Below are 144,179 nucleotides of genomic sequence, written 5' to 3'. Positions count from 1 at the left end.
CAGTCAGTCACTAGACAGAAATGCCGCTTTTTTTTTGTAGGGTGACCCTTAGGGATGAATTGCAATGTCTACTTATGGAGGAATAAATACACACACTGGACAGTGTAAGCTGTTATGTTTTTCCTTTGCAGAATTGCCTCATGCCCGTGTCTGCAAACACTGAACTTGAGTGTTGAAAATAGCTGACTGCTCTAAAATGCATCTGGTGCACTTTCCAGCAAAAGATGTGAAAAACTGTAATGTCAAACACCCTCTATAGTAGATGTCCAAACACAAAGCTAAAGGCGGCATTGTGAGGTATTTTATGTCATCTAAAATGAATACACAGCCGTAAAACATATGGTTCTAAGGGCTTCAGGTCATTGCACTGCTGTTTTCTCTCACTTTTTATTGTATTTCTGTAAGGATTATTTGTCATAAACATAACTACTACATATAAGTCACAGGATTTAACAGCTGAAAAAAAATAAGTTATCTGAGAGAGGCATTGAAGATTACTGATTGTTAATAGAAATATCAGCTAGAAATTATTTTTCCAAGTGCTGTTGAGGTAATAAAAGAAGCTAGCACCCTCGCATATACTGCAATACAGGTATTGTGTATATTATTGACTCGTATATTGTGAGTTGTATTTTTCATGAATGTGTATAGCCAAGACTTTTTATTGTGCTCTTGCATTTCTACTTTTATTTAGCCTTGATGTTGTTGTATGTATGTTTTTATAGCATGTGCTATGGTTGATACATGTTTTTATGTATTTCTTTATTGCATGTGTTTTGGTGAAAGCAAGGGAAGCAAGTTCCACATCTTGGCCAATAACGTTTATTTGTATTTGTATGATTCTGACATTATTTTGTCTGTGAATGACTATAAATACATATAGAAAGGTGTGCACACAGCAATAATTTAATATAATCATGCATCAAGTTTGAGTGAAATTTTATCATGATGGTTTGACTATATTCCTTTACAATTTTAAAAAATACAGTTTTCCAATTTAATGTTTACAAGTTTGTCTGCAATTTGAAACAAATCAATTTCAGTTTGTTGAGAGATTTGTCGATTGTTATTCATTACTGTGTCACACACTTCACTGCATTAATGGAATCATCTTTCTTTGTGTGCTTTTGTATAGATTTGCCATATCAATATTGGAAAAATATTTGTATGAATATCATATCTGTAATTAACCCTTTGAAACCTGGATCAATGTTAGTTTTGTTGTGGTGTGTTCGGATGTCTTTCACAAGCATTTAAACCTTGAAACCCTAGCAAATAGGTGTCTTGGTGACAAATGTACATCAATTTGCAAGAAGTTAGGAAAAGTTGACAAGGAAATAACCAGTTTTAGATAGAGAGAGAGAGATTTATTGGAAAATGTTTTTTCAAAAAAGAAATAGGGAGGTTTTTTTTAAGCTATTTTTATGTTAACTGTTTACTAATGTCTTGCTAATTGTGGGTCATTTCTTGCTGATTGCCTTTTTTCTATGTTTTTAAAAGAAACAAAGCCAATTTGCTCACCTGCCTAAGGGTTAAATACCCAGCCCTTTTAAAATAATTCTCATTCTGGAAAACAAAACAAAAAAAAAAAAAGAAAGAAAGAAAAAAGAGAAAACATATAAACTTCTTTGACAAACTGTAGTTTTTAATCAAACCATATTTCTTTCAGAAAACAAAAAAATTATGTCAGATAAAATAATTTCTCTTAAAATCATCAGGTTGTTTAACAGCCCCCAGTCTCCTGTCACTGCAAAAATCTAATGGTGCAACATGAATAAAAGACAACATGATAACATGACAACAGGATAAAAGCGAGTGGAGGAGGTGAGAGTGGATTGCCTGGAGGGTGAAATGTGGGTACATTAAGCTCAGAAATTGGTCAATAATGCTTTCCTCTCACTATTGAAAGCCAACTGAGCGGAATGTGGATTTGATTGTGTGTGTGTGTGTGTGTGTGTGTGTGTGTGTGTGTGTGTGTGTGTGTGTGTGTGTGTGTGTGTGTGTGTGTGTGTGCTCTAATACGCTGAGCAGTACGGGGGTTAAACTGCGTGTCTCCGGGGAGCATGTTATTGACTGTTGACCAGCCCAAATTAATTTTCAACAAGCCTCTTCAGGGGAACAATGGAGATGGATTATTGTTGCAAAGGGAGGGCCTCATGTGCTTTACTCCAAGGTCCACTAAGTGGATGACTGGCCTCTTAATATGCCTCCACCTCTGCTCAACTGCTACTTGTGTTACCAATTGTTGTCTGTCACAGTCTTTGTTGTGATTGCACATCCTCTTTAGCTTTTCACACAGAGGTATGTTGACACAAAATAGCATTTGTTATTTTCTTTCCACCAAAATTCTTTTTCCGATGACGCTGAGTGCAGTCATTATTTCCAAAGTCTCGTTCTCATATGGATTTAAATGTGCCTGTGTAGTTGATGTGCCTGAGCCGAGGAAGTCAAGCAGCTGAGTTAAACAAGAGGCCTCATTGTTAATTTGAGCATCCTGGCTTATTAGTTTGGTTTTGATCTATCGGAGGCGGCTGGGTGTCATCCTATCGCTTGTTTTCCCTCTCCCACTTTGAATGGTACAAGTGACAAAAGGCCTCCCACACACAGTAGCTGGCGCAGTGTGATCACTGCACGCTGAGACACAGGGAGGTGTCAGCACTAATCTCCTTTAAAATGGCTCTCTTGTCTTACATCCGATGCTCACAGCATATCCTCAACACTGTAATTGTGTCTACTCGATGAGACTTGCCGTCCCACTTTTACACCACTTTTGTTTCATACAGTGAGTGCGCGCCACTGAAGTTGTGATACATTGCACTTGACTGAGGAGTCGAGAATCAGTGAAATGTTTTTACCTGCTATTCTCAGCCACATCAGTGTGTCTTGTGCTTTCTAATCTCCCATCACTAAAAGAGGTAATAAGAAGTAATATGCAGTACAAAAACACAATCTGCTCCCATTGTCAGCCCTGGGATGAAACCAACTTGTTAAACACATACTCAAGCAAAGTGATCGAGACTGTTGAATTTCACAGGGGCTTAGGAATACTAATTGACGACTGCCTCTTCTGCCGGGCTTATATTCAGCACCTTGGAGGAGAATCGGAGCAGGATTTGAGGTTTTATTTTAGGGACTGCTAAAGTTTTCTTTGGCAACTAAAAAGAAGAGAACTGCCGCCACTTTAATTGATTACAATGATGTTTTACAGCCAGGCCTGCTCCCATGAATTAGTACTCTCCTTAGGTCACTGTTAAAGGTATGCTATGCTGGACTTTCATTAAAAAAAAAAATAAATAAATAAATAAATAACAAAAACAATATAGACTTACATTTATTAACAGTAATCATATTGTATGGTAAAAAACAAACACATATCCTCTGCTAATACCAACCATAAAAAAGGGAGATATGAGTCAGAAGCAGTGAATTGATGTTTGACATTGCTCCTTTTGCACTACTCAGTTGGAACAAAAGAAATGGGTGCAAAGCAACAGCTAGATAATAAGACCACAAAACAAGTACTTAATATTTTTGGCATATACAGTAGATCTAAATAATATGTCAAGCAGTCCACCAAACAAATCTACTCTAAAATCAATTATCATGTTAAATTTTGAAACTGTATGAAATTGATCTGATACCTTAAACTCATTATGGTGTATAATCACCATTTTCTCTTGAGAATAACATTAAGTTTAAATAAGATGTTTAAATTGTTACAAATTCTTACATGCACTCCAATCTCCTAATTATGCATGTTCCGCTCTTGTTCATTGACGGCAAGAACAGTTTAAGCAACCCAACCAGCAGCATCCTATTACTCTGTCCCCTGTCTCCATCAACTCAATAATACTCATACGGTTTGTATAATATCCTACAAATTAGCGCCCCACATAATATGGTGTTACACACTTAACATTAAATTTCATTCTTAACATTAAGTTACTCTAGATATATATTTAGTGAAGTGAAGTTACTATGTCTGGGTTAAGGACAAGAAACATGGTGAGAGTTGTTTTCCATTTTTTTTACTTAATGAGTGAAAAATCAGTTTTCCAACTGTAACTGATTAGATTGGGCGGCAGACTCAATAGTGGGCTGTTCTGCCTGTTGCTGACTTTTGCATTAAAAGATAAAAGGTCTGTGTTGCAACCGCTCCCTTGATACTTTCATCCAAGCTCTCCTCTAATCCCTTTATTCATCACCTATGACCCAATAGAAATTTGTTACAGTGTATTTATCTGCAAAAGACTCTTCCCCCTGCCGGTATTCTACTATTTTCTTCTAACTTTATGTGCTTCCTGGAACTTTATAAAAACTTGCAACTAGGTGCCAGACCATTAGCAGCAAGCATCCAAGAGGAAGCTACGAAAGTTGTGGATAGTGTTGAAAAAAATGCAAACAATTTTGTTGACAACTTTGTTTACAAACAAAAGCCAACAAATCCTGCATAATATAATTTTAAATCAAATACTGTATAAGAAAGATAACACGATAGCTCCCCAATAGAGATGCCAAAACATCTCAATTACCTCCTGGTGGCTGGCTGCAGTATAGATCATAAATCCTGTCCCCCTGCGGATAGTGATCGGGCAAAATTAAAAACCAAAAGTACTTCTCCAGTATTTTTTCCTTAATATAGTTTCTGTCATTTAAGGTAGTTTTTATCTCCTTGTATGTTCAGGTTTGGTTTTCATTAGTTATTTAAGGCTGTGAAAAGGGGGTTTGGCATCATGATTGGCAGCTGCGTGAGTCAAGGGGCTCATGTTCAGTAGTAAGTTGATACCACATAGAGTGTCCAGACTCTGGCTCCAAATGATGTCACCAGTGCAAGATGGCAGTGGGCATATCTGGAATATTTTGGTTTCATTTTTGCACAGTGAGAGGAAGTAGAGATGTCCTGTCCATACTGTTGTTATTATAGCCTGTTATTGCTTTCAATGGTTACAAACTGGTTTTTTATATATATTGTAGTCCCTTTTTTCCCCCCTCTAATTCAATGTCAAGTGGTTCTCTGTAAGGCTGTTCTGGGCCTGCTTAATTATGAATCATAACTTCAAGGACAAACTCCAATACATTTTGATTTTGTGCTTAGATATACTGTGTTTTTAATTTAATTTTGCTGTACATTGTGAAACCATTTGGCTTTAGTCATTCTGCCTCAATGGAGCTATTGTATACAGGTGAAAACACTTTTTGTAATAAGTTGGTTTTTAAAAAAAAAACCAATTATTTTTGAGGGGTTATTTTCCCTTTATTTATAGGACAGCATGAGAGAGACAGGAAAGGTAGAATAGAGAGGGGGTTATGGCACGCAGCAAAGGGCCACAAACTGGATTCGAACCTGGGCCGTTACAGAAGTCTAAGGCATGTGGGGTGCACACTCTACCCAGTTAGCTAGAGGTCACCCCTTAATAAGATGTTTTAAATGTTTTCTTCATGTTCCCTTGGCCTCTCAGTGTCAGCCATTTGCAAAAAACAGTAGATCCATGCAGCCACATTAAGTGGAACAGATTTCCCACATTGACAATGTCCTCTGAGTTATTACACAGGGTAGGTCAGGGTCAGCTCAATAACATGGCCTCTCATGCAGGAAGAAGACTGTTAAAGAGAAAACGACGCAAGCCACTCCATTAATTCAACATTAACTGAGGTTCAGGGATGCAGCCGTTTGGCATTTGGAAAAGACGTTTGATACTGTGGAATTTTCTGCTCCTAATCCCCGAGCAGCGAGCGTGGTTGCTGTGTCTCTGCAGTATTCTCTAAGTATGAGAGAAGGCCCACAGCTGAGGTAGTTTTCCCAAGGTCACAGCCTGTGATGATGAGGAGCAGAGCTGACTCAATGCATCTGGACTTCATTATGGGAGGCTGGAACATGCTCTGCTATCATTCCTGCTATCTGCTGAGGGAGATGGAAGACAGCCGCAGAATCCAACTTAGCAGGGGTTGTCTTCCATCTCTCCTCATGTTTAGGGGTTCGCCTTCCATCTTCCTCTCATTTTCCCTTTTGTTATTCAACTAACTTCATCTTTATCTCCACGTCTGCCTCTGAAGTGCTGTGTGTTTATGCAAAAACCATGTTTGGCGCACTTGTCGAGACTGAAGCGAAGATTGAAGTGCTCGTCAGTGCTTCAACTTCAAGTCTGCCGTACTTGGATGATCCCCCCCCAACAACCCCCCTCTCTTCCCCCGTTTCACTTTGCTGAGAAAGTTTCCTCTTCCTCTCCCATGCCTCGTTGATGCCCCGGAAAAGTCAGAGCTAAGTCAGAGCTCTCCCCGTCTCGCCCCCAGGACAGAGAGCACCTAGCCACATGCCTTGTAGGCTCGCCAGGAGCTCAGCGCCTCTGAACTGACTGATTGCCACTCTGCAAAAAAAAAAAAAAACCTCCCACACTGTTGCCATTCTGCCATTTGCTGCCGTGCGCGCAAACACGGAGCACATGAAAGGAGCGTATTCACTTACCCCATCTCCCCACACCCTCATCAAGCCATACACCCCATTTCCCGAATGCCCCCCCTCCTTGTGCGCTGCTCCTCCTTCACTCCCTACCTACCCAGCATGCCTCTCTCTTTGCCCATTGTAAATTTTGCAGATGAAATCAAACAGACTAATGTTCATCGCTGTGTCAGAAGCGGCGCACTGGACTGTGTGGCTACGAGAAAAAATCAATGCAGCCTTAAGTGGGAGATCAAACTCAATATGTAGGTTTGGATTGAGCCATAGTGTCTTCATTAATATCTATCATCCATATCAAGAAACAACGGGGATCCATTATTGATATCTGGCAGCTAAAGTTGCATCACCTTGAGAGTTCCGAAGGTGAAAAACAACATAGCACAACTGGGTGTTTTTTATTTCTTTATTTATTTCTGTTTCCCTCTAGTGAGATGTCACTTCAAAAACAACCCGACCAAGGAATGTTATTATGCTGAGAGAATGTCAGCCAGTTACAATAGGCTGCTTAATGAGGTAGTGTGGCAAACTTTCAGGCAGGCCATAATATGAATTATTTGTCATTGGCTCTGTGTGTGTGTATGTGTGTGTCTTTGGAAAGGGCCCAGTGTAAAGCGGGATGAAGGCAGGCCTTGATGGAGAGATGTGGCACTAGCCTGGGGGCTCGCTCCACTGTGAGGGTAGTTAGCTCGCTGCACACCGCCATCATTAGGGACTAGGGCACTTGTGCTGGGAAGGTGACACACAAGCCTACATTCAGACGGCAGCACATACACAAAACACCTGTATATATGCTGCACCTCTCCTCCGAAGCTCTCTCTCTTGGTCTTGGCCCCACACTTGCTCTCAGTGTATTTCGTAGCTGTAATTCACTGAGACCACATGGAGCACTATTTAGTTGAGATGTAGATAATCTTGACAATATATCAGTCTGCCAGTAGACTCTCCTTTATATTACTTTAGACCATTGATATGGTTGTCAATTCATTCCTGTAAACTAATGGCTTTCCATATACATTTTCAGGCCCACTTCCTCTGCGTTGCCGGTGTGAGTTGTGTTAAACTACAATATTGGCTGCCCTAAAGAGGTTGATTGAACCCTTTAACTAATTTTCTGACCACTTGGGGGCAGTGGAAACAAGCTTTCAACACATTATTGACATATTATCACCTTATAGAGTTGATGGGATGGCAAGCAGTTAATTATATGAGTGTGGCCACCCTGAATAATGTAATATATATTATTTATTTTGGGTCCACCAACTTCCAGGGTTAAATATTAGTTTTTTTTAAGGAATACTTCTGCCTCAATCAGTTAGTGTGTTTCTGTTATTGTATGAATTTGTCCAAACTAACCTTTTCAACCACCAAAGTTATATGGGCTCTGGCTATGAAGAGAGCCTCATTTTCAGTGCAGTCTTCGTCAAAAAGCATTGTCTGAGCATATGGTTGGATAAATAAGACCTTGATTATACTGCACAAGTTTTGAGCGATGGCCCCCCTCTACTTCAGTTCATCAAGAAAATGTAACATTTTTTGATTCTTGGTTCACTGTTAAGACATGAAAATAAGCATTTAGGGTAAATGGTGAGTAATTTATATACAATTTGTAATTTTGTGGATTCTGTATCCTTTAAAGTAGATGCGGTTTACATAACACCTTATATCAAGTCAGTCATAGATTTACACCTGTCACACATTAGAACATGCTCTTAAAGCAACTGATTGTCTGTCGGCTCATGTAGCATAACATGAGGAACGCGATATATATTCAAATCAATCTGTCTGTGTTGTTGCCCAAGTGTGACCACAGCTCGACCTTTTATACACGTTGTGGCATTTGATTTTAAAGGAGGACTGCAAGTTCATGAGAGAGACTAAAGCTGAAAAAGGAAAAAGGCTCACCATGTTGTGGTCTGAATTGCTGAAATTTTCTCTGAAGGAGCATCCCTGTGCTCCCTGTTGCTTATTCCTCTCCTCTGTGTACTTGATCGCTTTCATTGTCCCCCTTTTTCTGAATCTATTGTAGTGCAACACACACAATATGGCCTTAATGGATCCAAAATCCTTCTGATTAAAGATGGCCTTGTTACTGGCACACCACAGGATAGTCCTTTAGGGAAAGCATTGTGCACCAAATTGTACCAAAATTTCCCTTGTGTGGTCGCCCTTATTTATTTCTTAGATAAAAGGGACTCTTTCATATTGTGGGGAAGAGAAAATCTCTCGAAATACCCACCTTTCATGTGCATCATTTTGTTCTTCAAGGTTAGAGGACAATTGTTACTGAATAAAGAATGGGATGATTCTTTCAAAAATTAGTTTCGGAAAAGAAGGGGATATTTAGTCTACAAGTTATTTGTTGTTGTGTTTTAAAAGGGATGAAAATGGGTCTAGACAAGAGGTTTTGAGCAACGAAAGGTAATGGCATATGAGTAGAAGTAACCACTTACATTTTAAATGCTATTACTTCCCAGGCTTTTGCCATCCATGAGTTCTTTATTCTGTTTCTCTGGATCTTTTATCATGTTGTTTTATGTACTTTGCAGCTCATATTGCAACATATGGAAAAAACTGCAGCAACAGATAAACCGTAAATTATTTTTCCATAAATTTACCTAACATACGAAAAGAAATATGGAAAAAGAATGCATCCGATATCAAATTCTCAGAATCACATTCTATTTAATAAGTAAATTTAATTTAAATGACAATCTGAGGACTTTTTCTTTTGCCAATCTTTAAAGTGTTCTTTGTTTATTTTAAACAAACTAAAAGGAGCCAAAAGTGACGGCATCCCATTGAACACTTTCATTCAAATACTTCAGAAACACAGTCCTCTATAAAGTTAATTTAGAGTTTGGCCAGATCCTACAGTTTGTGTTTGATGATGTTTAATGTATGTAGAATAATCTTTTCTCCTAAAAGCACTTTTGAAAATAATTCCAAAGTAACTTTAACCTGCACTGTAGCACTCTGAATTAACTTTTTTCTTTTTTACACCACTGTTTGAGAATATAACACATTTGAAACAGTCAGACCGTGCTGTACTACATTTTTTCACTTTTTCTTGTACTATAGAGTGCAAACTTGTAATAAGTATTGACGTGACCTCGGGTTCCTTTACCTCTGTGTTTTTTTCCTATGCAAGCCTGCAACAAAAAAAAAAATCCATTGACTCCAGTTCATCCTTGGACACATAACTCAAGTCTTGAGATCATAAGATACGGCCAAGAACACTGCAGCCCGGATACTAGCTCTGTATTCCAACTCCCAAACAATTATTCAAGTGCGTTTTGAACCAATGAATGTTGTTGGCCGAGCATTGGTCTTCTTTAGGAAGCACCATATCAAAGTGCGTGAGGAATGAATGAAGGTTCGCTCCTCCCTTATGAAGGTCACAGCGGGGCTTCAATACATTGGAGTTGGTTTCAATGTGTTCTTTTGAACTGCCCATGTGATTCAGACTTTTTAATTTTTTGCCTCAAGAGCGTTATAAGAAATCCTTTCACAAAAAGCAGCCAAACTAAAGAGCACCTCCGAAAACTCTATCGTCTTTTCTTTTAACTTCATATTAAACCTAATTGGGGTGAAAAGAGGAATGTCATTATGGAGGACGACGTAAATCTGTGAATATGAAGCTGTGTGAGGCATTTTCATCTTCAGCAAAGGAAACTGTAGATGTTTATGCTGTGGCCATTTCTCCATCATTTCAATTTTGCTCTTCTAACTGTGATCAGGGTCAGGGGTATACGTCTCTTTTTTAATAACAAATTCCTTTTTGTGTTTTGTTTGTTGTAACCTAGGGGGCATATTTAATGTTCTGCAATGTTTTCTGATTTGTATGCTTGCCTGCAGCAATGGCCTTCAACATTGTTCCTCCATGCCACACTGACATCAAAAAATGTCCTTTCTTTACTCAGGTATACAACGCCTTTCCTCCTTATTGAAATGTAATAGAACTGTCACGGACGCTCCGTTGTTATACGTTGCTAGTCTAATGGTTTATAGTTCAAGGGTATAGCCCACACAAATGCATTAAGTGTACATATTGTATATACTCAAAGGGAACAAAGAAGAGTACTGCGTTTGCTTGATCACAACTGAACCCATCCCCCTGGTTTCAGTTCCTCTTTGCTTGGTATTCACTAGAGGATGGTCTATACATTATGGCTCTGTTCAAGTACAACATGCACGCCGTATTTCAGCTGCACTTTAATACTTTTTCGTTGTTTGCTTGGATACTTTGTAGATTTAAGCAAACTTCAAATAAATAACAAATCAATGCCTCTCTCCTAAGTGTACGGACTGAATCCATAAAATGTTGCACTCACTTACATGCTTGTACACACAGAGACAGTTTTCTTGCAAAGCTGTTGTTGATCCATTGAGAACATCACGTAAGTGGAGACCAACCCAAACAACACTGCCGGCTTTGACTACAATGTAACGCCTGTGTGCTGCTTCTAATACGGAAAATTTGTACACAGAATTCCTGACATAACTACTGATAAAACTCCAATGGAGGAACTGAAAAAATGCAAAAACAATATTTCACACACGAAACAGCAAGAAACAGACATTGTAACCCAACACAAAATTAGATCATTACTGTGATATCACATCCAAAAGGCTTTGTAATCAAAGCATTTTTGAATGTGTTGTCAGAATAGAAAGGACAACCACAATACACACATTATGTGTGAGCTTTGTCAGTGTTCATCAGCAAGGCTCTGATTCTCTACCAGCTCCAGAGGTGCTGCTCTGAGCTAATCCTGAATTTTGGTCTCTATGTAGATGGAAGCAAGATAATAGAGAGCTTTCCTGCAGGGATTCGACAACTATCATTTTATTATTAATTTAGTGCTAGAGATCCATTTGCATCAATTTTGATACACAGGTATGAAAAAACATCTAAAAACGGCCCCGAAATCCATAAAATACCATGTTGAAATAATGACCAAAAAAGCAAGACTATAGTATGGCGAAAATGTCAAAATTTGGCATGTCCAAAAAACAGCTGAAAACCACTTTGTTTATCATGTAGAAGCATGTTATAGTATACAGTGCTGAAAACACATCCCGAAAAGGCCCCAAACCGATAAAATTAGTTTGTTGAAAAAATGACCAAAAAAGCAAGGCTATAGTATGGCTAAAATTTCAAAATTTGAAATCTCAAAAAAAACCAGCTGAAAACCAATTAGTATAGCATGTAGAGGCCTGTTATAGTATACAGTGTTGAAAAAAATATCAAAAAATGTCCCCAAAACCTATAAAATAGCATATTGAAATTAAAGCTGCAAGGAGCTATGAACGGGCCCTCGCACCTCCACGCACGTCGGGGCTACTTGCTGGATGCATCTCTCTGAGAAAGGGCAACGCTGCACGTAGCAGTGAATTAGTGTCAGAGAATCACAAACACCTCTTCTACAGAAATTTCACAGGTATCAAGCTCCACCACTTCATGGAGGAAGCACTATCTCTCTGTCTGTGTGTGTGTGTGTGTGTGTGTGTGAGACAGAGGCACAGCTGCAGCTGTGACAGGTGTGAAAAAGGGAAGTAGCCAGCCTGTGTGATTGTGCCTTGGCTGTACATGCTCTATTCTCCTGCTCTGCAGTGCATGTGATTTACAGTACTCAGAGTAGTGTCAACAATGGAGTAAGAGTGCATTCTGCTGGACAAACTATAGAAAGCAACAATTTCAAAACCACCCCTCTAACCCAAACCCCTACTGTCATTTACGGCTTTATCTGGTCTGTGAACGGAGTTTTCCTATCAGTGCATTTGGGAAAAAATATGTGCAGAGGCTAGTTTTGCTCTATATGCTCTATATATGTTTATGTTTGTAAAAGGCTCAAATCATGTGATAATAAAGATATATTGAAAAATCAAACGAAACGTCCTGAAACCCAATAAAATAGCATCTTAAAAAAAATGACCAAACATGCAAGGCTATAGTATGGCAAAAATGTCAAAATTTGACATGTCCAAAAAACTGCTGAAAACCACTTAGTAAAGCATATAGAGGTGTGTTATAATACACAGTGTTGAAAACACATGATAAAAAGGCCCCAAACCCCATAAAATACCATGTTGAAAAAATGACCAAAAAAGAAAGGCTATAGTATGACAAAAAAGGCAAAATTTGACACGTCCTAAAAACAGCTGAAAACCACTTAGAACAGCATGTAGAGGCGTGTTTTAGTATACAGTGTTGACATAATCTCCAAAAACGGCCCCAAAACCTATAAACGTTTATTAGTATACAGTGTTGGAAAGAATTCAAAAAAACGACCCCAAAATTTGACATGTCCAAAAAACTGCTGAAAACCACTTAGACCAGCATGTAGAGGCTCATTTTAGTACACAATGTTGAAAAAAACTTCAAAAACAGCCGAAAAACCCGTAAAATAGCATGTTGACAAAATGACCAAGAAAGCAAAGACTATAGTATGGCGAAAATGTAAAAATCTGACACGTCCAAAAAATTTAAGCCATTTAGAGGTGTTTTCAGCCATTTTTGGAACGTGTCATTTTTTGACATTTTTGCCATACTATGGCCTTGCCTTTTCAGTCTTTTTTTGGACATGCATTATTAGGGTGTTTGTGGCTGTTTTTGCAAAATTCTTTGCTATGGCGTGACTCAGCACGCTAATTTAAGCTGTTTAGAGGTGTTTTCAGCCACTTTTGGGACATGGCATATTTTGACATCTTTGCCATACTATAGCCTTGCCTGTTTTGGTCATTTTTTGGACATGCATTGTTAGGGTGTTTTCATCCGTTTTTGCAGTATTCTTTGCCATGGCGTGACTCAGCACGCTATCTTAAGCTGTTTAAAAGTGTTTTCAGCCATTTTTGGCACGTGCCATTTTTTGACATTTTTGCCATACTATAGCCTTGCCTTTTTTGGTCATTTTTTGGACATGCATTATTAGGGTGTTTTTTGCGATTTTTTCAACATTCCATGCTCTGGCGTGACTCAGCACACTATCTTAAGCTGTTTAGAGGTTTTTTCAGCCATTTTTGGGACGTTCCATTTTTTGACATTTTTGCCATACTATAGCCTTGCCTTTTTTCTGTCATTTTTTGGACATGCATTATTAGGGTGTTTTTTGGCTGTTTTTGCAAAATTCTTTGCTATGACGTGACTCAGCATGCTATTTTAAGCTGTTTAGTGGTGTTTTCAGCCATCTTTGGAATGTGCCATTTTTTGACATTTTTGCCATACTATAGCCTTGCCTTTTTTGGTCATTTTTTGGACATGCATTATTAGGGTGTTTTTGTCCCTTTTTTCAAAATTCTTTGCTATGGCGTGACTCAGCACGCTATCTTAAGCTTTTTAGAGGTGTTTTCAGCCATTTCTGGGACGTGGCATATTTTGACATTTTTGCCATACTATAGCCTTGCCTTTTTTGGTCATTTTTTGGACATGCATTATTAGGGTGTTTTTGGCTGTTTTTGCAGTATTCTTTGCTGTGGCATGAATCAGCATGCTATTTTAAGCTGTTTAGAGGTGTTTTCAGCCATTTTTGGGACGTGGCATATTTTGACATTTTTGCCATACTATAGCCTTGCCTTTTTTGGTCATTTTTTGGACATGCATTATTAGGGTGTTTTTGGCTGTTTTTGCAAAATTCTTTGCTATGGCGTGACTCAGCACGCTATCTTAAGCTGTTTAGAGGTGTTTCTCAGCCATTTTTGGGTTGTGCAATTTTTTGACTTTTTTGCCATACTATAGCCTTGCTTTTTTTGGTCATTTTTTGGACATGCATTATTAGGGTGTTTTTGGCTGTTTTTTCAACATTCTATGCTATGGTGCGACTCAGCACGCTATTTTAAGCTTTTTAGAGGTGTTTTCAGCCATTTTTGAGACGTTCCATTTTTTGACATTTTTGCCATACTATAGCCTTGCCTTTTTTGGTCATTTTTTGGACATGCATTATGAGGGTGCTTTTTGGCTGTTTTGGCAGTATTCTTTGCTATGGCGTGACTCAGCATGCTATTTTAAGCTGTTTAGAGGTGTTTTCAGCCATCTTTGGAATGTGCCATTTTTTGACATTTTTGCCATACTATAGCCTTGCCTTTTTTGGTCATTTTTTGGACATGCATTATTAGGGTGTTTTTTGCGATTTTTTCAACATTCCATGCTCTGGCGTGACTCAGCACGCTATCTTAAGCTGTTTAGAGGTGTTTTCAGCCATTTTTGGGACGTGGCATTTTTTGACATTTTTGCCATACTATAGCCTTGCCTTTTTTGGTCATTTTTTGGACATGCATTATTAGGGTGTTTTTGTCCCTTTTTTCAAAATTCTTTGCTATGGCGTGACTCAGCACGCTATCTTAAGCTGTTTAGAGGTGTTTTCAGCCATTTCTGGGATGTGCCATTTTTTGACATTTTTGCCATACTATAGCCTTGCCTTTTTCTGTCATTTTTTGGACATGCATTATTAGGGTGTTTTTGTCCCTTTTTTCAAAATTCTTTGCTATGGCGTGACTCAGCACGCTATCTTAAGCTGTTTAGAGGTGTTTTCAGCCATTTCTGGGATGTGCCATTTTTTGACATTTTTGCCATACTATAGCCTTGCCTTTTTCTGTCATTTTTTGGACATGCATTATTAGGGTGTTTTTGTCCCTTTTTTCAAAATTCTTTGCTATGGCGTGACTCAGCACGCTATCTTAAGCTGTTTAGAGGTGTTTTCAGCCAATTTTTAAGACGTGGCATTTTTTGAGATTTTTGCCATACTATAGCCTTGCCTTTTTCTGTCATTTTTTGGACATGCATTATTAGGGTGTTTTTGTCCCTTTTTTCAACATTCCATGCTCTGGCGTAACTCAGCACGCTACCTTAAGCTGTTTAGAGGTGTTTTCAGCCATTTTTGGGACGTGGCATTTTTTGACATTTTTGCCATACTATAGCCTTGCTTTTTTTGGTCGTTTTTTGGACATGCATTATTAGGGTGTTTTTGGCTGTTTTTGCAGTATTCTTTGCTGTGGTATGAATCAGCATGCTATCTTAAGCTGTTTAGAGGTTTTTTCAGCCATTTCCAGAATGTGCCATTTTTTGACATTTTTGCCATACTATAGCCTTGCCTTTTTTGGTCATTTTTTGGACATGCATTATTAGGGTGTTTTTTGCAATTTTTTCAACATTCCATGCTCTGGCGTGACTCAGCACGCTATCTTAAGCTGTTTAGAGGTGTTTTCAGCCATTTCTGGGACGTGCCATTTTTTGACATTTTTGCCATACTATAGCCTTGCCTTTTTTGGTCATTTTTTGGACATGCATTATTAGGGTGTTTTTGTCCCTTTTTTCTAAATTCTTTGCTATGGCGTGACTCGGCACGCTATCTTAAGCTGTTTAGAGGTGTTTTCAGCCATTTCTGGGACGTGCCATTTTTTCAGATTTTTGCCATACTATAGCCTTGCCTTTTTTGGTCATTTTTTGGACATGCATTATTAGGGTGTTTTTTGGCTGTTTTTGCAGTATTCTTTGCTATGGCGTGACTCAGCATGCTATCTTAAGCTGTTTAGAGGTGTTTTCAGCCATTTCTGGAATGTGCCATTTTTTGAGATTTTTGCCATACTATAGCCTTGCCTTTTTTGGTCATTTTTTGGACATGCATTATTAGGGTGTTTTTTGCAATTTTTTCAACATTCCATGCTCTGGCGTGACTCAGCATGCTATTTTAAGCTGTTTAGAGATGTTTTCAGCCATCTTTGGAATGTGCCATTTTTTGACATTTTGGCCTTGCCTTTTTTGGTCATTTTTTGGACATGCATTATTAGGGTGTTTTTGTCCCTTTTTTCAAAATTCTTTGCTATGGCGTGACTCAGCACGCTATCTTAAGCTGTTTAGAGGTGTTTTCAGCCATTTCTGGGATGTGCCATTTTTTGACATTTTTGCCATACTATAGCCTTGCCTTTTTCTGTCATTTTTTTGACATGCATTATTAGGGTGTTTTTGTCCCTTTTTTCAAAATTCTTTGCTATGGCGTGACTTGGCACGCTATCTTAAGCTGTTTAGAGGTGTTTTCAGCCATTTTTGGGACGTGCCATTTTTTGGCCTTTTTTGCCATACTATAGCCTTGCCTTTTTTGGTCATTTTTTGGACATGCATTATTAGGGTGTTTTTTGCGATTTGTTCAACATTCCATGATCTGGCGTGACTCAGCACGCTATCTTAAGCTGTTTAGAGGTGTTTTCAGCCATTTTTGGGACGTGCCATTTTTTGACATTTTTGCCATACTATAGCCTTGCCTTTTTTGGTCATTTTTTGGACATGCATTATTAGGGTGTTTTTTGGCTGTTTTTGCAAAATTCTTTGCTATGGCGTGACTCAGCATGCTATTTTAAGCTGTTTAGAGATGTTTTCAGCCATCTTTGGAATGTGCCATTTTTTGACATTTTTGCCATACTATAGCCTTGCCTTTTTTGGTCATTTTTTGGACATGCATTATTAGGGTGTTTTTGTCCCTTTTTTCAAAATTCTTTGCTATGGCGTGACTCGGCACACTATTTTAAGCTGTTTAGAGGTGTTTTCAGCCATTTTTGGGACGTGCCATTTTTTGACATTTTTGCCATACTATAGCCTTGCCTTTTTTGGTCGTTTTTTGGACATGTATTATTAGGGTGTTTTTGTCCCTTTTTTCAAAATTCTTTGCTATGGCGTGACTCAGCACGCTATCTTAAGCTGTTTAAAAGTGTTTTCAGCCATTTCTGGAATGTGCCATTTTTTGACATTTTTGCCATACTATAGCCTTGCCTTTTTTGGTCATTTTTTGGACATGCATTATTAGGGTGTTTTTTGCGATTTTTTCAACATTCCATGCTCTGGCGTGACTCAGCACACTATCTTAAGCTGTTTAGAGGTGTTTTCAGCCATTTTTGGGATGTGCCATTTTTTGACATTTTTGCCATACTATAGCCTTGCCTTTTTTGGTCATTTTTTGGACATGCATTATTAGGGTGTTTTTTGGCTGTTTTTGCAAAATTCTTTGCTATGGCGTGACTCAGCATGCTATTTTAAGCTGTTTAGAGATGTTTTCAGCCATCTTTGGAATGTGCCATTTTTTGACATTTTTGCCATACTATAGCCTTGCCTTTTTTGGTCATTTTTTTGACATGCATTATTAGGGTGTTTTTGTCCCTTTTTTCAAAATTCTTTGCTATGGCGTGACTCAGCACGCTATCTTAAGCTGTTTAGAGGTGTTTTCAGCCATTTTTGGGAAGTGCCATTTTTGACATTTTGCCATACTATAGCCTTGCCTTTTTGGTCATTTTTTGGACATGCATTATTAGGGTGTTTTTGTCCCTTTTTTCAAAATTCTTTGCTATGGCGTGACTCAGCACGCTATCTTAAGCTGTTTAGAGGTGTTTTCAGCCATTTTTGGGACGTGCCATTTTTTGACATTTTTGCCATACTATAGCCTTGCCTTTTTTGGTCATTTTTTGGACATGCATTATTAGGGTGTTTTTTGCGATTTTTTCAACATTCCATGCTCTGGCGTGACTCAGCACACTATCTTAAGCTGTTTAGAGGTGTTTTCAGCCATTTCCGGAATGTGCCATTTTTTGAGATTTTTGCCATACTATAGCCTTGCCTTTTTTGGTCATTTTTTGGATATGCATTATTAGGGTGTTTTTTGCGATTTGTTCAACATTCCATGCTCTGGCGTGACTCAGCACACCATCATAAGCTGTTTAGAGGGGTTTTCAGCCATTTTTTGGACGTGCCATTTTTTGAGATTTTTGCCATACTATAGCCTTGCCTTTTTTGGTCATTTTTTGGACATGCATTATTCGGGTGTTTATGTCCCTTTTTTCAAAAGTCTTTGCTATGGCGTGACTCGGCACGCTATCTTAAGCTGTTTAGAGGTGTTTTCAGCCATTTTTGGGACGTGCCATTTTTTGACATTTTTGCCATACTATAGCCTTGCCTTTTTTGGTCATTTTTTGGACATGCATTATTAGGGTGTTTTTTGCGATTTTTTCAACATTCCATGCTCTGGCGTGACTCAGCACGCTATCTTAAGCTGTTTAGAGGTGTTTTCAGCCATTTCTGGGACGTGGCATATTTTGACATTTTTGCCATACTATAGCCTTGCCTTTTTTGGTCATTTTTTGGACATGCATTATTAGGGTGTTTTTGCAATTTTTTCAACATTCCATGCTCTGGCGTGACTCAGCACACCATCATAAGTTGTTTAGAGGGGTTTTCAGCCATTTTTGGGACGTGCCATTTTTTGACATTTTTGCCATACTATAGCCTTGCCTTTTTTGGTCATTTTTTGGACATGCATTATTAGGGTGTTTTTGTCCCTTTTTTCAAAATTCTTTGCTATGGCGTGACTCAGCACGCTATCTTAAGCTGTTTAGAGGTGTTTTCAGCCATTTTTGGGACGTGGCATTTTTTGAGATTTTTGCCATACTATAGCCTTGCCTTTTTCTGTCATTTTTTGGACATGCATTATTAGGGTGTTTTTGTCCCTTTTTTCAACATTCCATGCTCTGGCGTGACTCAGCACGCTATCTTAAGCTGTTTAGAGGTGTTTTCAGCCATTTCTGGGACGTGCCATTTTTTGACATTTTTGCCATACTATAGCCTTGCCTTTTTTGGTCATTTTTTGGACATGCATTATTAGGGTGTTTTTTGGCTGTTTTTGCAGTATTCTTTGCTATGGCGTGACTCAGCATGCTATCTTAAGCTGTTTAGAGGTGTTTTCAGCCATCTTTGGAATGTGCCATTTTTTGACATTTTTGCCATACTATAGCCTTGCCTTTTTTGGTCATTTTTTGGACATGCATTATTAGGGTGTTTTTTGGCTGTTTTTGCAAAATTCTTTGCTATGGCGTGACTCAGCATGCTATTTTAAGCTGTTTAGAGATGTTTTCAGCCATCTTTGGAATGTGCCATTTTTTGACATTTTTGCCATACTATAGCCTTGCCTTTTTTGGTCGTTTTTGGACATGCATTATTAGGGTGTTTTTGTCCCTTTTTTCTAAATTCTTTGCTATGGCGTGACTCAGCACGCTATCTTAAGCTGTTTAAAAGTGTTTTCAGCCATTTTTGGGACGTGCCATTTTTTGACATTTTTGCCATACTATAGCCTTGCCTTTTTTGGTCATTTTTTGAATATGCATTATTAGGGTGTTTTTTGCGATTTGTTCAACATTCCATGCTCTGGCGTGACTCAGCACGCTATCTTAAGCTGTTTAGAGGTGTTTTCAGCCATTTTTGGGACGTGCCATTTTTTGACATTTTTGCCATACTATAGCCTTGCCTTTTTTGGTCATTTTTTGGACATGCATTATTAGGGTGTTTTTTGGCTGTTTTTGCAAAATTCTTTGCTATGGCGTGACTCAGCATGCTATTTTAAGCTGTTTAGAGATGTTTTCAGCCATCTTTGGAATGTGCCATTTTTTGACATTTTTGCCATACTATAGCCTTGCCTTTTTTGGTCATTTTTTGGACATGCATTATTAGGGTGTTTTTGTCCCTTTTTTCAAAATTCTTTGCTATGGCGTGACTCAGCACGCTATCTTAAGCTGTTTAAAAGTGTTTTCAGCCATTTCTGGAATGTGCCATTTTTTGACATTTTTGCCATACTATAGCCTTGCCTTTTTCTGTCATTTTTTGGACATGCATTATTAGGGTGTTTTTGTCCCTTTTTTCAAAATTCTTTGCTATGGCGTGACTCGGCACGCTATCTTAAGCTGTTTAGAGGTGTTTTCAGCCATTTTTGGGAAGTGCCATTTTTTGACATTTTTGCCATACTATAGCCTTGCCTTTTTTGGTCATTTTTTGGACATGCATTATTAGGGTGTTTTTGCAATTTTTTCAACATTCCATGCTCTGGCGTGACTCAGCACACCATCATAAGTTGTTTAGAGGGGTTTTCAGCCATTTCTGGGACGTGCCATTTTTTGACATTTTTGCCATACTATAGCCTTGCCTTTTTTGGTCATTTTTTGGACATGCATTATTAGGGTGTTTTTGTCCCTTTTTTCAAAATTCTTTGCTATGGCGTGACTCAGCACGCTATCTTAAGCTGTTTAGAGGTGTTTTCAGCCATTTCTGGGACGTGGCATATTTTGACATTTTTGCCATACTATAGCCTTGCCTTTTTTGGTCATTTTTTGGACATGCATTATTAGGGTGTTTTTTGCGATTTTTTCAACATTCCATGCTCTGGCGTGACTCAGCACGCTATCTTAAGCTGTTTAGAGGTGTTTTCAGCCATTTCTGGGATGTGCCATTTTTTGACATTTTTGCCATACTATAGCCTTGCCTTTTTTGGTCATTTTTTGGACATGCATTATTAGGGTGTTTTTGCAATTTTTTCAACATTCCATGCTCTGGCGTGACTCAGCACACCATCATAAGTTGTTTAGAGGGGTTTTCAGCCATTTTTGGGACGTGCCATTTTTTGACATTTTTGCCATACTATAGCCTTGCCTTTTTTGGTCATTTTTTGGACATGCATTATTAGGGTGTTTTTGTCCCTTTTTTCAAAAGTCTTTGCTATGGCGTGACTCGGCACGCTATCTTAAGCTTTTTAGAGGTGTTTTCAGCCATTTTTGGGACGTGCCATTTTTTGACATTTTTGCCATACTATAGCCTTGCCTTTTTCTGTCATTTTTTGGACATGCATTATTAGGGTGTTTTTGTCCCTTTTTTCAACATTCCATGCTATGGCGTGACTCGGCACGCTATCTTAAGCTGTTTAGAGGTGTTTTCAGCCATTTCTGGGACGTGCCATTTTTTCAGATTTTTGCCATACTATAGCCTTGCCTTTTTTGGTCATTTTTTGGACATGCATTATTAGGGTGTTTTTTGGCTGTTTTTGCAAAATTCTTTGCTATGGCGTGACTCAGCATGCTATTTTAAGCTGTTTAGAGATGTTTTCAGCCATCTTTGGAATGTGCCATTTTTTGACATTTTTGCCATACTATAGCCTTGCCTTTTTTGGTCATTTTTTGGACATGCATTATTAGGGTGTTTTTGTCCCTTTTTTCAAAATTCTTTGCTATGGCGTGACTCAGCATGCTATCTTAAGCTGTTTAGAGGTGTTTTCAGCCATTTCTGGAATGTGCCATTTTTTGAGATTTTTGCCATACTATAGCCTTGCCTTTTTCTGTCATTTTTTGGACATGCATTATTAGGGTGTTTTTGTCCCTTTTTTCAAAATTCTTTGCTATGGCGTGACTCGGCACGCTATCTTAAGCTGTTTAGAGGTGTTTTCAGCCATTTTTGGGAAGTGCCATTTTTTGACATTTTTGCCATACTATAGCCTTGCCTTTTTTGGTCATTTTTTGGACATGCATTATTAGGGTGTTTTTTGCAATTTTTTCAACATTCCATGCTCTGGCGTGACTCGGCACGCTATCTTAAGCTGTTTAGAGGTGTTTTCAGCCATTTCTGGGACGTGCCATTTTTTGACATTTTTGCCATACTATAGCCTTGCCTTTTTTGGTCATTTTTTGGATATGCATTATTAGGGTGTTTTTGCAATTTTTTCAACATTCCATGCTCTGGCGTGACTCAGCACACCATCATAAGTTGTTTAGAGGGGTTTTCAGCCATTTCTGGGACGTGCCATTTTTTGACATTTTTGCCATACTATAGCCTTGCCTTTTTTGGTCATTTTTTGGACATGCATTATTAGGGTGTTTATGTCCCTTTTTTCAAAATTCTTTGCTATGGCGTGACTCAGCACGCTATCTTAAGCTGTTTAGAGGTGTTTTCAGCCATTTTTGGGACGTGGCATTTTTTGAGATTTTTGCCATACTATAGCCTTGCCTTTTTTGGTCATTTTTTGGACATGCATTATTAGGGTGTTTTTTGCAATTTTTTCAACATTCCATGCTCTGGCGTGACTCGGCACGCTATCTTAAGCTGTTTAGAGGTGTTTTCAGCCATTTCTGGGACGTGCCATTTTTTGACATTTTTGCCATACTATAGCCTTGCCTTTTTTGGTCATTTTTTGGACATGCATTATTAGGGTGTTTTTGCAATTTTTTCAACATTCCATGCTCTGGCGTGACTCAGCACACCATCATAAGTTGTTTAGAGGGGTTTTCAGCCATTTTTGGGACGTGCCATTTTTTGACATTTTTGCCATACTATAGCCTTGCCTTTTTTGGTCATTTTTTGGACATGCATTATTAGGGTGTTTTTGTCCCTTTTTTCAAAATTCTTTGCTATGGCGTGACTCAGCACGCTATCTTAAGCTGTTTAGAGGTGTTTTCAGCCATTTTTGGGACGTGGCATTTTTTGAGATTTTTGCCATACTATAGCCTTGCCTTTTTCTGTCATTTTTTGGACATGCATTATTAGGGTGTTTTTGTCCCTTTTTTCAACATTCCATGCTCTGGCGTAACTCAGCACGCTATCTTAAGCTGTTTAGAGGTGTTTTCAGCCATTTCTGGGACGTGCCATTTTTTGACATTTTTGCCATACTATAGCCTTGCCTTTTTTGGTCATTTTTTGGACATGCATTATTAGGGTGTTTTTGTCCCTTTTTTCAAAATTCTTTGCTATGGCGTGACTCAGCACGCTATCTTAAGCTGTTTAAAAGTGTTTTCAGCCATTTTTGGGACGTGCCATTTTTTGAGATTTTTGCCATACTATAGCCTTGCCTTTTTGGTCATTTTTGGACATGCATTATTAGGGTGTTTTTGGCTGTTTTGCAAAATTCTTTGCTATGGCGTGACTCAGCATGCTATTTTAAGCTGTTTAGAGATGTTTTCAGCCATCTTTGGAATGTGCCATTTTTGACATTTTGCCATACTATAGCCTTGCCTTTTTGGTCGTTTTTGGACATGCATTATTAGGGTGTTTTTGTCCCTTTTTTCAAAATTCTTTGCTATGGTGTGACTCAGCACACTATTTTAAGCTGTTTAGAGGTGTTTTCAGCCATTTTTGGGACGTGCCATTTTTTGACATTTTTGCCATACTATAGCCTTGCCTTTTTTGGTCATTTTTTGGACATGCATTATTAGGGTGTTTTTGTCCCTTTTTTCTAAATTCTTTGCTATGGCGTGACTCAGCACGCTATCTTAAGCTGTTTAAAAGTGTTTTCAGCCATTTTTGGGACGTGCCATTTTTTGACATTTTTGCCATACTATAGCCTTGCCTTTTTTGGTCATTTTTTGGATATGCATTATTAGGGTGTTTTTTGCGATTTGTTCAACATTCCATGATCTGGCGTGACTCAGCACGCTATCTTAAGCTGTTTAGAGGTGTTTTCAGCCATTTTGGAACGTGCCATTTTTGACATTTTTGCCATACTATAGCCTTGACTTTTTTGGTCATTTTTTGGACATGCATTATTAGGGTGTTTTTTGGCTGTTTTTGCAGTATTCTTTGCTGTGGCGTGACTCAGCATGCTATCTTAAGCTGTTTAGAGGTGTTTTCAGCCATCTTTGGAATGTGCCATTTTTTGACATTTTTGCCATACTATAGCCTTGCCTTTTTTGGTCATTTTTGGACATGCATTATTAGGGTGTTTTTGTCCCTTTTTTCAAAATTCTTTGCTATGGCGTGACTCGGCACGCTATCTTAAGCTGTTTAGAGGTGTTTTCAGCCATTTTTGGGACGTGCCATTTTTTGACATTTTTGCCATACTATAGCCTTGCCTTTTTTGGTCATTTTTTGGACATGCATTATTAGGGTGTTTTTGTCCCTTTTTTCAAAATTCTTTGCTCTGGCGTGACTTGGCACACTATCTTAAGCTGTTTAGAGGTGTTTTCAGCCATTTTTGGGATGTGCCATTTTTTGAGATTTTTGCCATACTATAGCCTTGCCTTTTTTGGTCATTTTTTGGACATGCATTATTAGGGTGTTTTTTGGCTGTTTTTGCAAAATTCTTTGCTATGGCGTGACTCAGCATGCTATTTTAAGCTGTTTAGAGGTGTTTTCAGCCATCTTTGGAATGTGCCATTTTTTGACATTTTTGCCATAGTATAGCCTTGCCTTTTTTGGTCATTTTTTGGACATTCATTATATGGGTGTTTTTTGCCATTTTTGCAAAATTCTTTGCTATGGCATGACTCCGCACGCTATCTTAAGCTGTTTAAAAGTGTTTTCAGCCGTTTCTGGAACGTGCCATTTTTTGAGATTTTTTCCATACTATAGCCTTGCCTTTTCTGTCATTTTTTGGACATTCATTATATGGGTGTTTTTGCCCATTTTTGCAACATTCTATGCTATGGCGTGACTCAGCACGCTATTTTAAGCTGTTTAGAGGTCAAGTCAAGTCAAGTCAAGTCAATTTTATTCATAGAGCCTGTTATCACACAACATGGTTTGCCTCAGTGGGCTGGACATCCCTCTGCCCTTAGACCCTCACATCACCCAAGGAAAAACTCCCGAAAAAGAACCCTTGTAAGGGAAAAAAAAGGAAGAAACCTCAGGAAGAGCGGTAGAGGATGATTAGGGATCCCTCTTCCAGGACGGAGAGACGTGCAATAGATGTCGTAAATAACAAATGAAATACAATCATTGCAAAAAGGAAAGATAAAGAGAGAGGGGGAGAGAGGCACAGCAATAGTAGAAACAGATGCATGTCATATTACAATAATGATAGGTGTGAAATCATTAATTGCACTCTATGATGATGTTGAGGGTAATTTTCAGAGTCTCATGCACATGTTGATAGGGAGGTATCCAAAGGCACAATCAGGGCGAGCGGGGGGCACAGTAGCAGTACAGCCACAGCACGAGCACAACCAAAGGCAAGGTCGCAGCATCAGCACAGGTATCACCACGGTCAGGCGCAGGCAAGGTTCCGGCCAGGATCCGCGAAAACTAGGAAAAAGGGAAGCAGGAATGCTCCCGAGAGGCAACAGGATTAGCGTAGTGCAGTTCAACAGACCAAGGCACCGTAATCGCGAGCCCAGGTAGTGACAGTACCACATGGCTATTACAGATGTAAGGCTAAGCTAAACCACTGAGGCTAAGCTAAGCTTGCAAATGGCAATGCAGTTAACAGACAGAGTTATTTTCAGCCATTTCTGGGACCTGTCATTTTTTGACATTATTGCCATACTATAGCCTTGACTTTTTCAGTTATTTTTTTGGACATGCATTATTAGAATGTTTTGACCATTTTTGCAACATTCTATGCTATGGCCTGTCTCAGCACGCTATTTTAAGCTGTTTAGAGGTGTTTACAGTCATTTTTGGGTCGTGCTATTTTTTGCCATTTTTGCCATACTATAGCCTTGCCTTTTTCGGTCATTTTTGGACATGCAATATCAGGCTGTTTTTTGGGCATTTTTTCAGCATTCTTTGTTTTGGCGTGACTCAGCACGCTATTTTAAGCTGTTTAGAGGTGTTTACAGTCATTTTTGGGTCGTGCTATTTTTTGCCATTTTTGCCATACTATAGCCTTGCCTTTTTCGGTCATTTTTGGACATGCAATATCAGGCTGTTTTTTGGGCATTTTTTCAGCATTCTTTGTTTTGGCGTGACTCAGCACGCTATTTTAAGCTGTTTAGAGGTGTTTTCAGACATTTTTGGGATGTGCCATTTTTTGACATTTTTGCCATACTATAGCCTTGCCTTTTCATTAATTTTTTGGACATGCATTATTAGGGTGTTTTTGGCTGTTTTTGCAAAATTCTTTGCTATGGCAGAACTCAGCACACTATTTTAAGTTGTTTAGAGGTGTTTTCAGCCATTTTTGGGACGGGGCATATTTTGACATTTTTGCCATACTATAGCCTTGCCTTTTTCTGTCATTTTTTTGACATGCATTATTAGGGTGTTTTTGGCCATTTTTGCAGGATTCTTTGCTATGGCGTGACTCAGCGCGCTATTTTAAGCTGTTTAGAGGTGTTTTCAGACATTTTTTGGACGTGCCTTTTTTGGTCATTTTTGCCATACTAAAACCTTGCCTTTTCGGTCATTTCATGGACATTCATAAATAGGGTGTTTTTGGCTGGTTTTGCAACATTGTTAAAAACTAAGACCAACATGTAGAGACTCATTTTCAGACACAATGTAGAAAAAACTTCAAAAACAGCCGAAAAACCTGTGAAATAGCATGTTGACAAAATGACCAAGAAAGCAAGGTTATAGTATGGCAAAAAAGTTCAAATTTGACAAAGCCAAAAAACACCTGAAACCACTTAGAACAGCATGCAGAGGTGTGTTTTAGTATACAGTGTTGAAAAAACGTCCAAAAACAGCCCAAAAACCCACAAAATAGCATGTTGAAAAAATAACCAAAGAAGCAAGGCTATAGTATGGCGAAAACGTCAAAATTTGACCCGTCCAAAAAACAGCTGAAAACTACTTAGAACAGCATGTAGAGTTGTGTTTTAGTATAGAGTGTATACAAAAACTCCAAAAAACAGCCCAAAACTCCATAAAATAGAATGGTGAAAAAATGACCAATGAAGCAAGGCTATAGTATGGCGAAAACGTCAAAATTTGACCCGTCCAAAAAACTGCTGAAACTACTTAGAACAGCACGTAGAGGCGTGTTTTAGTATACAGTGTTGAAAAAAACTCCAAAAACAGTCCCAAAACCCTGTTAAAAAGCATGTTGAAAAACTGAGCAAAGAAGCAAGGCTATAGTATGGCGAAAACGTCAAAATTTGACCTGTCCAAAAAACAGCTGAAAACAACTTAGCACCGCATATAGATGCGTGTTTTAGTATACAGTGTTGAAAAAAACTCCAAAAACAATCCCCAAACCCATAAATTAGCATATTGAAAAATTGACCAAAGAAGCAAGGCTATAGTATGGCGAAAATGTCCAAATTTCACCCGTCCAAAAAACAGCTGAAAACTACTTAGAACAGCACGTAGAGGCGTGTTTTAGTATACAGTGTTGAAAAAACCTCCAAAAACAGTCCCAAAACCCTGTTAAAAAGCATGTTGAAAAATTGAGCAAAGAAGCAAGGCTATAGTATGGCGAAAACGTCAAAATTTGACCTGTCCAAAAAACAGCTGAAAACAACTTAGCACCGCATATAGATGCGTGTTTTAGTATACAGTGTTGAAAAAAACTCCAAAAACAATCCCCAAACCCATAAATTAGCATATTGAAAAATTGACCAAAGAAGCAAGGCTATAGTATGGCGAAAATGTCCAAATTTCACCCGTCCAAAAAACAGCTGAAAACTACTTAGAACAGCACGTAGAGGCGTGTTTTAGTATACAGTGTTGAAAAAACCTCCAAAAACAGTCCCAAAACCCTGTTAAAAAGCATGTTGAAAAATTGAGCAAAGAAGCAAGGCTATAGTATGGCGAAAACGTCAAAATTTGACCTGTCCAAAAAACAGCTGAAAACAACTTAGCACCGCATATAGATGCGTGTTTTAGTATACAGTGTTGAAAAAACGTCCAAAAACAGCCCAAAAACCCACAAAATAGCATGTTGAAAAAATAACCAAAGAAGCAAGGCTATAGTATGGCGAAAATGTCAAAATTTGACCCGTCCAAAAAACTGCTGAAAACTACTTAGAACAGCATGTAGAGTTGTGTTTTAGTATAGAGTGTATACAAAAACTCCAAAAAACAGCCCAAAACTCCACAAAATAGCATGTTGAAAAAATGACCAATGAAGCAAGGCTATAGTATGGCGAAAACGTCAAAATTTGACCCGTCCAAAAAACTGCTGAAAACTACTTAGAACAGCATGCAGAGGTGTGTTTTAGTATACAGTGTTGAAAAAAACTCCAAAAACAGTCCCAAACCCAGTAAAATAGCATGTTGAAAAATTGACCAAAGAAGCAAGGCTATAGTATGTAAACGTCAAAATTTGACCGATCAAAAACAGCTGAAAACTACTTAGAACAGCATGTAGAGTTGTGTTTTAGTATAGAGTGTATACAAAAACTCAAAAAAACAGCCCAAAACTCCACAAAATAGCATGTTGAAAAAAATGACCAATGAAGCAAGGCTATAGTATGGCGAAAACGTCAAAATTTGACCCGTCCAAAAAACTGCTGAAAACTACTTAGAACAGCACGTAGAGGTGTGTTTTAGTATACAGTGTTGAAAAAACCTCCAAAAACAGTCCCAAAACCCAAAAAATAGCATGATGAAAAATTGACCAAAGAAACAAGGCTATAGTATGGCGAAAACGTCAAAATTTGACCCGTCCAAAAAACAGCTGAAAACTACTTAGAACAGCAGGTAGAGGTGTGTTTTAGCATAAAATGTTTGAAAAAACCTCCAAAAACTGTCCCAAACCCCATAAAATAGCATGTTGAAAAATTGACCAAAGAAGCAAGGCTATAGTATGGCGAAAACGTCAAAATTTGACCCGTCCAAAAAACAGCTGAAAACTACTTAGAACAGCATGTAGAGTTGTGTTTTAGTATACAGTGTTGAAAAAACTCAAAAACAGTCCCAAAACTCCATAAAATAGCATTTTGAAAAATTGACCAAAGAAGCAAGGCTATAGTATGGCGAAAACGTCAAAATTTGACCCGTCCAAAAAACAGCTGAAAACCACTTAGAACAGTATGTAGAGGTGTGTTTTAATATACAGTGTTGACAAAAACTCCAAAAACAGCCCAAAACTCCATAAAATAGCATTTTGAAAAAATGACCAAAGAAGCAAGGCTATAGTATGGCAAAAACGTCAAAATTTGACCGGTCCAAAAAACAGCTAAAGACTACTTAGAACAGCATGTAGAGTTGTGTTTTAGTATACAATGTTGACAAAAATTCCAAAAATAGCCCAAAACTCCATAAAATAGCATGTTGAAAAAATGACCAAAGAAGCAAGGCTATAGTATGGCGAAACTGTCAAAATATGACCCATCCAAAAGCCAGCTGAAAACTACTTAGAACAGCATGTAGAGGTGTGTTTTATTATACAATGTTGAAAAAACCTCCAAAAACAGCCCAAAACTACATAAAATAGCATGTTGAAAAAGTGACCAAAGAAGCAAGGCTATAGTATGGCGAAAACGTCAAAATTTGACCCGTCCAAAAAACAGCTGAAAAGTACTTTGAACAGCACGTAGAGGCATGTTTTAGTATACAGTGTTGAAAAAACCTCCAAAAACAGTCCCAAACCCCGTAAAATAGCATGTTGAAAAATTGACCAAAGCAGCAAGGCTATAGTATGGCGAAAACGTCAAAATTTGACGGGTCCAAACAACAGCTGAAAACTACTTAGAACAGCATGTAGAGTTGTGTTTTAGTATACAGTGTATACAAAAACTCCAAAAAACAGCCCAAAACTCCATAAAATAGCATGTTGAAAAAATGACCAAAGAAGCAAGGCTATAGTATGGCGAAAACGTCAAAATTTGACCCGTCCAAAAAACTGCTGAAAACTACTTAGAACAGCACGTAGAGGCGTGTTTTAGTATACAGTGTTGAAAAAACCTCCAAAAACAGTCCCAAAACCCCATTAAAAAGCATGTTGAAAAATTGACCAAAGAAGCAAGGCTATAGTATGGCGAAAATGTCAAAATATGACCCGTCCAAAAAACAGCTGAAAACCACTTAGAACAGTATGTAGAGGTGTGTTTTTGGTATACAGTGTCTAAAAAAATTCCCAAAACAGTCCCAAACCCTGTAAAAAAGCATGTTGAAAAATTGACCAAAGCAGCAAGGCTATAGTATGGCAAAAACGTCAAAATTTGACCGGTCCAAAAAACAGCTGAAAACCACTTAGAACAGCATGTAGAGGTGTGTTTTAGTATACAGTGTTGACAAAAACTCCAAAAACAGCCCAAAACTCCATAAAATAGCATGTTGAAAAAATGACCAAAGAAGCAAGGCTATAGTATGGCGAAAACGTCAAAATTTGACCCGTCCAAAAAACAGCTGAAAACCACTTAGAACAGTATGTAGAGGTGTGTTTTAATATACAGTGTTGACAAAAACTCCAAAAACAGTCCCAAAACCCCGTTAAAAAGCATGTTGAAAAAATGACCAAAGAAGCAAGGCTATAGTATGGTGAAAACGTCAAAATTTGACCTGTCCAAAAAAGGCTGAAAACTACTTAGAACAGCATGTAGAGGTGTGTTTTAGTATACAGTGTTGAAAAAAACTCCAAAAACAGCCCAAAAACCCACAAAATAGCATGTTGAAAAAATAACCAAAGAAGCAAGGCTATAGTATGGCGAAAATGTCAAAATATGACCCATCCAAAAAACAGCTGAAAAGTACTTTGAACAGGATGAAGAGGTGTTTTAGTATACAGTCTTGACAAAAACTCCAAAAACAGCCCAAAACTCCATAAAATAGCATGTTGAAAAATTGACCAAAGAAGCAAGGCTATAGTATGGCGAAAACGTCAAAATTTGACCCGTCCAAAAAACAGCTGAAAAGTACTTAGAACAGCACGTAGAGGCATGTTTAAGTATACAGTGTTGAAAAAAACTCCAAAAACAGTCCCAAACCCCGTAAAATAGCATGTTGAAAAATTGACCAAAGCAGCAAGGCTATAGTATGGCGAAAACGTCAAAATTTGACGGGTCCAAACAACAGCTGAAAACAACTTAGCACCGCATATAGATGCGTGTTTTAGTATACAGTGTTGAAAAATCGTCCAAAACAGCCCAAAAACAGCCCAAAAACCCACAAAATAGCATGTTGAAAAAATAACCAAAGAAGCAAGGCTATAGTATGGCGAAAATGTCAAAATTTGACCCGTCCAAAAAACTGCTGAAAACTACTTAGAACAGCACGTAGAGGCATGTTTTAGTATACAGTGTTGAAAAAACCTCCAAAAACAGTCCCAAACCCCATAAAATAGCATGTTGAAAAATTGACCAAAGAAGCAAGGCTATAGTATGGCGAAAACGTCAAAATTTGACCCGTCCAAAAAACAGCTGAAAACTACTTAGAACAGGGTGTAGAGGTGTGTTTTAGTATACAATGTTGAAAAAACCTCCAAAAACTGCCCAAAACTACATAAAATAGCATGTTGAAAAAGTGACCAAAGAAGCAAGGCTATAGTATGGCGAAAACGTCAAAATTTGACCCGTCCAAAAAACAGCTGAAAACTACTTAGAACAGCACGTAGAGGTGTGTTTTAGTATACAGTGTTGAAAAAAACTCCAAAAACAGTCCCAAACCCCGTAAAATAGCATGTTGAAAAATTGACCAAAGAAGCAAGGCTATAGTATGGCGAAACTGTCAAAATATGACCCATCCAAAAGCCAGCTGAAAACTACTTAGAACAGCATGTAGAGGTGTGTTTTATTATACAATGTTGAAAAAACCTCCAAAAACAGCCCAAAACTACATAAAATAGCATGTTGAAAAATTGACCAAAGCAGCAAGGCTATAGTATGGCAAAAACGTCAAACTTTGACCCATCCAAAAAACAGCTGAAAACCACTTAGAACAGCATGTAGAGGTGTGTTTTAATATACAGTGTTGACAAAAACTCCAAAAACAGCCCAAAACTCCATAAAATAGCATGTTGAAAAAATGACCAAAGAAGCAAGGCTATAGTATGGCGAAACTGTCAAAATATGACCCATCCAAAAGCCAGCTGAAAACTACTTAGAACAGCATATAGAGGTGTGTTTTAGTATACAGTGTTGAAAAAAACTCCAAAAACAATCCCCAAACCCATAAATTAGCATATTGAAAAATTGACCAAAGAAGCAAGGCTATAGTATGGCGAAAATGTCAAAATTTGACCCGTCCAAAAAACTGCTGAAAACTACTTAGAACAGCACGTAGAGGTGTGTTTTAGTATACAGTGTTGAAAAAACCTCCAAAAACAATCCCAAAACCCATAAAATAGCATTTTGAAAAATTGACCAAAGAAACAAGGCTATAGTATGGCGAAAACGTCAAAATTTGACCCGTCCAAAAAACTGCTGAAAACCACTTAGAACAGTATGTAGAGGTGTGTTTTAGTATACAGTGTTGAAAAAACCTCCAAAAACAATCCCCAAACCCATTAAAATAGCATATTGAAAAATTGACCAAAGAAGCAAGGCTATAGTATGGCGAAAATGTCCAAATTTCACCCGTCCAAAAGACTGCTGAAAACCACTTAGAACAGCACGTAGAGGTGTGTTTTAGTATAAAATGTTTAAAATACCTCCAAAAACTGCCCAAAACTCCATAAAATAGCATGTTGAAAAAGTGACCAAAGAAGCAAGGCTATAGTATGGCGAAAACGTCAAAATTTGACCGGTCCAAAAAACAGCTGAAAACCACTTAGTACAGGATGTAGAGGTGTGTTTTCGTGTGAAATGTTAAAAAAAAAAACCCTCCAAAAACTGCCCAAAACTCCATAAAATAGCATGTTTAAAATGTGACCAAAGAAACAAGGCTATAGTATGGCGAAAATGTCAAAATATGACCCGTCCAAACAACAGCTGAAAACCACTTAGAACAGTATGTAGAGGTGTGTTTTAGTATACAGTGTCTAAAAACACTCCCAAAACAGTCCCAAACCCTGTAAAAAAGCATGTTGAAAATGTGACCAAAGAAGCAAGGCTATAGTATGGCGAAAACGTCAAAATTTGACGGGTCCAAAAAGAGCTGAAAACTACTTAGAACAGCATGTAGAGTTGTGTTTTAGTATACAGTGTTGACAAAAACTCCAAAAAACAGCCCCAAACTCCATAAAATAGCATGTTGAAAAAATGACCAAAGAAGCAAGGCTATAGTATGACGAAAACGTCAAAATTTGACCTGTCCAAAAAACAGCTGAAAACAACTTAGCACCGCATATAGATGCGTGTTTTAGTACACAGTGTTGAAAAAATGTCCAAAAACAGCCCAAAAACCCACATCAGACTTAAAATAGTCTGATGAAAAAATGACCAAGGAAGCAAGGTATTGTATGGCGAAAATGTCAACATCTGACATGTCCAAAAAACAACTGAAAACCACTCAGAATAGCATATAGATGCATTTTGTAGTGTACAGTGTTGAAAAAACAAAAATACGCCAAAAAACCCCATAAAATAGCATGTTGAAAAAATGACCAAAAAAGCAAGGCAAAGTATGGCAAAAATGTCAAAATTTGACACGGCCCAAAAACCGTTGGAAAGTGCTAAAATACTCTACAAATGCATACCATAGAGTAGGCTGTTGGTAAAAGGGCCAAAAACACCATAATTCGGCATGTTGACAAAATTATGGAAAATTCAATACTAATATGGCGAAGTGTCAAAATTTAACATGTCCAAAAAACAGCTGGAAACTGCCTAAAATAACCTGTCTATGCACGCCATGGCATAGGAAGTTGGAAAAAGGGTCAAAACACCATAATTTGGCATGTCCAAAAAAGGACTGAAAATGCCACAGTATATGACGATGATGAAAAAATGGCCAACACGTCCAGAAAGCGACCAAAAATGTCATAATGTAGTATGTTGACAAAAATTGTCCAAAATTGCACGAAATGTCATAGGATAGTATGTCATCCAAATTACGCAAAAACGTTATCATATAGTATGTCGTCCATAATCAAACATAAACATCATAGTATAGGATGTTTAGGATATAGGATGACAATCGAGCAAAATTATCAGTGTAGTATGTCCAAAAACTTAATAATAATGTCATAGTATAGTATGTCAAGAAAATAGCACTAAAGTTCATAGTATAGCATGTCTTCCAGTTTCATGCATAAACATTACAGTATAGTATATCTACAAAAATTGCACAGTTGCACACGTCATATTATAGTATGTCGTGCAAAAGTCCACAAAAACGTCACAGTAAAGTATGCCGTTCACTGTCGGCTGCACACCATCTCTCTTGTTGTCTTCCAGCCGCTCTCTTCGTGCTCTCCCCGCAACCTTCTGTGCCTGCCGTCCTCTCTTACACACATGCTCACCTCTGCACACCTGTGCTCAATCAGGATCACCCAGAAAAAGCCCAAAACCACACCAACGCACACAGTCATACAATACACACCCAGAACCAAGACCACGATCCAGGCAAGCCGGAGGTACAGCATCAGTGCAGCCACAGCATGAGCACGTCCAAAGGCAGGATCACAGCATCAGCACTGCCATCACCACAGTCCAGGCACAGCCAAGATTGCAACCAAGACCCAGGAAAACTGCGAAACAAGGGAGCACAAAGGCTCTGGAAAAAAAAAAGTTGGGTTAGTGTAATGCGGTAAAAAGACATGAGCATTTGCAGACACGAGAGAACAAGAGAAAGGAAAAGCAGCTCAGTGTATCGTAGAAAGTCCCCTGGCAGACTAAACCTATGTTAGAATCGTATGTGGTCCAAAATCACACAAAGAAAAAAGAAAAATCGTGAAAAAAAACAGGTACTTGCCGAAATGCTGTTGAATCGCCTTCTTAGTGTAGGTTGCTGAACCTGCCAGTGAATCTCCAAATAAAAAGGAGGACACAGATGTGCACATACTAAGTTGCTTTTATTAATACAGAACTGCATGCTACAGAGACTGTACAGCATAAACATTTATTCATTACAAAAAAACATGGTTTTGGAACCATTTAAAATAACAGGAAAAACAAACAAACAAAAAGATAAGAGCATAAAATAGAACAGGAACATCACAGCCGTTAAGGAAACATTCAAACTATTTATCATTAGCATCTTAATAAACCAGAGAAGAAATCGACAGATTACAGTCGCGTCATGTCAACTACAATGGCACCGAGTGGATGATTCTCTTGTAGCTTTTTTTACAGCCTCTTGCAACATCAACATGCCTATTTTTTCTATCTACCTATATGTAGTAGTGTACTTAAAAGTGGCAGTTTGTGTATTTTTTTGTATTTAATAGTTTTTTTATGAACCTCCTAATATACATAATTTGGCCCTTGTGGGTTTATACAGTATGATGTCCGCCTTTTTATTAAGTTTAAATTTTAATATTTGACAATTTGCTACCAAACACATTTGTTATAGCAACATTTATACTACATACATAGCAATCTATGTAACGTCACAGCAAAGAATGGTATCAAAATAAAAAAAAATAAAATAAAAAAAGACAACAAAACAAACAAACAAAAAAGGATCCCTACAGCGTGGTTAGAGGGGCAGAGAAAATTATCACAAAATTTGGCACGGAAAATCTGTACACGAATCTACAGTCTTGAGAGATGTGACTGTGCAATAAAAAAGAAGGGCTTTAGACACTTTTCCAACTACTGAAGACACGGTACCCACTGTCTCTTGTTTCAAGTTTTTCTTTTCTTCTTTTTGTAAAATGGCTTATAGACGCATTTCTTGAAATGAAGTTGTGCATACTTCTGTTCATGAGATCTACGCAGTACACTGAGTGGAATCCAGGTTTTCAGCGAGGAAAGAAATCATTAACAAAAAAATTTGCCTTTTAAAACCTCCTTGTAAAAATGGATCATTCATATATAAGTCGCTTACCTTAAGAAAAAATATTTGTACAATGTATTAAGAAAAAAAAGTCAAAAGAGACACGTACAAGATACAACAAGCAATCTCTAAAGCAATAAATACTACTGGTCCTAGCGTTGTGACATTTTGAATTTAATAACCCTCAACCCTCCCACCCCGACCTCCCCTCAAGCCCACCCAACTTGCCTGACTCCACCCCAAAGGTAAACAACAAAGAAAAAAGACAACGCAGTGGAAGAATGCATATTTAACACAGTAATCCCCCCCTCCCCATTATTCTGTACATTTAAACAAGAACAAGTTAACATCACAATTAAAGTTGTTCCTCGGAGAGGTGTCACCGCTAGCCTCATGCCCTCCTAGAGTTTGAACAGATGTCAAATGATTGGTTCGCAAGCTCGTATTTAATACAAATAAAGAAGGAGAACCAACTCTTTCAAGAAAAGGGCTCACTGAATAATCTAGCCTACCTTTTTATATCCGTCTTTTAAACATTTTGAAGTTGAACTAGATAATTTTTCTGTTTGCACTGTTTTAACACTACAAAAAAGACAAAACAAAATTCATAAAAATTTTGGCAGATTCACAAAGCTATACTACAGCTCATTGTATCATTTCTTTATAATAATTAGATTTTTTTTTGATAATGATGGGTCAAATATTGACCAATGAACTTTAATAAACAAAAACTAAAATTTCAAAGCCTTATGGCACAGAAACATAAAGAGAAAAAAGAACTGACAGCAAGTGAAATATAGCAGAGAGAGGGCCTAGAAAGGTGTGTTTGTGTGTGTGTGCAGAGCTAGAAAAGAGGAGAAGAATAGGGTAGACTATTCTATAGACTTGGTCACTAGCGACAGAGGCTGAGGGGCCGTGGAGGGGAGGAGCGAGTGTGAATGACACAGCGATGCCGAGGGCCGGGCCATTGAGGACGCCACAGAGGAGCCCGGCTGGCGCGAGGACGAGATGTCACCGTGCTCCAGGGCTCCGTTGTGGGAGGAGGCGCCGGGCGTTTTCCTAGCTGCAGCAGAGTTTTCCAGCTGAACCAAAGATGGCGGTGGAGGCCCAGCCAGGAGGTGCGGGTGGTGGAGTGGCTGGTGGGCCGGTTTCATAGTCAGTGAGAGAGGTTGCATTTGTTCAGTCTGAGGTTTGGACTCTTTTGAGGAGGGGGAGGGAACCACTGAGGAGGGGGAGGATGGGGGGGAGTCTAGTAAGCTTCCGTCCGTAGAGGGAGGACTGGCACAGCTGCCTTCACCTTGGATGTAGCGAATGCACTTTTTTTTTCTCCTGGGGGACAAGGCGAGAGAGAGAAGGCATCTTTTAGCATTACGTCTTTGAACCGCGTCGCCTCTTAGCACTGACTTAAATGCACCTTTTTTTTTTTTTTAATTTCGGAAAAACTTGATTTCAAGCGTCAGATTTGCAGGTGCATTGAAGTAGCTCGTGCTAAGACAAAAAGAATGATAAAAATGATTTCCAAATACTACACCATCAGACAGGACAGACATGAAGTAAAGATCACAGGTGAAGCAGCTGGACAGGAAGCAGCAGGGAAATGAGAAGCACGCAGAGATGGCGATGAGAGAAGATTACACGTAGTAATGGTTCGCTCTCTGGATGTAAACTCGAGCCTGTCTTGCTGGCAGAGCTCCAGCTGGGGATCAGCCTGTTTCTCTCCAGCAACACGAGGTTACTGGACCTGTCTCACTCGTCTACCTCTATCTGGCCCTACTCTCTCTCTTCTCCTGAGGGGACAGAGTTTGGATGCGAGGCGAAAAAGTCAACAAGATCCACACTACTCCGCATCTGCCCCACAGATATGAGTGTGTGTGTGTGTGTGTGTGTGTGTGAGGGGTCAAGGCATCATGTTTGCATTCCTGCCTGGGGTCGGGACCCCTCCCCCTTGCCTGTCGAGTCCTGAGGCCAGACCCATTGCGCTCTGTGGAACCTGACGAACGAGCAGGGGGGTGGGGTGGGGGAGTTCGGAGAGTAGGGGATTGTTGCATTTTATGTGCGGTGACTCTGCTGCGAAGGCTGTTCAGATTTGGTTAAGGGGGAATCTCTGCCCACCTCATCTTTACCCTGACCCTGGCAGTGACCCCTCTCTCAGCTCTCGTTCTATCACAAAGATGCCTGAAGGCCACGGAGTACTTAAGACTCACAGGGACAGAGAGAAGGTAAAAAGAAGAAGGTGTTTTCTAAAAAAGAAGGATTGAAGCTTTTGTAACATATGAGGCTGATCTACTCTTTAATTAAGGTTGCTGAATCAAACCTTTCCCTGTACTTCTAAAGCCTGCATAAAGACGGACACAGAGAGCAGATTACTGAGAATGGAAAAGACATGAAGAAATTACATCACGAAACTTTAATGCATGCCAGGGTGAAAGACAAGCATGCATTTCAGATAAGCTCGACAGTACAGGCACACAACAGCGAACAGTATAGAACACTAGAAAAGTCTAGAAAAGAGTGGGGATCAGGCTTTTAGTGCTTTCTACACTGATACTTCAGCGCTGGGTGGTGTGGGCGTATCGACCGGCCGTAAAAAGGTATCATTTGCCACTACATAGACATCTCGCTCCCGATAACTGTCTGTCAAACTGCAACAAATGAGCTAATATCCATTTTTTAACAGACATATTGATTCATAGTATGTGCCCGTGTACGTTATTGATTTTTCACCATCTCGGGGGAAATTACACCAGATGCATCTTTTAGGAAATGGAGCCCAGAGAGAACTTTTAACCTCTCGGCTCCTAAAATGAAGACTGAATTATCGCGCTTTTCCAGTCGCCTGATCTCCTGATCTGCTATTATTGTTTAAGGAATAATGCCATTTTTTTTTTTTTTTTTTTTTGGATCGTGTGTGTTTCAGCTGGGAGGGAAATAAGAAGTGGAAACACCAGACCGTGAAGAGGTGGAGTGAGTGTGACGTCCTACTTATTTCAAAGACGATTTAAAAAAAAAAAAAAGAATAGGGGGCGTGTTTAATTCTTGTTGGACGTTTTAAACAGTAATAACAGTAATCGTTTTATTTCTACAGCACATTTCAAAATGATGTTTCAAAGCGCGTAACAAAAAAAAAAAAAACGGGAAAAATAATAAAAAATAATGAAAACAGAATTAAAAAAACAGTGACAAAAATAAAAAAAGAAAACAAATAGAAAAAATTTGAATAAAAAAAGGGAAAAATAAGAAAAAAGTGACCAAAATCTTTAAAAACAGGGTAACCGAGTGCCTCACTAAAGAACAAAGAATAAAAGAAAAAAAATAAGAAAAAATAGTGACAAAAACCGATAAATACCCACTGAAATAGGTTTATAAACAGCTAGGAATGACCATGATGCGACGAAACTATTAATCCGACCTATACTAAAACGATACGAATGGTGTAGCGGCGGAAACGAACAATGTGTTGCGATGGTTGGTGTTGTGTCAAGAAAAGAAGTGGGGCAATGGTGTGGTGCAAGCCAGACACAGAGAAGGGTATTACTTAGCAGAGACAAATACCTACCATGAAAATATTCCCAATTCAAAGACTGCTTGTGTCAGAACAGAAAGACAACAGGTAGGGACTAAGTAAGGGTTATTGAAGAGGAGTTTGGAGGAAGAAGAGGTGGAGAAGGAGGAGGAAGAGGGCACAGAAAAGAGTGTCACTGAGCAGGCCCTCAGAGAAAGCAGGGCTAAATTTGTAAGCATAACATTGTTATTCAAAAGGACGCCAATTAGAACATACATGACAGTTAAGATGGGAGGGAATTATCCACTGACATGGAGAGAAAATGGATTTCAAAGAAGTCAGACTGTCAGAATTCCAAATGACATTAGGGAAACCATGATCTTGCAGCGAGATATTTTGAGATAAAATAATCTTATTTAGAAATCCATTTTCTGCCACTGGGCTTGAACCGAGTTCAATGAGGAAAAAAAATTGCTGCAAGGGAATTTATAGCAGGAAGCTCCTCAGTAAGGAAAAAAAAAAGGAGCAGAGGAGTTTGCCATCTGTTACCACACTGATGGAAACGTGTTTTTAAGAGGGATATCTGAGCAAATAATCAAGGAGAAGAAGCTGCTCATTGTGGATGTCTTCCTCCCATTGGTACTACAGCAGTTATACCTGCATGGTTTGCACCATAAACTCAGCTGGTCAAGCCCGAACAAGGCACGACACTTCTTTGGGGTATTTGCATCTGTTAGCCAAAGAGGTAGACACAAACATACACACAGAGACAAAAAAGACACAAAAGAAAAAAAGGAAAGAAAAAACAAAATGGACACGTCATTGCACGGACAAAAACATGTAGCCAGGGCTTAGGTTTAGGCTGGCGACACTGGGATGTCCTCCATATTCAACAAGCCATCAGGCTCCAGATCCTCCAAGCCCCGACCTGCCAGTTTAGACTGCTTTTTGTACTGTACATCCTGCAATGAAACCCCTTACCAACACATACGCACAGACACCATTCACACAAAACACTCGGGCATATGCTGTTAATACCCTTCTTCCCAAACAGGAGATAAAAAATCAAATAGTGGCAATCTAGAGATAGACCGGCAGGGCGTGGCTTGAGGAAGCTGAGAGGTCACGATAGCCTGGCGGGAGGGGGGGGGGGCAGATAGAGGTAAAGAAAGAGAAGAGTCAGAAAAGGAAGCAGCAGAGAGCCAAGGAGGAAGTCCCAGTGTCCAGTTTACCCAGCCTTCACCTGGCCCCGGCCGGTGCAAGCACACACCATACACACCTGCACGGGCCACACCAGTTATTCTGTTGATCGAGCCCAAAGCGCGCTCGACACTTCTTAGGAGCGCTCAGGTCTGATGCGGCGACAGGGAGGGGGGGAGGGGGAAGCCAGCAGAGAGGAGGAAAAAGAACCAAAAACCAAAACCAATAAGGAACAGAAATTAAGAGGAAGAGAGAAATAAGGAGAAAAAAAACAGGTAACAGTGAATCTATGAAGCTTGGCAGTGGCTCATTGTGCAAGAAACCCCCCCTCTCCCCCCCAAAAAAACACCCGTAAAGCCATTCTCAAGTGCCTTTTAAAGACAGGACTGTTTTTAGTGAAAATCAAAATACATGCAAATTATCAAAAAAGAAATCTAAATTCTGACTGGAGTTAAAGCTGAAGATGCGTCTTTGGTTGCATAAATAGAGCAGGTTGGATTAATTAACTGCTAGGTGTTATGAGTGCACTATGGTTTCAAAAAGACGAGGTTAAGGTGGCAGAACTAGGCAGCAGTAACAGACTGCTAAAACAGCACGGTCGTGAGTTAGCCGTAGCCAGTGGAAGGATTAAAAAGGCTGGAACCTGAAGAGGGAATCTACTCCTTAGACCTGGCATCAAACAATTGACTGTTTTCCACCAACATTTGGCTGTCTGCTGCAGCAAAGCTGCCAGTCACTTGCAAGCTCTAGCATGTGATTACCAGAAGTAGAGCAGAGTGACAGCAGAATATTTTGGTGGAGAGTTTGAGTCCAGGTCTTTACTGAGTAGAGGTAGATTTTAAAAGTGAGTCAAACTCATGCTAGCCTATAAGAAAGGCACAAGCGCAGCTACTGAAGCGCATAGATTAAGGAGGTTTACCCTGACATCACATCCTTCAAGTCATACTCCACAGTGATAACTTTATATAATCAGTTTCCTCAAGCATACTGCATAGTGATTATGCCAAAATATGGAGAATGTTCTAAACTATAGCAACATGAGTAAATGGATAATGAAATATAATCTAGCATTGAAGTCAACATTTTAAGAAAAGAAAGCAGCAAACAAAGCATAAAAAGAGCATTTTCAGATAGATTTTAACCTTAAACCTGCCTTATATTACACATTCATTGATAAATAAATATACATTAATATTAAAAAAAAAAGAAGAAAAAATAAACAAGTTAGTAATTTAATACTCAAAATGACATTAGCACCTGTAATCGGAGGGAGTGAAAGGCAAGGGTTTGGAAAATATTCTCTGTGTTCTGAAAAAAAAAGAACAGATAGAGAGGCCTTCAAGAAGAAATCCGTCACCAAACGAGCGCAAAATACACAATGACAAAGTCGCTCCTCACAATATGATCAGAAGAATTAAAAAAAAATAGATATATATGGGTAAATCATAGAATTAGCAAACCTCCTTAATTTTAAAGATGAGATTTGTTGTCTTATGTTGATATAAAAGCATGCATGAAAGCAAGCAAGGGGCAGCCCAACAAGCACACACACGCACACACACATACACACACATGGTACAGTAGTGCAGGCTATCTGCAGGGCACAGGCATTATAAAACGGGGCCACGCACACAACAGTAGCAAGTTAATGGCTCTCACAATGCTTCAACTTCACATTCTCAAAACATACATATCACAATACCAGAACGCTAAGGGGCAAAGTGGGGAGGGTTGGAGGGAGGGGAGGGGGGGTGTCAAGAGGGGAGGTGAGAAGGAGTGTGGGGGGGTCATGCATATTCAGTTGTTATTAGCTGGGGAAGGCTTGGGGAAAATGGGAAAAGGGGGGTATTACAAGCAACTCTACCATTTAAATATTGCATTGGGTAGCATAACTATACAAAAAAAAGAAAAGAAAAAAGCCAGGCACAATAACACACACACAAAAAAACATAACACAAAAAAAAACTAGCTTGACTTTTATCTTGCAAGATGTCACATCTGCCTGACACATGATGGGGCTCTTCTAATATGGGAGATAATTGCAGCTCACTTACCATTGCTCTCTGCTTGCTGCTTTTCCCTTTTTCTCTTCTTCCTTTTCCCCTGTTGGTTAGCCGCCAAAAAAATAGAAAGAAAAAAATAGACACAGACAGGAACCTTAGTTATTATATTGCAGAATGCCCAAAACATGAAACAGAGAATAGGACTCTTCTTTGTGTTTACTTATTTATTCATTCATTCTTTCTCTGCCTGTTTTTTTCTCTTTCTGTCTCTGCCCTCCGGTTTGTAACAGCCACTGCAGGCCAGACCAGAATTCTCCCTCCTCTCTATCTTTTTCTACTCTTTTCTTCTTTTTTTCTGTAATCTTTTGTCTCATTTTCCTCAGCTCTGTGAACATCTAGACAGCCTGACGAGCTTCTGGTTTGGATGACAGATTTCTCTAAGGCTGCTCGTGGAAGACTCTGGTCAGCTTGATCCCAAAACTGGACAAAACTGATGAGAATCTGGGCGCTAATGTGCCCGAACAAAGTGTCTGAATAACATCCACTGAGGATTCATATAAACAAAATCGTGGTCAGACTTTGTTGCAAATATTCCTTTGTGTCATAATAAGGTGGGCTTAGGTCTCAGATATGCATATCAAAAGAAAATTACAAGATGAAAGAAATCCCTCAGGCTACAAAAGAAATGGTCACCTAGTGAAAGGGCAAAAGAAGAGCCCCCTCGACTTGTAAACTTAAAAACTTACATAGTTGTCTCGTGCTGACCAGCCGGGGTACAGCTGCATGTGGAGCTGTCGCTCTTTCCTGGCCAGCTCGTAATACTTGGCCTGCTCCTCCCGCGATAGGGCATGCCACTGTGAGATGAGAAACAAGACACAAAAAGAGGACATGGAAAGATTTTTCATCATAAACAAGAAGCAGATAAATATGTAGGTTATGCACGTCAGAGTGTCTTCAGGCATAACACACTTAAATTTCATGCTTTTTTAAGACCTTAAGGTAGTTTTTAAGGTAGATTTTTTTGACAAATCATTTTCCTATTGTTAATAGCAGGTAAGTATAAAGGTTAAGTAGTATCTGAATAGTCCAACGCAGAGGTAAGTTTTATGTAGAAATGTGCTTCATAGAGAGAGTTACGTTAACCTCTCAGAGCTGCAACGATCAGTCTATTTTGATAATCCATTAATAGTTTTAGTCATTTTTAAGCAGAAATGTCCAACATTTGCTGCTTCTAGCCCCATGAATGTGAGAATCTGCTGCTTTACTTCATCACTTGCGATGGTAAATGAGGAGAGAATATGTGATTAATCAATTAGTCGATGGATTGAAAATTAATCGCCAACTATTTTGATAGTCAATCTATCATTTCAGTCATTTTTCAAGTACAAATGTAAAACATTTTCTGCCTCCAGCCTCTTAAGGGGAGAATTTACTGCTTTTCATCTATATGATGAATCGATTAGTTGAGCACAAGAAAATTATTCGCCAACTATTTTGATAATCAATCGATAGTTTCAGTCATTTATCGAGCAAAAATGCCAAATATTTGCTGCTTCCAGCCTCTTAAAGGGAGAATTTGCTGCTTTTCTTCATTTACCATAGCAAATCAAGAGAAACTAAATAATTTAGCTTTTGCTCATGAAAATAAGCAGATTATTCGAAGAAAACGAAATTTATCCTGTTGCAGCTTTATAATCTACAATAATCTACAAAAAGAGTATTAGTATCATTTAGTTTCAATATTTGGAACATCTAAAATGTGGATTTTTATGAAAAAAATGGACAAAATGGAAAAATTGAATAAGACAAAATGTGCCAATTATGACCGCACAAATTCAAATTTTGACTCTGACTTTTAAGGTATAATATTTGTAAAACCGATGACTTTGTAAGGACCTGCAGACACCCTGTACAACACTGCTGCATCAGGTCACAACTAAACCTTTTAATCTCCTAATGTGAATCCCAATTGCGGCCCTCAATCACCACAACTCTGCTATGTCTTCTATGCCACCAGATGACCTTGAATCCCAGGTGTAAATCAGACCATGTTTTGAGCACCAGGATTGGGAACCACTGTGATAAACCCTTCAGTTTTGGTATGTGGCCAGTGATCTGTCAGGACTCACCCTCCGCCCCAGGATCTGGTTGATGGCAGCACTTTCCTTCAGTGTGCACTCAGCCACCACCTTAGCCCGCATCTCCTTCATGTAGAGCATGAAGGCGTTCAGAGGCTTCTTTATGTGGACTTGTTTCTTCTTCTCTTCTTCCTTTTTAGCGTCTGACTGTTTCCTGTGGAGGACCAAAGGGTAAGAGATGTGAGCCGAGTCAAACATACGACTGACACCGAAACGTGCGTTTAGGGGGCATTGAAAGTCTACTCACGAGCTGTTGAGAGAGATGTCGCTGTGGGAGGATTCCTGCTTGACGTTGGGTGTGACGATGGCTGGGTGTGGGATGCCCGTGGTGTGCAAACTGTGGTGAGGGGGCACCATGTGTGGGGGGAACCTAGAGGACAGAAGACTGTGTAAATCGTCAGAATGGACAAGGGTGAAATGAGAAGATGGAGCACATGTATACACAAGGCTAAAGGGGCTCAATTCCATCTCTATCTTTCAATGGCAAAGTAGAAAGTGTTTTTTTTCCAATTTTATTTCATAGAAATGGAATTGGCCTTTAGCCACAAAAACAACATAAATTCACATACAAACATCCACATAAAAACCATCCAAGGCTGATTCCTGTATTCATGACCAGTCAGATCTCACTACTCAGTATTGAGTGTTGGACAGCATGCAACATTTCATTTGAGCGCAGAATTCAGCCTGGACAGCTACACACTTCTGGCAAAGGTTTAACAGCAAATTATAGCAAAACATCAGTCAAATATAATTTAAAAGCACGAACGCTATATTGTGTGGAAATAATGGAGTGCAAGTGCACAAGGATAAACCTCTCAAATACCATGTTTTGAACCACAAAAAAAACAAAAAAACCTACGCACTGAACACTTGAGCCAAGTGCACACCTTTATCTTATCACATTGAGATTATTCATCTCTATCAAGAGTGTGCCGAAAAATAGAGGCAACAATGCATGTAACAGATTCAATTTAACGTGTGATCTTGAGGGCTGTTTGCACCTTGAACTTTTCTCTTCATAGTAGCTATTGTTACTGTGCAGCTGATCCTGTATCAGTGCCACACACAGCTTTTAACAGTGCTGAGACTGATTAAGCTCTTCTCAGCTCTACAGGAACCTCCCTCAAATTATGTTTATACCTGACTCAATAATGTCACTATGGATGGGAATTGATAAGATTCTATTAATAGAAATGTCATCATCGATTCTGCTTATCGGTCCAATTCTTTATCAGTTCTGCCATTGATGAAATGAGAAAATATTTGTACAGAATTTGTTTTCATTTGCAATTTCATTAGTCAAAAATCAATTCTGGTAAGTCTTCCTGTGTGACATTTATGTTTTTTCTACATAAACTGTTACTATTTTAAATGCAAATTAAACTTTTTGTAGTATACTAGAATATTAAAAACAAATGGATTTTCTAGTCCACAACACAGAAACTAGAAACTTTAAAACTTTATATTATTAGATTAAACGGATGGTTTTATATCAATACTAAACATATCACAAAACTAAAAATTTGCGATAACAATGCATTGTGACGTAAGTATCGTGATAATATCATATTGCAGGGCCTCTGGTGATTACCATCCCTAAATGTTATTATATCATAGGATGTTTATCCTCTGTAACGGATGTGTTTCGGTTTGAATGCTCTTGTGCATAGCAGAAATCAAAACAGCATAGCACTGTGATATTTTTGCTTGTAAATATCGTATCACTACACGGATGCCTATTAGCTTTTTTTTAATTATGTAAATAATTAACAAATACAAATTCATCTTTTGGTAGCCTACTAGGATAAAAAATAAATCAACAGCTTTTTCAGTCTACTTGATACATGCTGCTGCAATAAAAGTGACTGAAGTGAAATGAACAGAATGAAAACTTTATCTTATCAGATAAAACAGATGTCTGAAAAAGTTTTCCTTCGGGGACAACATTTTCAGTTAAAAGTTAATAAATCACTTTATACTGCAATGTTGTCGCAAATACTCATTATATTGCCAAACATTTAACATTGCAATAATAACGTATTGTGGGGCCCCTTGTGCGTTGTGTCAAATGTATGGCATTCCAGGAATGCTGAGTACAAACATGTTTCATTGTATTGCTGGTGTTTTGAACATTTATTATCATTACAGCAGGACTGTTGTTACTTTCTTCATTAAACAGAACCACACTTTGGACTATTTCAGCTCTCTGCCATGACGCCGTCTTGTTGCACGTTTCCAGCAGCGTAGACACAAGTGTGACGTCATTGTTTTGCAATTTCTAATTGTCAGGAGAACATGCCAGCAAGGATAAAAGGAACTGATATTCAGAGGCATACAATTCCGATGGATCAGGCGATTTGGAACCGGTTCTCGATTCCCATCCGTAATCGTCACTTATGATAGCTGAGGAAATGGTTTCCAAATAAGATTTAAGTGATGATTAAATTTTCCATCTTTCATCCAAATGCCAATCGCATAACTCATTGTTATATTTGAGGAAACAGCATTTTTAGCTAGTGCACTGATATGAAAATGCCAGGTTTTGGAGGGGTAAAGCTTGAACCATTATGTCTTATCAAGGACTACTGCAAACTAGATTAAAAATGTTCTATCAAAGTCTAGTATCACTTCAGGTATTGGGTCTCTATTTGCTTCCCCCCATTCTTTTCTGCCAGTTCAGCACTGTCAGCAGCACTGACATTTTTATCTTCATCCCTCTACGCTCCTATCATCACTCCGTCGTCTCCAACCCGCTCCACATATCGAGGCCAGAAACCCTTATTTATGAAATCGTTTCAGTGGCCAGAACAGCCATAAGACACCGCCGTGCTGTATGTGCCAGTGTATGTATGACACTAATTATTTGCGCCAGATTATTTGAACGCGTCTATCTACATGTTTACAGCGCGGCGCCTCGGCTCCACGTGACCACACACAAATTTAAGAGAAGAGAGGAGGATGAAGGAGAAGGAAAAAAAGGGAGGAATAATTCTTTTTTTTTTTTTTTAAAGCAGCTCATTATCCGGCTGTGTCTGGCTGCATGGCTCCGAGCCAGAATATAATGATGAGGATAAACTCGCCAGGAACAACTACTTTCTGTTGGAGGCCATCTCAGGGGAGTGCCAGTGCGCTCCCCCCTCAAACTCTTTCCCTCTTTTTCTCCTTTCCCCTCTTCTCCCTTCATCACTGACACATTGGTGTTTGTGCCATGTCATCCGTTGATGGGGAGCTCGGCAGCAGTGGCTGCATATCGCCCATCATTAGGGCTGCTGCATTTTCCTCGCTCACTCCGTTTCCTCTCTCCCTGTTCACCCTCCCTCCTTCTCTCTCTGTGCACTTGTTAAAATTTCCTCTGTTCCAAGATCTATTTTTTTCTTCTTATTCTTCTTCTTCTCTACTCCTCCCTGTCCCCTCACCACCTCCATGCTCCTTCGCTTCCTCTCTTCCTCCCTCCCTCCCCTCCTCCTGCTGCCACTGCATGGCCCAGGTTATGGTTTAAACATGACGGCCATCCCTTTGAAGCGTGGGGGCATCATCATCATCATCCAGGCTCATCAGCGGCAAGCGGTGCCTTGGACCAATTTAACCAACACAGAGAAGGAGACGCAGCGGAGCCCCCCCCCACCTATCCTCCCACCCCAACCCTGGGGCTCCTACGTCTCAATCTAAAAAAGGTAAGAATGGCTGGCGGTGTTGGGGTGGGGGTGAGGGAGGGGAGAGGGGGGGGTCACAGGCACAGCAAGCCCAGTGTCAGCCAGTGCCATTTAATTGCCAATGCGAAGCAGTAGCCCCCGTGCCTGTTTAATGTATAATGATCCGGCCGGTGCGCTTCTCCCGTTCCCAAGGAAAAGATGATGGGGGAACATATCAAAGGGCAGGCTTAAGCATAAGGGGCAAAAAGGGCCTTCACATCCTCCTACCTGTCACACATACATTCACACGCGCACACACAATATATCAGGGACCTGCTCCAACCCCATTATCAAAATAATGTCTTTCATTTGCTCTGCTGACTGTCTCAACTCTCCTTGGCTCCTTTTTCCCTGCCGTCCCTAAAAGAAATGCATTTTTTAACAGGACCTAGGTGTAAGGTGCTCATTGCAGGACTACGAGGTACCAGATTCCTCCCCTGCATCCTAATTCAGCTCGGGCTACGGCACAGGGGACTGATACTGAAGGGGCGCGCTCCTGCGAAGAACCAGCTCCCGACAAGAGGCCAGGATGTCTTTTTCTCTCCGTTTCCTCCAGTCAGCCTACAAATCGTTTGAGCTATCACAACAGTCTAGTCCATTCTTTGAACAACTGGCTGAAGGCTGAAAAGGATTTTTTTGCTGACACAATTAAACAGATTTTTTACTAGATTTTGTCAAACAAATTGATATTTTTCCCCTGTCAAAGTCAGAATTCGTTTTTTGTAGATGTGTTAAACCCTCCCATTCTCCAGAGAGCTCCCAGAGCCCTCCATCTATTCAGTTATACTAATTCAATTAGGGGCCTCATCACAGGGCATTAGCTCTTCCCCATGGCCAGTCCCCCACCCACACCCCAGCCAGTATATTCAATTAGCCGCACTGGAAATAAGATGATCACAATGTAGAGGTTGTCATTAAGGGACCGAATTAGCAGTCACTTAAAGCCCAGGTTGGCTGCCAGATGCCGATGTCTGGACAGACCCACCGTCTGACCCTTTGCACCTGAGACTTGCACGGAAAGGGTAAATCTGACTCTAATCCAGACACCAATCTCCAGAGAGTTTTTCATGTAACATTTGACGCAAGGAGGTATTTCAAGGACAGTTTTACCACAAAACAACGGCTGAAAAACTGACTGGGCGAGCTTGCAAACTCACTTTCCCTTACTCTCAGGGTTTAAAAAATGTCATTCCCCCTCGCGACTCCTCCCTCCCTGCATCGACATGATCCATCAATGTCACAGAGCTCTAAACACACTGCCCTCAGGAGCTGCTTTTCCAATCAGGCTGTAATTAAACTGAAGCTTGGCCTCATCCCTAGACTCTAAACCAGCCCCGTCCACAGTCCCCCGCTGCAAGGGCGTGTAGAGAAGGGGGAGGAGGGAGGGAGGGAGGAGGCAGTAAAGTAGCAAACTGTTTGTTTTTTGTGTTTTTGGGGCTTTTAGTCATCTAAAATTAATTCTTTTCCACACAATATAGAGGACATGCGTCCCTCAAGGGAACCGTAAGTAGTTTAACACCGACTGACAAACAAGCACACATGTATACAAGATGGCGACAAATACACATACCCCCCATGGGTGCACTAATGTCCACAGCAGCACTTGAGCTGGACCCTAATGGGCTGGACCAAAGCGCTAGCCAAGTGTCAGGCCCCGGCTTATATCATCTAGTCCCCCCTTCAAAGTGTTGCTGTGTTTGTTTATCTGTCTGGCTGCTCAAACTCACAGCATGGACATGCCCCTGCTCATTTCAGATCTGCCTGACATGCAGTGGGGGTAAATGTTCTTCAGGGGCCTCATTAGAAAATGATAAATATAATTAATATTTGAGCATGCTAGCTGGAGCCCCCCACACTGGAGAATTGGCCTTTTGAACACAGAGATGGGGAGCGTGGGCTCTCCTTAAGGGAGAAGTTGCTGCTCACCGTTTCTGTGTGCAAGTGTGTGTTGCTTGTGCGTCGCGAACACACACAAAATGTATGAGTGAGTGAGAAAAGAGTGCGTGTTTGGCTCCTAGGTCTCAACTCACCTTGACATGGATGCGTTGACAGTGAGCGCAGTTGGGTAGGGGTGTCTAAAACCCCCTGTTGTGATTGGATAAACAGGTTGACCTTGCCTGGGAAGGGAGAAGAAAAGAAGAAAGGCAAAAAAGGTAAAGGAACAGGGTTGATGGAAGAGGAGAAGTTAAAGCCCTCTGCCTCTCTCCTCTCCCCACCGTGGGCCTCTTTATTCTCATTTGATCAGGACAAAAATCTAGGGGATTGCAGAGCGCAGATCAAAGAGAGGAAAACTCTGAACAATTTGAATGCCACAAATCTTGATAGCAATGGCTAATTAAATTTCATAACCCTTCGCTCGGTGTCGACAGAGTGGGGCCCTGTTCCTCCCCAAGCTGGAACTAGGTGTTTTGTTGTGATAATTAAAGACGAAGCGCGGGTCTCTTTAATGGAGCCATCACGCTAATTGAGGTCTACACATCCAAAGACAAACAATAATGAATGTAAATTTATACCAAAATAAAGTGCAGCAAATCAAAGGGCGCCATGGCTGCGCTCGGGGCCTCTCTCGGTATTTAGATCGCGGTGAGAAAACATTAAATTAACAGAGCTTAATTTGTAGCCTTTTGTCATATTAACAAGTGTTGACAAGAGTTACCAGGGGAGAGCCCCCATGTGGAATTCTGGGTAAAATACGGGCAATCACGGTTCATTACTCTAATTGGACCATACAGAGACATGCAAAATAGTATTTGCCACAAAGTAGCAAGTTGAGGTTGGTGAAGGCCTGAGGAGGCTGCGGTGGGCTGCTGTGGTCCACGAGTGAGTGTGTTCAAAAGTTAAAGGATCAAGTTTGAGTTTAAGAGGCAAAGGGTAAATTTGGTATAATTCAACCTGGACCCTATTTTCTTATGTTTTTCTGCCAAAGCGACTAATGGGGACAACAATTCTTGAAATAGCTCCAATATTGAGCGAAAGTGCTGCAGCCACAAAATGAGCTGTAATGTAACCAATAGGAGCAATTGTGCACTGTCGCTGTATGCCCATTAAAAGTGCTCGTTTTTGCCACTGACAGGCTACGATTGTTATCATAAGTGTCTGAAAACATATTAAATATCCCTAGAGAGATAGACCTTTTTGTTTAACCAGGGTCCCCACGTGGTCAAAATTCAAAACTTTTCCATGACTTTTCAAGGACCCATACTTTTTGAAGGGAGAAACTGAACGTAGGGTAAAAAAGTAGTATGCAGTCTCAATAAACACTGTCTGGGGGGTTTGGCGATGTCGAGGCTGTTTCTAGTTAAGAAAAAAAAGTGTTGTAAGACGCTCAAAATAATCCGAGCCTGTCAGTGGCAAAAATTTGCACTTTTAATGGACGTAAACTGACAGCACACAAATGCCTCTATTGGTTACACTGCAGCCTATTTTGCCACCGTCTGCAGAATTCTTGCTCAATACCAGACCAGTTTCAAAAATATTTGCCTCCCTAAGTCGCTTTGACTGACAGGGTCGGGAGAATGAGGTCGAAGTTGAAACTTACTGAAATTACCCTCTAAGTGTGGAGAGAGGACCCACTCTGGGGACTGAGAGGAGACAGCGTCCACAATTGACTTTGTACACAAAGAACAACATCCTGCTATACACACATGTAAGGTAATATCTGCCACTATTGTTATTGCTTTTCTCTTTAATGATTTGGCTTGATACACAGTTTATTAATCATGGCAATATGTGGGTGTTGCAAGCCTTTTCACACAACTCATAAGGGAATACAGTAGGAAGGAAAAAATAAGGATTTGCTTACTGTGGTACTAGCCATCCTAACGGATGGGGGATCTGGCCGACAGTGCCAGGTGACAGTGGGTAATAAGGAGATATATCTGGAGGATGTGGAGGCCTTGGAATTCCTGCAGAAGAAAAGGAGGATGACAGGAGCAGGGAGGAGGTGGACAGACAGGATGATGACAGAAGAGAGAACCAAATCTTTGTCAGTGCTGAATTCATTCTTTGTCGAGAGTTTTCACATCTGAACGGGGCAGACATCACAGGAGTGCAGATGGGAGGATGAGGAGGAGGAAGAGGGCTTGTTGCTTGCATGTACACAGTGCTAAATCACACTTCCTGATCAAAGGCCTTTGAGGCGGCGGCGGCAGCGGCGGCACAATGTGTTGGAAGAGGCAGAGGGGAGAGAGGTGAGGAGAGAACACCAACACGATTCTTGTCACATTTGTCTACGGATTCAGAAGATTAATTATATAAAATGACGGAGGTTTAGAAGTTAACAAAACACAACAATATAATTAAAAGCCTTCTCTGTGATCAGAGAGCTGCTAATACAGGGCTGCAGGTTGAGTCAGGCTGATACACTGACATACTCGCTGGATGGATATAAATTCTTCATGATATATGCAACAGTTATAGATTACGAGCTGAAAGTCACCATCAGTTTAACTACAAGTTCCTTTTTATTGCTTTTGACTCATATTAATGGTTGACTTTATGTTTTGACACAGTTAATGACAATGTGAGCGTATTGGCTCGTTGGTCTCCATCTGATCCTCAGATTTAACATAAAAACAGCACCGAATTTTGTTTATCCCCCACAGACGAACAGTGACAAAGATGTCCAATTTGAGGACAGCTCTCGTTGAGGGGATCGCAGAGCAATCGCAAGCGTCCGCGGCGTTGCCTTTGCTTCCCGTGGCAGCTGACAGCCGAAGAAACTGCATCGACAAGCTGCCCTGAATGAACGCCTTGAAAAGGTCTCGTACACAGCCGGGTGTAAAAATAACTTTCTCTCTCATGACAAACTTGAAACAGGGAACACTAGACATGTGTAAAAGCACAGCAGGGCGGTGTGTGTGCGCCCAGTAGAGCAGGAACTAGGGGGGACTTTCATTTTTTGCTGTTTCTTCCACACAGCTGGCTCGCCTGTGCAGCTGTTGTTGCGGATATTTTTGACCGGTGCCAACGCGGCCGAAGCAGAGCCAGATCGATCATCATAGATCAGAACTTGGCCGGTGTTTGGGGTTACACCCTTCTGCAGCTCATGCAGGTTATCCAGGAACTGATTCTTGAGGGGGATTCTGTTACTGATGGACAATGTGCAGCGCTGTCTAAGCAGAAAAGTTTTTTTTTTCTCTTGGCAATAATAAAGGCAAATTCTATTAAAAAGGAAAGCACTGCGAACATTATCCCATCGCCACCCAGCGCTGAAGACCTAATATAGCTCATTAATTAATTAAACACTGAGCCCAATTAAGCAGCCCCATTAAGCACTACATTAAACAGCAGCTGGCACATTATTTCCCCTTTGTAAAGACCATCATAATAAGGGAACATTATTACCTAAAACATTGACTGAATCCACCAGAGACCACTGAAAAGCATGAAATTATTCCTCGCACTGCAAATGCATTAACCTGAAAGGATGGGCTGAATGACAGTTAACGAAATGAAGTGCTGGGTCAAGATGCTTGCGGAAATGAATAAAATTGCCTAAAAATGTATGCTGAATGGTTGTGGGAGAGATGTGTGGGCACAATCCGACTGCTAAATGTGGACACGCTGCAGGATCAACAGGCTGTGGAGACGTAACTATAGTTCCGATAGAGTCAAAAACCTGTTTAAACCCAAGAGCTCAGGTCACATCTTCCGTTTTAAGGATATTTTTTATGCTTAGTTGAAGACATCTTTCTGAAAACACAGTCTTTGAGGTCTGTGTTATTTAGACCTCCAACTACAATGGCTGTCTTGTTTTGAGTCTTGGCAAACGGTGTTGCGGTCATGAGAAGTTGTGGTTGTTTGCTGAATTCCGTGTTTTACGAGAAGTTTATGAGCCACTGTTCTGGTTCTTGCTGTCCAATGTGAGGCCACTTTCCACTTAAGCCAAACCACGTTAGTGAGCGTGATAGCTACATCAGTCGGTAATGGATGAGAGCCGCAGTTGTCAACATGACATGACTATGACTTTGTCTGACTATCAGCCTCATAAACAGTCATAGTTCTTGTTCAGGGGTTGTTAAATAAGCAATTAATGGAAAAAGAAATGTCCAATTCAGAAAAATTCCTCACACAGCATATGGGTGATTTAGAACAGTATTTAAAACAATGTGCGGTCTACTTTACAGAATACCTGTAGTGTAATTATGACTTTCGGATTATAATTTAATGTTAGATTGAATTTACAATAAAATGACTACAGATAGACAGGCCCCATCAAGACAAACAAAGCTCTGTATGTGTCAACCACGGTGGCAGAGCATAATGAAACATTCACACACCCATCGGTGCAAACGCTTTCGAAGAGCTAGAGTGCCTTATCTAAGGAGAGCTGCTTCTGTGGTTGGTTCTCTCAACTTTTTGGGGTTTTCATCCTGACACTTTTACTGTACTGTTTTCTAAAGGTGTTTTTATCAGGAGCAGAGTGCTGCAGAGAGGACGTTTTTTGTAGGCTAACCCGGGAGTTAGCTTTGCTCTGGTTCTTTCGACAAATAGCCTGCAGGATTTTTCCATTAGATTTTGGATCATTGCAGAAAATAAGCTCTGTGACAAAAAAAAAGAGTTTTTAATACTTACTGGTTGTGTTCAGCAAGGTAATCGTCACAGATGAACACCACTATTTTTTTGGAAACTTAAATACAATCACCAGGAATAAAAAGCTAACATTAAGTTATAAACAAACTACACTACAGTCGCATGACAAACTGCAGCCAGCACAACAAGGCCGTGAAGCCGTGTTTGGCGTGATGACGTTCTGTGGTCTCGTTTTGCCGCTTGTTAGCAACCGTCTTTTTAAGACAAGTCAAAGTGTCAAACTTCACGAGTTGGGTATTTACCGATGTATTGAACAGAACGTGAACATCTCTTAAGCTTGTGTTAACCACAGACCTTATTTCAGGAATCTAACCAGAAAAACCCATTCAAAATCCTGTTGACTTCGAAGACAAGGGAACCACTGGTGCTTAAATGCTAACTAATTTTCCCTTTTTAGGACTTATTCTCGAGCTCCCATGAACAGCAGCGGACTTTGAAGCCAATTTTATATAGTGGAATTACAACTTCTGGGTCCGTCAAGTGATGCCATAGGGCACCAAAAAGATTTTTTTATTCATAGACTTGTATTATGAAAGAGACATCTCTAAATCAGTAGATTATTTATTTTTAGCCTCACAACCCCTGCAAAATAATTCGTTTCACTATCTGAATTTGATCCAAGCAGTGTAAAAAATGAAAGTCCAGAAGAGCCACATGGGTAAATAATTTGATGCACATTCAAGTTAAGCGAGTGCTACAGGAAGTCAGCCTCCTGGTGGGCAGAAGTCTCTTGCACGCTTGCTCTATGGGCCAGACGATACAGAAGATCCAGGTAATTTCAAACCCTGGAAATCAAGCTTTTTTGACTTTGTGCACCACTGAGCAACTTTCATAGGAATTATGTGGCCCGGCCTCCAATGCTGTATCCAGTTCTCTTTGTAAATCCATGCTCATTCCTGCAGCACTCCATTAAGTAGCATATTGCTAACCAAAACACGCCAGTCAAACATACAAACATGCAAAAGAATATATGCACTACCTGTTTTGGGATCCACGTCTGTCTGTAGGTGAGGTGGGGGGTTCCCCGGTGTGAAGTGCTCATTGCTGTAGGTGATCAGAGGCGTGAGAGGGTGCACATGGTGAGGGTGCTGTACCACTGGAACCTTATTAGACTGAGAGAAAGAAGGATACAGAGAGAGGAGACAGAAAAAAAAGACCAGGGTGTTAATATTTGGGTTCGGGGTTATAGATTGCAGGCGCCTGCCACAGAATTACAACTTGGTCTGAAGGCCCTCGAAAGAAGAACTCTCAAATTCATGGTCCTCTCGAGGCGCCAAACCACCAAGCCACAGCGAAAATAGTGTGGTTTGTAATTAAAAACACTTCTGCGGTGTCACCCTGGAATTCAGTAACACAATCTAAGAGGCTTGGGGGGTTGCCAGTTCACATTTGGGTCTGATGTGTGATGAGGCACTTTTAACCACGGTTGCAAGTCAAGTAATCGATCATCTGTAAACCACGAAATCAAGGCAGCGCGTGTAAATCCACAGTCATTAGCAGCTCAAGTCGGCGCTCCGCTCTGCTCGAGCCTCCTCCTTGGTCTCCCCTCTTTCCCCTCATCTATTCCCCCAGGGCCCCGGTTCACGGAGGGTAGGGGTGTATTGTAATAAAAGGGTTAGGAGAGAGGAGGTGGGGCTGAAAATCCATTTCTGCATTTTTGCCAAATTAGTTTTAGCTATGTAATCTTCTCTTTGTGCTCCTAAGTGGTGCAGGCCCCCTTTTTTTTCAATTACCCAAAGATTACAGTGGAGCTTTAGGGGTGTGCTGCCGTGGGCCCCTGCGTTAACCGGAGCTCAGCCCCTCTCATCAGGGCCAGGACTGAGACAGACACTAATACACACACAGTCCCCCCGACCCACAAGATAACCAGATTAGAGCTCTGCTGTAGATTAGGCTGGTGGAAGAGGCTGCTCTCGCCTCTTTACCCACACATCCTTATCCTGCCCTCAGCAGTCAAAGAAGCAGCACTAATCAGGCTTATCATAACATGGATGATATGTTCAGGGGGGGAGAGGAGTGAGAAGCTGCTTGTGTGTGTGCTCAATCTGCTCTCTCGCAGGCCACACACCCTCATTAGCGACTTTAACCCATGCAAGAAAAAAAAAGCGCTCCACTGTGGCACATTTCCAAAAGACTTTGAAAAACATTAATGTGACTAGATGTTGGCAAAGGGGGGGGCATACATACAAATGATGCCTGATGCTCATTGACAATACAAAGCTGTGGGCCCAGGGCGAGACAAATGTGAGCAGAACTTAATACAAACTAATCATCTGGTTGAAGTTAATATCAGGCCCGTGCGAGAGCTTAATACACCATTCAGAGCCCCATACTAAATTTTCTGTAGTTAAAGCTGTCCATGTGTATGGCCTGTACAAGCCTGGCCATCTAGACCTCTATTCTGTAGTGGCAGTAGTGGGGGAGTGGAGAATGGAAGAGGAGGAGGAGGAGGAGGAGGAGGAGGAGGGCATTCCCTATTGCCATGGTCCCAATGAAAGATTAATGAACCCCAGCAGAACTCCAGGGAGGCAGAGAGACTCCTGGGACTCATTCACAGCCCTGAGCTGAAAAGGCTATGGAGGAGAGAAGCAGAGAGGGGTTGGGGGTGTGTGTGTTTGTGTGTCGGGCGTGGAGGGGGTGGTGGGCGGAATGGGATTCGTTAAAAAGAAACACAAACCAAGGCGTTGCGTAGGGGCTCCCGATCTGATCTGCACATCTAGAATAGCGTGGATGAAAAAGAATAAACCGGTGGAAAAAACAATCAGGATGGGGGTTATGACAGCTGCCAAATGCAGCTGATGAGTCTGCGGCTGAATGCTAGAAGATGGCCCCTCTCGCTCGCTTTTTCTCTCTTGTCCCCCTCCCGCGTTCTATCTCTCACCTCCTAACCTCCTCCTTCACGACTCCCTGCTCCTCCCTCGGGTAATGATGTGAAAGAATGTTGTCAATTCTTCATCTCTCGGTGCTGAAAAGCTTTAGTGGCCATTTAAATGAGTTCTTTTGTCCAGGGGCCCCGGCCATTGAGAAGACAGTTCAAAATGCCCATCCACTGAGTCCACATTTAGACAGAGGGTGTTAGAGAGGGGTGTGTGTGGGACCGAGGGAGACGGAGAGAGCTAGAAGCCAGCCGATTTACATCATAGTCACTTGTGGTCTGAGAGTGTGCTCTTTTTTTGTCCCCTGAAAGCTGGACTGACTGCTGCCTCCAGTCGGCTCAGTCCACTACAGACACAAAAAGAACATGCCAAGTTTTGGTAGTGAGGAGGGACCCTGATCAAGTTTTTTTGGCTGATCCGAGTCATTTGATATTGAGCATCTATGGACACCGAGTCCTGATCCAATGCTTTTATTTACCTGGATAACACAGCTGCACAATGCACACTTGAAGTACTTTAGAGATATTAAAATCAATATAGTGTATGTGTTCAACAGCTCTGCAATGCAGTACAAGAAAAATGTCTGCCTCCAAATAGTTCCTTAAAGGTTTATTATTTTATTATTATAAAATTAACTATGAATATTTTTATATGGTTCTTGTCATGATTCCATCTGGTGCAGCATTTTTTTAAAAAATAAAATAACCACATAAACGGACTAAAATCGTTTTAAATCGCTCTTAATTTCACTTAGTGTGGTATTAGTTTTTTGTCATCATAAATAGCTTTCAAATCCACTTAGTATAGCAGTGTAACAAAAGTATAGAAGACTATAAATGAGTAAAAGAACCACAATGCCATTTCAAAGAAGTGTTACAGCTGAACTTTAACTTTCTCAGTAACAACAATTAAAAATCAGTCCCAGTTCCACTTATTACAGCATTACAGTAAAACTAGTTTACTAAATATGTACAACAAAAATTTCAATTCCACCTAAAGTGGTGTAGCAGCTTAAGTTGAACATGAAAAAATAATCAGTTTCTACTTATTGGAGTAGTAGCATTACAATTAAACCTGCTGCAATACGTGCTGCAAATGCATGCCCTCTGTTTACAACACCTGACGGTGGACGTAAGCAAAGGATCAGGTGGGGTGCGTGCTCAAAACAACCGATCCCTGTCAAATAAAAAATGTGTTGATTGGGACATCCATAGTAGTGAGTATGTTGGTAGCTTTTGCTGCTTTCCACTGCTTTTTACATTCCTTTAGAGGTCTTTCCTGTCATGTGGTGACATGAGTGATCATCAGTCAGACTCACACCCACAGTGTTAATCACCAAAAGCATTTATGGTCACTCAGCTGATGTGGACTTCCTGATGTCTTCACTCAGCTCACCTGCTCACCCTACATGCCATGTGATCATTGCACTCCCAGTATCATCCACTCTGTCTCCTGCTGACGTTAAAGCAGCCCCCGGTGGTCCCCGCGGAAATGCACACCCAGCACCTGCCCCCGTGGCCACCGTGGGACAAAGCGAACCCAGGACTTGTCTGGCAGGCTGCTGGGGCGCTTCAGCCGCACCGAGGCCCAAAGAGCGGCGAGAAACAAAAGCAGGCAACGTGGGAGGCTTTTACTCTCCCGGCTCAACAAAAGCCAGGGGAAAAGAAAGAAACACTTCCTGCCCCTACACCCCCGCTGACTTGCATCCTTCCCACCACCTCCGTCATTACAATAAACAAATATAGCCGAAGACAAACAGACACACCGCTCTGTGGGCGCATAAAGACCAGGTTCTCGAGCCTCAAAAAAGAGATTTGGCATTCAAAAGACCCTGCAGAAAAATTTAAGAGCACACTCTTGTACGAACATCAATGGGCACATTGACTCTTTCCTCATCCAGGACACATACAGCGCCTGCTGCTGAGGAAGGCCAGCGCTGTGAAGTGCAGGCTGCACACTTAAGTACAGCAGACACAAACAGAAAGCAGGAGTTGCCGCCTCTGGTTATGTTATTGATATTGCTTTGGCTCTATTTATTCTATTCTTTTCTTTATTTCCAGCTGCAAGGCTCACATGCTCAAAGGGAAAAACGCCTGAATATATTTTGTTTTTTTGTGTCATTGTGATCACCCTTTAATCACGACTTTGCTTCTCTAAAATACCTGCACAGCTGCAAATGATTGCTAACAATCGCCAATATTTCTAGATCTCAAAACTTCTCAAAACTCACAAGCTGCAGAGCTGGTACAAACACAATCTCAAGGGTAAAATATTTGCTACACTAGCTGGTGGCTAATGCACCACCGTGTGAAAATTGCCTTTTGGAAGTGGACAAATGAATGAGCTACTTCAAGTCGGACCTCTAGGGAGGGACAGGGGGGTACAGGAGGAGGCAGAGGGGGTGAGAAAGTGACAGCAGGACAGAGTGAGACAAAGGGAGGGGAGACAGAGAGGTGGAGGCCGGACAGGAAAAAGCTGTTGGCCTTGCATTTCCGCCTGGTGGCACCTCGCAGGGCCAATTTGAGCCCTAAATGTGAAGGTGGCGACCTTGCGGGCCCAGGGGGTGGCCGGGCCGGGCTGGGCGGAGGGGGGGCAGGAGCCTCTGTCTCTCTGCTTCATGTCATGATATGATGAGTTGTCACAACAGCTTGCGGGGCGCTAATGAGCTGTAGTGAGAGGCCGGGGCAGGGAAGGGAAAGGAGGCCGGGGAGGAGAGGAGATGTGGGGATGACAGTGCCGTGATGGATTGGGGTCCTCTCAGGCCTCCAAATTCCAAAGCAAGCAGAAAAAGCTGCCAGAGCGCCCTGAGCCTCTCCCAGAGCGTGCAAAGTGGCCCACGTCCAAGGCACATGGAGTGACAGAAAACACACAGCAGTACCGGGGAGTGATTTGTACGTGTGTGCAAGTATTTGATTCGAGCAAAAGTACAAACTGTGCTGCCACCGATCTAATGAATCATCTGGTATCATTCAACGTCGTCCTGTTGAAATCTGTTTACATACATGATTGCTGTTTTCCTCTGGGAGGTACAGAGTGCCCCCTCCAGGCTAAAGATCTTCATCTCCTTGCATATCATACCAGCCAACACACACACACACACACACACACACACACACACACACACACACACACACACACACACACACACACACACACACACACACACACACACACACACACACACACTCACACACACAAGCCCTGGTAGCTCTCAGTCAAATCAATCCTCAAATTCAAGCAGACAATCTAAAAGGAATACTTAGAGATTAACGGCGATGGAATATGAAATGCTCTGACAAATTAAAGGCTTATCAGAGCCACGATCCTCCAGCATACCACGCTGATTAAAAACCCCTGCTACGTTTCAGAAATAATATTTCTTGGTTAATCATAGGAGAGAAAAAAAAACTCCACAATATTAAGAACCTGGGAATTGTAGAGTGGGGGGAGCAAAAGGATTTAAAAAGCAGATATGGAGGTGTTGATCAGTTTTCTCTCGCAGAGAAGATGCCTCTCAGAGGGCAAGGGGGCTCCCGAGACCACGGTATATTTAAAAGTTAATCTATTCACTTTGCTGCAGTGACATGCCGACTGCTTGATCAGAGCACCGAACAAAAATATTATGTGGGCCAGAGCCTTTGCTCCCCTTTTCCTCGCTGCTCTCTTCGCTAGCACTCAAGTCGTTCGTCACCATTTATTTTCGCTTCCCATCTTTGATAGTCGGCACATCAAATGGAATCGCAGAAAGGACATGTTCTGATATGTCACAGACAAATAAAAAAAAAAAAACTGCGCACAAATAGCTTAAATATGAAGTGGTATTTGGTAGAGCTGTTGTGTTCTGTGAAGACAAATCGCCTCTTAGACGCACGTGCGTTAAAGCTTTTTTTTTTTCCTCTCTTTTCAATGTAAACAGCCTCTTGAGCTCTCGTACCTGAGTTAAAGGGGCTTCTCTGAGAGGTGATATTGTATCACGGTGTTAAGAGCCAGACTGAATTCTGCCTTTTGAAATGCAATCAGCCCCTCAGAATTTCAGTTGAAAGCCAGGCAATTAAGAATTTGAATTGGATGGCAACATTAACAAAGGGATATGTTAATCTGTGAGGTTATTGAAATCTTATTTTACATTTCATGGTTAAGACATGAGCCCTGATCAAATAATGTTTTGTCGAGTAAATAATATTCCTCTTGAGAGAGAAACGTGTTTCTGGAAATGCACTTTTTTAATTAACTTGGATGCAGTGTTTCTAATGTTTATTATTTAGGCCTCACTTTAAGAGTATCAATAACATTTTGTTTTTTTAAGTGTGTGAGCAGCAAGATGTTAGCATGCATTTTTAATATTAATATCAAACACAAAAAGTTTTTCATGTGCACATTTTAAAAAATCAGATGGCCACTTCTCTCTCCACCCAAAGACCACCCCCTCTCCCTTTGCCTCGCCAACCTACTACCACAACAACAACAACAACAACAACAACAACCTGTCAGAATAATGCTAAAAGCCTTCAGTGGGTAAGAAAAAGCAGTGAAGAAGCAGGGGAGCAGTGCTGCGTTACTCACCCAGCTGCTCAGATTGAGGTGCCAGCAGCCCACCTGCTGGAGGAGAGAGAGCCCGGGGCCCAGGACTCCTGCCTTGGCTCCCGTCTCCTCCGGCCCGGCTGAAGCTCCATCCCGCGGGTACATGACCCCCTCGGTCCCACCCCCGCCCCCGTCTCCTCCTCCTTCCACCTGGCCCCCCCAGCTCCTCCTTCCCTGTCTACGCCGGGGAGAAGCCCTCTCGCTTCTCTTGGCCGCTTCTCTCCTCCACTTCTCCTCCTTCTTTGTCTGTCTCTGCCTTGGCTCCTTCCTCCACTGTGTGCGAGTGTGTTGCTGGGCATGTGTGGTGCGTGTGGTTGTTTATCGTCCCCCTTCTCTTTGCACTTACGGCCGGCTGACCATTGTTCCCTCAGGTTTTGGACATTAAGAGTATCTCTTGAGGAGCAGGTTCAGGCTCTGAGGCCTAGTTTCCCCCCTCAGTCACCACAATCCCCACCCACCCACATCCATCCAAAAAAAAATCCCCCAAAATCCCCTCACTCTAACCACAGAAGCTCTTAGCGGCCAGCAGTCTCCTCTTCGTTCTCAGTGAAAGTTTTGATGCCGGTGACAAGAAGTACAAGAAGTGAGAGCCAGAATGTGGACAGAGAGGAGGAAAAAATTACTGTGAGCAGCTTTTCAGCACTGCAGCAGTCTTCCCACTAGCAATACTCCAGAAAAAAAAAATACTCACAAACACACACACACACACTCACACACAAAAATCAGTTATTACCCAAATCCCTGCTGTACGTTGGGTCTGTGTATGTGTTTCTTAGAGTATGTGTGTGTATGTGTGTGGGCTCTGCTGTGCCTCCAGGATGCCCAGAGACGAACTGGCAGCTTGAAAAGCTTTGGCTACAAGGTAAAGCGAGCAAGGCGAGAGATGGAGACAAAGAGGAGAGAGCAGAAGAGGGAGAGAGATAGAAGGGGGGAAAAAAAGGAACAAGACACAACAACATCCACAAAGGGAGGGCAGGCTCAGCAAAGTGTGGCCAACAGTCACTTTATCTGTGTGATGCTGACAGTCCCCTCTTCATACACACTTTCCGGGGGGGAAAGCGAGAAGAGGGAGGGAAAAGTCTTCACTCTGACACGGACGTGGCACCTTTCGTCGCATTCCATTTTTTTTTTTTTTTTTATTTCCCCTCCCCCCTTTTTTTAAACAATACCTCAGAGTGGAGAACAATTCTTCTCTTAACTCCCCCCCTCAACTCTATTCAAGGTTCATGTGAACAAGGCCTCAAGCCCCTCCTCGCCGCCCTCTTCTCCCCCCCATCCTGCAACTATTTCACCTTCAAATCCATTATGCTTCTGAAAGTCAAATGAGAAGCTTTGCGTGGTCAAGACTTCCTTTCAACAAAGAAATTCAAGAGATCTGCCGGACATCAGAGCATACACACACGAGGTGCAATAAAGGGGAATTCCATCAAAGACATCACTTTTGATTTTTCTTACTTTGTAAAAATCATCCTACAATTTGTCACCTTGTTTTAAAGATATTTGTAAATACAACAAATATATATAAAAAAATATTTTAAGGAATTTTCCTGACATGGCTGTGAAAAAAGATTTTTTTTAAATCACATTAACAATATAACATAAGGGAAAATAATATTTAGGTTTTAAATAAAGCAACATGAAAAAAGAACAGTTTTGGTTTTTTGGGTTGTTTTAAATGTTAAATCGAAATAAAGAAATTGTGCTTTTCACAGTAATTTAATATTATCCATAATAAAAAATCCTGACAAGGAAAAAAAACTGTTAATAAATATAAGAACAATTTTTATTTTTACATTCTATAATTAAGTAGACTTGTCATCCTTTAATTACCTTTTATAACCTCTAACAACCTGAATCTGACTAATGACCATGACAAATTAATTATTTATAGAAAGAATTATCTCCTTTTAAGCACAGCAACATTTTATATATTTTTAATACAGCGTAATGAAGGTTATTAAAGTAGAAAATAATTATCAAAATGAACTAAAGTGAAGAGATTTAGAAATGTTAAGAAAAAAGTAACACAAAAATAAATCTTAAAGCAAGGCCAATAAAACAAAGATTATTTTTTTAGCTGCAATTTTTAAAAGTTGGCAACAAAAACATCTAAAAACTTAGACTTTTCTCTTAATACGCTGTTCCTTTCTTCCCCCCCCCCCCGCACTCGTTCAGCCTCTCTGTCACTGTTAGGACCCTGCTCTTCCCCTGGCCTGCAGCAGGCAGTCCTGAGGCCCTTAAAGCCAAAACAAAGCCCTGGGAATGTCCTTTACACAGCTTGGACAATAGCGCCGGGGCTCCAGCCTGACAAGTAAAAGAGCCCCGACAAGGCGGTGGCTAATTGCCTGCCCTCCCTCTATTCAGCCGGCCTGCCACACTCCTGCCATCTCCTTTTGTCCCACGTGCGCTTTCTTAAGTAAACTGCCAGTTCACCAGCAAGTGATGGACAGCACCCAATCACCCGGCCACAATGGCATCAACGCCACTACACAAGAGAGCACAGGGGGGAGAAAAAAATACTCCACTGTCTGGGGTGTTCGCACGAGACCAAAGAGTGTGCAATACAAGAAAAAAAAAAAGGAAGAACAAAAACTTTTGCAAAACAAGGAAACGGAACAGCCTACGACCATTACAAATGAATTATTTTCACACATAAATTTAAACAACGCAGGATGAAAGAGAAAATAATTTGAACATGATAATTATGGTATAATTCTATTATTTATAAAAATCTGATTTGATTAAAAAAATTACAGATGTTTAAAGATTTTTAACATGAACTATAAAAAAATATCAACCCTGATTTATCAATGTTAGCATAAGCACAAGAGCAGCAGACACAATCAAAATTCCTCAAATTAAATGTTAATGCAACACATAATATTTCAAATTGATTCCACATAAATAATGCCATTTATCAATTAGATTAAATATAATTGTGTTTTACTGCACACTAAACAATAAGAATATTTAGTTTGATGTCTTAGAATAATGCACCCCTGTCAGGCTGTCAAGACAAAGCAATCAAACACTGCCTTTCATTATCCAAATTGTCAATCTGTCACTTAGCAACATAAGTGTTATAAATTGCCCAAACGGAGCCCAGAAAAATATCCATGAATAAATTCAATCAAAAAACATAATATTTAAAGCCAAACAAACAGCAGAAAATAAAGCACAGCTGTAATTAAAATGTTGAAAAGTCTTACCATTTAAAAGAGCTGTATTTGGGATGCTGCTCGGTTCCTGGTTAAAACAAGCATGCTGGCACTCGTGGTAGTGCACAGACTCCAAGCAGACTCCCACCACCATGTCAGTCACTAATCCACTGGGGGGCAGCACCTCATCTACGGCAGCCCCCTCGCTAACGCCCGATGGGTTAAGCCGATAAGAGAACGGCCGGAGGACCGGGCGAAAGCCAAGGTACGCTGGAGCGACTTTAGGAACGGCAAGCCCTTCAGGTCCCAGAGCGTGATGGCCAGAGCTGGCTGTTCACTCTCAGCCCCCTCATGCATTCACACGCACACTCAGGCTGCGCTGCTCTTCTCCACGTCTGACCGGGACTCCCTCTTTCCCCCTCGCCCATCTTCATATCCCCCCTAATAAGCTCTTTTGTGTCCATCTCTCTTTCTTTGATAAGTTGAAAGAACAACAAAAAAAGAGGGAGAGAAAGAGAGAGGCTTTCATTCAGCGGCTTGGCAGACATAAAGGTGGTGGAGTGCCGTCTATAGGAGTTGCCCTAACTTGGCTAAACTCAAGCAGCGGGGTGTCTCTCGTCATGTCATTAATCCCCAAAACTAGCCACGCTCCATTCACCGCAAGTCACACTAAATTAAATACAAAATCAAAAACACAAACGCGGGGCAGAAAAAGTGTCAGAGGAAAAAAAAAAGGCTAGAGAAAGCATTCCGATCCGGGGCAAAGGGTGTGTGGTGTCGCAGCCACTTTGCCCCTCAGTCCTGCCCGTCGGTAGCCCCAATTTTTGATGTAGGCATCCCCCGAAAAACAAAAAAAACAAAAAAAAAAACCAGCTACACAAAAGACAAAAAACATTTATCACCAAAAGAGCCTGTCATTGTGGTGCAGCTTTTGCACCTCCAACTCTCCTGCCTGAACTCTCTTAAGACAACTGAGAGGGGAAAAAGGAGCCCCAACTCCAAAGTCAAACCTGCCACACAACAAGCCAACAACAGCAGTTAAAAACAATACCAAAAATACCAATAAATGGATACAAGCCCGGTATGGTTTTCGGGAGAGCTGGCAATAGAAAATTCAACCCGGCCAACTGGTGGCTTCAAGAGAGGAAGCCCACTCTTAAAGCCGTGATCCGACCATCCACTATACCACCGCTGTGAGCCTTTTAACCACAGCAGAAAAAACTGACTATTGATCTTCAAATAGCGATAATTGAAAAGATCAAAAAGATTAAACAAAAAAAAAATCAAGAATGTGCTGACTTACCATGTTGTGCTCCTTTTTTGTTGTAAGTTTTTGTTAAAATAAAAAAAATATTTGCTCAAAGATGCAGCATTGGAGGTGTCAAATTTTTGTAGCCGTCTCTTGATCGTATTACTTCCACAGTCCTGGTTTCCAATGCGTCTGAACTTTTTCCCTTTCTCTTTTATTTTGTTTGTGGTACCTAGCCTTTTTTTCCCCTGCTTAAGACTTTAAAAGCCTTCAGCTCAGTAAAGCAGCACAAATTATCTTGCCACCTTGCTCAGCTCTGATGCTTTGGCCGCTAACTTTGGAAGGCCCTTTACTACTGCATCAAAATTAGCATTGTCAAAGCAGTTAATGAATATTAATATTGTATTTGTCATTGGAGCTGGCCCATTGCTGAACTCCAAGTCATCCATCAGGGACAAGATTAAGCACACAATTATTTCTGACTGACAGGGACCAAATCTGGAAGATTTTTTTTTTCCTCCAACAATTTAAAGAAAAAGACACAACATCATCTTAAGGTACCTCCCATGAGACGAGACAAGATTAATACACTTTTAATGAAGCAAGATTTCATGGTGCATGAACAGCGGGAACCTCAAGAAAAAAAGGAGAGGAATATAGAAATATTTCGACTCGTAATTTTAACCATTTTTTTTTAAAAAAAGGACTGAAATCATAAATTACAAATAATTCTGATGGCCGCAGAAAAAAACTCAATTCAAAGACCTTACTTTTTTTTTCTCCTTCTTTTGATGAACGGATGTAATCTTCTTGATTTTTTTTTTTTTTTTTAACAAGAAGATATGGATTTGCTTTTTCACCTTTTGTTGGAAGATTAATAGAAATAACATGTACAAGCGCCTGCACTCCGAACAACGCTAAATTTAACATGAAACATTCATTAAAAACCCAGGACCTCCAGCACTCTCGGCGGAGCCCGGCAGAGCCCGGCGGAGCACCGACCGCTGAGGACCACACAGGCAGCCTCCATCAGCACCACCCGCTGCAGCGCTTCAGCTCCATCCTGGAGCTTTCCTCGCTGCTCCGCCACCCCGCTCCCCCACAGAAACAGCTTCACACCGGGAACCGCGGCTCTGTCAAACACGGCTCTCTGCACAATTTTCCAACCCTTCATCAAATATGTCACAATGCACCGTTTTCTAAATAATGATGTCACTCCAATTTTTCTCAGGAAAATAATTTCTAGAATGGATTTTATAAATATAAAACTCTCTCATATATGAAATATTTGAACCAAAAAGCTCCTACCGGTACCTGTCTTGAAAAATTAAGCAGATGACATGCCATCTTCTTCACTCCTCTGTAACCAAAGCATCTTTTTTTAAAAGCAAACTCTTTTCTCTTTTCTCACATATTGTAAATTATCAGGAACACACAGAATCTTCGAAAGCAGCATCCATCCTTTTTTCCCCACAATTATCTGATTCCCCCGTTCCCGTCAGAGGAGCGGCCGCATGCAAAATCTTATTTGGGTCAAATAAAAACTTATTTTCTACTTGCGCTCTGCTATAAAATAAAGGGGAAAGCATTGAGGGGGGTCGCACAAAAAAATGGCAGATGTGGGGCACTAATGCCAGCAGCCCAGTGAATTGGTGTGAGTGTGGGGGTCAAGCTGCGGGCTCACCTTGGAACGCCGGGCCCCTGCCGACCACCCTGCCGGCTCCCTAATACCATTAGCAACCCTTAGATGAACATACTAAATTGGCCTTTTGTTCTCCAGGTGCCGATCCAGCCTCGCCGACTCACTGGTGTCACGGAACCAAATACAGATGGTGCTGCCTTTTTCTGAAATGAATAGCGCACATAAGAAAGCGCTCCGTTTTGCCAGATTCTTCCGATCTCCGAAAGCCGTCGGCTTGCCGTTATTTCTCTTCAGCGCTCCGTTCACACGCAAACTTTTGTTTTATTTTTCATTAAATAATTTCATGTTAAAATAATACCTAAATGTGCATCATTACACACATAATTTGCTTTTCAAATTTAGAACTCATATTTATTTACAAGATCTCACAAAGAGACGTCTAATGAATTGATCCAATTCGGCAGAACAGAATGATAAATGTAATAAAATTAGGCAAACCGGATTTAACCAAAAATAAATTTGACTTTTTATTACAATTAATTAATTGAAGTCTTTTAATAATTAGAATAATTATTTGGAGTCAGACAAATTAAATAATTTGTTGCCCAGAATATCAGAGAAATAAAATATCTGTATTGCAGCTCAGACAGCATTAATTCACATAAATAAAAAAAAGGCCTTTATAACACAAACAGTAAAAATAGGGATGTCAAATGTAGCTCTTAAAATTCAAATGGCTGCGGAGGAATGCTGTAAATTAATTTCTAATTAAACAAATGATCTTTTAATTGTTGTGACACGAGCGCAGACGCTGATTAAGTGTTCACATGAGGCTGTCTGTGAAAAACAGGCGCCGAACACAGAATCCCACGGCGGCTTAATTCAAGTTGAGAGCCTAAAACAGGTCCAATCTAGGTGAGGAGGAGAGAAGAGGAAGAGAGAGACGAGAGGGAGCAGAGCAGGCAGCGCTGTGGCCCAGCGTGATCACATCAGCGCTAGTATCAAATTAACTCTCTGACTTTGAAACTTATTGATCTGCTATTAAGACACTAGTGAACTTGATGAAGTGAGTGCTGTAGGTGACTCTGAGACTTCAAAGTCTCACACCAGCCACATAAAACAAGCCACTTTGATCCCCGCTCCGCTCCTCGGATCTGGAGAGGGGGCTTCACAGGAACCCCCCAATTCTGTTCTACCTCTCTTCTCCCGCTCACCCCGGGCCCGAGCTCCAGCTCTCTCTCTTTCCCCCGTTTTTTTTTTTTTTTTTTTTCCACGTCTGCTGATGCCCCAAGAACCGGGCAAAAGCGCCGGTGCCACACGATGTTCAATCGCACCGCAGAACAGTCAGCAAGTTGAGAGCACAGTAGTGTACAGTGGTGCAGACAGATCTCCTTTTCTGATTCACCGGGAAATAATAAAGCAACACTCACACAGAAAATGCAATATGATGTCAAAACAACTACTAGAATAAGGCGGCCATCTAAGCGCATTCGCATTAAAATTCAGTGTCGATAAGAAGGGGATTCTTCATGCCAAATATGGCATGTAATAAGGTCGGCGATGAGAGAGACAATGCAGAGTGGGAGATAGCAGTACTATTGTGTGGTGAATACATCCCCCTCTTTGCTTAAGGCAAGTCTTCCCACTACATTAAATACTGTGTGCTGCCAATCACACCTGCCTTTTTTTCACTTTGTGCCACTGGGTGGAGGTAGTACTTAATGTTTTCAACATGCAGCGTATCACTATAATATACTGAAGCAGACACAACCGGCCCACAGATTTCTTCTCCTCTCTGAAACCACTACGGGACAAATTTAAAAATGAAAAATAAACAAAAAAATCTATGTTTTCCTGCTCATTTTGCATCAAGACAGCCTGCAAGACTAAAATGAAATTTCAGGTTTGCCCTCCACTGAGCTGCTAACTTAGCACGACTGAGTTAAATAAATATTAACGGCTAAATTAATCATCGGCAGGACAGTGTTTGCGCTCAGGCTCCAGTGCTCACAGGCAGGGTGTGTGTGTGTGTGTGTGTGTGTGTGTGTGTGTGTGTGTGCACAAGTGTGTCTGCACTTGGAGTGCCGGTGCTAAGCTGCGTCTGTTTAATTAAGAGGGGTAAAACAGATGACAAATGCGAGACAGTTAAACATTTAATGTGTGCTTATCTCCCCCCTCATTTATTTAGTTGGGAGAGATTCAGAGTGGGTGGCGTTCAAGAGTGATGTGCCGGCGAAAAAAAAAAAAAGAAAAAAAAAAACGCTTGTGGAATTAGAAACGCAGCCCTGTGTGCCGTGACAAGTCAGCACGCAACACACAGCCATTTCCTGACAATTGTTTTGACATTTTGCAACTTAATTCTGTTTGATGAGAAAGAAAGGGATTATGTGATAAATCAAATAAACACAAATGCGGATTCTGCCACACAGCTGTTTGTGGAAAGCAGGAAAAAAAAAAAAAATTAGAGTTTCAACGTAAATGACACAGTGTCACTTAATTATGGATATAGTATTTACGGCAGCCTTGCCTAAATTATCAAAATAAAACCATGCAATTAAAAATGCAATTGTATCAAAAGGTCTAGTTTCTCCTTCATTTCACCTGACAAAGATTTAATTTTTTTTTCCTGCATGATCCCCATTGTGTATCTGGTGCTGATGCACATTGCCTAGAGTCAATGTCAAATCCCAGCTCCAATAGTCCCGCAAAAAATACAGAACGAACAGTGCCCGCGGCACACACATCCCTTTACTCAACCCACTTGCAATATCTCATCCAAAGTTATCGCTTCCAATGTGACAATGTTAAAATGAAAAACAAAAAAATATATATTTTATATTGTATATGTATATATATAGGGAGAGAGGGAGAGAAAAAGAGATAAAAATGGGTGGCGGCAGTGGTGGGGGTACGGATGGGGGAAAGAGAAGCTAAAAAAGCAAAAAAGAAGGAGAAGGAGAAAAAGAAGAAAAGGAGGAGGAGGAGGTGGAGGAGAGAAAAAAAAAGCCCTGTGCCACGAGCATATATAAGAGAAACCTTCACCAATTAGTGGGGAGAAACGGGAGAGGGAGCTGCCGCGGCGTCGGCACTCAAAGAGCCAGGCCTCGCGGCGAAGCTGTCATGTCGGTAGGATTGATCAACAGGCCTGCTATTTCTAATGGCATGTTGTCATGAAGCTGCAGCCATGGGGAGCCACCTGCCTCAGTCCTCACACAGCTCTGTGCGTGTGTGTGTGTGTGTGTGCGCGCAAGTGTGTTTGTGTGCGTGAAAGATGGGGTTGGTGGTACTGCAGCAGCCATACCTATTCTGTGCCCATATATCTTTTACTAACAATTTAAAAACAGCCTGGAATCCTCCTCCCACTCTCTGGCAGTCTACCTTGCCGATCCCTGAAGGTGGAAGAAATGTGCCAACCTGGATTGTTCTTTATTCTCACACAGCAGAGCCAAGCTATTGTAAAATCTCACACAATGGATACAAAATGTATACCGTGTTGTGCGCGGCGGAAAATGTAAATGAAAGGAAAGCAGGTTTTGCTTGTTTTAGAACAATAATAATTCCGAACGAATGCAAATTATTTATTCCTTTTAATCAATTTCACTTTCTTCATGGAGAATATTTCCAAATTAATTCCTCAATCGTACTGCGTAAAACAGTGCATTACATGGATAAAACTATCCCGAGTTATCATCTGAAAGGCATTGCATTTGATTATAGCCCATTTCCCTTTTTTGCAGAAAAAAAGCCGTCAAATAATCGGCAGACAATAGAAACTCGCCTGCAAAATGCCATCGCAGGAAAAGCACAATCAAAAATAAGAAAATTGCTTTGTAAAAAAAATAAATAAATAAATAAATAAAACTGTCACGTTATCCTTGATTTTCAGTAATACGGCGGCAGAAAACTGCTTCGGCCTCGGCGGCCAAACAAGCCCGTGCCTCGCAAACAATAAAAAGTCAAATAAAAGTTACAGAACTTGAGAGTTCAAGGTACCGCGAGCTACTTGGAGTGCGTGTCACGTACAGTTAACCTTTTTATCGGGCATGCCTGTGGTCTCATCAGTCGATGAAATTCTTTGCCCGCGGCGGTGGCTTAGCCGAGGGACACGGACCAATAGAAAAATATTTCATTGTGTTAGCATTTCAAATGGCGAGTGGAGGGTGGAGAGGAGGGCATTTGGAGGGGCGGTGGGGGAAGAAGCTCTAACCGATCGTTGCCAGCGGAATTAATTGCCTATTCTGAGAATAATGTCCCTTATCCACGATCCTCGGAGGGCCGAACGCTAGCAGAGGCCACTTTATTTTTTCTTTTTTTTTTTTTGTTTGGTGTCTTCAAAAAGAAGAGCGCTTAGGGGTACTGGCCGTATTAGGGGTTTAGCTCAGTCCCCTTTAGGCCAGGAAAAATAATCAGAAGCACTGAACCAAACTCAACTAATCCTTACCCCAATTAAAAACGCAGAACCCATTACACTTCACGTTAATGCCAATCAACAAATACCTACTTTTAAATGATACATTTATTAAAAATTGGCAAATTCTAACTAACAATTTGGTGATTCGATGATATTAAAAGAAAGAGCATGAGAAGTAAAGCGGCTACGTTTGGCTTTCAGCCAGCGGCCGATAAATGGCTCAAGATGGAGCGACCCCGGTGGTGCTTCTATCCTTTTATTTAAGGGGATTTAAGTTCAGGCTCTGTTACACATTGGCCAAGCATATGCAATGACCCTAACTGATATTGGTGCATCTTTTAGCCCACATCTTAATCTAACCTTTGTAAAGCTCCGTGGCTTTTCAGACTCAAAATAGCATTAAGAACGAGTATTGTTTGGAGCGAGGAAGGAGGCAGCCCTGGGAGACGACACCGACGAAAAGCTGGGACCGGGCCGGGGCCGGAGCAGTCTGGAAAAACAGCTGCTTATGCACTCCAATCAGTGGGAAAACAAAACCGAAACCCAACTGCTAAGAAGGGAAGAAAAAAAAAACAGTTTTTTTTTTGTTGAGGTGGAGGGGGCATCCCAAATGCTCCATCCCTCCATATCGACCTCTACGGGCCAATTCGTGCTAGGTGTCGATTTCATCCCTCGGCAGATGGACGGGCGAATTCGCAGCAGTCCCCATTGCACGCTCGCTCCTCCGCTCATTGTGAATTCAGTCAACGAAGTCAATCTTATTAACTTCCGCGCCGGTTCACACATGACATTTTCTTCAATTTTCTCGCCGACATCAAAAACATCAATTAGCAGCTCGAAAATGGGAAGGAGCGAATGACAGAGTCCGATAACGCCGACTTATTTGAAGCCGAGGGTAAATCTATTCTCCAGTTTTGAATGTGTTCATTACAATTGCATTTTCAAAGAAGACCTCCAAATAGCAAAGAAATTAAATTTATCTCCTAGAAATGTCCAGAAATTGTTTTTTTCCCCCTCTTTCTTTTTTTTTTAATCCTGTGTCTATCTCTCAGCCTCAGTGGGTGACACAAAGCATTGTGGTGCTGCATTTTCTTTTTCTCATTAGAACAGATCACAACTCCCACAGAAGTTGAAACCCTATACTGTAACCTCTGGGGCAACCCGTAAAAATCATTTTAAAAGGAGTCCAACATTTCTTTACGAAGAAAAGGAGGCGATAAAGTAGCTTGCCAGTGACCTACACTTTTAACAAAAATACTATGACGAGGACGATAAATGCAGTATCTTTTCTTATCCAACGAGGGGAGCTATTATCAGATTAAATATTTAAAATACTTAACAGGAAAAATGGCTTTTTAAACAAAAAAAAGAAGTATTTATCTATCTTTAAAATCAATATTGGCATTTATTATTAATTTACACACACACTAAATTGTTCATTCTCAGAAAATCCTTGAGCTAAAGAAATGATGCCTATTTATATATATATTTGTGATGTTTTACCATATACAATTTAAAGACTATTTTTTTAAGTTATATCATTTCTATATAAACAGATTATATTTACAGATAAATCCTATATTTTCTGCATCCTTTAAAAAAATAATATATTAAATAAATTTCTAATGAAGTGTAATGTACAAAAAGATTTTTTCCCACCTCTTAAAAATATGAATTTTGTTCCATGGCTTAAATATTGCTTTGTTAGACATACAAAAAAAACAAAAAAAAAACAGCACCTCTGCTCAAAATCCTAACTTTCATATAAACTACCATTTTACCCACAGCCTCATTGATCATTTCCTGCTACTCCACATCACCGTTACATCAAAATGTGAAATACAAACCTACACATTAATGAAGCTCTCTCATGGCTCAACTCTTCTGCCTCCCATCACTGACGAACATGTAACTCAATAAACCTCGGCCAGTAACCTTTAAGTAAAAGGCTATTTTTTGCCGATATCCAAACATTGTCAGACGGCTTCCTCATGCTTGAGTTACATCTCCGAGGGGGTGAACAAAAGCAACTTTAGTGGCTGTGGAAAGACACTCGTAATGCGAGTTAGGAGGTAGGGAGGGGGGTCGGTCGCACACGGAGCCGTACGGATCACGTTCCTCCGCCCCATTGATTTCTGATCTTTTGACATTATTTAGTTGCTTTTTATTTTCTTGCCCGTCTTTTATTCCATGTCACAAAAGACAGAAATGTCCAAACAAGTGATGTTGGGAATATCTACTATCTGTCAAAAGAGCAGGCTTTTCCCGGCATTAAAGCGGCCAAATGCTCTGACGCAGTGCCGAGAATCGGCGGGATGAAAATATCACTCTTTATAATGGAGGCTAATCAGATTTCGGAGGCCGTTTGCCTTCTAGCTAAAGGGAGATGGAAACGCGTGGAGCAATAAGGCTGTAACCAATACACTCCCAGTTCATCGCCATCCTGACCTCAAGACAAAAGGCCTCTGCTTCTCATATCTTATCTAGCTTATATATACAGCCACAAAAACAGGTCACACAGTCAAAATCGAATTGAATACTAGATGTAAATTTTAACCATAATTTCTGTTCTAAATAAACATGGCTGGAGGGACATGCTAAAAGCAGAGAAGGACTTAGAGATGCATCTGTAACCCGGCTGTCGGCTTACTGTTGAACACACAGCACTGATCAGTTCCATTAAGCAGGGATTTGATCATCTCCCCCGTGCGCTTTCACAGCCCGGCTCCAGATTAGATCACTGTGAAAATGGTCAAATGGTGGTGTTTATCTCACTGTAATTATTTTGATGCAGATGACAGAGATTGCTTGTTTGCATGTGGCTTGATGAGTGTGCACAGTGCGAGCCAAGACATGCACCACGCAGACACACGCACGCTGGCGTGGAAAAGAGCTGAATGGTTTCCTCTCAGTGCCATTAACCCATTAGATAGTTTCAACAAAGGCCCTGAAATAGTGTTTTATGTGCAGGAGAAAGGAAAAAAAAGAGCACGGTTGCGCATGCAATTACAGCGTTGTAATCCTTAAGTTATGACTAATATTAATGTTCTTGGTGGGTGACACAAATGGACTTTCAATGAGACTGAAAGAGAAAACCCCAGGCAACAATAGAGCGTGGTGAGCTAGGCTTACAAATGCAAGCAAAGCAGGAAACACCACAATATACAGCTTATCTTCTACCATGATGGTGGGAAAAATAATAACACTATAAAATCTGGCAAGTTGATCGTACTTAAAATAATCTTGGAGACTGATTGCCATGAAAAAGTAAACATAACAATAACAATATTCATTTCTGTTTACTTTATGTCTTATGTCTAATTTTGAAAAGTTGCTACAAATTAAAAATGACAAGTGAAAGTACCTTGTTCTTTTTGAGCATTTGCAACTTCAGTAAACCAAGTTAGTCAGACTTAACCTTATCATCACAAAGAGGATTTTGCCAATGATGAAATTTGGACATCTGTTTTGTTAACATGTTTAAGATAATACAAATACAAGTTTGCAAACAGCAGAATACAGATATATCACACACAAAACTTGGTTTACTGAAGCTGCTAAAACTTAGAATTGTGGGTAAAATGGTAGATTTAATTAAGCTTGTCATTTTTAAGTTGCAACAACTTTACAAAATTAAATAAATATGACTAAATTTTCAGTAAACTTAACAATTAGATATAAAGTAATAAATTAAGACTAATAATTATATTTACTTTAGTTTTTCATGGCAATCTGTTTCCTAGGTTATTTTTCTTTAGTAGTATCAACTTGTCAGACTTTACAGTGATATATTTAGCTTTCCCTTCTTTATAATTGCAGGGCAGGCTGGGAATAAATTTATCATGTGGAAAACCCAGTGATAAAATTAGACATTTTGAAATCATTAATGATATCAGGTTTTTTGTAGTTGCTTCTATAATAAGAAACAATTGATTTTAACTTAAAATAGTGAGTCTTTGGCTAACAAAAAAAAAATAAGCTGACTGAATTTGAGTAGTTTGAGGTAATTTTGTAATGATTCAACTTGTCTTCTCAAATTCAGTAAACTCAAAATTTTTATATTTTTAAGTTAAAGTTAGTTTCAGTGCACCTGAAATAATTTGCAGAACTCCCCTGGCATTCATTTAGGTACTAAGTAAACCATAGGTGTAGATTTCTATATGGACACAGGGTACATATCCCCAATAATATTCAAAAAATGAATATTTATCCCTCCCCCATACAAACAGAATTTCTTTGGGGTTTTTTTTAATCAAAAAAATTAAAATTCAAAACATTTACACCATAAATTTATGCCGAAAGGGCACAAATTGGTGCAATAAAATCACCAAAATGCAGTGTCTGAGGCTCAGAATTTTCTGAAGAAGGACCAACCAAACCCTCATTTCAGGTGTCCTCCCCAAAACTAAAAAAAGACCCACATCCTTAAAGTGAATGAACCTCTATTGGCTGAGGAATTCTGTCTAACCAGCTGCTGTTGCACTCAGGATGCCCCTCAACAATGTGGTGACCTTGAGTGAAATTGTCTTAATCCTGAGGGGCAACTTTCTAACTACTCCTGCACGCTGTTGCCCTTCCGGTGCTGATAATATATTCAGAGTTGTATGAGATCATCTGTGTGATGGATCCGTCCCCCTGTTCTCAATAATCACCTCTATTTTCACTTCACTCGAGTTAGGCTGTGTCACTAGATTACTGGCCCTTCGTATCTACCTTTCCAATTACTTTTAAGAGTTTTGGATGGACAAATTTGTGCTTTCATGTCCCGTGTTAGCGGATGAGTCGCTGCTTCTGGCCATGAAAGGAGAGTTTTTAATGAGCTGAGGTGAGGTTAATTGGTTCGCTAAGATCCTCTGAGTCATGTGCCTTAATATGAAATTAAGTCCATTTCCTGGAGTTTCCCCTGGACGTATTCAATAACAAACACTTCAGCCCAATTTTCTTTTTCCACAGAGAGGGGCAGATACAGGGAACGGGTGGTGGAGAGGGGGGAGAGTTTGGTTGTTTGTGCTTGTTTTGCTCGCCTTCGCCGCCCCAACGCTGTAAACGCTATCTGTGTTTCTTCAAAGACCAATGGTGTAATGTCAGCTCCCATTCAGAAAGAGCAAAAATGTCCTGTTGCTCATAATTGCAAATAGAGCAGTGGTTTTCAAAGATACCTGAGAGCTAATTACCAGCCAAAAACTTTTTTAAGGTTTTCTTTATAAAAAAAAAAAAAAAAATCTGCAATCCCATGAAGCCGGACACATCTTACATTACGACAGAAATTAATCAGAAGCATAAACTTTGTGAGGTTAACGCACTTAAATTAATTAGATAGAATTGAAAATGTTGTTCTTGTTTAAAGCATTTAAAATAATTAACTATGTTTATTAACCACATTAGTTATATTTATTTGCTATTTCAAAGCATTTAAAATAGATGACGAAGCTAAATTTAAATGATTTAAAATAGCTTTTAAAATAGTTATTGTAGCTATTTTAAATTATTTAAAAAAATGTATTTTTAAAGCATAAAAGTAGCTATATTAAAGCATTTTAAACGATTTTTTAGCTATATTTATAATTTATTTTGAAGAATTCAAAAGCATTTAAAATAGCGTCATGAGCGTCCTGGAAACTTGAATCCATAAAAGTGAAAATGACGGACTGTTACTTTTGTTTTTAAATTAAGCTGTTACTATGCGCTTGTCTGTCAAAATGGACACAAATCTGTCACAGATTTAGCTAATGCTAATATGCTGAAATCAGGCTGGAGAGACTCTGGAGTATAACGTAATGTTATGGAGTTTTTGGTATATTTCATGCCATTAGTCAAAGTCTAAAGTCTAAATTCTAAAGTGGATCCTTCTTTTCTTTACAATGGAAACTTGAGCGATATCAGATAAAATGCGTATATTATTTACATTCCCCTTTTATTTTCAGTACATGGCTGCATCCAAAATGTCCATTTACTTAATTTAATTTGTTTTATTGTAGTGGCCTTGTCTGTACTTACTCTTGATGTAGCATATATTTGCTTTTTTTATTTGCACGTTTTTTGAGACAGCGGTGTACAAAAAGATGAGAAATAAGGTTTGGGGGTTTTTTTTATGCTGGAAGTAATCAAATTCAGCCTCTCTTTTAATCCCATTACTAATCAATGAATCAAAGTAACAGTAAGCAAATGTATTAATCAGTTGTTAGTTGCAACCATACTATATTACTGCAGGCAAGTTCCAAGCATCGGTTTGTCTATTTGTTCATGATGGGATGATGAGACAGCATGAAGCTTTTGCTGTTGATTTCTAACAATAAGGGTAAATGTGCAGTCGTCCTTCCATCACTGCTGTTGAGGCAACACAGTGGAACCGCTGCGTACACACCACGACACTAATTCTCCTCAAATGACTGGGCCTTTCACTCGCTATTAGGAACTACATGATGTGAATCTGCCCAGACTAAAAGACCTTGTAATCAACACTGGTGCAAACGTGTTAAGTTCAGCGTCTCGTTAAGGTCGGGGGGGGGTTCAATGGTCCTGACAGTGTAATTACGGGTTGCCGCCACAATACAGCGGCCAGCGCACTCAGCACTAATTCAATCCATCTTCATTTCCAAGAGCAACGCCCCTACCATTGATGGATAGTTATCATTAGAGAGTGACAAAGCACTGAAACAACTGAGGCGTGAGCGGCAAAGCGTGTGTCTGTCTCTGTGTGTGTGTGTGTGTGTGTGTGTGTGTGTGTGTGTGTATAGCTGGGTGTGAAGTCAAGGAGGTGTCCTCTCAGATACACACTATTGCCCCAGACAGCAGGATTATATATTACTACAGGGATGAATACGGAGAGACAGAATGGGAAAGGAACTCTGGGTCAGGGAGTTGCATCCTTCACTCTCACAGACACACACACACACACACACACACACAAATAAATACATAGAATACCCACATAGAGTATGTGTACGTGTTCACATAAACGCACAAACAGTTTGGCTCACTGTGACCCCGACACACAGAGAGGCTATGGCTCGACTCACCAGCCTTTTATAGCATGCTGCTCAGACTGCTGACAGACAAACGCACACACACTCAAACACACACCGACATACACACACTCGTACAGGTCTGGGCACCGTCTGCAGCCAAACACTAAACCGCAGGCTGTGATTGAGGCCGACTGGTCTGCTCCTCTATATTTTCAGTCTATATATTCAGTCCACCCTGGGCTGTATATCTTAATTATGTGCTCTGCCTCTTTTCCTAAAAGAAGGGGTGACGGAGTCTGCAAGTCAGGCACTGAAGCAGCAGCAGGCCGCTGAAATGAGGCCCTTCCAGTCTTTATGGGGCCTCCAGCTCAGCCACTGCATCATTACATGACTTTTAAGCTCTGGACAAAAACACAGTGGATGCCTCGTTCCCCGTGTCTTTCCTGGCATAACGTTGCCCGCACGCCGCACACAACAGAAAATCATCCTGTTTGTGGCGTTTTTCCGTATCAAGCCTTCAAAACAAACCGAAAGTCCAAAAAACTTTTCGGGAAGACTAACAGGCTGTGAAAGGCTGTAATGAGTAAATAGCTCAAAGGGTGAAAAGGAGGGGGGGGGGGACAAATGGCCAGAAGAATTTTAGCACAGCGCTGTGCTCAATGTGATTATCTCCTTTTTCCTTGCGGGTCGCAGCTTTAGGGGTCACCGCCGCCTTATATTCTCCGTCACACAGACACACACAGGCACACACAGACACACACACACACACACAAACAGGTTTGCCATTTCAATGACTCAATCGCATCTGGAGCTCTCCATCGATTGTGCTCAGTGACCCAGCAAAGGCCCATGTGGCGAGCGCCTGCCCCACCTCTCTAAATTAGACCACGTTCGAATGGGATCCAGCATCACGCCCATGTCCGTTAACCAGGAGGTGGTGCTACTGGGATACAGAGCACTGCTTCCTCTTTTTGCTTACGCTTAAAAAGCAGACAGAGGATTTGTTTGGTGGGGGTTTTTCATAATAGTGCAGATTTAAAAAGGCTTTTCTGACACCCCAGAGTTGCAGACATTTCCTCAAAGACACAGACGCACTCTGTTTTACTGTCGGTGTCGATTTAGCGGCGGAGAGCGCACGGAGGTTCACAGTCAGGTGACGCTTCCTGCTTGAATGCATAAGATTCTCAGACTTGTGAGCTCTTGTTCAGTTGGCTCACTTGCGAGGAATGAATGGCTCGCTGCATCCCTCCAACCTCGGCAGAAGTACACCCACGCAATTAAATTCGATGCTTACTCATGCACATTCCTAATGTGCGATTACACACGCGCTGTACATTTTCTACATGCGATTTGTGCGCATACATGCAGGCATGAGCTGCAGCGGCCAACGTGCTGCCGTAGACTGGCTGGCCTGCTTGCAGACCCTGCAGTTTGTTTAGCAACACTCCTTTTGACGACGCCCGAAGGGTGCAATTAAGCCCAATTAGAGCCTGTCAGTTTTATTAAGAGGCACAGACTGGCCAGGCTCGGGGGCAGTGAGGGGTAGGAGGGAGGAGGAAGAGGAGAGGGAGGAGGAGAGTCTGCACTGAGCTACTGCTACTCTTGAGAAACTAGGCAAGCACCACTGAGAGGTGTAAATATACTGAATGCCAACTAAACAGAGATGACAGCTGTGACAGATGAAATGGTGTTGGACTTAGAAACAAAGATTTGGCCCGATCAAGTCTTCATAACCAGGTCAGGCTCTGCAGGTAACCCCGGGTGCTCTCAGTTCAAATACGTAGAGATTACCTTTATGATGCAACATAAAAGCTACTTAAAAGTACAGTTTTGTGATCAGAGAACCTGAAGGGATCAATGGATGACAAAACCAACTCGTCTATAAATACTCACTGGCTACAGTGAATGCAGACATGTGTGGATGCAGATGTCACAAAGCATTTTCGGAAAGGGGGATAGGGGGTGGTGGCTGTGTAGTTATGTGCCCTGATATATTAGTGTGGCTGTGAATAGAGCAATACAGCTGGCTTGGAACAAAAACTGCAGCATCTCTTTCATCAGCAAATCAAAAAAAAAAAAAAAAAAAGGAACGCAAATGAATGTATCATTCCCTCACAATTCCTTTTCCGTCGACCCCTCGACAGAGATGTTTACAGATAGCTATCATTCCCCCTCTTTTTCACATTTGCGCTTGGACATGTTTCAAAAGACCGGGCCTTTTCATCTCCCCTCTCGCTGTGAGGAAATTTGCTCCTTAATGGCTTTCAAAACAGGAAGCACAGACAATAAAAAAAAGGAGAAGTGAGAAAAACGCTTTCGCTCCCCAGTCCCCCCTTCAGTCGAACGCATCCTTTTTGCGGAGCTGGAGTGCTGCAGCACGCTGCTGCTGCTGTGCCAAGGTGCCAACTGTGCCAGTCACACTGACCTCCATCTGCAGGCAACTTGATACCATCTCTCCAACCGCCGCGTACTCCCACTGAATGGGTTCGCTCAGTCACAGTGAAGTCTGAATGCCATTCAAGGCTCCGGCTCAGAATTGTGTTTCGAGTTTGTGCGCTATTGTATTCTTTGTTCACAGCTGCTGTGTAAAAAAATCCTTTATCACTAAACTGAATACTAAAATGCTTGTATTGGAGGAATGCACACAGGAATACATTACTGCCAATGTGCAAATCATTCCACTATCAGGCAAATTAGAGCTGATTTTTCACAAGTCTTTATCAATGACCCTCAGAAGAGTAAGGTTGAACTGCTACGGACCGGCTCTAATTACTACTTAGGAGGCTCTCTTGCCAAGTGCTACGCTTACTATTTTAATAGTATATGTAGGTGTCTGTTTACTCATGTTGTATTCATAATTCCGCCTCCTGCAGGGCATCCGTGTCCACTGAGTGCCCTTGAACATGCCATGAGTAGTCTTTCTGCGCCTCAACTAAAAAGAGACCTGAAAGACAGCTACACACGCTTCCGCACAGTTGGATAAAACAAACCTTAACCACACAACTCAACCTCACCAAAGAACTTGCTTTTTTCAAAAGATGTTCAGAAGAGCGTTTTTTTTTCTCTCTCTCTCTCTCTCTCTCTCTCTCTCCTCTTCTTTGCCTTTTCTCTCCCTGGGTAAAACAAATGCATCATTTTTCAGTAAAAAAAAAAAACATCTTTACTCCCTCTTCTCCCTCCCATTGTGCCATTTCCGTGTATGGAAGTGTTCCCTCCCATTGATTTTCCTCCCAGCCAGGGCCCTACCCAACACGAGCCGTTTCCTTGCCGGTGTCATCTCCTTGTGCCTTTCTCCTTTTAACTGTGTTTTACTCTTGTGGCATTATGTACAACTGCCAAACTGGCGCTGGGGGAGGGGAAGACAGAAGGGGGGGGGGGGATTGCAATGGGAGTAAAAAACTGATACATGCACTCAAAAGTTTCGGCTATTGATTTCTTTTTGATGCAGATGGGGAAAAAAGAGAACTGTTCAAAGCTGCGGAGAGTCTTTTTGATCACCACTACAGTCGAGCCAGTTGGTAATGTTGTTGGTAGTATAAGGCACTAGGATTGTGTGTGTTTGTCTGTGCGTTACATGGCTTTGTTATGCATTGTGTTATAGCTCAGCCTCTGATTCCGAGCGGTCAGAAGGCTTATTAAATGTAATGATCGACATGCACTCTGGTCAAGGCTATCCGGTGTGCTTGCATCATTATTGTGCACTATCGCCTGGAGAAAGTGTCTATTCTGAGGGAAATTGTAAGAGTGAGCAGATTAGGCCTGCAGCTCCATCTCAGAAAAACACAACACTCAACAGCGTTCCTACAACGCAAGGCAACTTAGATTTAAGACTTTATAAGACTTTTTTTTTAATGCCACTCAGAATTGATACAATTTGACAAAAAACAAAATTAAAGAAAAAAAAATTGAACTGATCTGATTTCCATTACTTAGGAACAAATCTGCGCAAATGTTTATTGTAACATAAAACATTAACTTTTTTTCTCATGGCGAACAAGAGGAAACCAGAAGTAGGAAAAACTTTGCATTTGTTTGCAAGTTTTTCGTTTTTTTATCTTCTGTTTTGAGCATGGATGTATGATTTTGAGGTGTCCACTTCATGTACCGTGGCATCAGTGTAAGCACAGCAATAATCATCTGCGCTGATCACTGTGTGCTGGATACAGTTAAATAAATTAAACAAAGCTTTGATATAGATCATTTGGCTTGATGATTTTCAGTTTCAATCCTAACTGCAACGTCAAAGCAAAAAACGATTCATAAAATCCTACCGCACATGTCCTGACATTTTTAAGACTTCTGAAAAATCGATTTAAGATATTTAATAATAATAATAATAATAACAATAACATGGATTTATATAGTGCCTTTCAAGGACACTTTACATAGTAAAGTGAACTAAACAACATACAAAAACAAAGTACAAAACTGAAAGAAAAAAGTTACTGAAAGTCCCATGTTTTTCCAAGGTAACATAAATACCATTTAATGCCTAATTTGTAAATTAATAAACTGAATGCCTTATAAGACTTTTTAAGGATCCATGGAACCCTGTACTCAAGGAGTTGCCGGGTTTGCAGTGCCAAAAGTGAAATGTGTAACACGATAACTGAGGGAAAGAGTGAGAAAAAGAGTGATTTATAAATTGGGAATATTCCTGACATCCATGTGCTCAAGCCAGGATACTAAAATCAAAGGCACTAGAGAGCCATGTGCAGAAATCCAGAGATGGAAGGGGAAAGCTAGCAGGAGTATTTTCTAGCCACTGCAGCTCCTCATCCACAGCTTCAGCTCCCCGCTCTGCCGGCCCTCTGTGATGTGTGCCTGTGTCCACTGGGGGCTACAATTAGCCCATCAAACTCATTCCAGCCGGGAATCCACACCGCCTCTCCAATCCCCTTTTTCTGGCTCAGCTGAAGCCCGGGCTCCTCCAAAGAGACAGGCAACTTGTAAGACTAGGGGAGGTAGCCTTTGAAGTGCCAGGTTCTGCCGAGGCCTCCCTTTTTGCTCATATCAAGGCTGAGGAGATATAACAATTAAAATGGCGGGAGAGGCAGGCTGACACCGCAGTATGCACTCGTGCAGCTCGTGTGCTCGCCTGTGCACCTTGGACCTGGCCCTCGCAGGTAGGGGGTGCACCTCAGAATTAGAGCAGATCCCCAGTGACTGGTGGAAGCAATGAGAAGTCACACACCAGTTGACAGACGGACTTTATGCCAGCTATAAATCTGTCATGTGGCTTCTCCTGGCATCTGATTGGCTGGCTCTGTTTCCGTCTGTGTCTGTCAGTTAGGATATTTCTACCCTGTGGCAGCAGAGCTGCATTTCACAACATATTCTGGCATGTGGCCCTGTGCTGACTAAACTTACTTTTATAATTCCCCACAAAGCAATTAGCCAATGTTAAACTGATCAAAAGTAGATCAAAAAGAAATTTAGTAATTATTTTCAGCAAACATTTTTTGACACGTCCAATTACAAAATTAGGGTTTTTTTTGTGTTATTTCATATTGTGTATCTTTGAGTTTGGACAAAACTTATTTTTTTGTCATGAACTTTAGTAGCAGTCCTCATTACTCCAGCAGATCTAAAAGTTTCAAAGCTTTTATGTGGATTTAAATGTTATATTCCTTATTTTCCAATAACACAAAGATACCTCCAGATGTATTATTTAACACAGAGAGTCTACACGTGTCATATGAAAGTGCAGTGTTTCTCACATACAGACTTAACGTGAGTGAGCCGCCTTGGTATATTAACAGCTGTCAAAGCGGTGACCCATTTTAGCATTTTTTACTTTTATTTTTTCATCAGACTGAAAGCATGACACAATTTGGGATCGATTAATTAGTGGACTTTCCCCCCTCGCTCTACCCCTCACATACATGTTTTGTTTTAATCCCTGGCTGAGATGGAAGTGTCGCAAAATGCTCTGAAGCGCCGTAAAGCACTGCACACTTCGTTTCTGGTGCCTATTGAACTGTTCAGACAGGATGCAATGTGGCTTGCTCACAACCTGCAGTTATGGTTTCGGCGTCTGGTCTATACATATATTTATACTGTATAATGGTTAGATATTATATATGATGGGGTTTCCAACAAATTTGTATGTTTGTGGCAGCCTGCCACTAATAAAACATCTTCTGCCAAGTATAGATTTAAAATTTTTGGAGCTGGACAATTCATTAGGAGTGCTATCAGAATATATATGCCATTTCATTATTTATTGCACCACAATCTGGGGGCACGGAGCGCACTCTGGGCACAGACGGAGCAGCAGAATGTCAGGTTCAGTGAAGGAGAAACTATACTGTCCATTGGTCTAAAAGTAATTAGCCTCTGCAGCAACCACTTCTTTCATACATCGATATGGTCTTACTGACCCACCAATTAGCCATCCCACAACTAAAATTCCTCAAACTGCTGCTGAGGAAAAAAAGAACTCACGAGTTTCACCTGCACTGCATTAACGGACTCGCAAAAACAATTTTCCAACCCTTCCACTTCTGTTGGCCTGAACTTTGATGGCCATTTGATGAAATTTCAAAATCTGCCCATTCAATATATTTGTTAGAAATAGCCTTGTATCACTTGTATTTGTGATTATTTAAAATGTTTTTTTCAATTACTTTGCCGTCTTATTAGAAATATTTTTCAGTTATGTCTAAACAGGGAACCAGAGAGACGAGCACACATACACAAACAAGCAGAGAAGAAGAGATGACAAAAATTAGCCTTCAGTGTGATTTGAAAAGAGCATACCGATGTAAGCCAATGTAATGCAGGCAATTCGACCCTTTTTGCTGGCTACCAGGACAAGTATACCTCAGACCCGTGGGAAAAACAGAAATGTGCTATATAAATAAACGTGACTTCACACCATAAATCTATTTTTTTCTAAATGATGTATTGAACTCTATATATACATTTTGATTTGTCAGTCTCGAGAAACCTCCCCCGACTTCGCCTGCGTCTCAAGTGATCCCATGTTGTGTCCAGACCCCAAGCTGAACAAACTCTGGGCCAGTGGTTCAGACGGGCTGCTGCGTTGCGTTGTGTAAGACACAGCTCCACTTCTGTCTCTGCTCCAGTGGGGCTCGGTGGCAGACAGCCAGGTAATTACACAGCACTGACTACCAGCCCAGAGAGAAAGGCCCACTACACACACACACACACACACACACTTATTTGTATGTGAGTATACAAATCACACACCCCCACCTGTACACACACGGTATCTTTTCCCCATTCTCTCTCTTTCACTCACACACACACACACACAGGCCCAGCCAAACACAAGGACGACATTATGTCAAGGAGGATTACAATGACTCCAACCTGACCTGGCTCCGCAGCTGCTCTGCCTCTGGCGTGAGTGTGCCTGAATTTACTGTTTGAGGTAAAAGACTGTCCACAGTTTAAACAGGTGTGTACTTATGCAGATGCGCAGCTCGAGCATGTGGTTTGCATTAGTCGCTGCAGTGGAGCCAGAGTGAGCTCTCGCTGAGGCAGAAGTCAGGCCCAACATGTCATTTTAGGGTTGGTTTAGTCATTTTCAAATCCCTGAGTGCAGGAAGTGGGTAATTCCTAAAAATTCCAAAAAGGTACAAGAATGAATAAAGCACTCAGTGGTGTGCAGATTTAATGTCTAAGGGTCTAATCTGAATTATTGCCAATAATGTGAGGCACAGATATGAAAGATGCAGTCCCTTTATATATGACTGCATATTAAAGATGATAATAATATATTTTTCCATATCAACAACATTCATCCTGGTTACAATCTCTGTCGCATCACATTAAAAGCATGTATTATCAGCTCTGTTTACTCCATTTCATTTATTCCTAATGCTTGATGTTGAGAGTACACAAAGGGCCATTTACATAGAGAAATGAAAATATCTAGCTGGAGAGATGACGAAATTCAAGAACTTCTGTACGTAAGGGCTGAAGCTGAAGTTGCCAGACAAATTAAGGAAACGACAAGAAACGCCGCTGTTTATGACCAAACTACGAGCTGGTTACCTGAAACTGGCTTATTCATCATCATCATGTCCTGCCTCTTGCGCGCTCTACCTTATCGCCAGTGAGTGAGAACGCTTCTGATACGGACAGACAATCACTTGTTGTGTGTAGGTTTCAAGGTATACTTAGGTATGAAAATCAATGGTTATCATACTGTGTACATTTGCTTATCTACACTATTGAAAAATTATACAACTGGACGAAGAGTCTCATCTGCCTGTGCACATCCTGTTTCCTTCTTGATCACCTGTCAGACGTTTTACACTTGCCTCTATCAAAAAAATCATTTCAAGTTTCTATTAATAAAAAGCTTTTGTTGAACAAAAATATTAGATATTAGATAAATAATAAGATATTTTCCCAGACAGCTATCATGCCTTAAGAATCTCATACCATCACAACCAGTGTATAGAGCAGGAAATTGTCTGGAGAATTCAACATTTAGGCATATTAATTATGTTTTTATCATGCGGCTTGTGCAGAACTAGAAGAACACAAACATCCGTGGGCGAAGATGAGGGGCCTTTTGTACAAAAATAGAGAGATGATGAGATTCAGGAACTCCTTTTGGTAAGGGTCGACGTCAAAATCATTAGATAAATTCAAGGAAGAGCAAGAGACTTTGGTGTTTATGACATACTATGAACCTGCAATGTTGACCATGGCATAATCTGCATTATGTCCTGCCTCCTGCATGCTCTACCCAGGTGCCACCTGAACCATTAAGAGTATTTAGGTGAGAACGCTTTAGACACAATCTCCTGTGAGCTACATGTGTAAAAGGTAAAACTCCTGATTCTCTAGACATTGTCTGGAGTTCATATGAGAAAGACAGTATGTCTTTAAGCCCTTACAACAGTTTAAGACATGCTAACACACTGATGTAGTCCTGACTAACACCGCCACACAGTCTCAAGACTGAATGTCACTTCAAAAAGCAGATATTTTAAATTATCTTCAGGGCTGATTTCATCAGTTTTGTTATTCTTCACTAATCCACCAGGCTTACCACTTGCTTTGACTTAGTAGACTGTAAAATAAAAACATCAAGGGTGCAATGATAATTTATTATAGTAACATGATTATTTCCATTATCATGAGCACATTAACATTTCAAAACATATGAAGCTGTGAAGTGAATGAATCTGTGGCTGGAATACAGCAACAACACGGGGTTTTATTCTGACATTACAAAAGCACCAAAAAGTGAGTTGGCATAAAGGCAACCACCAACGAAACAAAAAGGAAGTCATGCTTCAAGGAAGCAGGAGGTATTCTCTCTCCGCTTGTTGGTTATTCCAGACTTTATCCAAAGAAAGAATCTTGTTTAAAGAAAAAAAAAGCTGCAATGGATTTCAGTGAATGCCAGTGAGAATCAAGCGAGCTATTCATGCTGCCAGTTGATTTAGGCACGCCTCGCTACACACCAATCAGCCCGGCCCCGGCCTCGCCAGCCACTCACTTGTCTGCCATTCCAACACAAGATGGAGACAGTGCCAAAAGTTCCAATTAAAATATCCATTTGTGATGTCTGTGCAGAAAAAAAGAACAAAAAAAAAAAACAAGTACCAGGCTTTTTCGATAGCGTAGGAGAAAATACAACAAAAGCTGCCAAAATTCTGTGGACAAGCCACATACTTAAGAGTTTTCTGTCTACACAAACTAAATAAGTATGAAGAGTGTGTATGTAGGCAGAATGTGTGTGCGCGCGCGCGAGAGGGAGACAGACAGAGCGTGTGTGTGTGTGTGCATAGGAGTGGGAGCGTCTTGTTATGGAGGAACAGAGCATGTTGCAGATAAGAGGGCGACGCTGTTCAAAGAAAAAGGCAGGCCGGTAAAGTGCGCGCCGATTCGACATCATCGCCTTACTGTCCCTTAATGAGCCTGGAGAGGAAGTCTGGTGTCCATAGAATCCGCTCCTGTCTCGCTCCAATCACACTGCCGGGCTTTTTATTCAAATCTCACACACAACTGTCACACAGCCAGTCTGGCCGGCGCTGTTTATCTTACTCCAGGAGGATGTTAACAAGACAAATGAATGAATAAATACACAAATAATGCGTTTAGGTAATGTTAATAATGTATGAAATGGAAGCTGCTTTTTGACAGTAGCGCTGCACTAAGGATTCTTCCCAACTTTGGTGACAGGCTTGTTTATTCTTTTCCCAGCATGCAATTCTCTGCATCGTTTCGCAGGCGACGTCTGGCCAATGCTATAGCACATCTCGCTGATGAGAAAAAGTGGTCTGACACATTAGTTTAGACTTCTCTCCCATGAAAAACACCCAGGATTGAGCCATCTCTGCCTTCATCCAAAACGTCTAGTATGATGATCCTCCTTAATCTCATGGAATCCAGGTCTCCTTTTCACCCCATCACACTTCCCTCCTGCTATTACATGACTGATTTCAGTGACGTTTTAACAGCCCGTTCAATTAGAGTACATTTTTTGGGAAAGGCTGGATAAATAAATGCGTGTGCACACCTGCACAGGTATGCGAGAGCAGTCAAATCGCAGCATCACCTGCCTCAAAGAAGTGTCCCAAACTTCCAGGACTATTAGAAAAAACAAAACAAAACAAAACAAACAAAAAAAAAAAAACAGAAAAGGAGGAGGGGGGAGGGATGCTCAAAGAAACTGACTGGGTAGGAAAATAAGTCTCACATCAAATTCCTTCCCTGGGCCGAGACAAAAGCAGGGCCTGGCACTCAGGCACCGTCGACTACACACACTTGGAAGACGGAGAAGAAAAAAATAACAACACGCACATCAAAACCGGAGCCAAACAAATCCAAGAAAAGTTCAGATAGGTCTTCAGTGGAACTGCCAAGAGGAACAAAATCAAATAAATTGGGGGGTTAGTCTCGTTCAGGCTGGCCCGACAAACCTGAAAACACTGTTTAGAATATATGAGGAAGGTGACAGAGGACAATGCTAAATGACTCAGAAAGCAGATACCCGGTGTTTACCCTTGCAAACTCCAAAGAAAAGCCCCACTCCTGTTTTAACGCAGGCGGGAACAGAAAACTGAATTCAAGGCAGCTTAAGTGCTCTCTGGAATCACTCAGCATTCCACCGTCTTCAACACACACATACACACACAGTTCAAATTTGACTGTGACAGTGTATTCATCCATAACTGTAAATTGTTCTTTGGGGAATTTGGCGGGGCCCTTATATTCTCCCCCCACCAAAATCTTTCCCCACTCTCGTCCCCGTCTTCTCTCCCTGCCCAAAAGCTGTCTCCATCACTCTCAATCACAAGCTGCTTGTACGTATGTCGACAACAGACAGTCGCGATAGCAATTGTGGGATCACTCAATGCTAAGTCATTACAGAACCAGAGGGATTCATTAGGGCGCGCGGTCAACTGGAGCTTATAATTAATGCTATTTTTTGGTGATATCCTTGAAACACCTTTTGCAGTTCGATTATTGATTTATTTCTTATTATTGATTGCTTTGAGCTGGGGTTGGGCAATTTGACGAAATATACTGTTCAACGGGAGAAATGTGTCCACCGATGGAGATGTGGCAACGTTGTTATTATTTGGAACATGCTGTACGGTAGTGATGTGCGTGTCAGGGTTATTTTAAAGTTTTAAAAAAGCCAATCTAGTGATCTGAAAGTGACGCACAAACCAAAGCTGAAAGTTTCTGCTACTGACCATCGTTTATAACAACTTCCTTGCTGTAAGCTGTTGTGTGTCATTTCCAGTAAGTATCACAATTTTAAGTGTTTTTTTTCTGTTTATGAAGAACAAATGTGGGAAGACAGCGAGTACTCATCCATCTTTTAAGTGGTTGTGTTTAAAGTAATAAATACGTCAGACTTGACAAATAGAAAACAGACACCCTGAGCACAGCAGCACTGATATTAACACTGCTTGCAGTGTGAGAGAGACAGAGAGAAAAGGTGGAAGGTGGACTATTGCGCAATGTTTCTGTAGGTTAGGTTAACTTAACTGCAATGCTGATCTGTCACTTAATGACCCGCCTACCTGAAACCTATGATATTTTCTAACAAGCTCACCCCAACCAGCTGACCCACAGGCTTTGGCATGACCTGCGCAACAGTACAGTATTACAAATCAGGGCTAAATTCTGATGTGATCTTGTAAATCCAGCTGCCTTGCAAAGTAAGGTGATTTGGGAAGACATGAAAGACGAGAGGCAAGTCATAAATACAGAAACATGTACAACATGAAATTATTTTCTCAGGAACCATAAAGCTTTCATTTTGAAAGAATTTTAGTTTTAAAGGTTTTGAGACTTTTTAATTCAAGTGGTGTCTCGTGTGAGGCAGGGTTTTTTTTTTTTGTTCAAATGGAAGCTCAAAATAAAAGACGAAAAACAAATGTGATGATGTCGTTATTTAAAATAATTTCAGAGCTATTACTGCACCGTGATAAAAGATTTTGCCCACATCACCCATCATACATTGAGGCACATGCGGCTCCAAGGAATGATTGAATTTTTAAATACTAATAATACTTCATTTATCTTAGCACTGCCCTGGTAGCTCATAAGATATGGATATCAGCCCTGGTAAGCTGGGTATAAATATTTGAGCTTCAAGTGTCAAAGCCTAAATATTTATTTAAAAGCATTCCCAGTGCTACTGAATTTAGTCCTGCTCGGTGATAAAAGAAAAATAGAAAGTGTTGGGACCATTTAGAAAGACTGAGTGAAGGTCACCAGTTTCCTTAAAGCCTGGCTGCCATGAGCTTTACTTGTGTCCCTGATATTGAACAGTGACTCAAACAAGACACCCCCTGCACTGCCTACAGACTCAAAGATCAGACAAACAGCCACCCCCCAACTTCTCCTCCTCTACCACAGTTTTAGTCTGGTTGTTGTAGTAAACTGACAGCTTCCTACACATACAGAAAGCCTGACTTTTCTTTGTTGTGATTGGTCGACTCAAATACACACAAACACAAAAAAGCGGGCTCCTCTAAAAAGTGAAACTTTTCTCAACTTCAAAAAAGCTGTCAGTTTGAACGAAGAACAATATTGCAAACACAACCTCAGTAGTTATATATCTTCAGCCATAGTTTTTTTGGGGGGTTTTTTCTGACTAAACAAAAGGCGGTGATTTCACAGTGCTCATGTACCTACAGTGCATGCATGCCACAATGCGTGTTATCAGTGTCACAACACTCAAGAGGCGAAAACTCGTCTAAATTCTGCAGGCCACCCCTGGGATATTCACTAAATCGCTTCACCCCATTCTCAAAAGTTCACTTCCAAACTTCCTGGAAAAAGGAGCAGACATTTCTGAGGAATAACAAAGAGGGTTAGTGAGAGTAATAACATTGTGTTTAATCCCACACAATTCTGCCTCGTACCAGAGTGAGAACAGCGAGCCAAGGGGGACTTGCAGTGAAAACAAACTCCTGCAGACGGATGTGTGTTAGCAACGCACAACAACAGAATCAAGTGTCAGGAGTTTATCTATAATAAATTACCTAAAATATGCTTAACTGAGAGGAACGGCACAAAGAATTTCAGCTGCGATAAGGTGTATATTGAAGAAAAAAACAACATGTATCAACAGTTTTTCCCCTCTTCCTCGGCTTGCCCTCCTGCCCCCTTCTTCTTTTTTTCTACGTAGTTCCCCTCCTCTTTGTGGCTCAAACTTCAGCCCCTTCCATACGGCTGCTGAGAAAAAAAAAACGAGGTCACAGATCGCCTTACTCCAGCCTGCTTCCGTATGGTCACAACCCCCCTCCACACCTTCCCCTACCAGCACCTCTCACTCAAAACCTCATTCCATCACTGTGGCCAAATCCGCCTCATCCATTCTCCCCCCTCCTCCCCCCCCAGTTTCATTTCTTCCCTCCCCTCATCTCCACTCCCACCCTTCCTGTGCCCTCAGCCCAGTGCTAATTGGTAAATCTGTTGAACCATGCCAGCCCCAACAATGAGGCACCTGGAGTTCTGTCAAAACAAGTTTCCCTGTGAAACGGCCTCCAGTGTTAATACAGTAGCGTAGGGGAGCTGCTGTTGTCGCTCACCAGGCTGGCCGCAAAACGGAGCCGGGGATCGCTCTATCTGGGGAGATTTATCAAAGATGACTGCACTCCACTTTCCGTCTGCTAGGAGCGGCTCATCATAAATTAGATTATTTATCAATATCACTTCTGAACTTTGATCCTGTTTCTTTGTGCGAATGAAATATGACCAAATTACGCTTACAAAATCTCTCCAAAAAGTTCTTTTTTCCTTGTCATTATCCACTCCAGCCTGCTAGTCACATCTCAGGGTTAAACGAGTTCATGTTGTTGTATGCAAACACATGAAAGTTATAACCTGACCTGACCTAGCTCTGACTAGCTGTCATCTAAAACTCAAGTCACACCTTAGACACAGCGATACTACACATACGCTCGTGTAGACAAAGGTGTGTTTGTAAGACACACACACTCGCAGAAAGACAGGCACACCCAACAGTGATCCTGCCAGACCTTGTCAAACAAGTTCTAGCAAAGGCGCTTGTATAAGCGAGGGAGGGGAGGCAAGCAGTAAGTTGACATGGTGAAAGGAATGTTTTTTTTTCTCAATCCTGGTAGACTACACCAACATATTAATAGCTATTTGCACAATAAAGTATGATTTACCATCTTTCTTTCTATTTTGGACTCATGCTATTTACTGGCAACAAATGCCCTGCAGAGTGCCAAATCAGAAAACAATTGATTAGTCAAACAATTCAAGTGGGCAATGCACAGAGAAACGGTCACCTCAGAGGAGATTAATAACTTATCCCTTGGGCTTCATTATGTCAGCGTCTATCCAACTTCACACAGCCAGACTGAAGCAACTGATGTCCTCAGGATGTCAGCTCTGCGGCTAACAGACCGCAAGTGACTTGTGAACGTGTTAAGGTTGTTTAAAAAAAAAAAAGTGAAGTGAATTTCTGGCACAGAGCTTTAATTTTCAAGTGCCTTTTTTGTTTATTTCTGCAATATGCTTAATTTCTTTATGTTCTAAGCCAACGTGTTGTTTCAATTTTGTGAAATGAAGCTGAATATGTTGTAATTTAGAATGGGTGAACCTTGAACTAATGACTAAAGAGAAGTGCGGACCTTGTGACTGGACCAGTAAGGAAACAACTTTAGTGTATTATCACCTGAAAGTCACAATTGCCATATTCTTGTTACCTTAGAATAAGCAGTTTATATCTACACAGGGAGCGGGTCCTCATCTACAGTGATCACCATGATGCACTGATGTATTTCTACAGTGGCCTAGAATGGACAAACCAAACACTGGCTCTGGATAGGAAAATAATCATGACTGCCACCATAGTTCAAAGCCCCAACGTGACCAAAGCGCGGAGAAACACTAATTTTTTAAAAAATGAAACTCCTGTATTCTCTGTTTTAACCAATTTAAATCACTGGTCTGTTTGTTTTAGGGAGGAAGAGACTGGATATTGCAAATAATTCAGCTCCTGTTAAAAATCTGCCTAACAGGGTCAGAGAAACATTGTTTGTAACATATAACTGCTTTTCCATTGTTTTTCCGGTTTTAATCATGTGGTCAGTTTGTTTTGGAGAAAAACCTCTGTGGTTAATTCAGCTCCTGGTGAAAACCTCCTGAACAATGGACACTGAAGGAATTGTTACCAGAAGAAGTTTCAGCTAGTTGCAATCTGCAATCTTCACCACTAGATGCCACTAAATCCCCCCAAGTCTTACACACTGTTCCTTTAAAATGACTCCTTTTTAAAGTTGCATGACAATGACAGAGGAATCTCTATGACGCCACTTTCAGGTTAGGCCATCTTTAATTCAAATCTTCTACCAGTATAAGTAAACAGTGTGTTATTGCTCCATCTACCTCTCTGTCTTACATTTGGGCCCAGATGCTGTTAATAAAGTCAGCAAAACAGCTTCTAGAAGCAATACAAACAGAACAGAAAGACTCCCTTCTCCTGCTGGTGGACTGAAGCCTAATTCAAACCAAATGCTTCCACAGTGAAGCTAAAAAGGATGTTGTCATTAAACCAGAACAATCCAGAAACTGAGACCGGTTAGTCATGAGACAAATAAAGAAGGCAAACAGAATCCTTAATACATAAAAAGTGGTTAAAAGCCAAACAAAGCTGAACAAGAAAACACATCAACTACCCCATGAAGATGGGGCAGTCTCCATTTAGTGTTTAAATTTAAAATAAGCAAAAAATATCTCTTGCCATCATATCCCATCACCTGGATTGACATTTGAGACATTCAAAAGCACACCAACAACAAAGCAGCAGCACTTAATCATAGCACAAAGCACATCACAGCATGATTATCATCATCATCATCATCACCAGAATTTAGGTTATTCATTCATTCATTTTTTTTTGTTTTAAATCATCAATTATCAGTTGTTAATTTGCGTGTGGAATCAGCCAAAAAAATCCAACAAGATATTTTTGGAATTCAAAGGTCTCTCACCAAATGAAATTGGTGAAGGCTCAGATCTGACTGTCCGGGGAATTCCCAGCAGAAGGGCCCCTGAAAGGCAAAGATGGACGTTCCCAAGTCACACAATTATATCAGCACTCCATCTCTTGTTCGCTCTCACACACTCACACACATATACATCTGCACACACTCCCAGCCGGCCAGGTTTTATGCAAAAGAAAAACGTGTTCTCCCTGGAAATAATGCATCCCCTGGCTTTTTAGTTATTTAAACTACGAGCTCGTCTCTGCTGGCTCAGCTTTCTCCTGGGTGCATGTTCGGCCCCGTTATTACTAATTTTACACAGACAGAATGGGAGAACACTGGCTCTGCACTGGTTACGCAGCTGTTGGTACTGGCTGGCTGGTTGTTAAAATAATATTTCACTTTGGTAGAACATCCTCAGCACGCACACCTTTACAAGATGTTCAGTAGCAGTCAGCTGGTCTGACGATCCACTGTCAACACAAAGCTCTACATAGCATGATCCGGCACATAGGAGCAAATATTATCAACTGAGTGTCGGAGTCACTTTTTTCTTGGTGTTAGAGCTGTTACTAGTAGGGGTGTAAATCACAAATTTAATCATGATTTAATATTGTATTGATCCTTTAGACAATGTTTTTTCATGCAGCTCTGCACGTCAAATAAGATCATCATCACGATCAGACAACACGGTGACACGGAGGACAGAAGCCTTAGCTTTCTGTTGCAAAAAAAATTCTAGCTGTATTATGGTTTAAATTTTAGATCTATATATGCAGGATTATCCAAACAGCAATCTCCCACGGCCATTACGCAGAAATACCACCATGTTTCAACAACAAGGTAAGGCAACTTGATGCAATGACGTGATTAAGCAAAAGAGGGAAACTTAAGCTTTCTGCTGCATAACAAATGAATGCTTTAGCCAGTAAGGTTTTTATTTTAGATCTATTTAAACAGGATAATGCAACAACAATTTCCAACTGCCATCCGCCGGACTTTCAATTTTAAAGGGTTAATGATCAATGTGTATCAATGTTTTCACTTTGCATCAATAATATTGGCTCGTTGATTTTTAAATCCATACGTAAATCCACAACGGTGTATTGTTACACCCCTAGTTATAAATTATAAAGGAAAAAAAGTAAGTGTGCTGACTACGGGTCCCCAGAGCAGTCATGTCTGCTATTTTTATCACTTCACTGTGAGCACTAAAATTGAAGTTGTGAACTGCCTAGTCTTACTAGCTGTTCAAATACAACTTTCTTTGGAGGAGGAGGATGGATTCAGAGGTTAACCTGGCAGATTTGTACCTACTGCTCCTAAGAGCAAAAATTCAGATCTCGCATCTCTTTGAGCGATGTCAGGAGACGGTAAAGGACAGCTAAAGGAAGAAAGAAGAAGAAAATAGGGAAAGGGAGTTATTGATTTACTAAGGAAGAAAGGACATGCTAGTGGAAGCCTCAGAACATGCAGAGAAAAGCAACAGGGCCTTTAGTTTACTGAAGGGCTCCAGCACCTAAAAGCTACTGTGCAGGTCGCCTTCTCTGCAGCGAGATCACTGGGTTCTATTTGTACTTGTGCTTGACCCCAAGGCCAGCTAGATAACTTTTCATAACAGCTAGACAGTGAACACTGTGGTAACTGGTGAAAACACACTTGTGCACACGCTTACACATACAAATATGTATTTTTCTTTTAAATGTGCATGTCCAACATAGAGTCGCACGTTCTCTGTGGTAGCTTGCTTTCACAGGGGTTATTTACCGGTCAAATACCACAGCGAGGAAAAGAGATGACAATGGCCCTGGAGCTATTCACACACAGAGACACACACACACAGAGACGATACAAAAAGCTGCTGTTCACATTTCCCACAATAAAATGTTGTATTGGAGAGGCTCCTTAACGATGTTCATCGCACATTCAATATACAAAGAAAAATTTGACATTTTGAATTCCTGTTGGTCAGCATCATTATTTAACCCAAAGGGCCCTCTTGGTAATTTATCAGCTACCTTTACTTTTAAATGTTGAGGTGTTCTGTACAGTCCGTCAAGACTCGAGAAGACTCTTCAGTCATTGTTGTGGTTTTGTTGCTGACTAAGCCAACACTGACTGGATTGTCTGTGGGAACAAGCGGCCGTCCAGACTGCTGGACAGATACAATGACTGAGGTGCTCTCATTTTCATTGTCACAGTTCCCGGGGCCTGACGCCACGTCTCAGATTTTGGCCCGAGTCGATGATGTAAGGATGACCCCTCGAACAAATGTCTTGTGTGGAGAAGACAGTGAAGTGTGAGACAGCTGAAAGACACAATGGTCTTTATCTGAGGCCTGGATGGCAGGCCAAAAACAGCTGAGGGGATACGGATAAAATCTTCAGTCACAGTAAATGAAGATTTCCATATCTATATCTGACTATACATATATATATATATATATACATACATATATATAGTCTCAATGGAACGGGACTGTTAATTACGAGTGGTATTAAGGGCAAAAAAAAGCTGATCAGGACATCCCGAATATAATAAATTATACAGTAAATTGTCTGGAAAGAAATTCAATTAAGAAATAATTTATAGTCATTCAAGATGTCTGTCATATCAGTCCTACATGCTAAAAGTGACCACAACAATATATAAATGTATGAGCTTTCTCAGCAAAGGTTAAGGGTGGACGGAGGGATTCATGCACAGAATGAAGACAAAAGCGAGAGAGGTTTGTAAAAAGGCCTAAAATGCAGAGGGAAAGAGCAGTTTAAGGTCGCCGTAAGTCAGGAGAGTGAAAGCCTTCTAGGTAAAGCCTGAGGACAGTGTGTGGGTGGTGGCTGCTGACCATGGGGTCGCTCATTAACAGCTGAGGAGGCCAGGCATCCCAGAGTCCTGGGCAATTGTCTGCCTTAGCCCAGGTGCACGGCCCATTCAGACCACAGGAAGCCCCCTTTATCCCTGTTCCTCTAAAACGGACAGAGACGCGGTCAAGGAAGGTGAATGTGATCCCGGCTCTGTCTTTTCTAACACGAACCTAGAGTAGCAGTCGCATGCCCGTCCAGTCCTTTGGCCCATTGTTGGGATCCACAGAGTCATTGTGGCGTGTCTTTTCTGAATGCTCGGTTAAGACGCGGTTCTGTTAGGTTTTTCTTATAATATCAAAAACACGTCAGCTCTTTTCACACTGCCTCTTTCCAGTACACATTCTTCAGAGAGACGAGACTGAATGGGAATAAAATAAGCATGTTCAGTGGTTGTAAAGGCTGAGGTGGGAGGTCTTGCAGGCCATAAAAATGGCCAGATTCCATCACTTCCTCCACACTAATTACCATACACTTGGAGCAAGTGCCCTCCCTCTCTTCGTCCCTGAGCCCATGCTCCACTACCTCTGACACACACACGCACGCACACACACACATACAAAAACACACAGTGAGGCGCAGTTGGGAAATGGTTAACACTCCAGCCGTCCCCTGCTGCCAGTGAAAGCCCGCAAAACAATGGAGACATTGTTCGACCAGGGCTAGGCTCTAGACTCTAAGGCTGTGTGTGCGTGTGCGTATGTGTGTGTATGCACGTGAATGTCAGGAAAGTAGTTGGTGTGTGTGTATGCTCTTAACATTTGCATGTTTCTGCCCCAATTCCCAGAAATTAAGAAATGTGATTCAATAAGAGTGTCTTTTATGCCTCATCCCCAAAAAGAAGTTTGATCACATGACTACTGAGATGAGACTGTTTAATATCTTTCAGCCGAATGATGTCATTACATGACCAACATGAGCCTGGACTCCTGATCAGTCCCAACAACAGACTGTGAGTTAAAATGGACAACGTGACAATTCCCCCAAAGTAAAGGTCATAAACCCAGCCACTGCCAAACTACAAACTCAGTGCAAATAATAACTGTTTTCTCAAAGTTGTTTCTGTTATTTTAGGTAGTTCTTGTCATGCTGTTGTTTATTTAAGTGGGGTTTTTTTGTTTGTTTTTTTTCCTCGCAACAGCAGTTTGTGGAGTACAACTTGTTGGTTTGATAATTGATGCGTCAATCCAGTCAGAGTTGATCAGATCAATGGATGACGGATGGGAGGAGTAGCATATTAAAACATACTTTTAGACCCATGGCAAAAAACTAGTAAGGTTAACTTTTAACTACGCCTGGCTTTCTGGTGCTCCGTCTGCGCTCTGAGAAGTGCAAAGCATAACCAAACAGTATATATACTCAAACAGCTCTGCTAATAAACGGTTAAGCTCCAAAAATATAGAATCAATACGTGGCAGCAGATATTTTAATCGTGGCAGGCTGCCACAAATAAAGTAATATATGGGAAACCCCATATGTTATGTTGTGTTATTGGGTTAATGTAATAATAACATAATAAATCATAGAAGTGTAGAACTGTTAATTAAAAATTAAATTCAGCCACCAGCTTTACTGCCTGCTGTGTATCCACAAAGACTCCTCAAGTCCACAATGTCAAATTAAAACATCACAATAAAAGGCAAGCTGACAAAGCAAGGACTGTTTATGATCTTTCCCTCAGGAGCTGTGTGAGGCATAAAAAATGTTTCTTGGAGTCTCTCCCTCAAAAAATACACATCAATAGGTAGATAAATATTGAATAACTTTCAGCCAATGGCATAAAAGTTCAGCGGCGGCAGGTTTTGAGGCTGCCTGCGGGGTGGTCAGGCACTTCAAAGGGTCCTGCGTGGCCCCCTTTGAGGGCATGGTAAACAGGGGCATACAGCGTGCCCTCAGAAAGACCAGCCTGCGTGAGGTCACTTCCTCTTTTCTCGGTCCGATCCACCGGCATTCCCCCACGACTGAGCCTTCCAGCCAGAAAATGAGACCGTCTGTCTGCATCTCCGTCCCTGTCCATCTCTCTTCCAGCCACAACTTTCTACTAGGCTTTATCTACAGCCATCTTTATCTTTATCTCTGGCTGTCTTTCTATTGTTGTTTCAACTGTCTCGGGGTCGGCTGTTATCTAGCAGGACAATCGACAGCTTCTTATCACGTCCAATGCAGCCTGTTAGCACTCCAGCCAGGTAGAGATCAAGGTGCCTGAGAGGTTCTTTGCATTTATAAACAAAAAGAAACTACTGTTTACAGCCCAATTTATTGATAAGAGGATCACGTACTACAACATGCAGGCCTACATCTTCCGGGAGTATAAAAAAAAAAGAAAAGCTTGACTGATTGAGTGACACCGGCGGGAGTCCGTGTGGGGTTATCATTGGCATTCATGATGCTGTCCACAGTAATCTGTCTTTTCTATATGAACAGCCAGTATGATGCAAACCAGGGAAACATTCAATCACACTTCCCTCTCAGTCAGAGGTGGATGCCGGAGCGGGATGGCAGGAGCGGCAACTATACAAGCAGCATTTCACATTCAATTTTATCACTTGGCGCTAACAGCGAGATGTGTGCCTATGCAGCGATGCTGCAATGCCTCTGATCTTACCAGCCTGTGTACTCTATCAAACAGATCACACTAGGGCCGGGCAATATGACCACAAATATTACAATATATTCTCTCATATTGATCAGTGTCAGTACTAATCACAGTATCAGTTTAATGGTGCTCCCACTGCTCCGTTCTGCTTTGGCTTCTGTTTTTTCGTTCAGAACTAAAGCCCGAAGAAAGAACAGAAACCAGAAGGTTCATTAAAGTTTCAGAGCGATTTTATCATCAGCTGCAACTGTCTTTCTAACCCTAAAAAGACACCTTTAGAATTCGGACGAGTTTCTTAACTTTATTTTGTGCTGTGGCTTAAATTGCAATCTGAGGGGTGAAACCTCAGATCTCAATCATGACCAGATCTGTTGTTCCTTGGCCCGAGGCCCAACTGCGCCCAACAGAAATCCAGTAATAGACAGCATGATATAGTATTTTTGTCTGGGGCTGACACTAAATACTATCTGTTGATAATTATCTTGATTAACTAATTGGTGTATAAAATGTGAGAAATGTGTGAAAATGTTCATCAATGTTCCCCAAAGCCTAAGATAACATCCTCAAATATCTTGTCCTAAACCCAAAGAAATTCAGTTTTCTGTCATACAAAACTAGAAAATATTCACATTTAAAAAGCAGTACTCAGAGAAGACTTTTTTTCCTCAAAAATTATTCAAACTGATTAATCGATTATCAAAACTAGCCTGTGGTTGATGGCAACTAATCAAATAATCATTACAGCTATATTTTTTAATTTAATGGGAATGGAAATATCACTTTTACATCTCTCTAAATCTATCACTATATGACCATAATCTATCACTTCATGAATGTTTTGATCATCTTTTCATATAGCCCTGACTCAATCGGTTCAGTCACTGTGTTGCTGTGAATGGATCTGTACTTCAGCGATGTGCAGGCTTATTTGTTTCCATCTGACTGGTTGTCCATCTTTGTTGTTTCAAGTTTGTTTTCGCCCCACAGCCAGTTTCTGTTTTGGTGTTTGTTCCAAGCCTGTTAGTGTTGCACGCCTGACTGTTTGTATTACAACTTTCTGTGTACACTGTGAAAAATAGATGCTTGAATTTATTTAGCCAAAAATAAAACCCCTAAAGTGTTTTGTTATAATTATAGATCATTTTAGCACCAAATTTAATCCCACCTAAATATATATCACAACAGAAACGTATACAAAATGACGTCACTGGTGAATTCTGAAAAGTTGAAGTGGATTTACTACACTTTACTGCTGTTCTCAAACTTCCTTTAAAAGGGAATCGTTCAGCAGGAGTTTAGGTGGATGTGAGGTGGTAAGTATTTACAGCCATATGACTCATAGCAGGATAAAACCTCAAGTATTTACCTGCAGCTTTCACTGCCTACGACCAGTTTAATGACTTCATAGGAGTTGGGACTCTTTTCTCAGCGTCTCCTAAAATAACAGAGTAAGAAGAGGCCCCTGAACTCTTTGGTATAAAAATAACACCAGCATCGCGGGGAAAGATAAGGAGGGCCTTAGCTGGGCTTGTTTTGTTCAGAATAACGCTGTCATCGCAAGCTCTTTGTCTTAAACACAACTTTTGACAAGGTTTCTGTTTCAAATAAACAGCCCTGTCGACTCCTGCTATTTTAAGACGTGCTTAACTTAAATGGGCAAAATACCAAGGAGGCCTCGGCTTGCCAACTTTTGAGTAACTGTTCGAGATGGTATTTATTACGGACCATAAAAGTAACCGAACTGATCAAATGTCAAATGGGACTCAGAGGGACACTGTGTCTTGACAGCGTAATTTGCGTGATAAAAAATCATCGCTACCTTCTGTGAGAGCACCACAGCCGTGACGACTGCTAACCGTGTTGCTGCGCAGAGTGCATAAACAAAAAGGGTCAGCTGTGTATTATTAGCTCCAGCGCTCAACTGTTACCACAGGAGATATTGTATTCATGAGCACACAAACTTGGAAGGCTTCTCCATCTAAAAAATCGTTATGCGCTTTTCAAATTTTCATAACGATATGTAGAAGATGCATGCTCCAAAACACACAAAAAATATAAAGTAACAACTGTGCCAATAATGGCCCGGGGCATTCATGATCACCTCACTAATTCTGCTCAATCCCCACTCTCATTGATTTTCCTGGCTCGCTAACCCTGTGACCACATACGTACACCTCCCTATGTTCAACCTTTCCGCTGACCTCCTGAAAACTTTATGCCTTCAGCTAACTACTAAGTTCACATTCAACAGCTCATTCTAGTGCTGCTTGCCTCTTAGATATTGACATGCCTGGGGTGGATGCTCTGTTATGTGTATGTACTGCATATGCCCCTATGGCTGTCCAGCCAACTCTCCTACCAGACTACTCCTCCAACTCCATGGATAGGGTAATCAATTTTGAAGGAACGCCCACACTTCCCTCAAAGACGGCAGCCCAGCATTTGCTCATTCTCATGAAAAAAAAGTTGTCAACATAAGACCGGTTTTCCATAATCTTCCAGCTCAGTACAAGGCTGGGCTGGGAGTTATCATTTTCTCTGGGATTACAGGCGGCGTGGCTGTCCAAAGAACAACTGCTGCACCTGCCACAGTGGCAGCCCCCAGTGCCATTCGCCTCCTGATCACTCACAAACAGACAAAAGCTCTACTTTCACTGCACTTAAAAAAAGCACAAGTTTGCATAAACTGACTGGGTGACGTGTTAGTGACTGTGATTTAAAGGTAAACGCAAACAAATATGCATTTTTCCAGTCAAAACATCCATTCACAGGGAAAAGAGGAGGGCTTTAACACTGAGGACGGCAGGGAAAAGGCGAGAAATCAGGGTTTGTTTGTCTTTCTGTAATGAATAAGGGAAGAAGAGCTGGTGAAAGAAGAAAAAGTACCGGGCGGAGTGTTACTTACAACGATGTGTGCCGGTGACGGGGACCTGGCATCTTTAAGTGCTTGTCTACTCTGAAGACCTCCTTGTTGAACATCTAGCAGTGGCCATTTCATCTGTAGATACTGAATGGTAGAAAAGGAAACAGAATGGAAAGAAAGAAAACAAAACATGTTAACAATGCAGAAAACCAAAAAAATAAGACAAAAAAAGGAGACGACATTTCTTGACGGGTGCATGGACGGGTGTGGAAATTAAAAAACATGGAAAAGCAAATAAAGATCTTAAAGGCGGATGGTGGATGGGGTGAGGATGGTCTCAAGCATGCATCTGAGAGTTGTGTCAACTGAAATACACATTTTTAAAGAAATATACAGTCTCTTTTAGTTTCCAGGCTCCTTCACAGTGAGCACGGAAACTTATTTTCTTTTCTGAAGTAGCTGACGTGTGACTTTGGATTCCACTGTGTCACTAATTTGGAGTTGGGGGAGGGCAGAGGTTAAAGGTAGTACTGTACACAGCTCATGGCTTTGAGATGACCTAATGTCATAAATGTGACTGTTGTCAGGCTTTTATTGGGACCCATAAAGAGGTTAAAGCGTGGCGTCTCACCACACTCCTCCAGGGCTAAACCTCCTGACTGCTCCCATAAATGATTGACTTGGCCTCTATCAGAAGTCTCTCTTTTTTTCCCCAGTCTCTTTCTCTCTCTCTCTCTCTCTCTCTCTCTCTCACACACACACACACACAAGTACAGAAAAACAGATAAGCAGAAACAAGGGTCATGAGAAACATCTGTCTGTGTTATAAACTGGGTGGAGTCCTTTTAATTTGATGACATGTGCTGTGTTGACTGTTCTACTGAAACTGATCTACCTTCTACCTCCTAAAATGAGCGGGAATAATGCCTCTTCTTAATAAATTTAATCATAGTAAAATAATCTGTCGTCATTTATATATATATGGAGATGAAAATGAATCTGTGGCCACACTGCAAACCGTCTGTAAACATGTCAGCCATTGACTACCTTTGTTGACCTTGCTATAGCATGTGGTCCAGACACTGCATGTCAATGTCAAGGCCACCTAGTTTGAGGGAAAAAGGTCACAGCAGCTGTTTCAGCTATCAAAGCCTGTGGAATGGGTACTAAGAGGTGAAGAGCCTAAAAACTGTTAACTTCTGAGGCAGCAGAAGCTCCATTACAATCAAATATCAGCCTCAGTGGCTACCTAAGTGATGGCAGTTCTGGATTTGCATGTGATGAAAATGAGTAATCTAAAAAATAATAATAATATAAATAATATACTTTTTTAAAAAGCTCAGTGTTTTCCCAATAATTGTACAGGCCTGGCTTACAGGAACCCTGTTTTAAATTGCTTTAAAATGTTTTAATAACACTAAATATTAATTTCAGTGTTTCCCTTGTATTCATTCTGCAGTGATGCACCACCCTGAAGTGATGTGGCACACCGCCCTGAGTCCATAAGCAAGGTAAGTGTCTGTGACTAGTTCACATGTCTGTGATATCAGCAGAACAGTCAAGTGTCTGTTATCTAAACTGCTAAATCCAGTTGAACAGGAAAAGTGAAGATTGTACCATCGTAGGTGCAAACAAGCTTGGTAGTGAACAACACGCTAACATGCTGACGTATTTTTGTGGGGCTGGATTTTTTTCGGTTTCAGCTGAGCTAGACCAGAGAATATTTGGTTGAAACAAAATGGTGATGCTGTTTTGCCCTCATTGTTGCTTGTGAAGTTTGCTGAAAGTGATGTAATGATGCCCCAGTGCATTTTATTTGGTGTTAGCTCTGTGCTGGACTCCATTTAAAAAATAGCCTTTTAAATGTAACACTGCTTGTCAGCAACCAGTAATAACTTTGGAGGCAATTTGGCCTTGTGTGCTCTGATTAATTTGGCATGCAGTAAACACACAGGGCATGATTTTGTTTTAATAAAAACTCAACTCCTGGCATTTGCGCTTGGTGTTCTTCACCACTGTGAAAGATGGAAATAATGGGTGTAAGAAGCCAAGCAGCTTCAGAAGTGACGTATCTTCGTATTAAATAGGTGCAGTGTAGTGTATTTTATTTATGCCAATGTGAAGACTGGTTCATGTGGATTGTGGGCTGGTAAATATTTCTGAAAAGAAACTGATAAATATTTGAAGAAACTTGAAAAGGGAATTTGGCATTGTGGTAGGTGATGGAATGTTTTTTAGTGCCCCACAGCCCATCGGCCAAGCCGAAGCAGTCAACCTAGAGGAAAAGCTGAAGCATTTCCTGAGAAAGACAATTTAAAGTTCACATGCTCAAATGGAAAAAAATCCTAATTTTGGCAATAAAAACTGGTTTGTGTCAAGAAACCAAAAGAAAGAACAGGAACAACCACTGGTGCTGGCAACTCAGAGCCATTAAAATGGGCATTCTTATAAGGTACAACAAATATCTCCCTAAAAACATCCTAACAGGTCAACTTGGACTTGGATCTGGGCCTATGGTGCCATTTGCACTTAAGTTCCTTTCCAGCGTCTCATAACCACATGTTTGGAGTTTCACTTAAAGATGTTATCTGAGTCCTATTTAATTACAATTCATGAGTTATTTAGATCTTCTTTGCATGAAACCTAAAAGGTTCATGCAATCCTGTTGTTAATTACCTCACTATCATTATTGGCCCAGAGCCCAGGATCACATTTTGGCATTCTGTGATAAAAAGTTTGCTGTTTAACAAATTATACCTTCAGTGCTCCTTCATAATCTATGCAATGCACAAGGAAATAAGAGCTCTGGCTCTGTGGTAGCAATTGTATAGTGATGCAGGTACATTAGATTCAATTTCTTTGTGTTGCCATCCAGGCAAGGGTGACGTCTAGTTTGTATGCATGTCTGAGGCTGTGTGTGTGTTCGTGTGTGTGTCAGAGATGGTCAGAGAGGGAGTGTGTCGCGACCCTTCCTGAGACTGTGTCTAAATCAGTGGTAATTAGCGAAGAGTTCACTGTGGGGTGCCTGCCAGTGGTAGACGCTGGAGGGAGTTATTGACTCCATGTCCTCGGTTACAGCCCGTGCAAGGGAAAAAACGGTTTTCTGCCTGGTCTTTCTCCACCACTACCACTCATTTATGACCCCAAGAAGGCTTTTATTGCTAAAAAAGTGGGTTTGTTTATGCTTGTTTGTATGTCCTGAGAGTGGAAAAAGGGAAAGGTTGTAAAAACTCCAGAGTTGAGGTCTTGTGGGTTTTTATGGACCCCCCACACTGGGTATTAATTGCCATGAAGGGGAGAGAGGAGGAGAGAAGGAGAGGGGGGGGGCAGGGGGGTGTTGTAACAGTAAAAGAGGAGGAAGAGAGTGACAGGGCTGCTGTCATCTATGAGGTAATTCAAGATAGTGTCCATTGGTGCCAGGGGGGCTAGAAGACGGGGCAGAGCTGGATAGAAAAGGGGGGGGGTATTGTGAATCCAGTCATGGGAAAGTCCTGCCATCGCGTGTGCACACATGCTCCCACATGCAAATATTCAAACACAGCTGCAGCTGGGAGAAGGGGTCGAGCGAGAGGACATTCTGAGTAGGTGGGTAAGGAGCGTGAAGGTGACACCCCTCAGTGTGGCGACGGGGGTAGAGAGACACCGAAAGACTACAGAGAGAGGGAGGGTGCCGCAGCGCATGCCCTGACAAGTGGCTCCACTTCAGCCCCGCTATTGCAAATGTTCTCACACACTAATCTCTCCTGCAGGTTTTACAAGCATGCCAAGGAAAACGGAGCCCTGGCAAGCACCGGGCTTTCCGACCACCCCCTTCTTGGCCTCCTTCCTCTTCCTCCACCCGCCCGCCTGCCCTGCTAACCGACGCACCGCCTGGGCTTGAGTAGGCCATGACCTCTGACCCCTCTCTGCTGCCCCAAGCCCCTCCCTGTTCCCCACTCCACGACCTGAAAACTCTCCCGCTATGAGGGGGGCCCCCCGGGTAACTCAAGAGCCATTCCAATGTGACAAATTGCTCTGGAGTTCTAGGATAACTCTCTCCTCTCCTCTGTCTCTCTTCCTGCCCCCCCACCGACCGCGCACCCCTCCCACACACACAAACACTAACACGCCCCCCACCCTGTAAGAGCCACCCAGTTGCTTTGCTTCGGGTTGTGCAGCAGACGGCTTCTCCTTCTCCCCTCTCCCTTTCAGCCTCCCCCCTTCTCTCTTCCCCTACCCCGCGCCCCTCCTCGCCTGGCCAGCCCCACAATGGGAGCTGAATGACTCAATTGTCTCTGATGAAGTGAAAGACAAGGGAGTCCTCTAAATCCTTACAGAGGGATGAACTCACTCTCACTGTTCCTATTCTCCTGTCCTCTACTGCTTTCCCAAGCACAAGAAGGGGGCTGGAGGGGCTGGGAAACATTTACAGGGTCTGTGACTAATGATTACTTTCATTATTGATTATTTCGTCTATTCTTTTTTCAATTAAGCGTTAAGTCAATAAAATTAGTCAGAAAGTGTGCCTGTTCCCAAAACCAAAGGTCCCAAGGTGAGGTTTCTTCTGTAAAAACCCACATTTATCCTCACATTAATCTTTAGGAACCTGGAGCGACATCAGTTTTGCTTGTGCTGTGTTCAGATGCCTATCACAAGTATTAAAACCTTTGAACCCTGAGCCAAAATTTCCCAAAATGTGGGGAAAAGGGCAATGAGCAACTTGTTAATAAATGTTCCACAACTTACAAGGAATTTGCAGACTTAGAAAATTATTTTAGGGGGAAAAAAAAGCTCGGGAAAAACTAGTTATTTGAAACTAGGTTAAGGAATTATTATATTTATAAGTTCTTTCCCTAGGTCATTTCCTTGCTGTGGTTAATTTTTAAGAAAAAAAATGCAAAATGTGTGAAATAAAAGAGGCCTTTCCTTTAAGTCTGCTGCTCCGTTGACTCAGTGAGCTTTAGCTCCACATTTTAAACCACTGTCCATTTACAGGTGGAGAAATTTTAGTGTTTTGTGTTTGTGTATTGCCCTTTATCTTATTTTCTGTTAACTTTGCTGACAGACATATTGACATGCAGAAACATAATGCTCACTGCCCAGACTCGGGTCTCCACTTGGTAGCTAACATTAACCTTAGCTATTCTGTACTGTGAAATACCAGGGCTCAATAGGAGCTAATGCTAGCTAGCGGCACCAGTCATTTTGCTATTATTGCTAATTATGGCTGTCATGGTGGCCGGATCAACAGTGTTGCTGCAGAAACATACATCAACATCCCCCTCTATTCTCAATTTTAAGCCACAATACTACTGTGAGCTCTGTTAGCACAGTTAGTAGTGTCAGCATGGCTAGAGGTGCTAACATAGTTAACAATGCTGAGGAGGTTTATGCCTCATATTTGAGCTGCTTACTCACAAGGCAACCAGATCATGGCCACCATGTTTAACATCAAAGCTATTAGGTTGGGACAACGCTCACTTGCTCCTACCAGACCTGGGTGGTGTGCAGTGCAGTAAACGAAAGAGAAGCAAAATTAACCTATAGGCAAAAAAAGTCAAAATTATTCTTGGCGGTCAACCAATTAACAGTTTTTCAGTGACATCCCTACCCAGAACGACTGCTTAATTCTCTGCTGATCAGTGAATCTGCTCCATGTTTCAGCACTATTCTTTTTTTTTACTAGGCTTTACTATGTTTGAGCAGGTGCAATCTATTTGCATGCTGGACTACATAACCATACAGTTACTGCTGCTGTACCAAGGTCTGGCATGTTATGAGTGTTAACCCAGATCCACACTGACTGTCATCGCAGTGAAAACAAGCTGCGGCCCTGGTCCCCGTGTCACCGCTCGTGGCAGAGGGGAATCTGTCCGGAGACAATTGGAGGGGCATCCTGAGCGCTCACACATCATCCTCACACGTCCGCACACTGGCTCTTACCACCGCTGTTACTAATTCAACAAGCTGGCGCAGAAGCAATTTGGCCTAAAACACTCCTTCCTGGTACCAGATCTAGACTCTCAAATATAAAGCATTTTTTCCACATCCTATCAAACATTAAACAAACGTCAATACGTATTGACAGAGAAGGAAGGAGAAGGTCTTGCTCATCAATTTTTTAGTGTGAATGACAGACACACAAAGTGTAGGATTGTTTTGTCCATTTCTGGTCAACAACCGGCTCCTTTTCCATCAACCCCCCCTCCCCATCTGATGTGTTTATCACATGGCGGCTGGAGCAGCAGCCACTGCACGGCTTGTTCGTTTTGTTTTGGATTAAGAGCAGAGGGCTTCAGACCAATCAAACAAACAGAGCTCCTTATGTGCCAATGTGGCTCCCAAACACTCGTCCACTTTCCAGCAGGGGAACCGAGGGACAGATGATGAGGACCACCGGGGCTCCATCAAGCGTCCCAGCCATGTGAGCAATGTGAGGAAAGGAGGGGAGACAGGCAGAGACAGACAGACAGATAGCAGCTTGGGTTTAGAGTCAGCATATGGATACTGGGTGTTGCTCTGGAGAGTCCGGCAGATCTTCGACCCATCTGTGGCTGCCTCATGAGACAGACATACGACATAGCTCTGCACAAGCGTCATCGGCAGCGTATACAGATACCACATGAACATTCACAGCGACCCCCTCGGCATGCCACACATGCTTACTCACCCATTCACACCTGAACAACAATGCTCACCCACATTTGAACATACGCTGGTCGACAGGCCCAGCAGCTCCTCTGGGAGAGCGCTCGGAGATGGGATTGACAGCTTGCAGATTACACCAATCAGACCGCTACTCTAAAGAGCTTTATTTAAGTCTGAAATGATCAAGGCTAGTAAGAGGAGCCCATTCAAAGCTCTGCAAGTAAACTGCACAGAGCTTAAAAGATTAGTTCATCCAGTTTGACTACAATTTTATCCCTTTAAAAAACGAGAGCGGAGCATATTGTCTTGATCTGCTGCGGAGATTGCCGGCAGTCTTTGTCCTCACTCACAGGTGCCAAAGAAGACATGTGGTTGCACAAACACGTAATTTTTTGGGGAGGGGGTAGTAATTTTCTGTAATTGAGGGAGGGAGAAGCTTAATGAAACGCAGACTCTTTGAAATCCCCAAGCTCGCTCAGCTATATGATACATTCGGCCTTTGGAGAAGCGCAAGACAAAACTGGGAGAAAGTTAGCTGACACAAGAGGGCCCATCATGGCTGCTTTGGTTCTACTAATACACATTTTATGAGTAAATATTAAAGAAAAAAAAACACACCCCACCTGCTCTGATAGCCAGAGGCGTTTTGCAACCAGGAAAATAAAAGTGGAATGTGGGAAGGCCTGGGGTTTGTGTGCCCTGGGGCGGGAAGGGGTCCGCTGGGCCCATATTTACTCCAAAGCCAGAACCGCTTGGGGGTTCCACTAGCCCTGACAGCATTGGGGCCGCCGACCTGATCCAAAACCTCCCCTCCTCACCTCTTCTACCCCGACTCCCTTTGCCAACAATCTCCACCTCCACCTCAAACTCCCCTTCTCTCTCCTTCTTGCAGAAAAACTCAACCTGACACTTTTCACATAAGCCTTTTTTTCCACATGGAGAATGCGCACATGACCTCTCCTTCCTCTCCACCCAACTCAGAATTTACTCACCCCTTCAAACGAGGCTGTCGAAACAGGCTTGTGAAACTACCATTGTTCATAATATCTGACAGTATTGCAGGTCTTTCACCAAAAAGGGAGAATGGCTTAGTTTTTAACAGATCTGTTTGGTGTCCTTCCCTCAGACTTATTTCCATGAACACTTGACTTTTATCTGGCCTGTTCTGGAAGTTAGTTTCGCTCTCTTAAACACTGGTTCATGAGATAAGTATGGCTCTGCTCGGACACTGTTTACTTAGCAAGTGTGGACAAATGTGCTGTTCAAACACCAGCTGATTGACCGGAAAGTTTCAAAGGATTGCGCAACGTGTAGCTGACACATATTTCTACAACAATCACAAGGAGAGAAAATTGTCCACTAGTTTAGACCAAATCACCATCTTTCATTAAAATGTTTGGACGATGACATACTGTAGCAAAGATTACACACACCTGGATGCATATACAGTGCTCTGAAGGAAGTGTGAGGGTGACATGATTGCAGTCCAAAACAACTTCTCAACAAGCCTCAGAAAGTAAACAGCGTTCCATTTCTGACTTTTGCGCCCCCCTCCCCCCCTTTCCCACTGTCCCTCTCCCTGTGTCATTAAGACTATCTCTTGGCTGCTCTATAAATATTGTGGCAGGGAGGGTGAAGGCCAGCAGGAGCTGGCTGGTCTTCCGTCAGCCGTGCTAATGAACAGGCGCTCTGGCACCTTTAGCATCAGGCTCTGCTGCAGAATGCCTCTGCTTTCAGGTGATTCTCCTGCTTCACAGAGCTACTCTTCTGCCTGAGTGACTCTTTCTGTCTTCCTTTCTTTCTCTTTTCTCTGTCATGAATATAACTCTGGCTTTTGGGTGCTTTCATTAGCTTCCATGATTACAGGGGTAGCACACTGACTAGGTTATGTGTCATGAAGCTCGAAGATCTGATTAACGCAATTAGAGTTATTTTGATACCAGATCCCAGGAATCAGTTATCTACACAGCAAGTTGCCTTTTACAGCCAGTGGCAACTACTGTTTTTCATAGCAGCAAAAAAGAATTGATTTTCAGTAAATACTGTAACATTGGCAGTTAGAAAAATGTCAGGAATTTAGCAATATTTTTTTTGAAATAAAGGAAAATTATATGGAATTCATTCTGTTTGTTCGTGTTTTATAAAGGGTTTAACCTCAGCCATGCCATACAACAATGATACCAATCCTTTCTAATCCATACAAAGTAGGTAGGAAACAGCTGTTCATTTTTATTTTGGCATGGGCTGATACGCAAGTTCAGGTATCAGAATTGGTATCAGGAAGAAAGAATGGCATCAGAGAATCTCTTATTGCAACAGCAATAAATTAATCTTAACTGAGCAGTCCTACTTATTTCCTATTAGGGTTAGAATCACAATTAGTTAATCAACAGAGGGGAATTACTAGTCAATACTCCTCAGTACAGCTGGGCAATTTATCACTATATCGAAATTGTAATATGAGGCTCGATATGGCTTAGGTTTTGGATATCATAATTTAATTGGTGTATTTTCTTGGGTTTAAAGGCTGCATTACAGAAAACTGCTGTAATTTTCTGAAGTTACCAGACTGTTCTAGCTGTTTTATTATTTACCTTTACCTACTTAGTCACTATATCCACATTACTGATGATTATTTAAATTGTCATTATGTAAATATTTTGTGAAAGCACCAATTGTCAACCCTACAATATTGTTCACATGGATGTGGTGGAGGTATTTGGTCAAAAATATTGTGATAATTAATTGTCTCTATACACTGCCCAGCCCTACTCCTTTGCCCGTTTTCCTTTTTTCATCTTTTGATAGTGTGTTCAAGTGACTCAAAAGATATGTAAAGTAAAGTTGCACAGTTATTCCAAAAATAAAAGCGGCATAGTCAAAGCTCATCTTTTTGGCATGATACCAAAAAATGTTTTGTTTTGTTTTTTTTACTGCTAAAACCACAATTCGCTGAACATGTGTCTGAGGGTGCTCTATCAAATCACCCAACATGATAAACAAGTCCCTCTACTTTCCTTGTTATGAGGATTTTCAATCATCCGTGTAGCAGGATATCAAGATGTACTTATTCAAACGGTGACTGGATTTACTGGTTTTGTTGAGGACATTTGGAAGCACTAATAAGCATCTTGGATGAGTGGTGAAATGTCCTCAAGGTTAAAACAGAAAAACCAGTTGCATTTTATTTCCTATTAAATTGTAGGCAGCTCCATGCATCAGCTTGGGCTTGAAGCATGTAAACATCTGCTTGAACTATTACCTCAGTGTGCGTATACACACTAATTGTTATTGCGTAAATTCTGACATTCTGGACAATTAAATTAGCATTGTTAATAATGTGAGTCATGAGTGGAGGACCAACAGCTCAGAGGAAGCAGGCTGATGGGATTGGCAGGCCAAAGGTCAGATCCTGGACCTTCCTGGTTCACGTACACACTGACCTACTTAAAGGCTACATGGAGGTGAACAGGCACGTCTGCAGGCCTAGGTGTGTCTGAGCCCCTTACGCAAGGCCAGGCCAGGGGGTAGGAGGAGAGAAGAGATTGGGCAACTCATGCACACACACTACATGCTTACCTTTTGTTTGCAGGAAGCAGGGTTTGGGGCGTGGAGGGGAGAGTTAAAAAAGGTGAACAGCAGCGGAGCTCTGCTGAGAGAGAAAAAGTAAGCTGATTGCAGCGCCCACGTTCTGCTGGAGAACGCTGTATTTGGTATTGTGCTGGAGGAGAGCTGAACGCTGCCCTTGATGTTGGGTGTCTGGTTTTGTTCTGCGAGAGTTCACTATGAATTAGTTAAACGGTAGACTGGATATAAGGAAGCTCTGAAACATGCCTCAGAGGGAGAGAATGTGTACACTCTCAGGCTTCACAAAGACTTCCGATATTGTGAAAACACTATACGCTATCACACAATTCCACCTACGCATATTCATCAATCAGAGTGCATTATTTTGAATGCGTCCTACACACACACACACACACACACACACGCTGTACCAACAGGCAATTAATCTTCACAAACGCACCATAAGAAACCAACAAACATTCAGTCTGTTTTGTGTCTTTTTCACACTTGCACATACACCTTGAAGCAGTTCAGCCTCCATATTCATGAGGCCTACTCCCTCAGCATACCTAAAGCCCAGGATTTTAAGGGTTTTGGCTCAAATCTCAAATATAGTTTCAGGTTATTGATTCATATCTATGCTCATTCATGCATCATTTTTAGGTTCATTTAGATTTAACTTATCGTTGTAGTTACGCAACATGGTATTTACGAAGATATGGTGCATGAAAGAAGGGGGGGAAAAAATCCCACACAAGCAATTACATGCACACTCACACAGTGGGGGTACTGCCGCTTTGCCACGGTGGCTTAATGAATAAATAAGTAATAAGGGCTTGGTTATTGGAGCTCATTAAAATGGGAGATGCTTCCATGACAATAAGACCTGAGGAGGGTCAGGGGAGGCGGCTGTGCAGCTTGGGCCAGAGTGGGTGGCTCTCCCCCACGTCCCTCCATAACCTGACCACGTGCCCTCGGCGCTCACCTCCAAATCAACTCTGTCGGTGCTGCAGCCCCCACTTTACCCTCTGCATCCCCACCTTTTCCTGACACGCAGCAGCATCTTCACACACACACAAAAAGACACACACACACACACCTCTCTCATGGTTAATTACCACTTAGCTCAATCACGTGGTGATCCGTCCATACGAGCACCCCCCCACCCTCTTTCCCCCGCAACACAAACAGCAGCGCACATGCCAATTATTGATGAATCTTTAATATGGCGTTTTACAAAGTCTCCATCTCATTTCCTACCACTGAGCAGGTGATTACTCTTCCAATAGGACAAGTAATATAAATAGCAAACGGCTTTAGCATATAAAACATTACATGCATACGATTGAATAAATTAGCTTAATGTAATATCAGCGCAAGGTTGAAACAAAGTGGCCTGAGCCATTTGGAGAACTTTTTTTCCTTCTTCCTCTTGCCTTGCATCTCTCCAGCTAGCACTGTATAAAACCCCCGCACAAAAATCCCACGCCGCGATAACATGTCAATAATGAGCTGAGGCCATCTATTGATCAGCTTAATTTTGCATCTATTAGCTAGGGAACGGCTTGCTCCGGGGGCGAGGGAAGCCAGGCGCTAACACGCACCGACAGGCTGGATGGAGATCATTACAACTGATGTTCACACACACGCTGTGATTGACATGGAGATAAGGCAGGGGAGAGCCCGGGCTCGCACGCCTCCCCGCACACTAAGCTAATGATACACCAAACGTGTGCTTGGTGTGTGTGCGGCGGTGTGTGTGTGTGCGCGGGAGCATGATAGAGAGCGTCTATCTAGAAAGAGAGTTGGAGCAGGGAAAAAGAGGAGAAGAAAAGCAGGCCACACGCCTTTGCTAATTGGCACAGTCAGACAGGGAAGCTCATAAAAGACGAAAAAGCATTTAGTGGAGCACCTCAGCTTTCTGGATCGCCTTATCAAGTCTGTGTCATTTAAATACAGTTGACTACACCACAGAAAAGCCTGGCTTTGACCTGGAATGCATGGCATCATCTGATACTGCTTTAATTTAGAGAGTTTGCATAAGAAAGTCAGCTGAGGCGTTCATTATGAAAATCACTTGTTTTCCTGTGAGCGAATGATTGCAAGCTTTCCGTGCCCCGTGTCAACACGGCAACCAAAGCAGCTGAAAGAAAGCAGAGAAAAGGTCTTTTTTTTCCCTCCTCTGAGTGTTTTCTGACACTCTTTTTCTCACATCCAGAAGAAGTGACGTAAAGATGGATCAGTGCACGGAGGGGGCGTGCAGAAAACAATATGGCGTGATGCACTTTTCCTCCCCGCTAACCTATCCACCACCGCTGCTGCAAAGGGCCTGGCTCGGCATTGATGCAACCAGCTGCAACACAGGATGCTGCATGCTATCCACACACAGACAGTGGAAGAAACAGAGAGAAAGGGAAGGGGCCGGGCACTGGAACTGCACCTTTTACCACACCATCAAAAAGAAACGACTGCATCTTTGTGTACACCATCTGTATATCGGAGTTTTTACGGGGAGGAGGTCTTGTTTTGTGCCAGATAGGTTCTATGGAGGTGAGGTCAGAGGCACAGGAAAGAAAAAAACCCTTGGCTACAAACTGTGTGTTTTTGTCAGCTGAGGGATGCAGCGAAGGGATCGAGGGAGCAGCGGGAGGAGGGAGGTGAGGGAGGGAGGGAGGGGGGGGAGGGAGAGGAGGAGAGAGGAAAAAAAGCCCTCAGCCAAGCCATCAAGTTGAACATTGAACTTCACAGTAGTAGCTGCCTTTCTATGCCTCTCCTTTTGATGTTACCTCCAAAGCAAAGGATCAAAGGCTTGGAGTGTGGCGTGGGGAAGTCCCAAGCTCTTAGCCTGCCAGCCTGTGATATATGCAAAAGTCTACGCCAAAAGAGAGAGAGCGGGGAAGAGAGAGAGACGGAAAGAGAGAGGGTCGGGAGCAGGAAAAAAAAGAGAGGAAGCTTGCATGGAATGTGGCTAAATAGTATGTTTTGTGTCTAATGAATGACAAGGGGATGACGCAATCAGCCGGTTAGTTATGCTGTGACGTAGAGCGGGATAAACTGCACACGCGGGTTTTAGAGAGTAGCCGTTTGATACTCAGAGAGGGCCGGGCATGTCGGGGTGGAGCGGGGGGGGGGGGTGCTGGCAGTGTTTGTTGCCCTCACACCTCCCCCCCCGCCTCAACAAGCAACGCGGGACAGCCTCCCCCCCACTTCCACCTCGCACCAACCCCCAGCGCCTCTCCAACATCAAGGGGGCGAGAGGCTGTGTCGTCTCGACATAAATATACAGTGTGCTGTTAAAAGTGAGGACTACAGTAAACACAGTGCACATGAAATCCTGGTTGTCTCTCAAACACTCACTCACACACACATACACACACACTGTGGGCTCAGCTGGGCCAAAGAGGGGAGCAGAGGTGTGCTAAACTTGACAAATCTCTACGAGACAAACACAATCCACACACACACACGCGCACACACACCCTTTCCCCAAGGCTGTGGGATTAAGAGGTCCAGCTGGCTGACAGCAAGCCCTTCCTTCCCACGTATCCCGTCGATCTCACCCCCTCCACACAAACACACACACACACCCCTCACACATATACCCAACCTCCACCCCTAAACAGTCCCTCCCACACCTCCAACTCCAGGTCTGCCAGCCATCCAGCTCACCGATCATGCCAGGAGGACACACCTGAAATTGACTTGGATCTGCACCCAGAGCCCTATCAGCTCCCTTCCCCCCGTGCACGCTCCAGACACAGCAGATCCTCCAGAGATGCTGGGAGGACAAACTTAAGACAAGCCACTAATACGTAGGTCACTACACATCATCGGCATTTCATCAATGCAACGTGACCATCCATCTAGCGCTTTTGTGTGTGCTACTGGTTGTATTCTTCACAGATTCCTTCGAATACATGGCCTTGAGAAATGGAGGAAAATAAGGTGTGGAGAGCAGTGCTGAAGAGAACATTTAATGAGCCCCGTTGATGGAGGAATAAAAGAAAGTGAGACAGAATGAGTGGAGAACGAGAACACTGGAGTAGAAGGAAGAATATAAACCTTAGCGAGATCTTAACCCCCCCCCCCTTCCCCTCCCTACTTCTCAACAGCTGCCAGGTCACTTTACGAACGTCTGGAAAGAAAATATGCAGCAGGGTGTTGTTTGAGTGTTATATCATATTGTCGACAGGGAAGCATGTGCACTTGAATGTGCAAGAAAATAAGCCAATATTTGAGATGACTGAAAGTTGGGGATTATGTTATTGGAATTGGTTTTGCACATGTTTTTCACGTGTTAGCAAGCATTTATGCCTGAAGGGAATGAAGGCACGAGAAAGATACTGGATTTTTGAGGCTGATACCAATAAAATTTAAGAGTTCAACAACTATTTCTTTCTGAAACCAGAAGGGTTTTAGCAGGGATCCCACACATTAATCTGTGATGGCCCGCAACGATTAAGACATCTGTCGCCACGTATTGAATATTTATAATATTGGAGCTGGAATATTGATTAAGAGTGCATTTGGAATATATATAACGTTCAGATATTTATTGCACCACACTCTTGGAGTGCAGAGCACACTCTGGGCACAGACGGAGCAGCAGAGCATCAGGCGCATGAAAAGAGAAACTTTACCATTAAATGTACGTTTGTTTTTCTCAGTAGCTGCTCACATCCATCAATCGGATCAGCTCTGACCAGATCAACAAATCAATTATCCACTGTGGGACTCAAAATCCTCAAACTGCTGATGAGGGAAAAAAAAAAACTAATGACAAGTCCCACCTGTGCTGCATTCGCAGACCTGCAAAAACTTAACCTTATCACATGAACCAGCCAGCAACTGACTGGATAGTCCAAGGCTATAACGGCAAAACATATGAATTCTTCAACCTCCTTGTTACCTAGAGCCAGAGGTGAATGACAGGCCTAATGTGGAGAAAAGACGGGGCATGATTTAGGCAAAGTTTTGGTGAAGACGAAACAAGACCGGCAGCAGCAGGGTCTCATTTCGGTTGTGATCACAACCAGAGGATGCTAAAACCGTGCTTAGGGCTGCCTTGCCCCGATGGATACCTAATGAGAACAGAGAAAAATCTATCCGGCGATTCACCATGATACCATCGACAGAGGCAGATCGCTGCTACGGATTGGGTTGGGTGGGGTGTGGAAGGAGAGAAAGAAAAAAATAAAAACAGACAAGGCAGTGGTGTAAGGGAAGAATAAGAATTAGGGAGTGAGAAATGGAGAAAGGAGAGAGCAAGAGATAGACGGGAGGGGGAGAGAAAAAATTCACAATGATGACACGTAAGTGCAAAGAGCGATTAAGGATTTACTTTCAAAAGGACTCCCATTGATCTTTTTTGATAGACCTGCAATAAATCAAACCGGATTGACTCGCATGAGAACCAAGCCTAATCCTTTAGTCAGATCCAGGAGAACTCCAACCAAACCAGCTGTTAATTTAGGCTTTACAAGATAAAGCGGGAGAAATCCAACCTGATGTACCCTAGGGCAGAGGCTTACATCATCTCTGTAAAGCAATCAACTTATTGCCAGTTTGGAGAGGTAATCAGAGCACATACTGAGAGAGGAGAGAAAAAGAGGGGAGGGTTAGCTGGGTGGAGAGAGGGAGGTGGAAAAAAAGGGTGTAAGGGAGACAAGAGATGGCTGAAGAGGTTAGAGAGAGAACAGGAGCGGAAGGATGTAAGAAACAACGGAAAATGAAAATTGAGTCCACTTGATAATGTTATTTAAAAACTTAAATTGATTTTTTTCTGCATGCTGGGCAGATACACAGAAACTAAACATTGAAACAAAAAACATGTTTACACACAGAACATCTCCAATTATCTCCAGAGGGCGAGGATGAAACGGAGAGGAGCTAGCCTGCTGCAAACAGTAGCTCTCTGGGCTGACAGCAGGGAGTGGAGGCAGGCTTCAGTTCCCCAACTCCTCCACACCACCCTGTAATTTCCCTGGAGGCCGGCCCAGGCCTCGTCCCCATCCCCAGTGGCCGGTGCCACCTCAGCCGGGTCCTGCCAGCCGCGTTGTGGCTGCACCATAGCACAACCATAGTAATTAAAATGGTTATTTTTGTTTGGGGGAACAAGAGAGATTTTTTTCCAAAGCTTTGGGCGGAAGTATTGCAAGACACCATCCTGCCCACACTGAGAAAACCATACTGATGTCTTTTTCAGTTTTGTGTTTGTGTGTGAATATGTCATCAGCATACTACGGGGGTTTTAGTTCTTCTTCTTCACTGGGTGTGTGACACCACAACGGAGGATGCAGAGGATAAAGTCAGAAAACCATACAAACACCCGCCCCTGTGCACACACTGACACAAAGACTCATTAGAGCACCATCTCCCCTGTCTTTAATGCCCCTGTTTACAACGCAAAACAACCAGATCAGGGGTGAAATCCAATCACGGAGCTTTGCAGGGCCCTTCACGTCGGCCTCGCAGGAGAGCTGAGGAGAAGCAGGCCTTGTAATCTCTGGACACTGTCCAAGAGAAACCCAAAGCTCGGGAGTCAAAACAAAACCACACATAAAATCAGAGTTAAAACAGCAGCCTCTATTCAGCCCGTTGTGACCCCAATGGCACACACACACACACAAAAACACACACACTCTTTGGGCCTTTCCCCTCCTGGTTACACTGTGTGCACACAGGGATCACTGCGACTTCAGCGTGGTGCTCTCACATCGCCAAATTGACTGGTGACTTGGGTTTTGACACGCTCGTTGGTGTATGTATACTCACTCACACACACACACAGGACACATCCATGTAAGAGAGACTGCCACTTAAGCTCAACTCACATCAGGCTGTGCTATCTTTAGCAGCTGGGTTAAACTGTTAAAACCGCACAACAACACCCCCCCCCAGCCAGCCTCCCCCAACTTCAAATAAGACGGCCTGGCTGTTTGGCAGTAGCTGCCCACTGGCACCTCCCTCCATGGCCGCAAGGTCACACGTTTAATTACACAGAAAGTAGTAATCTCACCAGACAGATGGCAAGCAGGCCGCCTCTCAATTACTTTATGCCCAATTGAATCATTACTGATGTTATTTGCTAAATCATGGCACGCAGGAAAATGCCACAAAAACTGGATTTGTGCGACAAGTGGGAGGGGGTGGGGGGGTTACAGGGTCGTGGCAGTGTTAGGACAGAGAGGCAGATATGTGCCTCTTGCCAAGCAACTGTGACAGAGATCAAAAAGGCGTGAAGAATACAAGCGCATGACTGTGTTAGCTTTTGGAGAAAAAAAATTTTTTGGAAGTTTAATACCACAGTGATCAGTGCCAGAAAATACAGACCCTTATTTTTCTCGAAACCAAAACTGGTACAGAACATTGGCCTATATGGAAACAGTCGGCTCCCGGCAGCCCAGTGGAGGAAACCGCATGACAAGGCCAATTTAAAACGTGAAGAAAGTGTCTGTCTCTTAAAAGTGAGCCAGGGAAAAAGAGTTTCTGGAGTTTTTTTCTTTCTCTACAGGACAACCAGTTTGTCATGAGGGAGCATCCCAGGGGCTCGAAAGAAAAAAAAAAAAAAAAAAAGCCCGCACGGCAAGTGTGAGCGTTCTCATCTCGGCATCCGCCCCCGGTGATGCCTCACTCATCATTTCTCAGCTCCTCCTGCCAATGGCTTCTGTGAACAATTAGAGGTTGACTTTCCCAGCGTCTCAGACCACAGCATCTCAATCTCTGGCCAGGGAGCCCCAACAGTCGGGCTGTCCGGCCAAGAAACAAGATTCTCCTCAAGTTCAGGCCTATTTTTTCATCACTAACTGGTAGTGAGGCCGCTCTCAGCCTGTTTATGATTTAACACTACCACAGAGTTAAATAACGGCAAATTAACTGCGCTGACTGGCCTCATTAATGTCAGGAGTAAAATGCTTTCAGTGAGATCATCTCTGAGTGTAGGAGGCCTCCCCGAAATGTTACCTCAATTACCAAAACGTGGTTCTTGGGCATACCAAAAAAAAATAATGATGACTATAAATTCTCCAGCTGTTAAGCTTCCTCTCATACCTTTTGGTGTCATATTAAGCAACAACTTTATGTATCATGCCAGAAGCCACAAAATGTATGTCAAGTAAAACTAAATTTTACTACACAATAGATAGCTGAGGCCTGTGTTTTCTTCTTTTTCCTCCTAGCATTGTTTTATTGTTGCTGTAAAGACAACGGGATCAATTAATATTTAGATAAAAAGCCAACATGCTGGGATGCAGCAGCTCTTCTTCAATACTGGATATTAAAGTTGAGGCCTACAATCACCATGATCGCCAAAGAATTGACACTACATGCAATCAACTTGTATCTGACTGCAAGCAGAGACTGTCTGACCTCCGGGATTAGTTTGGGTTACTATCCCGGGAAGAGGACACCAGCAAGGGAGAACCGAAGCAGAAGTGGGGGGAAGGAAGTGGGGCTACAAGCTAAGCTAAAGGGTACACTGCACAAACAGTCACTCCCGACCATCCTTCTTGCAAATGCAGGATTCCTTTCCAACAAGATGGACAAGCTAAAGCTGACAGTAATGTTGCAGCGGAGCACTAAGGACTGTTCTGTCCTGATTCTCACCAAGAAATGGCTGAATCGCAACATTCCCAATGCTTCTGCAGAACTGGGCATCTGAAGCCAGCAAGATGACGGGAAGCAGACTTTTTATGTATATTCACAATGCTTGGTGCACAGACATATCTGTAGCAAACATTGTAATGTTATGTTGTCGTCTTGCATAGCGGTAAAATGACAATACAAAGTTCATTTTAATGCTTTACAGTTTCTTTAGACCGTGGCAACTACAGTTTTCAAAGTTATTTTGGCTTTTCCACCGTCCACCATTTCAACTTCCCGGAAAAGTAAAAGCAAAGAACTTACATTGGAACCGAACCGTACAATCGAACCTTCACCACAGAACTGAATAGTGAAAGCAAGGCTTTTTGGGAACCAACTCCAACTGTATCATTATTCTATAGCCATTACATTGCCCAATCAATATTTATTTCATAATAAGATATTAAGTTAAAGCAAAAAAAGTTGTCTATTTCCCATTTACAGTTGGTTCAACGGCTGGAATAACTTTACAACCAAGCTGCGTCGAATGAAACTGCACACAGCGGTAGTGAAAAACATTTGTCCTACTGGTGACCGTAATAAGACTGGCAGCTCGCCACTAACTGGGAACAGTTGTGTCGAGAGGCACGTCTACTGATGTAATCTGATCTGTGGGAGCATATAGAAAACTTCCATGCGTTGTGTGTGTTTTTTTTTCTTTTCTGTTTTTGAGTCAGGGTGAGGAATTGCGTTGGCCTATACACGGCGGCCAACAGTTGTTCTCCCATGAGGGTGGGCAAGCATCTGGGAAGAAGCAAAGCAGGCGGATCAGATGGAGAAGATGACGACTAGATCTGCATATGTACAACACGGGATTTTCAGATTGCGGGAGTCAGCAGTGATCCCAAAGGCGAGTGTAGAAAATGAGAGGAAAAGGGTCCATGGAACTTCCCCTCGAAGGCTCAGAGGACTTACAATAATGGCTCCCAGGCACATCTACAACCCCACTATCCTGAGAGGACGGGGGAGGTTTCCTGTTCCACTTTCCAGTTGTGACACTGTGAGAGAAGCTGCACTGCTGTTTTATACCACAATGCTCACAGGGAAGTCAAGAACAGTTTTAAAAAAAAGTTTTGAATCATGACTTTCTTTCTAGTTAGTCTGCATTCCTTATACTACCTTGGGTTATTAAAAAGAACTTTTGCATTCAAGTGAAATTGCAACCATGTAATCTGACAATCACAAAGTATCAAATCACTACAGAATAAAACTTTTCCATGACCTTTCAAGGACCCGTTATAAAAATAAATACATTTGCCAAACTTGCTTGCCGTTTTTCAAACATATCAGATTCAAACTCTATTAAAAAAAAATTCAGCTAACTGGTGTGCATGAAGGGAGACACTGAACGTATGGGGGGACATGAAGAAGCACACGTGATAGTAAACAAAATGTCACATATCGACACATATTAGAGCTAGGTTTCCTATTCATAATTAGGCAACAGATGTTACAAAGTGGAATATTTCTAGCACTGAAGGCTATACATGCCTCTTGTGTTTGTTAGAGCTCACTTGCACATGACAAGTGTCACGTCTGCAATGATGTAATCATAGCATGTGCGGATGCAAAAACTGTCCACTGCACACCCCCTTTTTTGGGGAGTTTAATTCCTGGTATGCAATGCAACTCCAGTTCATTCAAAATGCAGCTGAATAACAAAACAACCGCTCAGCTGGACTTCAAATGTTTGCACAATGTTTCGTTCTTAACTCTGCATTTTGTGCATGCTTGAAGCATAATAATAGAATTTGCTCAGCTTAGAATTATTTTGATAGCACTTAAAACACATGCAAAGAGCTTAAAAAAGGATGTTCATGTGTCAAAGTTTATTTCAGAGCACAATACCAGCTTACTCTATAAAAGCGCAAAGAGTGCAGTATGTTCGGCATACAGAGCGGCTGCAGGAGGTGCATGCACAGGCGCATAGAACATGTTTTAGCTTTAAGCCACCGGCCTGCAGTGAGGCCTGCCCACTTGATCCTCCACCAGCAGGGAATTCTAGCTGATGCTGTCTCCCAATGGCCCACACTTGACTGTGGGACTTGCAGTCTTTCCCAGCTGCTGTACGGCAGTGCGCTGGCACCTGTCTTTGACAAGCCTCGGCATTCACACTGACTCTGGTTTCCTGAAGCCGGCTGCCCGGCAGTCAGGTGACAAATGCTAACACACACACAGAGCCTCCGACACAGACTGAAAATGCACACTGGCAAACCAAATCTACAGAACCAAGAGGCACTCGAGTGTGATCTCAACCACTTAAAAAGCATCGGCATCATAGTGAGAGAGGTCTTAACCTCTCATGTTTCGCTCTCTGATAGCAAACCCTGCCCTGATTCAGGCTGTGGCTTGGAGCTGTAAACCAAAGCTTCCCTCAACGCCTCTCATCCGCCCGGCTATGCTCTAACCACTGTTTTTGCATACCGCTCAGCTTGTGTAACTGTTGAGTGGTTTTTTGCGAGAGCGAGACAATGGCTGGGTAACAGACTAAGCAGACCAAAGCCCTCTAATGTCAATGTGTTGCAAGAGTTGATAAACACAATTCTGTCCGCACGATACAAGAAAAAAAGACGGAAATAACTTGAAGCATTAAGCAGCTGAGGAAGCATCTTAGGTGAGACCGCGAGTGTTCGGGCCAAAAGGAAAGATTTCTAAGATGAGCAGGTCACCGTGCTGGGGGCTCCGCATACCCACAGTAAACATCAGGATCCTCACTGTAATTACAACACTGGGTCAACATTAACACAAACCCTACGGCAATATTTTAATTGTTTTTCATGCTCATCTGCACCTTATCTTTCACTCACTTCTAACTACATAGAAATTAAAATCTTTGTTGAGACACCGCTTGAAAGATTGACACTAGAAGCAGAAATTAGGCTACAGGTCTGCTGTTTAAAGGCATTTAATTACTATGAGTGGTCACAGTGTGGCCACAACTGCTTCATATAGAGAAAGCACTCATTTAACTCGCAGGAGGCGACGGGACCTGATTGAGCTCTCGCTATGGCAAAACATTGTGGTACTCACTCTGCCGCCCAGCGGACCACAGCCACGTTTCCCCACCTCATTTGCAAAGCAATCCCTCTTCCCTCTCACTCAGTGCACTCAGTGCATCTTTTTGTCATTTCCACATCCAGGCTCCATTTGTTTTGTCCGCTGAGACGGCAAACAGGGGAGGAGGGAAGCAGGGAACCAGGTCTCAAGGAGACTGTTCTGCAACCAAAGAGCATCTTTACATGTAGCCCCTACACATACACACACACACAAAATACACACCCACATCCACCCAAACCCAACACACACTCACCTCTCCCCTGCCTGACTAATGTGCCCTGACACTCGTACATCACCCGTAAATTGGCCAAATGAATTAACCACGGCCCCTGCTTAGCTTTACGGGCTTTAAATGGATTTTCTTCTCTCCAGGTCTGCCCAATAATTGCATTTATCCATCTTGTTGAAGCCGGGTTTACACACTCACGAAGATCATGCCAATCCCCCGGATACATTTTCCGCTCTGGTGGCAAGAGTGTGAGAGATTTGTCATCGGATCATAACTGGTAATTCAAACAACAATTAGCTTGACAACGACGCCGTATGTCAATGTCTGGCTCCTTGTTGGACAGGACCTCAGTGAGAGCAATGAGGTGCCCTCCATCTCTTCATCTGTCTGTGGAGCTCTTTTCATTCCCTTATGCCTCTGTGCAATAGTTTTTTTTTTAATCTATCATCCAAACCTTTAGGTTAAAGCAGCAAACACCCACAGTAGGGAAGAAAGTAGTGGCCATGAGCCGTCATTGTTCGCAAACACACATTCAGACAGAGAGCAGAGGCAGGGTGAAGGCAGAGCTGTGAAGACCAGCATCAGTGGGGGTCATCTCCACACTTGTGAATGTTTGAACAGAAGTGCATTAGACACTGGGGGGGCCCAAAGGACAATTCAGCTATGTAAACATGCAGCAACTTCCTTCCCTCAGCTCCTCCAGGCCTGCACTGAGACAAGCCACTGTTTAAACAGCACACACAGCATTCCTGTGCCTGGGCCCCAGCCAGCTGCTGCATCCTCACTGCAGGCCTGCCCGCCTGCCTGAGCAGAGACAGATACAGGCCTTACAACGGCAAGGGTCATCCACAACAGACAAAAGGGTCTTTATGGACATGCAAAACTGGACTCATCTACTAGAGACGCACCACAGCCCTGCGCTGGCTATTTAAACGCTGACTGCCAGAGTCCGCGCTACCCTCCCACGGAACAGAGATTAGCTATTCAAAGAACTAAAATCATCACGCAGCTAAAGGGTCCATCCTGAAACCACTTGACGCCACCTGTAATGACGAAGCTGAAAACTTATCTTTATTGATATTTCAAATATGCAAAGTGTGGCGGGCAATAAAGATAGAGGGGGCAGTAAAGTGGAGATAAAGAGCCTCCTGGTTCTAAAGGGCAATGCGACGTGCATCACATGACACAAAGGCCACCCCCGCCCAGTGATGCCAGGCTCTAATCTCAACTTTCATTATGACAGTAAGGTTTCGCATTCACACTTAAAGGGACAGTTCATCCCAAAATCAAAAATACACATTTTTCCTCTTAACTGTAGTGCTTTTTTATCAGTCTAGATTGTTCAGGTGTGAGTTGCCGTGAGTGCCGAAGATATCGGCCTTTTCTGCAGTATAACAGAACTAGATGGCACCCAACTTGTGGTGCTGAAAACATTACAAAAAAATACTTTTTAAAAATTCAAAAGTAATGTCTCTTTTCAGAAATCATGACCTGGTTACTCAAGATAATCCACAGACCTTGTTGTGGGCAGTTTGGGACTAATTTCTTTCGACCACACTGCTGCCACCATCTGTATCACCACACAGAGGGAAGTGTGCATCTACTGATGGACGACATGCTCGCGAGATTTTAATACTGATGGCGTCCTCCTCAGCTGAGCTGTTAGCTAGCTCAGTGGTGCAAGGTGAGTCAGCACACTTCCTCCTGCACAGTGAGTCAGCTGGCGGATGTAGTTCGGAAGACAGAAAATAATTCTTAAATGAAACTGCTCACAACAAGGTCTGTGGGTTATCCTGAGTAAGTGGGTCACGATTTCTGGAAAGAGACATTTGTGTCGAATTTTTCAAATGTATGTTTTTGGCACTTTGAGCACATCAAGCCGAGGACAATCTAGTTTCATTATATCTAAGATAAACCAGACATCTCCGCAGCCGATATCTCCTTCACTCACTCAACTCACACAAAACAATCTAGACTGATAAACAGCACTAAAGGTGAGGGGAAAATATGTGGTTCTGATTCGGGGGTGAACTGTACCTTTTAACCTTTGGTTTAAATGTTAAGGGATAGTAAAGTCAAATATGGGAACACCAGAATTAAAGTCTCTTTATATATAACCAAGACAAAAAGTTACAGGCCAGTATCTCCTTACTGGTTTATGCAGCGAAGACAAACTTTGGAATTTTGTGGTGTTAATTTTGGACTTTGACAGGGCTTATTCCACTTAAGTAGCTTCCAAACCAAATAAGAAATTGAATATTTCACTCTGACAAGTTTTGCAAAGGGACTGCCACAGGAAAACCTGCTGGAATATGATTTGCGTCCCATTTTGGGTCAAGACCTATCATTAGAGAAAACCAGGATGTAGAATAATCATTCGAGGAGCATTCCAGTGCCAAGGTTTGTAAACTCAACAACATGTGCAGCACTAATCTAGATTTAATATTTAACACAGGTCTGCCGGACCAGCTGTCATTCAGGTTTGGATGATTATAGGAAAACTACAATCATTTCTTCCTCCCTGATTCGATGCCTCAGGATTGGACGCCATCAGAGCTGCCAATAGACGGTGAACTGCAGGTCATTATTTCAATCAAACAGTAATTTCAGGGTGACTGCACCACATTGTCTTCCACCTCAGCAGTGCCACGTTCCCTCTTGCCTATCTGCTTGTCTGCCAGTTCATTTGGGTTCTCTGTCTGTCTGTCCGTCCCTCCTGGCTGAACGGCAGAGCCCATCCATCTCACCTCGGGACAGTTGTCCAAACAAGACACTCCATTCACTCTGACCCCTGAGGGGGAGGAAGCCAATTGACAATACACCCACAGTGCCGTGAGTCAATTTGTTCACTTTTGGAATTGACCCCGAAACACGGCTGACACACCGACCTCTCACTAGAGAGGAATGAATATGAAGACTTTTTTTTTTAAACATGAAAACATGATGAAACAATGTCAACATATGTGTTTTCAGTTTTAAGGGTTAATGACAAGTACAGTTAAAAATTTGAAGATCCATTTTTGGGATGGGGGAGAAAAACAAACATTCTTAACTCTTTAAATTGAAAATATAAAATTCTGTTTACAGGCTGCATACTATTTAAATTTGCTCTACTAATCGTATTATTCGATACTTTTTTTTGCTATTTTGGTGCCAAATAAACACACACTTTACCTGCACAATGGTTGGTGATTTAATGCTCACGTGCCAGGCGGACGCCATGTGTGGATGCGACAAGCTGTTCACATGAAATGTTATCTAGTGCTGTATACAAGTTGACAGCTGTGTCTTTACAAGAGGCACATTATTATTGTGTGTAAATGGGTTTTTAACAGCTGGTTAAAGAGCTAACATGGGAATTTACTCTTAATCTGTTTTCCAGTGGAATTGGTTCATCAACTAGAGGAAAAAAAAAAAGAGAAGAATCTAACGCTGTTCCACACGGCACGCCAGTGCAAAGGCAAAGGGGTTACATTTTATTAGCCTTGTGCATTTTTTAAGTAATCTCACCGACATTTCCCCCCCCCCAAATCCTACCATAATCCGCAGATTAGCAGATGAATTTATTTCTGCTTGCACTCTAAAAACCTCCCTCACCTTTTTGCAGGCAGTTATGAATCCACCATCTAATTTTTTTTTTTTTTTTACAACAAACAAGCAGACGATCACCTCATTAGCGGACTCCCTCCGCTTCCCAAACACACACATAATCACACACACGCACACTCCTTGGGAGCTTATCCTGCTACAATTAAAAGTTTAATTAGTAGATCAAAAATACATTGACTGGAGTTTTATCACCTTAAACTCCCTCCATTATGTGTTTAGCACACACAAAGTGCCTGCTTCCCATCTGAACCATTTTAAACAGATAATCTGCATACAGAAATTCCCTTGACTATATTAAGATAGAAAAACAAGACTGCTACATAATCTACATATTACACTGTATGTAGCTGAACGTATTTTATACTGCTTTTTTTATATATTATCTATACATTGCAAAACATAGGAGCTCAAGCTATCACAAGATAAGTAAGCGGAGGTACCATTAGATGTTGTTTCAACTTTAGGTTGAATTTTATGCCAGTATTTTCTACTACTACTGACTAATTGTTCATGTATAAAAAAGGGAAAAGGGAAAAAAAAAATCAAAAAGGCATTATCATGAATGAGATTCTTCCTCTGTGGTACGTTCCAGAGCATTCTACCACATCCATAAAAGGCTGGTGTACCACAGGTGTTCACTGCACACTGGCACGGCTAGTCATTATCTAGCCCGACATGATCATTAAGAGCTGTGATGGCAGTGTGGCACCTCCTCCCTACACACACACACACACACACACACACACACGCACACACACACACACAAGCTGGAAAAAAACTCCAGTTGAGACTCAAGCACTCGCTATAAGTTGTTGTAGGGAAAAAAAAGGAGGGGGGGTGTTAGGGGAAGCTCCTTTCTCAACGAAAAGCATGTCAGCGCTGGTGCACTTTGACCCTTTCCAAACACACTCCACAATCTGAACAGAAGGCCGGCACCACCAGAATTCCTCTAGCGTCACACACAGCGGCCCTCTCACCAAGAGCTTTTAAGGCAAATTTTTTCGATGACGATTTGAGTGTGGGAAGTGCGGAGAGTAACGTGAAGGGGAGAGGGGAGGGGGGGTGATTCAGAGGCAGAAACCACACACATGAACACATGGCTGCTCGTCAAGCGTGGCTGAAAACTGAAACTTGCCTGCTCCAATCTGTGTTCCTCTCCGCTTAGTCCCTGCTGTTTTTTTTTTTTTTTTTAAACGGGAAGATAAATGTGAAGCCTAGGGGCACTATTGTTTGGACATCTAACCAGGAACTGTCGCTGCTCTCATTGCCCTGGCATTAACAGCAATTATGCGCTCTATTCAGACGGCTTTTGTGCCTCCGACCCCCCCCACACCGCCATTGCCCCTCCGTCCCCCTCCACTCACTCACTCACACACACACACACACGCAGAGCCCAAACACACATTTCCCGCTTTTCTCTGCCCCCCCTCCCCTCCCCTCCTGCCCCGTGCTTTCCCTCCCACTCCGCTACTGGTGAACTCATTTGGCTACTGGAGCACTCTGGTCCCATTATGAATGAACTTACAGAAATATGCACATTCAAGGCAAGGAAAAGACGAGGAAGAAAAAAAAAAATGCACATACCAGAAGTATTTCTGGAGTGATACCTGAGCTCAAACAATTCTTCACATAACATTCTGTGGATTTTTTACCCCTCAACCAAAAATGCACTATAGTTGATATATGGTTAAATGCACGTTTACAGCTCCGCTGGACAAAATACCTTTAAAAATTCTTCAAACTTCTCAAAAACAAAAAAGGTTCTGTAATTATGGCCCTTTGTGAAATACCAATAGGTAATCATCTCTTAGACTAGCTAATCCAAACCATAACCTTTATATCTAAAAGATGGGATCAATAATCATTTTAACCTTATCTTTTCAGCTGGATGCAGCACAGTAACACTGCCAATAAAATCTAAACTCTCCAGCACACAACTTCAAATTATCTTATTGCCATTTTCAATAAGTCTCTTTATTAGAGACAGCTCTAAGTGAGTTCACTCTGCTGGCTGGACAGAGAGAAGAGGTTGCTCAATCCACCAACAACCACTGTCAACACATGCGTTTATCCAGGAGGCCGCTTAACTACCTATGCACTGTCTTTCGAGAAGATTAAAATTCAAAAAGAGCAATGTATTTAAAAGGTACGAATAGGAAGTTTGGTGCATATTCATGTTTAAGTATTCCAAAATGTTCTTTTTTTTCTTTAGAATAAGATACACAATGCAAATAATGCTCAAACACCAAATTACTCTCTGGTTCTGTGCATATTTCTGCACAGTTTTTCAATTAATAGTCAACTCTCCAATAGAGAGTGCAAAATGCTGTCTACCAAGGAAAAACAGTAAATAAAAATAAAGCTACATGCCCTGTATATGGACACAAATATAAGTGGTGGCTACATGCACGCAAACACGCACAATAATTTAATTTCCATGTTTCAGGGAGCCCCAAACCCTGTGGGCCAGCAGCAGAGCTAGCCTATATTTAACAGATGACAAAAGTTGCATTCCAGATGTACAGTACTATCTTTGTGTTGAGCTCTATAGAAATGCATGGGAGAAAGAAGGAGCAAGGGGGGGTAAGCAGCGGCTAGGAGAGAGGAGGGGGTTACACTGGGGGCTGGAGGGAGGGGGCACCAGTGCACAGCTGCTAAACTAATGCCTTTTTTTTTCTTTGCTCAGGCACAGAAAAGCGGTGGTGGCTCACTGACAGAAACAAGGAAGGATACAGGAGGTGAAAATGGATTTATCCATTCTGAAAATAATTTGTTTTACCAAAAGAGAGGAAAAAAAATACCCAGGCTGTGCTATGACTTAATGAGTAACAGGCATAATCTGTTACATTGAAGTCAAAATTAGGCATCAGATTAGCTGTTATTACATTAAAAACAATGAAGTCAATGATTTAATTAAAAAAAGGTTCAGCCCCAAACCAGACTTGACTGCAGCTGGCTACACCCAAGCCGAGCTCACACTGCCACCAGGGAACCACTACTCCCTTTGCACTAGTTAAAAATCTGATTAGAAACACACTCACAAACTGACTGATTTTTTTTTTCTCTTTTTTTTGCCTCTGTGGTGTTTCAAACAGAGTGACAGATCGACCAGCGCGTAAGCTCTCACACGGCTCAGCCTGCCAACATCATCAGCATTAGACAATTAAGCCCCGCTAGCTGGGAGAGAAAAATATATATATCTCCTCAGTAAATATTTACTGCACAAATCTTTTCCATTCATTCACCAGGCACTAACAAAACCTTACTGTACTCCCTCTCCCTCTCTCTTTCTGAGTCCCCCACCACCACCTCCCCACCCCTACATCTGCGATTCATTGACTTTACAATTTACCACATGTCGAGATGGGAGAGGTCGAGCCTCCATCTGAATCACGGCACAAATATGCAAGTGATTTATTGTTTTAAAAACCCTGGGCCGATTTAGTGCAACTCCACTTTTCCTGAGCATTACTCCTATTGGCAGACCATGAACAATTACAGTTCGGACTAATTAAGCTTCGAGAATGTGCTGTGCACCGCTAATGTCTAGCAGGCCCCAATTTTAATTTAATGGTGCCAAACTTTGCATCCCAGCCCCCCCACCCACCCCTCCCCTTCTCTAACTTAACTCCTCAAATCCAAAGCAGATTGTGCTTTTTATGACTGTTTATTGAGTCGAAGAAAAATAAGGACCTTTTCTTTCCCCTCTCCTCGCATAGGATGAGAGAAACAGCAGAGAGAGAGAGAGGAAGAGATGGAGCACTAAAAGGAGTAGTGGGAGGGAGAGAGAGAGAGAGCGGGAGCCGCTTCCGCCATACTTTGTAAACAAAAGTGATTTGCAAGACAAAAGGAGCGCAACCTTCCAACTAAATTCAGGGTGCATTTTGCGGCTAGAGGCACAAAATGCGGCCGCGTCGAGCCACGAAACCCCCCGCGGACACCAATTAGGCCCTATTAACATGTAAAGCCAATTTGATAAGGTGTGGGCCCTATCCCTTAAATCCGCATTAAACTATCTTTCCTCTTGTCACAGCCAAAAAATCCATTTACAGCAGCCGAACACACATAATCCATATGATATACCATTGTTATGCTTATGCTGCTGCCACGTTTAGGAAAGATACTGTCTGTCTGTGTCAATTATAACAGATAAGGCCACAGCAATGTGTGCACGTGAGCACAAAGGAGGTGGCGTTGCATTCACTCCTGCATGTTCATTACAATAATCTGACCAGAAAATCCTCCATTATGTCTTCCCCCCCCAAAAAAAAAAAATACAAAAAAATGCGATAAAGGGAGAAGTCAGCCTGTATGATAGAAGTGGATTTATTTTTCAAGAAGGTGAATCTGCGGCAGCATCCTGGCACGACAACACAACTGAAACAAAGAGGGAAAAGGGGAGAAAAGCTATTGTTTCAAGCACACAAAGCCTTTCCACCGTCTTGTAGTAGAATCGCCACGGGTTCTGGGAGCGTCTTTTTTCACTCTAAACACAGCGGTGGATGCTTGGTGTTGCGTTTTCATCCCCCCCTCTCTCCCTTTCACCCCCCCCCCTTCACTTTCTTGTTCGTTTTTAAACTACTCGTAATTATACGTCGAAACTCAAAACCTCCGCCAAAAGTCTCCAGGCTTGGAGAATTATGGGGCCAGGGGTGGCGTCAAATATCTTAACATTCATAAGTCCGAGAGGCAGTAAATAAAGCCAGTGGATTTACGGCCCTGCAGCCCCCGATGCAGGAGAGCTGGCCGCCCAGATCCTGCTCTCCCTCCCTGAGCCTCTGCGTCTCCAGACCTGTTGAGGTGTGATGTTAGCCCACAGCACCGCAGTTAACCCGCCGCCTTTTTTCCACAAGCCCTGTGTTAGCATCGGCAGGAAACAAAAGGTAGACAGAGAGAGGAAGGGAGATAGAGAGAGCAAAGGGAACAGGGGGAAAGTGAAAGGAGATAGAAAAAGCGGGGTGAACTGGGCAGGCCACTTCTCCAATTCAACCTGCACCCAGTGATCCAGCAGGCCTTTGTGTGAGGTTTTGGGAGGAGGGAGACGGCAGGGAGAGAAGAGGAAGAGACGAGGACAGGAAGGCTTTTAAAGCCCGGGCACAACGTCATGTCAAATTGCTAAATGATACTAAATTGTGAGCCTCCTTGGACTTAGGTGGTAGGAAAAAACAAATTCCCACTGATTATGGCTCCCAAAGGTCAGACAAATTATGGTAACCGCCACATGCAGGAATTTTTTTTTTCTCCCACTCAAGTCGTGCAAAAATAAAAAGTTAAATCACAGAAACAAGTAAAATGTCCAGACAGATCAGGATTAGTGCCAGCGGACTGAAAAAAATATCTAAATTTTGCTCTGAGAAAACTGACTGAAATTTATGCTATATAAAAATAAAAAAACAATTTCTATGATTCATACTAAATACAAAAACATGTATTTAAAAGGAAAAAAGGCCTAGATGTTGAAATCTACATCCTTAAAATAATATCACAGCAAACCAAGACTAGCAGAAGAAGAAAAGCTGAAGGGAAAAGCAGCGAGAATCAAAGCCTTTCATGACAAGAGGAGAGAAAAGTCTCATTCCAATAATACTAGCAGTCATATTCAGTGCCTCACATGACATGTTAGGGAGCAAGACAGCTAATCAATGTCCAGGTGAATTATTTATGCCAGCTTTAAGTCTAATACATTTATATTACAGCGGCCGCTGACTTCAAAGCTCTAATGGCTGGACACACAGGGCGCTGCAGACAGTGGGGGCCGAGGCTGTACAGTAGGAAGATCACCGCAAGCCGAAAATCATCTACAGCCACGGCTCAGGTAGATGTGTGAATTCAGCTGGAATGTATGCCGTCTTCCTAATATGCGAATAAAGCATCTCTTCGATGATCAGCAGTGGCTTTTAGATTTTGTCATGACTTTGGCGCAGAGATGAAACTAAACAACAGGTAACAAATCAGGTGACACATATTTAAATAATAAAAATAAAAACACTGTCTTTTTCTGAAAATAGTATTTCAGGGGGTGGAATTAAGAGAGCAAAGGTCAGCACTGTCTCGCCGCAGCATCCTCAAGCCACACTGCACAATTTACTGCTTTTCTAACTGCTGCATGAGCACAATGAAACGAGCGCTCCGCGGACAGGGCACAGTTCTGTGACAGGCACAAAGAAAACTACAAACCACTGAAACAAGGAAGTGCCTGAGCTCAAATCATGTGTGTTGTTGTGAATGTGTGTTTGTGTCAGTGCTGATGAGAATAATGAGTGACTAATTCCACATACCAGCCGGTAGCGTTAACAAGGCTGGCTGACTAAGAGGGAAAGAATGGCAAAATGTTCTCATCTGTGCATATGCCGGGAATGATAAAATCCTTTAAACTATAAAACACAAACACACACACACACACACACACACACACACACACACACACACACACACACACACACGTGTGGAGAGAATTGTGCAAGCAGCAAAAAAATTATTTCATGTGAAACTCTAGGCGACTGAAAGCAGAAATTGTGTCAAACACAAAAGAAGGCATTATGTGTCAGATGTGCGTTTATTTTCAAGGTGTGCACAAAAAAAAAAAAAAATCGAGGTAACAAATATCAGTTTCGTTTGCCAAAGCTGAGGTGGTGTTAGGGGGGTGGAGGGGGTCATATTTCCTAATGCCTGGTCTTTGCCTTAACCTTGTAAAATGAGATGACAGGTCCTAAAGCGCAGACTTGTAATTGCAACCGTTTAAAATAGGGGGGCTAAAAAACACCCATGGTTGAGAAAATTATGCCGCTTAAGGATTGCCATTGCCCAGTGGGACTAGCGAGGTGCTGAGCAAATGAGTAAGTGTGCATAATTATAGCACGGCTGATTGTGTCTAAATAACATGAATTTATTTATAAATATGGGTTTACATAGCACATGCTTTTTTTTTTTTTTAAAGGCAGTGGGTTCCTCATTAGAAGCAAGGCATGCAGAGCACAGCATAGTGTTGCACAATCATTTCCATTTAATAAATCACTCCTTTAAAAAAAATATATACATCAATAAAAAAAAATAATTGTTTTAGAAAAAATAAAATAAAAGCTCACAAATTTGAACGCATGCACCTTTTCACATAATGTCTTTATAGGTTTTGACACATGCAAATCACTTTGAAAAGCTCATTTGCATATTGATTTTATTTGTGTGCTTTTGCATTGCTTTGCACTGCTTGCAGCGTGTCAGGAAAGCCAGTGTAAAGGTCTGAATGCTCATGCAGCTTGTGATAGAAAAAAGGGCATGTTTGATGAGGCTGTGCAAACACAAGCCAATTGCATTATTCAGTGATTTAAAAACATGCACTTGTAGCCTGGAATACAGTAAGACCCTGCACACATTATAAAATAATTATTATAATCATTACCCACCCCCAAAAAAATTTTTTTTTTTACAATTTCTCATGCATTTAATTTTTAAAAGTTGGAAAAGTAAAATTTCAGGGAGCATTTTTTGTAAAAATAAATAAATAAATAAATAAATACCAAGTGCACATAACCTGCCATATAACAAGAATATCCATTTTCATTGCAATGAGTCCTGGAGCTTAGCACCGTTAGCATGCTAGCTGCTGCCCACGACAAACACACAGGCTGGAGAGCTGCAGGCGGACATGCATGCCATTGTACTGTACACTTCATGAGTTGCAAAACTTGGCTCTACATTTTTATCGGCTGCACTTGTGGGTGACAACACTCCCGTGTCCCGGCTGCGTCGGTGTCTAGCCGGGGTCCGCATGTGTGAAAGTGTGTGTGGAGTGTGTGTGTGTGCACATACAGTTGTAAATAAATGAACTTACTGTGCGTGCTGTTGGAGAAAGTGATCCATTGGGAAGGTAGGGGCTTGTGAGATCGGGGATCATTATAAATGGATAGCCCGGGTACGGTGGGCTCTTGAACAGCCCTCCATCTTGCCTTTTCGCAGCTAACATGGCGGGGGGGGGAGAAGAAGAAAACTTTTTTTATAAAGTGGCCTTGTAAACTTTTTTTTTTTTATATTTTTTTCCCACAAATATGCATTTGAGGAATTAAGCGGAGGAGCTGCCCTCCGTCATAATGTCACGGTGCAAAATGAACCAAGAGAGGAACAATAAAGCAGAAACTCACCCTCCTCTAAACTTTCTCTTGTTTTGTCTCTGAAAGTTTCAGATCTAGGCGGAGGCCGTCTTTCCGCCTTGAAATGCAATGAAACACAGGGATTGCGTTAAAGTTAAGGCGTTGAGGGTGATAGTAAACTTTCTTCAGGGTGACAATGTAAGAAATGTAGGCCCCTAAACTTAACAGAGCCGGGCACGATCGATGTTTTAATGTGCAACTTACCTCTGAATCCGACGAGCTGTTTTGATTCGTTTCCGACTCGTTTACAAGCGAAGATTTGACATCGGCTAAATCCCTTTCTGCCGAGGAGTTCTCCGAAATTTTCTCTTCCTGCTCCCCTTCGTCTTTGAAGGAAATCATTTCATCGTTTGCACCCAGATCGTCCCCTCCACCGCCGTTGAGCTGCGGCATTTTTCCCGTGCAAAAATCTTTTTTGGGGGGCAAAACACGAAGTTTTAAACCCTTGATCTCGGTGATCTAGAAAGTCCGAGTTTAAGTTTGGGGTCTGTATTGGCGTTTTCCAAAGCTCTGGCGGTTGGTACAAAACTAAAAAAGAAGGGAATCTTGGCAGAAAAAGGAAGCCGGAGAAGGAGCCGAGCCGCTCGGATTGAGTGAGTTGAAGTTGGTCGGAGTGGTTTTCAGTTCAAAGGCGGCGCTGATTGACAGATAGAGAGGGATGGAAATAGAGAGAGTCTGGATTCAGGATTATTGACAGGGAGAAACACACAAGAAACTAATGAGATTCAAACAGGGAGGGACTTGAAGTGACGTTTTCATAAATAGGAGGAAAAAAAGGGAGAGAGGGGGGGAGAGAGAGAAAGAGAGAGGGAGGCTGGAGGAAGCCGGCGGACGACTGCAGTGAAAAAGCATGTGAGGAGGAAAAAGGCAGTTTGGGAGCAGGACACTGATGGTAAAATAGGAGGAAGATAGGAGTTGCTTGTAAATGTGGATTAAACGCACATATGGGCGGTCTCCCGGTGGAGAAAAAAAAAAAGAAAAGAGGGTACTTCCTCAGGCTGTTTGCAACCAGTTTGACTCCACCAGACCACTCTGTCACACTGGGGCCAAATTAAGTTTAAATTAAACTTTTTTTTTTATTTTTAAATTTTTGCATCCGTCCATTTTTTTCCTCTCCTACCAAATACTAGAGGCCTATCAAAGCAGAATAAAAGCGATTACTCCAAGCTTGTTTTCCTGTTTCATCTGCTTTGTCAGTGCCTTAGATCTATTTTTCATTATATTAGATAATGTTTCCTCAGATCTATTTTTTGGGATGGAGGGTGTTATTGCATCCTGCTTTCTTGACAGGTGTGATGTCCTCTGGGACTAACCTGAATTCCTCACTGGCAGCACAGACTGGGCTGGGGTTTTTTTTGTTTGTTTTTTTCTCTTCTCCCTCAGCAGCAGGACTGGACACAAATAACTGATGTAGATTTGGATGCTCCAAATCTGAAGAAATACAGTCTAAAAAAGACGTAATATAAGATAAAATGCACTGTAGGTTATTGCAATTCATTAAACATGGAAAGAAAATTCAATTTGTCCACATGATTTTTTTTTAAAAAAAAATCCATTTTAGTGTGTCTGCAGAACTATATTTTGTGTTTGTGTCCTACTTTTGTTCATTTGGCATGCTATTCTATAAACACCTTTTTTTTAAAAAAATGTAATGTGTTCCTATTCATTAAAATTAAAAAGAACAATAATTTAAAAAACGGAACAACAAAGAAAAAAACATAAAAATATAAAATATTTAACATTTTCCTTTCATAAAAAACAGGTTAAATGTGTATAAATGCAAAACAAAACAAAAATTATACCAAAAAAAATGCAGTTGCCCACCTGAAATATATATATAAAAGCAATAGGGGGTAGGGGGGACCTGATGGCTGCTCCAGCTGAATAAGGGGATTGTGCGTGTGTGTGTGTGTGTGTGTGTGTGTGTGTGTGTGTGTGTGTGTGTGTGTGTGTGTTTCTGTGTGTGTGTGTGTCGGTGATGAGCTCAGCACCGGTGATTCGCTAACCTTATCTCATCAGCTCAGGAAATGCAGTTTCAGTTAAAGCTGATATTTGATGGAGCAATCCCCCAAAATCGACAATGAATTTCAAATCTAACTTACCAGAAATGGAGCTGATACATACATCCAGGTGACACTTACACTCTGTTGCAACATGGCTGACTCAAAATAAATCAGATCAAAAAAAAACCTGCTTATTAAAAAAATATAGTTTCATGTCGTGGTGCCATAAGACGCGTAGAAACAAGTGTTATGACAGTAATTCCTCTGCTCTCAGCAGTGTTGTGAATTATGTGCACAGTGTAGTGTTGTGAATCTGCCTACCACCACGCACCTAGAACCAGGCAACACCATAAAAGCAGACTATTCCGCTCAATGATCACTGATGTGCTTTATCTGGATGAGGTGAAAGCCGTATTTGTGCTAGCTGGCTGCAGCCCAGACAGCAGTGTTAGGGAGCAGGGAGGAAGGGAAAGGGATTGCCGTCTCTGGTTCTCATCCAGTGTGTGTCTGTGTTTAGGCAGCCGGTGGAAGAAGAGGCACCCCGCCGATCAGGGCCCTCCAAACCTGAGCCCACACAGACCAGACCAAAGCAGAGGAGCTCCAAGCTGGCCTCTCCCCGGATTGCCTCAGCAGGTACCTGAGAGTTTACTGGGGGCTGGCAGCGTGTTATCATGCCTGCCGTGGGGACACCTGCCTCTGATGCCGCCCTGGTGATTCTAATCTACAGGACCCTTTAATAAGATGATGATAGGCTGCGTCGCCGCTGCTGCTCTGAATGATGGAGCAGGAGCACGCGCAGATTTCTGTCGGTGTTATTTATTTTTGTTATGGGTTTTTTGCGTGCTCACCTCTGTTCCACGTGCAGCTGTGGTTTGGAAGAGCTGGAGGATTGTCTCATCCGCGCACTTCAATGTGTCAGGGTGTGGAGGATGTCAGAGGCGGCGTCTGATCACAAGACTCTCTGTTGTAGTCTTCATGAGTCCTGATGATAAATCCATACACTGATTTTCACCTCTGCAAATCAGAATTGAAATCAGCAGTTATCAAACTGGAGCAGATTTAATTATAATTCTGTCTCTGTAGCTTACACAAATTTAAGCAATGTAAATGCAAAACACAGGTTCTTTAAATAATACATGACATTTTCACATTTTACATCTCACTGACAGCTCTATTGGGATTCTTATTCTCTATGTGTTTCCAGGAGCTTTCGAAATTAAATATCATTAAATGAATGTATATTTGCAGGGGCGTAGGTTTCATTTTTTAAATTGGGGGACACATATGAAATGGGGGGGGGGTCTGTGCCAAGTGTCAAACACAAAATTTTTTTGCACCAATTTATGCTTGTTCTGCATCAATTTATAATGTAAATGCACATATTCTGAAAACATGAGTGGATTATGATAAATAAACATTTAAAAAAAAAAAAAAACTTTGGTTTGCCTTGAAATATACACAACAATATAAAAAAGGGGTTCCTGCATTCCAGGAAATTATTTATGCACCAATTTGTGCCTTTTCAACATCAACTAATTGTGTAGATATCTTTAATTTTACCAAAATAAACCCCCCACTACATTCATGTTTTTATTTGGTCGGGATAAATGCATGTTTTAAGAAATAAGGGGAACATGCCCCCTGCAACCCCCCTGAAATCTATGCCTATGTATGTTTTCTGTTTTCATTACCATACCTAAAGGGCATAAACAAAACATCATTATGATGACAGATAAACTCCAAAATACTTTTGTTTTGCCTTGAAATATATATAACAATGTCAGCAATACAAGGGGCCGGGGCTCATATGAAACGAAGGGTTTGAGGGTCCTCCGCCAGAAAATTTAAGTGTCAAACACTTAATTCCCTGCAATCTTGGGAATTTTTATGCATCAATTTGTGCTTTTTTGACATCTATTTATGGTGTAAATGTCTTGAATTTTACTATAATAAAACGCCTGCTATATTCATAGTTTTATAGGGGAGACAAATGCGCATGGTCTAAATAATGTAGGGGACATGCCCCATGCAAACCCCTGAAATCTACACTTATGTATGTTTTCTTTTTGCCTTATCCTCCATGTTGCATCTATATAGGGCATAAACAAAACATTACAATACCTCTGTTTTGCCTTAAAATATATCTAACAATATATACGATACATATAAAAGATGTACCAATTTATTTTGCTAGTATAAGGCATGTTTTTTGTTCATTTTTCAGATTGCACTCGTACAGCACAGGTAGCCAGAGAGCGTTTTACATCATAGACATTTTTGCTTTAATCATTTTTGGGTTTCAAAGGATTCTGGGGACATGATTTCTTTTAATGTTGAATAATTAAATAGTGGATCCATAGTCAGTAAGCAGTGTTTGAATAAGCGGAGTGAACAGAAGAGGGGTGACAGTTTAATACCATGAATCTCTTAAATCCTCCTGAATCCCACTGCACATATGTTTATGTTTGTAGATGCTGTAGTGTAAAAGCTGTACAATCACATTAACATATACTGTATGTAGTCTTTGCTAGTTTGTGCACAGTCTAAATTGGGTATCTTATATATAATATTCTACAAATCAGTGTTTTAACATTAATTTATTCTTTGTCTTAAATTATGGTTTTTGGAACCATCACTGAATGTTTTTTGTAATTTTGATTTAACAGCTTTTACTCCTCTTTTACATGTGGCTAAGTGAATGTCTACGGGAAAAAAAAGAGAAGAAAGAAATGCCTGGTAAAATCAATTCTACATGAATACTCAAAGAAACAGATTTGAAAAATCCTCACACAGAACACAAAACTACTTTGAGAAATCACCTACTTTTTCTGTGAACACCCTCACTGTTTCATCTCGAGCAGGGGAAGGTAGCAGCAGCACACAGTGCACATCCTCCTGTGTTTGCAAACAGTTAATTACCCATCATGCATCCATGTTGCCAACCACACCAGCTAAAAGGTCTCTCATCACTGATTAACATATTACTGCTGGACATTTTCTCTTTTTTCCCCCTAGCAGAAATATGCTTGTTTTACTGCAACTATGTTTTGATTTATTCCGGTAATGAAGTTTGTTTACTTGATAATAAGCAAAACTTAACATTTAAATTTAGTTGCATTTAGTCGAGTACAAATTTCCTCTATTGTTGGGAGGGAAGCTGTTAAGTATTTTAGCATTTATTTTCAGCGCAGCTCATATAAATTCTATCACCGGGATAATACTGTGGTTAGCCATAATTACATGTGTGCTAATGGTCCTCGTCATTTTTTGGAATGGACAGGAAGGAGAAATCTGATTTACCTGATTATAAAAAAGACTGTTTCATACTGTATATTATTCATATATTATTATATTAGAGTAAAAGCAAATCAGACAGCAAATGTCTAGATTGTGCTTGCATTTGTGCGTAAATGGTTAATTGTGTTTTCTTGAATAGTGTTTCTTATTACTGTGCTTGTTAAATTCAGCACATAACTTCTGTGTCTCTGTGCAGAATATTTCTGTGTACTTATTTTAATTACTCTGAGAAATATTTGCTCAGTCTCTGCAGGCTTGGGATTTACACTCCATACATCAAAACCCGGCAAATGATGAGGGAAGAAAATGATTATATATATGTTGCTGCATATATATATATATATATTTTTTTTTTTTCTCTCTCTCTCTTATTGTACTTGTAGAAAAGGAGCTTCTCTGCTCCCTTGCCCCTCAGCGCTCTAATCATTTGACACAATAGGACAATATATTTGATGAATACAAATAAAAGCT

At 41.5% G+C, this 144,179-nt stretch overlaps 1 protein-coding gene across 17 annotated transcripts; it reads right to left on the bottom strand.

Annotated features, from left to right (window-relative positions):
* Positions 1-34,778: 34,778 nt before the first annotated feature.
* tcf7l2 (transcription factor 7 like 2) lies at positions 34,779-139,427 on the bottom strand. 17 transcript variants are annotated; one of them, XM_088070249.1, is made up of 15 exons: positions 138,613-139,427; positions 138,400-138,466; positions 138,093-138,217; positions 104,575-104,676; positions 96,219-96,278; positions 55,835-55,967; positions 52,064-52,166; positions 50,292-50,378; positions 44,814-44,951; positions 44,558-44,720; positions 43,175-43,282; positions 42,480-42,543; positions 41,683-41,733; positions 40,505-40,577; positions 34,779-37,052 (listed from the first exon to the last, which is right to left on the bottom strand). In XM_088070249.1, the coding sequence occupies exons 1-15, from the start codon at positions 138,799-138,801 to the stop codon at positions 36,596-36,598; spliced, it is 1,920 nt and encodes a 639-aa protein (XP_087926375.1). In that variant the 5' UTR covers positions 138,802-139,427; the 3' UTR covers positions 34,779-36,595. The 17 variants fall into 17 exon arrangements, with proteins under 17 accessions (XP_087926375.1, XP_087926376.1, XP_087926379.1 ...); XM_088070250.1 differs by lacking the exon at positions 40,505-40,577 and adding an exon at positions 39,883-39,955; XM_088070253.1 differs by having other exon boundaries at positions 44,814-44,936; positions 138,613-139,424.
* Between the last annotated feature and the right edge of the window lie 4,752 nt (positions 139,428-144,179).

Source organism: Plectropomus leopardus, chromosome 19 (assembly GCF_026936395.1).
Source record: "Plectropomus leopardus strain MGB_pleo_1.0 chromosome 19, ASM2693639v1, whole genome shotgun sequence".
NCBI classification, from domain to species: domain Eukaryota; kingdom Metazoa; phylum Chordata; class Actinopteri; order Perciformes; family Serranidae; genus Plectropomus; species Plectropomus leopardus.
The sequence above is the reverse complement of the archived record's forward strand: the minus strand, read 5'-3'. Positions and strand labels throughout refer to the sequence as shown.

Excerpts from the sequence above, each read along its gene's own strand:
- tcf7l2 (XM_088070249.1), bottom strand. The coding sequence starts at position 138,801 with ATGCCGCAGCTCAACGGCGGTGGAGGGGACGATCTGGGTGCAAACGAT. Across the intron at positions 138,467-138,612 it reads ACAGCTCGTCGGATTCAGAG|GCGGAAAGACGGCCTCCGCC; the intron begins GTAAGTTGCACA and ends TTGCATTTCAAG. Across the intron at positions 44,721-44,813 it reads GACATCTCTCTCAACAGCTC|GAAACAGTCAGACGCTAAAA; the intron begins GTGAGTAGACTT and ends GGTCCTCCACAG.